The sequence below is a fragment of the Camelina sativa genome, chromosome 6, assembly GCF_030686135.1.
Source record: "Camelina sativa cultivar CO46 ecotype springtype chromosome 6, ASM3068613v1".
NCBI lineage: Eukaryota > Viridiplantae > Streptophyta > Magnoliopsida > Brassicales > Brassicaceae > Camelina > Camelina sativa.
Window position 1 is genome coordinate 7,226,614 of NC_141885.1, and position 103,215 is coordinate 7,329,828.

General features: G+C 35.0%; 7 protein-coding genes, 1 non-coding gene and 4 pseudogenes across 9 annotated transcripts; 6 read left to right on the forward strand and 6 right to left on the reverse strand.

Moving 5' to 3' along the window:
- The first annotated feature begins 22,023 nt into the window (after positions 1-22,023).
- Positions 22,024-24,486, forward strand: LOC104790602 (uncharacterized). The gene is made up of 7 exons (XM_087456329.1): positions 22,024-22,312; positions 22,428-22,891; positions 23,046-23,082; positions 23,180-23,416; positions 23,509-23,556; positions 23,648-24,084; positions 24,174-24,486. Exons 2-7 carry the CDS (start codon positions 22,593-22,595, stop codon positions 24,244-24,246), a joined length of 1,131 nt encoding a protein of 376 aa, XP_087312455.1. The 5' UTR covers positions 22,024-22,312; positions 22,428-22,592; the 3' UTR covers positions 24,247-24,486.
- A 93-nt stretch (positions 24,487-24,579) lies between these two features.
- On the reverse strand, positions 24,580-27,133 carry LOC104790603 (amino acid transporter AVT6A). 2 transcript variants are annotated; one of them, XM_010516381.3, is made up of 6 exons: positions 26,769-27,133; positions 26,146-26,581; positions 25,891-26,043; positions 25,598-25,801; positions 25,040-25,505; positions 24,580-24,962 (listed from the first exon to the last, which is right to left on the reverse strand). In XM_010516381.3, exons 2-6 carry the CDS (start codon positions 26,561-26,563, stop codon positions 24,827-24,829), a joined length of 1,377 nt encoding a protein of 458 aa, XP_010514683.2. In that variant the 5' UTR covers positions 26,564-26,581; positions 26,769-27,133; the 3' UTR covers positions 24,580-24,826. The 2 variants fall into 2 exon arrangements, with proteins under 2 accessions (XP_010514683.2, XP_087312454.1); XM_087456328.1 differs by having other exon boundaries at positions 26,146-26,680; positions 26,769-26,993.
- A 9,330-nt stretch (positions 27,134-36,463) lies between these two features.
- LOC109133297 (uncharacterized) lies at positions 36,464-36,924 on the reverse strand (annotated as a pseudogene).
- Positions 36,925-37,008: 84 nt separating this feature from the next.
- LOC147942371 (uncharacterized) lies at positions 37,009-37,541 on the reverse strand. Its single transcript, XM_087456030.1, has 2 exons — positions 37,537-37,541; positions 37,009-37,399 (listed from the first exon to the last, which is right to left on the reverse strand). The coding sequence occupies exons 1-2, from the start codon at positions 37,539-37,541 to the stop codon at positions 37,009-37,011; spliced, it is 396 nt and encodes a 131-aa protein (XP_087312156.1).
- Positions 37,542-37,780: 239 nt separating this feature from the next.
- LOC147942372 (uncharacterized) lies at positions 37,781-39,238 on the reverse strand. Its single transcript, XM_087456031.1, has 2 exons — positions 38,858-39,238; positions 37,781-38,785 (listed from the first exon to the last, which is right to left on the reverse strand). Exons 1-2 carry the CDS (start codon positions 39,236-39,238, stop codon positions 37,781-37,783), a joined length of 1,386 nt encoding a protein of 461 aa, XP_087312157.1.
- Positions 39,239-40,384: 1,146 nt separating this feature from the next.
- Positions 40,385-41,213, forward strand: LOC104790605 (E3 ubiquitin-protein ligase RDUF1-like). Its single transcript, XM_010516383.3, has one exon. It carries the CDS (start codon positions 40,491-40,493, stop codon positions 40,926-40,928), a length of 438 nt encoding a protein of 145 aa, XP_010514685.3. The 5' UTR covers positions 40,385-40,490; the 3' UTR covers positions 40,929-41,213.
- A 7,548-nt stretch (positions 41,214-48,761) lies between these two features.
- Positions 48,762-51,117, forward strand: LOC147942373 (uncharacterized; annotated as a pseudogene).
- Positions 51,118-54,139: 3,022 nt separating this feature from the next.
- Positions 54,140-56,830, reverse strand: LOC147942374 (uncharacterized). Its single transcript, XM_087456033.1, has 5 exons — positions 56,557-56,830; positions 55,982-56,508; positions 55,361-55,894; positions 54,927-55,088; positions 54,140-54,457 (listed from the first exon to the last, which is right to left on the reverse strand). Exons 1-5 carry the CDS (start codon positions 56,828-56,830, stop codon positions 54,140-54,142), a joined length of 1,815 nt encoding a protein of 604 aa, XP_087312159.1.
- Positions 56,831-64,384: 7,554 nt separating this feature from the next.
- Positions 64,385-65,199, forward strand: LOC104790606 (basic leucine zipper 43 pseudogene; annotated as a pseudogene).
- A 13,721-nt stretch (positions 65,200-78,920) lies between these two features.
- LOC147942375 (uncharacterized protein At3g43530-like) lies at positions 78,921-80,617 on the forward strand (annotated as a pseudogene).
- A 9,460-nt stretch (positions 80,618-90,077) lies between these two features.
- On the reverse strand, positions 90,078-90,739 carry LOC104790607 (protein SOB FIVE-LIKE 3). The gene is given in 1 exon segment (XM_010516386.3): positions 90,078-90,739. A coding segment is annotated over 1 exon segment (399 nt). The 5' UTR covers positions 90,671-90,739; the 3' UTR covers positions 90,078-90,271.
- A 9,444-nt stretch (positions 90,740-100,183) lies between these two features.
- LOC147942376 (small nucleolar RNA R71) lies at positions 100,184-100,290 on the forward strand. The gene has a single exon (XR_015560569.1). It is a non-coding gene; the product is annotated as a small nucleolar RNA R71 (small nucleolar RNA).
- The last annotated feature ends 2,925 nt before the right edge of the window (positions 100,291-103,215 follow it).

The following is a 103,215-nucleotide window of genomic DNA, read 5'->3' on the forward strand; positions in this document are numbered from 1 at the left end:
TTAGAATAATTTGAGAGACTTAAAATAATAATTCAAATTATTTTCTAAGAAAAAAAGTTGTAATAATTGATCTAGAATAATATCTATTAGTTAAATTATATATACTAGAATTTATACCCGCGCACGGGCGGGATTTTGATTTAAAATATTTCTTATCAATAGAAATTGTTGAACTCAAATATAATCATTCCAACTTTTGAGTATAAATCTATATAAATACTAAACTTACTTTACTCAGTGATATACAACATATATATTTCTGAAGATAATATTTCTTTGTTATATCTATTTACGATTTTACGTTGGATTTTAGTTAAAATTTTTATCAATAAGAATCATTGAATATAAATATAATTTGAAGATTAAAAGATAAATCTATGTAAATGTTGTACTTATTTTACTAATCTATATATAACATATATTTTCTAGTGTCGCAATAATTTTGTCGACAATCTTCTGACCTTTTATCTTTAAAAGAGTTCATTCCATATTCATATCCCATGAAAACATAATTTTAACAGTTCTAACGTCAATGTCGATTAGTGACCTAATTATAGAGACCATTTAAACATATTGATATTCTACACTAAATGCGAATATACAAAGTTTTATGAACAGTTTTAGTGTTATGTCGCTACAATTAGAAATTCTAAATGCATCATCTGCCATAATAGAATTTCTGACTAAATCAAAGTCAAGAATGCTTAAATGATGAAACGTTTAAACCCCACAATGAATATCTATTCACTAATCCAAGTTAAATATTTTTCTAAAATTTCATATGTTATTTGCAGATGTTAATTTTGTGATGCAACCCGAGCTTCGTCTTCACAAAAAAAAAACATAGTGTACTTTAAATATATTTTTTTACCAATATTTTGGGTTAAAAGCATTTGATAATATATATATATATATATATATATATATATATATAAATATATATGTTATATTTGTTATATATGTTTTATATCATGTTATAAAATTGTAACTCCAGTTGATAATATACCCTATGAATATGCTACACAAATCACATTCCACTTTTTGTAATGGCTTATATATCATTGTTCTATATTTCTTGACCATTGATATTGTTTTTTTAGATAGATTATTTTTTCATAATTTTCCCAAAAAAAGTGTGCCCCTTACAATGTCTTTGTTTTAGATCAAAACTTTTAAGTTAGGTTAAGTTAAGTAATTATTTTTTTCTTTCTTATAAGTAAAATTTAATAATAAATCTTTATGGTATATGTTTCTTAGAAACTAATGTTTCAGTTCAATTTTATTTTCATGTTTAGATTTTTATAAATACTATTACATAACTTGTTTTTTTTACTCCACCATGCATTAAAATATTACTTACATTCTCAAACTCATTAACCCATTCTAAATTTTGGAATATAACCATTTTTTGGTTATAATTTTAATAATAACTTTATTACTAAAACAAATTGACAGTATTATTTTTACTATTTTAAAATTTTCATTTATTTTACTTAATTCATTTGTTAGATAGTTATTATTTTTATTATTAACTAAAAATTATATTATTGTTTATACTATTTTATAATTTAATTAATTTTAGTTAATTCATTTATTTATTAATTTTATACTATTATTAATTATAAGTATAAATATGCTATGAATGAATATTAAAAAATACTAAAAAAATTGATTAGGTGGATGCTGATGTGTAGGAAGGAGAAGTGAGCAAAGTTAACTTCATATATATAGATATATATATATATATATATATATAGGTGGCAGAGCCTCCTTTTATAAAAATAAAATGATAATTATATGGTGATTAAATCATCCATGGTAAATTAAAGCAATAATCAAAAACAGTAAGTAAATTATGGTGATTTAAATCATCAATGTTTAATTAATAAATTAGAAAAATAAATAAAATATAATGACTTTTAATCATCCACGTTAAAGCAATAAACTAAAGAGTAAATAAAAGCAATAAATATGTTATGGTGATTAAAATCATCCATAAAAACTATAATAATTATGGTGACTAATGTCATCCATACTAGAAAAATAAATCAAAGCAGTAAATAAATTATTATGCATTCAAATGTGATCGTGCTGATAACGTGTTTTTATTTAGTAATTTGTATCATATATAAATTTTGAGTATTATAAAATAAAAATGAAAGTATATATGATAAGCTAACGGAGAAAGAGAGAGAGACATAGAGAGAGAGAATGATACATTGATTTTTTATCGTAAAATAGTAGTGCATTTAATCATACAAAAACATTCGTATATATAGTGAAGGAAATAGACATATACTACTATGATAATAAAGGTCAATGAGCTCCACTTTAAAATCAATACGCAAAGTCTTGACTTCTATAACAAGCTAAATCATATCCATAAAATGTTTTTATTGGAAGATAAAATTGTTGATGTTTCATTTTCCTAAAACTTTGAAAAGTTGAGGTGTCAACACAAGAGAGAAACTTTTTGTGTATATATTGTATTTATATGTATTAATCAATTAACAAAAAATTATACTCTAATTATAAGATTAACATGCATTAATCATCAATTTAGTTGGGTAAAAATGCTAGGTACCAACTATTTTGTTCAGATGGTTCGTTTAATGTTTTTTCGTAGAAATTGACGCATCATTCGTTTAAAATCTTCGAAGACTTGGTCTTTATTATACAATCAAGTATTCCATGTTGTACCTTTCTTTTGTAGAGTCATAGTTCAAATAGTGCCGTATTGTAGAGCAATGGCTGGTCTTGATAGTTGATACCATTGATAAGTCCATAAATGGAGCTTATCGTAAAAAGAGATGAAAAACAGAAGAAAAAAGAGGAAGAGGAAAATTCATATATACAAGAACATATTTTGATTTTATAGTGATAATTTTCCAACGATTTAATTTTTTTGAAGTAAAGATTATTACTTGAAAAAGACTCTTCAGTTTGTTTTACGTGATAAAAAAAGAATTGCAAAAAGACATTATTCCAACTCTCAGTAAGAAACAGACACAACCATGGACCAATATCTAAGACACATGGTATGTGAGCACAAATTTTCATGACCCATTTCTTGTAGTGAAGCAATTATAAGAAAATTATAGCATCTCCAATGGGGGGATTTAGGAAAAGGTCATATTTTAAATGGGATTAAAAATAAATCAGAATTGAATGAAAAAATAAGAGTCAACTATTATTTAATAAACTTAAAAGTCATCTCTTATTCTATACGTGTCAGTAGTTTGTTTCGTGTAGATTTAATATAAAACAGAATTTTTTTCCTCTCTCTCTACCCCTCTCTCTCTCTCCCTCTCTCTATACTCTCCAAACCACAAAACCGAAGCAATTTTTGACAAAATCGAAATGACACATTAGAGGAGAATGATTTGATATGTGAGGTTATCAGACTATTATATCATCATCACCACCGAGGTTGAGTCTCAATGGCGACTATGGTTTAGCTAATCGACGAGTTTGCTCATAGAAAGCGTTGTCTTCTTCACCAAATCAAAGTGTTACCTTCACCAAATCTTTGATTTTGATTAACCAATCTCTTTTTGATGTTAGTTCCTCTTTCTGATTGTATAAATTCTAGTTTAGTGAGGGTTTAGAAGTTAGGGTTCTTTGATTTTTGGAAATTAGGGTTCTTGAAAATATGTTTCTGTCTGTAGTCCTAGGCATGATTGTAATTAGGGTTAGCGAAATTAGCCATGATTAAAGATGAGTTTAGGTATAAATAGTTTGTTCCATCGGTCTTGTCCATTGTTTGATTTATACGTTTTTTTCTGAGTGTGGCTATTGGATATCATGTGTTTATGGTGTGAGTTTAACCTTAGCTTGATAAACATAGTCTTGAAAACATTACAATTTTATTCTTCTATCAAATTATCCGTAAGGCAAAGGATCAACTATGTAAATTTTGACTTATTAGCTTGTAGTTTGTTATTGAATTTGATTTAATCTGATCAAATTCTCTGTTTTATTTTAGGTTAAATGGTGATCGAATCTGCTACCTTTTCACCATTGAAGAAAGGTAATTTATCGTCCCCTACTGTATTGATTTTTTTCGGTCAGTTTACGTAAGCATTGAGTCTTGTATTGATTGAGTTTGTGTTTGTTGGTTATGATAAATGCTTGTTAGATGTTGCTTAGGAGTGTCACATAATACTTATTGTTCAGTGCTTAGTGTTTATGGTTTATGTGTTCAATGCTTGATTGTTTTAGTTTAGGTAAACACTTTTACTTTGACATTGATTGTTAACAACAACGCAAACCAAAAGGTTTTGCAGCAAGTATAAATAAACTAACATACACCTAAACCCTTATAAATAAAAGCCTTCCTCTTCAAAGTAAAAACACACCCCAACACCCATTAGCAATCTCTTTCCCTCTCCTTTTAACACACACGGAATACAGCATATAAATTCATACGATTCCATGAATCCATATAACTCTTCTGGCTTCATGGATCTCTTACATAGTCAACAAGAAACCCACAGTCTAGACGCCAATCCTTATGAAAGTGTTTCACCAAGTATTGAAATTGCTGCATCACAAGTCCCTGTTTTTAGCCCCCAATGTCTTGATGCTCCAAGTGAAGATGGGTACACACACATGGAGATCGTAGATCAAGAAATACATGGTCACCAACAGATGATGTTGTGCTAATCAGTGCATGGCTAAACACAAGCACGTATCCAATAGTTTCAAATCAGCAAAAAGGTAAAACCTTTTGAAAACTGATTGCGAATTATTTTGCAGCAAGTATGAAAGTTGCAGGTCGGCCTCAGAGAAAGGCCAGTCACTGTAAGCAGAGGTAGGGTGAAATAAATGATATAGTGTGCAAATTTGTTGGATGTTTTGAGGCTGCGACAAAGGAGAAATCAAGGGCCAGAATGAGGATGATGTTATAAAGCTAACAAACCAAAAATAAATCAATGATCAGAAGGTGAAGTTCACCTTGAAGCATGTTTGGCAAGAGTTTAGACATGATCAGAAATAGTGTGCATCTTCATATACTAAAGGGAGTGAAATGACAAAAGGAAGAAAGTGCGAGGACGGTTTTGCATAGTCTTCAATCTCTCAACAACTAAGATATAAAGAGTATGAATCAATGACTCGTCCTCCTAGTGTTAAGGATTTAAAGGGTAAATCGAAAAGGAATGTGAACAATACACACACTGAGGGAGAAGCGAAGGCTCTGAAATGAGTTTCAGATGATGGAGCTGCAGAGGATGTATGATATAAAGCAAAAGGATTTTTCTTTGAAAGAGAAGGATTTTTTTTTGAAAGAGAAGCATAGTAAAAATATCATACTTCAAAATCTACTTACAAAAACAGGGTCACTTAGTGAAACAGAAATGGCTTTAAAAGACAGGCTCATTTCTGACATGTTGTCAAATTATTAATCAGTTTGAGAGTTTCTGTTATATCAATTATGTAATAAGTTGAATGTATTTTTGTATGAGTTTTAGTAATCACTTTTTATGTAATTGGTTGATTGTTCTAATTTTCATGAGTTTTATGTAATCAGTTTCTCATGAATGAGTTTGTGTTCCTGACTGAGTCTGCATGAGTGTATGTCTGTGTCTGAGTTTTCGTTGAGTTTGAAGTTTTTTTAATGTTTCTTCTTCCTTTTTCAGATGCTTGAAGACAACTTTTGGCTTCTGGCTAGCGGATGAGATGATGAGGTCAATTCATGTGCGTGTATGTGTATGGATATCATGACAAGTTTATTTCTTTTTTACTTTCTTCTTGTTTACAAGACATTCTTTATGTGTATTGTTGATCGACTCTCCAATAAAATTTCATTCTTTTAATAAAGAAGAGATGCTATCGGTAGGTCCGATCTCTCTATACTACAAAAGTCTACAGCAGCAATTTGTATAATGGCATATGGTTGTAAAGCTGACGCAGTTTACGAATACCTCGAGCTTAATGAAAGAAATGAAATTTCATGCTTGAAAAATTTTGTTGAAAGAATCATAAATTTATTTGGAGATGCGTACCTAAGGAGACACACACCAGAGAATCTTCAACGACTACTCGATATTGAAGAGATACACAGATTTCTCCAGATGATAGGAAGCATCGATTGTATGCATTGAGAGTGAAAGAATTGTCCGACCGCATGGAAATGTCAATATATATGTGGATCTAGAAAGTCAACAATTGTTTTAGAGGCTATAGCGTCACACAATCTATGGATATGACATACTTTTTTGGACCTCCAGGTACATTAACCAATATCAATGTTCTTGATAGCTCACCAGTATTTGATGATATATTACAAGGTCATGCTCCAAATTATATCATTTAGCTTACTATCTCACTGATGGTATTCATCCAAAATGAACTACTTTTATCCAATCTATTATGATTCTTCAAGGTATAAAAGCACCCTTATTTGCTACATATCAAGAAGTTGTCTGTAAAGATGTCGAGCGTGCTTTTGGAGTCTTGCAAACTCGATTGGCCATAGTCAATAACCTAGCTCTTGTTTGGGATAAGGTAAAAATTGGAAAGATAACAAGAGTGTGTATCATACTTTACAATATGATAGTAGAAGACGAACGAGATGGGTAAACGCAGTTTGATCCAGTAGAATTCGTAAAAGCATAATCAAACAGAACTTCACATGTGGACTTCACATGTTCAAACTCGTCAATATGATGAGCACTCGAAATCGAATTTGTGATGGAATAAAACATCAACAAATGAAAGATTATTTGGTTGATAATATGACAAAAGTGTGGCACAAATTAAAATTACAATCAAGATTACAACAAATCTTTTCCCCCATTTATGATTTGTACTTCTATTTTTAATATGATTTTATGTTTTGTATGTTTAAAAATTTATGAAATGCAATAATTTCCCAATTTTATAAATAGAAAATGTTCAAACATTTAAACTAATTAAATTCTATTCGATATATTTTAATTTTGAAAATAATATTTATTTGATCTATAAGAAACCAAATTAGAGTTTTACTATTGGAGAATAACTTTAATTAACCTTCTAAAGGTTCTTATTTTTAAAAGGTACAAAATTTAATGTTAAAACTGATAACACTACAAGAAAACAATCAATTTCCTAAAGAAAATATTGTAGGAAAATGGTAGGAAACACCTGTTTCTTACTGTTTTCTTACAAAAAAAAAAACTGAAGGAAATCGATATTGGTGATATTTTCGTTGGAAATTTCCTAAGAAATTCCTACAAAAAATATTTCGTAGGGATTTCGAAGAAAAGTGGAAGGAGGATATTTGACTATTTTCCTACCAAAATATTAGTAGGAAATTCATTCTTACTATTTTCCTACCAAACTGATCTTACAATTTTCCAACAAACTTAATAAAAAATAAAATTAATTAATGTTTTTCAATAATTATTTTATTTCGAATTTAATCAAAAATTAATAACATTATTTATTAATCCAAATAATATATATAAAACTAAATTATAAATTTAATTAGAAATACAATTATTTTTTTAAACTAAATTACAAGCCTAATAAAATAAAATATTTACAAACTAAATACTAAATATAGAAAATTAATAGGTTTTGTTTGAGACGACGTCGTGAAGCAGATCCTCCGGTGTGACCACTGATTGACTAAAACGCTTAACGCTCCTCCAAAGCTTCAGATCTAGAACAACGCTGGCTTCAACGATGGAGATTCCCAGATTACTTCTGCCAGTGTAGATCGGATTAGGCAGAGTCACAAATCGAGGTCTGTAATGATGGAATCTAAAGCTTCAAGTTGGGTCCGGCGAATCGATTGTTGGTGATGTTTGGATCGATTCAATTGTTGGTGATGTATTGGGTTTTTTTCCAATGGAGAATACGATAGAGATCTAAGAGGTAGAGAGTAGATCAGTTGCTTATTGGTTTTAAAGGTAGAGAATAGATCTAAGAGGTAGAGAATAGATCAGTTGCTTATTTTTTTCCAATGGAGAATACGATAGAGATCTAAGAAGTAAAAAAAAGATTGAGCAAAATATTGGGTTTTCTAAGAAGAACAAAGGAGAAAAAGAAGAAGAATTTGAGAAAGGAACGAGATGGAGGCTGCAGAGTACAGTTTTTACTTTTTATATCTAGGGTTTTTACTAATTTCCTACCAAAAAGCTTTTATATATATTTTAATTTTTCATTTTCTACCATATTTTTTTCTCATATTTTTTTGTTTCGTAGAAAATTCGAAGGAATTTTTCCTAATTCTTTCTGGATTTCTATGAATTTTCCTTCAACAAACGTTTTGTAGGAAATTTGAAAGAAACATTCCTACCAAATTCATTCAACACCTTTTCTTTCTATATGCTTTCTGTTTTCCAACAAATTTTGTCCTTCGACCAAATTATTTGTAAGATTTTCGTAGGAAATTTCTTACGATTCCTCATACTACTTTTATAGGAAAATTATCTTCCTTTTTCCTACGATAGTTGTTTTTCGTCAAAATCAGGTAGGGTCTTAGTAGGAAATGTTTCCTACCAAATGTTTGTAGGAAAATTTCTAGGAATACATGATGTTTACTAAGAGCTTAAAATAACAACCCTCCATTAGAGTTGGTCTTATAGGCCCATTTAAAAAGAGGTATCAAAGAAAGAATAGAAGATTTACGAGGTCATTTTATTAATAAACAAAATTATACAATATAAGAAATAAGAGTATTTTATTATAGGTGAAAACAAAATTCTCAAGACCCAAAAATTAGCTAAGTAAAGGAAAAGTAGTAGTTTATCTTAAAAAGAGATTTTAAAAGGCTCGGGATTTTAATGCCTTGATCGCCATCTCTCAATGGGCTCTATGTCTACTTCCAGTCCATGGACCCACTTTTCTTAATGGATCTCACGTCCTCTCACTAGGCCCGTGAGCCCATCCATATCCGACGATTGTTTGTTACGTCCGAGAGGTTTTTAAAGACTTGTTTAATGTCCCTACACATCACCACATGATCTTTCCATCATTCCATGTGTTTTATCCTCACTCCCACAACTCCGACAATCACTTTCCAGAAAGTCATTCATCCTGAAACTACTCAAGCTCAAGCACACTTAACTCTAGAGTTCTCTTAGGACCGTTTACCGAAAAGATAAGTGCACCTTGGTGACATAGGTGGCAGAATAAATTCTTTTAGACCTCTCCGCAAACCGGGGTGTCACAATTCACCTCCACTAACGAATCGAAACATCCTCATTGCGGACCAACACCGTCACCTTCGATGATGTAAGCCTACTCGACTCCACACTAGTCTGGATTCGGTTCTGATACCACTTGTAACGCCCCGACCGCCACCTCTCAGTGGGCCCATGTCCACTCTCTGTCTATGGGTCCACCTTCTTTAATGGGCCTCACGTCCTCTCACTAGGCCCGTGAGCCCATTCATATCCGACAATCAGTTTGCTACGTCTGAAAGGCTTTAAAGACTTGTTTCTTGTCCCTACAAATCACAACATGATCTTTCCATGTGTTTTGACCTCACTCGCACAGTTCCGACAATCATTCCCGGAAGGTCACCCATCCTGAAACTACTCCAGCTCAAACATGCTTAACTTCGGAGTTCTCTCAGGACTCTTGACCGAAAAGATAAGTGTGCTTTGGTGACATAGGTGGCCAAATCAATTCTTTTATGCCTATCCGCAAACCGAGCTGTCCCATGGATATTTTGGGACCGGATCTAATAAAAAGTGTCTTGTGTTGTGTATTCCATATTCATTTATTTTTAAGAGAAAAACTCTAGACTGTTTGTATCGACAAAAATATCACACATTTAATAAATTTCCAAAAGTTGCACTAACTGACACAATGAAAATATTTCCAATTAATTTTTTTAATTCTTTTTTTAGGTTTGGGTTTTCTATTTTACATTTAGGGTATAATTTTGAGGGTGTAGGGTTTAATATTTAGAAATGAGGGTTTAATTTCAAAACATGTGCTATTTTTGAAACTTTTGAAATGATGTGCTAAATTTGAAGATAAACTTATTTTGTGCTATTTGTGAGTATGTGAATGCTAATTAAAACTTTATTTCTTTAATCCATACAAATAAAATATGTGTTTGCTAATTATAAATTTATTTGACATATATTGCATATATATATATATATAGGTTCCTAGGTTATATATATAGGTTCCGAACATAAGAACATACATCCCTTCAGGACAGGAACTAGAGCATTTTATATCGTCTCCTCCCAATCGTCGTCCCTCGAACCGGTGACCTCTAAACTTTGCAAGAGAGTCTTTACCAGTTGAGCTATCGACGGTTGGTAAATATATATTGCATATATTAATTATAACTGTTAAGAATCGACGCGTGGTAAAGAACTGTTTCGAAAAACCCCCAAATATCGCATTGCATTTTTCGGGACGTATGATAAACTTTTTCTGCACTGGAAAAATAGAAATAAGGCTTCAGATTGTTATGAAACATGATTCTAACATGTGATTAATCTAATTACTTCTTCATTAAAGATACATCTCTCTTGATAGACTCCTGGATGAGGATCTATGCCCAAGGACATACTTTGCAAGGTTTTGAAGTGGGAAGGACGAAATGATGATGAACAATGGATGGAACTTCAGCGATGTAGCGGAAATGAAAGATGAAAGGCGATGAAGATGAAAGTGGATGCAGCGGATTGAAGGGGAATGAATTGTACTTCTAAGAGAGATGGAAATCTCTTAGACTAGAGGCTTGAATATATCTTATATATGAAATACTAAGAAATAAACAAGTTGAGAAAATATTACACAGTTCTCAGATCAAACAAGTAGAAAATATTTTTTTGATTAAAATGTTTGATGAGTTGCAAAAGAGAACTACAAAGAGTTAATATAGAAGAGGGGGAATGAAGGAGAGGAGGGGAGAGAAGGGGAGAGAAGGAAGACATGCAAAAGTATTCACAAGTCCAAACTCATGCAAGAACATGCACAAGTCCACACTCATGCAAGCTGATGCAAAGTGTGTTGGAAAATACAAAAGCAATAAATGCAAAGTTTGAATAAAAGAAATAGAAAATGGGCCAAGGCATAGAAGGGATTTGGACCACGAAATTGGCTGATAAAGGGGGCTTGAAAGTGTAACTTATGCCTCATTAAAAACCTTGTCAAGAAAACCCAATGGGACAAAACTTGACAAGGGCAAAATGCAAAAGCAACATTTATCCCTTTACCGAACACTCTCAGTTGTGATCATCATAAAAGTAGTTTGAGCCATGTCTTCTTATTTCTTGTCCAGCTCCATAAGTAGTCTATTGATTTCTTGATTGAACCTCTTGGATCTTAATCTTGTTAAAGGACCCGCCAGAACGATCAATACTTCATTGATGCTTCCTCCGGTACAAGCTGTTCCTAGGCTACAAGCTGCTCCTCGGCTACAAGCTCCTCCTTGACTTTGTATGGTTTATGTGGTTGGGTTGGGTTGGCCATGATCTCATCATCCCTCATATACATCCTATTTGAAAACTTTATCCATAGAATACTAAACCTCTAAGAGTACCTCTAATGCAAGTTTTTCGCAAGTTTCTTAGAATTAAAAGCTATAAAAATAAATCAAAAATGTGTATTAAGTTAAGAAATAATCCTTAGCTAAGGAATTTTAGATGTTGATCCTTAGCTATATGTGTCAATTTGTGATTGATTGGAAGTTAAATGAAAAAAGGAAAAAAAAATTGTACTCAGAAACTTGTTTACAACTTTACCATTGGAGACAGCCTCGGCTCAATAGTTTTAAGAATTCGTATTTTTGTAGCTTAAGAATTTGTATTTCTTGTAATTAAAATATTGCTAACAAACTTGTTAAGAACTTTACTATTGGAGATGGTCTAAGTAACTTTAACTTAGCTTCCAGCAACCGCACCTGAAGACATCATACCACCAGCCACCGTGTCAGGTACTCACCAGCCACCGCGTTAGACACAACATCAGCCACCACATCCCCTTTCTCCAATTACTCCAAGTTCTAAACATTGTCTTTTCTAAAAAAACATGAATTGCTTGTTTGATTTTATTACTTGTTTTGCTTTAGGATGATCTTTTTGGTTAATACAATTATTATGCTAATCTTTTTGTTTAATGAATGATTATGATATTTTTCTTAATGATTTGGTTTTCAATTTTAATTTATTGTGATTCATTCCAAATTTGATAGATAAAACAGGTTTATTATATGCCAAAATGTCACCAAATTGCGACCAAATTTATTTCTGTGAAACTATCAGATTATTGGCAAAATGGTTTCTAATATATGAGGACTACTTTGCGACGACAGCTAAGGAGTCTTAAAATGGTCAAACAGTTTAATCACTAACTTTCGACTGACTTGTAACCACGTTTACGACCGTAGGTTCCTATTATAAAGAGTCTGTAAAGAGTCGCTTATTGGCGACTATATAACGGCGTTATAACGCAATCGTAAATTTGCGACCATTTTGAGATACGTAAATTTTGCGATCATTTTTTAGTGACCATCTTAAATAGTCGTTTAAAAGTCGCAAAGTAGGTGTGTACGACTGTTTAGCGACTATTATTGGAGTCGCTAAACGCAGGTTTTCTTGCAGTGGTGGTTTTGTTTCAAAGTTTATGTAAAGTTGCTCCCTAAGCTATTGTACCACTATAAATAAGTTACTTTAATTATTTTTTATTCGTAAGCTTTTGGGTAGCATGATACTGTAATAGTTCTAATTCCTTCGTAGTTTTTTCTCTTGATTTGATCTTCATTATCACTTGTTAGGTTTGTAATTAACACGTTGGGGATTGTAATCCAGTTTACATTTTTGGATTCACTTTTATTGGTTTAGTAATTTGGTTTGGATATGTCGGCGCTGGTACTGTTTAATTTGACAAAGTTGAGGCTTGGTTCAGTTTGATAAATTAATGGTTTGGTGATGCTGGAACCATTGTGGGTAATGGGCTGCATGTACCAGACTCCTTGTAATATAGTGTTTCAACTAGATTTTCTATGGATTTTTAGTTTCTACCCAATTCCACCTATACAACTTATCTTTTATTCAATTCCACCCGGACTATATAAATCTACCTAATTAACCAGAATCAATTAAGCTTATCAATTGCGTTAAACATCGATAACTCATGTTTTAAAATTCGATTAATTATGGACAAATTCAATAAAACCAACACCAATAACAACTTAGGTAAGAAAATAGCAACACTTATAACATCTTTGTATGAGTAATGCTTGATTCCGACTAATGACGCTTCAGATTCCCACCTCCAATTGAGAACAAAGCAGAAAATCGAATAAAAAACTAGTCGGATCATCGATTTTAAAATACAATTAAAGAGTTTAATTGATTTTAGTTAATTGAGTATGTTTATATATTCTAAGTAGAATTGAGTAGAATATAAATTGTATAGGTAAAATTAGATAGAAACTGAAAATATAGGAAAAATCTAGTTGAAACACTATATTACAAAGGATTATTACATGTAGCCCTACAATAATCCGTACTTTACTTCATTTTTCTTTAATCATTCTTGCATCATTATTGGTTTTGATTTAATATTAATATTTCTTGAGACAAACACAAAAAAAAAAGGCAGAGAAACGTTATCTAAAAGCGTGTCTTATCATTTCAGTTAGCTGTTTGCACAAAAAAAAAAAAAAAATGCTCAACCAAAAAAAGAACGAAAAAAGGACAGAAACAAAAGAGATTTTTATTTTTTCAATTTGTTGGCATTCTTCTTGCAAAAATCTAAGATACCACAACTTTTCAAGTGACACTTATCATAGATTTACCATTTACGCCGTCGCGTAAATTTCACACAGTCACACAAGTCACATCCCTAATAGCCAAACCTAGTAATTTATTAGTTTAAATATATTAAGGAAATTATTTACATTTAAATCTATCAGATTATCCCACTGTACTATTAAGAGGGAAATGTACATTTGAAACTAATATTAAATTTGTTGATTATTACACTACTAGTATTCTAGGGACTCACTATTTGTATTAAAGTCATATGTGCGATATTACATATACGGTGTAACATCTTTTTTACTGTTTGTGCAATACATAAACTAAGTAACGAAAGAGAGTTCATGAAAGATATAATATGATTATAAGTTAAAAAGCTCAGAAGGGAAAATCACAAAAATCCAAATTTAAAAGTCTAAAAAGACATGAACGCTTAATTCAATGTAGAAGAAGTTGTCGGTTGACCACACACATAACTTATGTTGAGCTTTTTGTTGTGTTGAGAAGACTTGAGCTTTAATTTATGTCATGTTGACATTCTTGAAAGTCTTTTCCTTTGGCGTAAGATCCATGTCGTGTCACCAACTCACCACATGACTACGCGCTTCTTGCAGCTTTATTTAATGCTTCTTCACTTAGCTTTCTTGTTTTCCTAATTTGCCTTCTTTCTAATGCTTAACTTTTGTATTGTATCTCATTGTCAAACCTGCTTTATAAAAATCCATTTTTAACATGTTCTGAAAGAAAGATAAACAAAAGGCTATAGATAACACAGATTTTGTTATCTAGTTTAAAAGCCCGTACTACGTACAAATAAGATAAGTATAGCCATGCAAGCCTGTTTGTATGTGGTATATGGTCATTTGTAAAACATTGAGAGAGCCTTGTATGGAGATACATGAAAAGAAAGAAAAAAAAGTGGTTAGATCAAACAAAACATGGCGAAGATAAAAAAGCTGAAGTAAATTAGAAATCAAATTGTAAAAAAAGATATGATTAAAAGAGATACAATCTTTAACAGTGCTGATTATAGTGTAGGATATGATTGATAAGAAACCCGATGCAGCTTATCAATGATTAAAGAGATACACTCTTTAACAGTGCTGATTATAGTACATCATTCTAAAACCACTAAGAAATAGAGAGTTGGAAGATTGAAGCTATAAAGCAATACTATGGCTACTTGATAGAAGAAAAACAGATAATTTTTTCAGTATGTAAATAGAGGTGTAAGAAGCCTACATGATTGATAATAAAAAAATATCTATAAGGCTGATTTTAAGAGTAGTTATAGCATCCAGTTTTCATACCTTGTTTTTTTTTTATTTAAACTCCAAGTTTAGTGTATACATGATTCCATTGAACCTCACCTGAAAAAGAAAAAAGAGACCAATTCACCTTCATATTTGCAATTTTTCAAAAATGTTTTGGGCTGCAAGAATGATCTGCATACCTTGCCATTTCGTTGGAGTCAATGGTCTTTACGAAGTCATCTCCTTATTTTGCTATAAGATGAATAAACCTTCACCCCTTTAAGCCTCCCATGTCAACAATCTACAGTATTATCTATTATGTATGGTAGAAAAAGAAAAAGGAAAAATTTCATGTATGTCAAGAAAAATTAATAAAATAAATTGGATAGAAATTAAAAGAATAAAAACATGAGAGTTTAGTAAATTAAAATAAAAAAGGGGGATTTACACATCGTTCTTGGATCCTCAAATCCTTGAACAAATAAGAAGATGAGTTTGATGAGTATATAACACGACGATGAACAAACTGAACCAAAGTTGTGAAATCTGAAAACATAAATTGTAAATAGAAAGACAAAGACAAAGAACAATCATTTTCGATCTAGATAGCAAAGCTTAAAATCAAAACGCCGAGAGAAGGAAAATAGAAGAAGAGCGATCCAATTATTTACCTTTGGATTTTTTGGCCATGTCTGTGAATAGCAACATTAACTTCAGTTTTTGTTTTAAACCCGATAAGTTGCATGAAACCGGAATTAGAGAAGGAAGAAAGCTAGGATGTTTATTTTGTTCCACTGTTGGGAAACGGAGAATTTTAGATTGTGGAGACGAAGAACAGTTAGTATCGAGTGTTTTTATATACTGTAGATATGTTAAAAAAAATATATATATATAAGGAGGTGGAGAGTCTGACACTAAAGAAAACATAAAATTGCCGACTGCAATTTGCCACTTAAAACATAGTCGCTAAATTTAGTGACTGAATTGCGATTATTTTGCTACTAAATGGCTACTAAAATAAAACAGTCGTCTAGTAGACGCTAATTTGAGACTGATGCAAAATGTCGTAGTGTAGACGCCAATTTGCGACTAATTTTGAGACCAATTTGACAGCGCTAAAAGTTGCGATTAAAAAGCTACTATTTAGCGACTGTTTTATCTAATTTGGGCTTTAACAAAATTTGGGTCGTAACAAACCCTAAGCCCTCATTTATTTTCTCAATTATTTCTTCTTCTTCGAGACGAAACGGCGAATTATTTCAGACGAAACCTCAAAACCCTAGATCTAAATTCCTCTCAATCGAGAAACCTTCTTGTATCAATAACAACTTCTTGGTTCCGGTGCCGTGCTTTTGGGAGGGTTTACATGGGAATGAACCTCGATTCCGGTGAGCTTCTTGCAATTAAACAAGTAGGTTTTCAAATTCTTAGTTGTAATTTTATGATCTGTTCTGCTGATTCGTGATAGTTTTTGGGATTTAGGTTTTAATCGCTCCTAGCAATGCTTCAAAGGAGAAGACTCAGGTGAGAGTTACGGCAAAATTTTCCTTTTTTTCTTTTTTTGTTTAAAATTTGTTCCCAATTTTGGTAACAGTTTGTGTTTCCCTAAGTGGTTGAGGAACTATTATTTATGGGTCTTTCATAGGATCATATACGAGAGCTTCAGGAAGAAGTACAACTCTTTAAGAATCTTTCACATCCAAACATTGTTGAGTAGGCGAATCCATTTAGTTCTTTTTATTTACAATTGATTTGTCTTGTATTCTTCTCACTATTTATCTTGTTTTTGTTTGTAGAGATACTTGGTTACCGTAAGAGAGAGTGATTCCTTGAATATTTTGATGGAATTTGTTCCTGGTGGATCAATATCTTCTTTGTTGGAAAAGTTTGGATCTTTTCCTGAGCCTGTAAGTTTCTCACTATACCTACACTTTGCTAAGTTCTTGTGTTTGAGCATCACAGGTGATGAATGTTGTGTTTGAACTTTTCTGAATAGGTAATTATAATGTACTAAGCAAATTTTGCTTGGTTTGGAGTATCTTCACAAGAATGGGATCATGCATAGAGATATTAAGGTACTTTCCTCTTTCCAGTTCAACATGTGAATGTGTCTGTGGTTGATAAAAATTCCTCTCTAATTCTTGTCGGATTCTCCTAGGGGGTAAATATTTTGGTTTTAAGTTTTAAGTTTTTTTCCCCTTGTGTTTCTGTCTTTATATAGAAATAGCTCCTGTACATGTACCTGTACATACCGATGTCTATTTCTATTTCAATAGAGCATATATATTTGTTGTCTTATTAATAAGATAAATTATAGTTTCAGAGAACCAAGCTTGAGACTCTCTGCCTCTAAATTGCTTCACTATCCCTCCTTCCTTTATGACCTTAAAAACTTTTGTAATATTTGCGACTTGTACTCTTGGAATGGTTGTTTGGATGTTTTCTGGAACTTATGTTGGATGTAAAATTAAACTTATCTTTGTTTAATTTCATGTTTGTTATGTTTTAGTTATAGTTTTCATAATCAGTTTTGGTATTATAAAATCAAATAATTCATTTTTACCAGAATTTTTTTAAAAACATGATAATTAAACAGTCGTAAAACAGTCACCGAAACGTACACAAAACAGTGACCAAAACAGTCGCAAATGAGTAACCATATCAATCGCTAAAGGGTTGCAATTCAGTCGCTAAATTTGGCGACTGAATGGCGAGGGAAGAACGACCACAATTATCAGTCGCCAATTAGTAGCTCCGTTTTGACTGTTTAGCGACTGATTATTTTAGCGACACACTGTTTACCGACTACGCATGTCAGTCGCCAATCAGTCGTTACTAAGTAGTTTGCGACTGTATAGTGACTGTTTTTGTAGTCGGCGATTCCATGTTATTTTGTAATGTAGAGATCGTGGAACAGTTTACAAACCGATAATACCTAATTACCTATTTCACTTTCTTTTTTTTGTCCTTTCTAGTTTCTACACGTTCATATGTAAAAGATTTTTTTTAAAAATTTAAAATAAGAAAAAATCTGATCTGGCTTAATTTTATTGGACAGGTGATTTGTGCTTTATAGGATAAAGGATATGTTACTGGAATTAAGTAAAAAGTCTATAAAATGAGAAAAATGTCTAAATTTTTTAGTTTGTAATTTTCTATCCAAACAAATCCCAAAAATCAATAATTAGGGAATGCTAGTCAACGATAAATTTAAAGTAAATCCTCTAGGTTTCACATTCTTTAAAATTTGAAAATATTTTAAATTATAATTTTAAAAATGTGTGGATTTCAAATTATATGCAATATACTTTGGATTTTGATTCTAATCATTTACACATGAAACTCTAGAAGATTTCATATCAAATGACTGTATACTACAAAATATATGTATATATATATATATATATTTATATATTTAGTTTGAATAACGGTGAATTTTAATAAACTACTTGAAATTCTAATTGAATAACAAAAAAATATAGGCGATGCATTCAATCTAATATTCCAAGTGATTTTATTTTTCATGAGATTTGAAATGATTTTAATAATTTTAGTAAAATTGATATGATTAATTGTAAAATTCTTTCAAATCCTACGTAAAACAATGCGATTTGAATTTCTTTATTTTTGACTAAAAATATCCTCTCAAATTCTCCAAATCCTTAAATTTATCAAAATCTAAATCCACAAACTGTTTTGATTGAATAACAATGGATTTTAAGGTAGATTTTAAAATCATTTGTTCAATAACAGTGGATTTCAGGAAACATTTAAAATTCATGATTAAATAACATATGATTTGTAAATTTTACACAAATCATTTAAATGTCAAGTTGAATACATCCCCCCAATAACCTATTAAACGTGATTCACTAATACATTACTTTAAATCATTCTTAAGAATCAGTAATTGAATAGTAGCTGACTGAGGTATATCTCTATTTTTAAAAAATTTAATTACTTTGAGCCGAATAATATAATATTTTCTGCAGAAAAATTCAGAAAACCAAAATAAATATAAGGTTTTGATAATTATTTATAAATATCAATGTTATTTATGATAATCATAAAGGATGAACTCATCACATAGACTTTAAGTTTGATACTCTAAATCTTAACATTTTTTACAATGTTATTTATGATAATCATAAATATGAAACTCACCACATACACTTTAAGTTTAATTTAACAAAATAAAATAGAAATTATTACAAATTTCATAAAAACATTTTATATTTCAGATAACATAAGAACAAACATTTTTAAATATGTTTATAAACATTAGACAAGTAAAATTCTTATACAATATATATATAGTCTAAATAAAGTTTTATTTTAATTTAAAATTTTCGTATTATGTAACAACAAAAAAGTCATTACCATTGATTTTATATTATATTCTAAACTCAAACAAATTGTTTTCTAACATTCTATTTCGTACCACAACATTTAATATTAGAAATGTTTTAATAACAAAATTTCAAAAAAGGAAAACTGAACTTAACATATATTTAGAATTCAATTTTAACACAAAACCGCAATAATCCTTGAAATATTTGTACTTAGACCTACTTTCTTTCAATCTTATTGCACTTAGACCTACTTCTAGCTATTGGTATACTTTTGTCAAGTTTTTTTTACATTTTAACCCTCACTTTTTCTTACTCTTACAATCTTCAATCTAACTGAACTATTAACTGAACTACTAACTAACCAAATCACTGTAGCTAACCCGTTTCACTGTAGTTACTCAATTTTTTTTGTTTTTTACTCCAAAATTCTAAACCTGATAAAAGTAAAAATTTAAAATCAACCAAAATTCCCAAATTTCTCAACCCCCAATTTCCGAAACCCTAGATCCCCAAATGCTCAAGCCCTAAATCCCCAAATACTCAATTCTCAATCTCTAATTTCCCAAATCCTCAATCCCTAATTCCCCAAATTCTCAATCTCTAACCCCAACATTCATCCCTTTTTGTCGGAACCCCTTCACTCCCATGCGAATGGTAGATAACCGTCGCATTTCTTGATTCTTCAAACCCTCTTCAAGCGCTTGCGCTGGTACATCCGGGAATAAATCCGCCGACTGTGATGACCTTCTCCCACACCGTCTGTTCGCTACGGATCGTTACCCCGATGCTAGGCTTAATGTTTACTCCCAGCCAGATATCCTCACCGCCATATACAAGGTTCTTAAAGGCACTCCGGAATTTGAGAGGATTCTTGGGTCTAGTTTGGGGTCTCTTTTTAGGCTTCAGATTATTGAGTCCCCTATATCCTGTAAGTTACTCCACTCTCTCCTTTGTAGACAGGTTCTATCCAAAAAAAAATATGAAATGTGGACTGTTTTTGGTGGATACCCCATGAGATTTTCCTTGATAGAGTTTGGAGGTGTTACTGGTTTACCTTGTGGCGAATTTCCTGAAGACTACGACCCCGAAGATGACCCTACTCCTAATGCTGATGGTGAATGTTACTGGGACAAGTTGATTGGGGAAGATCGAAAGACAACTTTAGCTGATGTCCACAATATTTTTGCAAACCCTGCCATCACTGATCAAGATCGGAAGCTTTGTCTTGCTCTTCTTCTCATTGTTGATGGTGTACTGATTGCCTCCAGCCAAACCCATAGACCGACGTGGAACTATGTTGAGATGCTTGAAGACATTGATTCCTTCCTAGCATTCCCTTGGGGTAGAGAATCTTTTCTGAAGACTATTTCCACAATGAGACCTGATTTGAAATCCCAACCAAAACCAGTCGCTAAAAGAGCTAGACGTCAGGCCAATGTTCCTAAACCGGTGGATCCATTACAGAGTTTCACTGAGAAGCTGCAACAAAAGACTTTTCGTTTGCATGGATTCCCTCTAGCCCTTCAACTGCTCGCATACCGTAACATCAATGGCTTACTTGATAAGATACAAGGGGCTGGTCATCCACGTACATTTTTGGAATGGGATTCAATTGGCCTTCCAAAGAACAATCTACCGCTAACTGATGTATTATCTGTAGAGAATTATTCAGGCATAAGTTCTTTATTCATTTTGCTTTTTTCACCATATCCACATGGATACAATTTAAAATTTTATTTTGTATCCACAATCGCAGTTATCAGTAACCCCTTATCTTGATGTTGTTCCACCGGAACCCGGTTGGGGAGAGTGGGACGATGAAGTTAAAGATAAAAGGATTGCACATTTGTAGTCTAAAATTGAACAAGGGCACATTTTCACAAAGAAGGAGTGGCCTGGTGGCGATTGTTCTTTGCCATTGATATCTTTCTCTAAGTGTCGCCTTCTTCTCCACCAAACCGAATTCAGCCACCACCGAATCTTCCAATTCAACTAAACTCGCCGACGCCGTCAAAGGAACTACACGCGACAAAAGCTTGTTATTCACTTCAAACCCCTAAACGCCATCCCTCGAGCAACTCCAAAGGCCGGAAATCACGACACAGTAAGAAGGGAAATTATCCTACATTACGTTTCATAAAACCCGATTACTCACCCATCCACAAATAACAAGTTACATAAATCGGAAAAACCCTATCCACATGAATGCCAAACACATACCTGCGCAGCCATGTCTCCCAAAACCCTACAACAGCTTCACGTTTCTCATCAACAACCTATCTCATTTTATTGTAACTCATAAAACATCCAACCTGTCGCCCAAAAAGGGAACTGAAACTACTATTATTTTCAGCCATCAGATCTAAACTAACAGTTACGATCGGACAGTCCCAATAACAAACCGAAATACAGCTTAGTTTCGATTGTTTACTGCATAAGTTGGATGAACACATTAAGTCTCGGGGCAGTTTGGAGAAGAGAAATTGACACCTAAACTAATAACTTGACAAAAGTATAGCAATAATTAAAAATAGGTTTAAATGCAATAAGATTGAAAGAAAATAGATCTAAGTGCAAATGATCCATAATCTTTATCCAAGAAAGGGGTTTAAAGAAACGAAAGTAAAATTAGTAATATAAAAAAAAAAAGTAAAGGCTACTTATGATTACATTAATATTCATGTTATATATAAAAAAAAAAGGAATTGAATGAATAAAAACAAAAAACACGTGCTAGTGCTTCTCCTCCTCCTCCGCATCACCGGATTTTCCTCTTCCTCCCCCGTGAAAACTGCAATTATTTTCCTATCTTCCAGATTCCCCCCCCCCCCCCCCCTAACCCTAAATTCTCTCTCTCCACTTCCCTCTTTCACTTTTCTGTAATAATTAAAAAAAAAAACAAATCCTCCATTGATATCTTCTTCTTCTTCTTTTACTCGATAAAATCTTTCAATTCCAAATTTTTATATTCTCTCTCTCCGGGTCGGTGAGTCAACCCAAATCTAGATCAAATTTTGAATTTTTGATTTTTTTTTTTTTTTATTATCGGCTTCTCACGAAAACGTTTTTTTTTTTTTTTTTTTTTTTTTATCTTATCTTAGCTTTGTTCTGCATCTGTAGTAATCGAATTCAAAACAGAGCAAAGTTTGTAATTTTCCTAGAAAAGTTCGTTTTTTTTCGATATCTTGGTTCGTATAAAGAAAAGGGTAGCTCTCAGAATCTTTGAATTCGTTGAAAGGTTTGTCATTTTTTTTCTTCTGGATATAATGGGGGCGGTGACGTCATCAATGGCGGCGAAGTTTGCGTTCTTCCCGCCAAATCCGCCGTCGTACGGCGTAGAGGTGGTGGGAGGAGAGCTGAAGCTGGTTGGTGTAGAGAACGTGAAGGAGAGCGTTGAAGTATTGAAGCTGAAGACGAAGAGAGGGAATCAGGTGGTTGCGGCGTATATTAAGAATCCTACAGCTTCACTTACGCTTCTGTATTCTCATGGTAACGCAGCCGATCTTGGTCAGATGTTTGAGCTTTTCTCTGAGCTCAGCCTTCATCTTCGTGTCAACTTAATTGGGTAAATTAGTTACTCTTCTTGCTTGGAATTTGGTTGGTTCAGACATTTTGAAGATGTTTTTAAGGATTAAGACAAGTTGTTTTGTTTTGTCGGTTTGAAAAATAATGAATATTGATTTGTTTTTTTTTTTTTTTTACTGTGTTATATGAATAAGGTATGATTATTCGGGTTATGGGAGGTCTTCAGGGAAGGTATGATCCATTGTGTTTGATTATAATCTATCAAATTTCTCGAAAATGATGTATTACGTATATAATGTTTACTCTGGTGTTGTGTTTTTCCCAACAGCCTAGTGAACAGAACACGTATTGCGATATAGAAGCAGTATATAGATGTTTGGAAGAGAAATATGGTGTGAAGGAACAAGATGTTATCTTATATGGACAATCTGTAGGAAGCGGTCCGACATTAGAATTGGCTTCTCGTTTGCCAAACCTACGAGCTGTTGTTCTTCATAGTGCTATTGCATCTGGTCTTAGAGTCATGTACCCTGTCAAACGAACTTACTGGTTTGACATTTACAAGGCAATATTACATTTCTCCTTATCCGCTTATTTTTTTCTTTTTTCTTGATTCTTGATATTACTGCTGTTCTAATATGTTTTTGTGAATTGCAGAATATTGAGAAGATATCTTTTGTCAAATGTCCGGTTTTGGTAATTCACGTGCGTATCATCTCGTGTCCATTTCGGTTTTTTTAGTTTCCTTTCAAAGTCAGTTTCATTGTTCATCCGAGGCTTCCGGTTGTGTGTGCAGGGAACAACAGATGATGTTGTTAATTGGTCTCATGGGAAGCAATTGTTTGATCTGTGTAAAGAAAAATATGAACCGCTTTGGATCAAAGGAGGAAACCACTGTGACTTAGAGCTATACCCGCAATACATAAAACATTTAAGGAAATTTGTGTCCGCAATTGAGAAATCACCTCATCTTAGAAACGGACCTGCGCCACAAACAGAGAAGGCGAGGAGCAGTACTGATATTAGAGAACCTGCAAGACCGAGCACAGATCAAAGAGAGAAGTCAAGAACAAGCATGGATCAAAGAGAGATGCCGAAGTTGAGTACAGATAAAGCGAGGGCTAGCGTTGATAAGAGAGAAAGAACGAGAAAAAGCGTTGATGGGTCTCAGAAACCGAGTAATTCCACGGAACTGCAGCTACAACCTGAGAAAGGGAGAAATAGCATTGACAGGTAAACACACAGTTACTCAGATTTATTATGATTTGATAATATGATGATGATGATGATGGTGGTTATGATGTTTGATCACTTGATGACAGGTTTGGGGAGATGATAAGATCAGTAGGATTTTGCAACATAGACTGTTTCAAGCCTACAACAACAGCCAAGTGAGGTGAAAGAAGAAACATGAACACACATAGAGACACTCACTCACACATGGATTTAAAACATCTAATTAAAATTGTTTGATGGTTTGTTATCTCTTTCCCACTTACTTCCTCTTGTGTTTTGAAATTTAACAAGTCCTGCTGGATTTCAAAAGCTTGATTTTGGTTATCATGAACTATGAAACAACAAATCAGAATATGCTACGCGTATTTACTTGACACTTAATGTATGAGAAATTTACAATGCTGACTCGTGTAGACACCATAAAGATCGCCTTCGTGCCAAGGAGCACCAACTGTAGCAATTGGGTAATATGAAGCAATCAAATCAGAGCCATGAAAAAATAAAAATATGTATTTCATTACATTTTATACAGAGTTTCTATAAACAACACTCAAGGTGGTATCTATCAAGAAGCAAGGAAAAAGTCCTTTTAGAACACTCAACAACAATGGTAAAAACATATAGAGAAGAGAAGTCTCGTCTTCTTCATTATTCGATCTCACATAGAAGAAAAAACGAATGTTTTCTTTTTCTTCCTTCATCCAGAAACACGATATTACACAACTTTCTCGGCCAAGATTTACTCACGAGGTGCGTTCTTCTTGAATAACGCATAAGCATCACTGTAAATGGCGATTGCATTGGACAATACAGCAAGAACGATCATGAAAATGGCTAAGGTCGTGTCCCTGTTTGTTGCTTTGCTATGACGATCCCTGCAACAACAACATAAAAATCAAAATAAATTACCAAAAAAACAAACCTGCTTAATGATAGATAACAATCAACTTACTTTAGAATAATAGAAGCTGGGAAGATGAAGCCGAGACAAACGGCTGCAGTTGCTCCAGTGAATTGGAAAGCATCCCAAATGCTTGGGATGAAGTTTGCACCCAAGAAGATTACAGAAATGAGACCGGCAGTGAGGCAACCGAACCTCACATTTGAGGAAGTTAATGAACGAGCAGAAGGGAACAAGAGCCCGTCAATGTTAATCCGCAGAGGGTAGAAAACAATTGGGAATACAAGCATCAGATGAAGCGCATAGCTAACTCGAACAGCATCATTAAGGACCGAGCCAAAAGGGATTCCAAGATCGGTGTCAAAGTTTGCAAGGACGTCATCAAGAGTATCATCGCCAAACAAGAGGAACCCAAAAATACTTGTCATTATGTAAACAGATGAGCAGAGCATAAGTGCTGATCTGACAACAGGTCTTATCTGAGTAGGGTCTTCGAGCTCGTTCTGTATGCTGTGAACTGCAACAAATCAAGCAAAACCAATAACACATGAGTTTTTTTTTTGTTTTTCATCAAAGCTATGCTTTCAAAATAACAACTCAGATACATACTATTGTAATGGCAAATAAAAGCTGTGACAAGAACGGGCACAACTGTGAAAAGATTCCAAAAAGATGTTAAGTCAGTAACATCTGGTAGCAATCTTGGCATTGCCACGCCACCACTGATCAACTTCATAATCGAAATTCCCGCTGTGATGATGAGAAACACAACCGCCAGAGCTACCGATAAGGCAGATGTAAATTTCAAAGAATCTGCAAAGAAAAAGCATAATTACACATCAGGACTAAAGATACAAAGTAACACAGTCCCCATCCCATTCTAGGAACTCAAAAACACTAACCAATTCGCTTGAAGCAAGCCAATGGAGCAAACACACCAAGAGTTGTAATAAGAAGAACAGCAGCTCTTCCGTTCCACCAATGGTGACCGAACCATCCTTCAAGAACACCGAAATGGTGGGTTCCATCTTCTGTCTTTCCAGCCAACACATCACCTTCAAACACACAAAAGAAAAAAAAAAGATTCAACAACCACAGTAGTAGCAACAACAAATGATCAGAATCTAGAAAAAAACAAGGAGATGATTTTACAATACCAATGATGATCATGTAGACAATCAAAACACCGATGTTGTTAACTAAAACAGCGACTTGAAGCAAAATCCTTCCAGGATTACCAAAAGAACCACCCATCAAACCACCATAAGATCGATTCTTGCCAGCTTTACTAAACCTAAGCAAGAACTCAATGGAGGCATCAGTCAAGAAAGCCATAACAACAATCATAATGATTCCAAGTACAAGCCCAAGTATCTTCATCGTAGCAGGCAAAGCCATGATACCAGCACCAATTACAGTTGTAGCGAGATTAAAAACCGCTCCACTAAACGAAGCTCCATTGAATTCATCATAAGCAACTTCGTCTCCTTGAGACTTTGGTAATAACGGAGCAACGATTTCATCAGATGAAGAACCGTTCCTCTGTGGAACCGGAGTTACATCTTCAATCGTCATCTTCTTCTATTCCACAAGCTGTAGGTTTGATTCAACAAGAATGAAATCAAAAAGTCGTAAAATTGATACAAACCCAGTTGAAGTTGAGCAAAACTGGTTCGACCCAGAAAATGGAATCTGATTATTAAGCAGTCAAGATTGAAATTAGACGAATTTGACTTTTGTTTATTGGGATAAAGATATGAACTTTGATTGATAAACTTACAGGATTAGGGAATCAAAAAGACCTAATTTTGATTCGAAACCCAGTTGGAGAGATCAGACACCAAAGTAGAAGAAGAAATTAGGGAAAAGTTTTAGCAAAAGAGAAATTAGATTAGAGAGAAGGATTGATTTGTCTCCTGAAGAAGAGCTTTTGAGGAGAAAGAGATTTGGGGGATGATGGGAAATTATAGGCCACACGAATTTGGTTTTGCTGACGATGCAAATGATGATTCTTCTGTACGAAACTCTGTTTAATCTTTTTTTTTTTTTTTTTTTGTTAAAAAAGAAGAGTTTTTGTTTGTTATTGGATAATGAGAAACGTGTTTAGCCGGAAGAGGTGAATTAAAATATTGTCAAATTTACTGTATTATTATTATTGTGCTGCTGACGATTTATTTGACCCTTAGGTGGTGCTGATTAGATTTGGGTGAGAATCGACGCAGTGTTTTCAGGATGCACTGAATTCGTATGCTTGAAATTATCTAAAATGAAGAGAAGTACAATATGGTGTTAAAAAATAGAAAGACACTGTATTTTTTCTGTTTGCTGTCAAAAAAAAATATAATAATAATAAAAAATAGAGAGAGAGGACGGTTAATGACTTAATATATATAAATTTTTGATGTGAGCTTGCCATTTCAAGATGTTTAAGAGTTCTTTCTACAAGTTTAGGAAGAAGTATTATGTGATCGTTAATGTACATGTGTTTTCTGCAACAACGATACATAGACTAGAAATTAACTGTTTTTGCTTGTGGTTTTATCTCGCAGGTTTGGAAAGCTCTAGCCGAAAACGTTTACAAATCAAGATACTCCATGGACTTACTTAAAACAATCTCTGAAACATTGCTAAATCGACTAGATAGCTCGTTACTTTTTTCAAGCCACGGTATACACGGTTTGGCGTGAAAGAAATGGAAGAAGGCATGCAGGAACTCTAAACCCAGCTCCTCTTTTAATAAAATGGATTGATAAACAGGTTCGGAGCTGCCTATTATCGATACAAGGCATGGGTGATAGACGCTCTACCACAAGGACATCCTCCGTTGGTTCAAGAGCTTATTTTTAAATTCATAGTTTTTCAATCTCTTTTCAGCTAAATGTTGCATTAGTTGTACAAATGATATTTTTTCTTTGAATCTAATTTATCATTATATTCAAAAAAAAATGTACATGATGAGGTGCAAAGACAAAATTCATAAATCATGTTTTGTTTAAATGTGTTCATCTAATTCAGTTAATGCTACCGTACAAGATCTGTTAAGTGGAATAGACATGTATGGTCTGTGTCAAAATTTGTTTCAAATGATGGAGACAATTATTTGTGTAGATTTTACAGTTTATTTAAAAAGTTGTAATCAAAAATTAGTATAAAATATTATTAGAGAATTCTGATATTATTATTGTTCATGAAGCTGAGAAATTCAATGTAGCCGACGATTGGTTTACCTAAAGTGTTTGAATGACATGGTCACGTATCCGCTAAACTATTGACGAATAAAACGTATGTAGTGAGTTTTGTCCAAAAGAAAGAAAAAAATGTATGTAGTGAGATTTTTTTTTTTTTTTTTTGTAAAACGAATATTTTAAGTTTTTAACTAAGGCCGCACAAGCAAAACTTGAGACCGGCTCTACTAGTATTCCTTGTTTTCTGAAAAAAAAATAACTAAGATGACTAATTTTTGTATGGGACTACAAACATAAGCGAAGAAGCTTTTCGTATTCGTAGTTGGAGGCTCTCATGATCTCATGATCTAGACTATTATTCTAAACATAACATCACTAGACATTAGATTGGAGGCTCTCATGATCTCATCTAGACTATTAATCTAAACATAACATCATTAGACATTAGATAAAGTATATCATCGTGACATTAACATACTGCATGGAAAACACATAAACAAGATGTGTCTGTACATATATATACAAAGTGGCTAACCTTCTTAGTGTCCTTGGACTCTTTCGCATCGTTACGGTGGTTACCTAATTTTGAAATATTTAATATTCCCTGATTTTCATTAGTTTCGCCGAATGTTTGGCTTAACATATTAGATACATGTAATAGATATTTCTTATGTAGATGTTCGTTTTTCGAAGTGCTCAATTGTTTGAGCATCTAATATGATCCTTAAAATTAAACAAAAAAAGTAAAAAATTTAACCTTAGTTTTCAAAGTTTGGAAACTTTTTTGGTAATATAGTTACCAATGTCAGATTGACTTTAGTAGCTCTATTAACTAAAGACATCTTACCATTTTAGTCTGAATTTGATACATATATACATATATATATCGATAATGAAGACATTCTAAATTTAGGTCTATACATTTTTTTAGGTTAGCGATTTTGACGATTTCTAGCTTTGTCTAAAAATTCTTACCAGTTAAACTATTAACACATAGTGAGTTTGATTTTTTTTTCCTCTTCAGTTCACTTCACATTCATCTTTATCACTCGGAACAATTAGAATTTTAGAAGCAATCAAACGACAACTTAATTCATTATTTTATTTCAAAATAATTTGTGGACGAAAGATTGGTAGGACTAATTCCTAATCAGTTATGGCCTCGCACCTCTGATTATAATCACTAAATATTACCAAATTTTGTCTCTAAGTGGCAATCAAAAGCGTCAAATCTTAATCAATATGCATTAAAATTATGTAAAGTATTAATTCGATTAATCATCATGCGTCATATCCTTATGCCCATTATTTAACTGCATACCCAGTCAGATATATAGAGACAGTAAGGCGAAGCAGAGCCATGTATTATTATATTAAGAAAGTATTAATGTTTACGTCGTCTCGAGTTACATCATGTATTCATAGTTCGTACTTCGTAACAACATATATACTTGAACGGGTTTCCACGTCCAGAATTTAAGATGTAAATTCGACTATTCACAAGTATTTATTAACAAAAGATTCTCAAATTTAGTTGTATTTTTATTTTCATGAAATGGTTAATTCATAACATCTAGAGCAAAATAAATTCTTCTCGTTGTAAACAAGTAAAGCTTCACAAATTACATGTACCAGGGAAATAACCGTGCTATGCCGTGGGGCTTTTTTAGAGTTTTTTTGTTTAGGTTGTTTGATTGTGTTATAACTTATAACCACTCTACTTCCATGTTTATGAGATTAGTTAATTATTGAAAGCATAAATGACAAAAATGATTTTTCTCGCTTCCACAAAATTAAAGAATGTAGTTATAATCCCGTGCAGTTGTCATTGGAAAATATATATATAACTTAAAATTGTTCTAAGATAAATCAAGCTATATTAGTCAACTTAACAAACTAAAGTTTACAGAATCAGAAACTTTTCAATAAAGAAAAGAATGTTGGAACAAATTCAGAAAGATTGAAGTTTGTTTTACATTTGCTGTTTCTTAAATAATGTTAAGGTTACAAAAGCACCAGTGAAGTTGCAAAAACAACCAAAATAATAAGAACACCATCCCAAACCACTGTCTTATAAATGAATCAACATTATTGGCAAAAATAGTGGGGAAAAAGAGAAGAACGAGGGCAAAGCGTAGAATGTTAGAACGAATATCATCATCAGCTGTCCCAAAGTTTCATACGAGACTGAGGCAACATCCAATTCACCGTACCGAAACCCACTTCCTCAATAAAAAAAAACTGAAACAAGTTAAAATCAAACTATTAACTAATCTATTATCTATGAGTCAAATTTCATGGTGGCGTTCAAAGCTAATGCAATATCTGTGACTATGTTTGCTTGACTAACGACTTTTGTTTGGGCAAAAATATTCGATTTGTTTATACACTAAGAAAAACAAGAAAGAGCGTTGAATTGTTGTTTTTGTTAATTAAGGTATCGAGCTCAAATACAAAAGTCAAAGCACAACAAATCAAATTTAGGAACCCTAGCTGTACTTTAGGATTGAGTCGTGTGACTTGTGCTTTAAGTCTCTTATTTTGCTTTCGATTTTGTCCCTATTGTGTAGAGGTAGCTCTCTTTTTATAGAGAAATCTCTTAAACCCTAATCTTCATGGGATTTGGATCGGAATAACCGTCTCTTGTTGAGATAAGGTCGTTCTGAATATTCTCTTCACCAGATTGAGTCAAATATCTTCTTGATATTGTCGTAACAAATCAGAGTTGGTCTCGGCTTCTGTTTTCTCACTCAGTAAATTTGTAATTTCCAACAGATTATCTTGAACTAGCAACTCCTTATACTCCTTTGGTGACGGTAACAAAACAAAAGCAACTTCCTCTTCCTTAGAAACAAAAGACATCCTTTCTCGTTGGTGACTTGGCATGACAGTAGATGCTCCATCATTTGGTATAAAAGTCCTCCTTGGAATATGTTTTGAACCAATCGTTTTCTCAAAATAGACTCCAATTATGCCCAATTCTCAATGGGGTGTTCTCCATTTCTCCTCCTTTTTATCACCAACTGATCCCACCAAGCATAATCACATAATTTAGTGACTGAAAATCTTACCTTCTTCATTTCGCAATAGTTTTGACAACTACAAAGCGAATCAATCTTTTCCTCCCACTTTCGATATGCATTTGGATCACTTTTCCCTTGAAAAGATGGAATCTTCAACTTATTACCTACAATGTTGTCATCAATTTGATCCATGCCATATCTATGTTATGTCCTCCTATGTCTTCTTCTTGACGATTGCGTAGGTTGGTCTACTTCTCTTCTACTAGACAAATTTCATGGTTAAATTTGTTGCGCTAGTGTTTGCACTTCACTGATCCTCTCATTGATATCATTCATCTCAATCCTCATCAAAAGTTGCATTGCTCTCATTATTGCTTGAACTTGTAGATTTTGAATCTCATGTCTTCTTCTTTGATCTCATGTTCTAGACGAGCTTTGGATTATTATTTTTTTGCTTTTTTCTTTTTTTGGCTTGTTTTTTTTTCTTTTTTCTTGTTTTTTTTTTGTTTTTTTTTAATAAACTGAATAGAAAAATTAAATAGTTGAAGATGGAAAGATAGAAGATGAAAGAAAGAAGATGAAAATATAGAATATGAAAAGAAAGAAAATGAAAAGAGAGAAGATGAAAGGTTAGAAGATGATAGAATACCAAACTCAAGGATGTGCTATGACACCACTTGATATGATTCTCCCAAGGAATCGGCACCTTCGAGTTGGTAGAAAGAGACACATTGATTCTAAAGAGAATGAAGCCTCAAGAATAAGGATGGTGAAACGAATGGTCGCACAAGAATTTCGGAAAGACTCTTGATATACCGGTTTGATCTCTCAGCCTCACACCAAAAAATCGGATCTCTCAACATCGCACCAAGGAGATCGGTTTTGTTGACTGTTAGAATCACACCAAACAGTCGATTTTAATTGTTGGAATCACACCAAGCAATCAACTTTGTTCACAAAGAACAGAAGAGAATCACTTTCAAAGAAACTTGGTAACAAAGTCAAGTATTAACTATTCTTGAAACTAAAAGACAATAAAGATAGATGTTTGAATGAAGACCCAATTCTTAGTGTTTCTCTTCACAAGGTGAAGAGAATCACTCTATTTTCGTCACTCCTCTTTGACCACAAAATAAAGTGATTATTTTGGGGTTTCTTGGACTTGAATTATGTTCAAAGTAGGCTGGAATTTATAGACATCATCCACAATATAATTTCTCATGCTCTCTTAGGCCAAAAGCTCTTGTATTAACCCATTTAGTGCATTCCTTGATCTTCTCTCTCTTTGAGTCCTTGATCCAATTTGCTGATGAGAAACAACATGGGCTGTATAATTTCTTCACATTGGGCTTAGTAGAAACACTTCTGGTTGCCATACATAATTCTGGAAGCTCCTAAACCATTTGGACATAACACTCTTCAAATGAAGAACTAGATTGACCTCCTTTGGAAAAATGGGCGTAATCTTGTAGTTTGTTGGCCAAATCTTGTGTTCTTTGGTTTTTTGGAAACATAAGAGATCCATTGACATCTTTCAACTGATTTCGTATCGAAATTGATGCTAATTTGGTCTGTGTAACACGATCTTTGGCTCAGACGCGAAACTGGGAATGAGACAGATCCACTGACTTCAAATATCCATATCTTTCAAGTATAAACTGCTTTTAATGTGCTTCCAAATCTCAATGGTTCTAGGATGGATTAAGATTTCATAAAAGTTTAGTTTGTAGCTTGAATCCTTCTGAATTGGTCGGAATCCTCTGTTGAATGCTCGTAGGTCTAAATCGCGTAGCCATGAGTTCATCTAATTTGTAAAATGAATAACTCCTTCATCTGGACTCTGATTGGACTGATTCCACCTCGAGATAAGCTCTAGATGAGATAAAAATGTATTCCAAAAATTCGTTTGGTTGGAAGAATTGATCTTCAACTTCGTTCGTGTTGAACAAGACTCAATGATCTTCTGGGATGGTCTCATGATCATATCAAATTGAGTACACATTGATCCCACATTGGCTCTAAAATGAAAATTTTGTCATAGCCAATTCAGTGGATGAATTTCATATTGTTTGTAAATTGACAATTTTTTCATAGCCAAATCATTGATGTCATGCCCGTGACATGATCCAGGTTTGTCACCCAATTAAAGTGTCATTCCAACGAGTTCAACTTTCAAGAGTTTTACTGCAAATTTATTGCTAGCAATTGTTTTTCTGTCATCTATAGCATCTAGAGCCCGACCACCATGTGGACACCAGATTTGTTACATTCTTATAGCGACGTGTAACTAAACGGCAAGTGCATCTAGTGTTTCTCCTTTAGGTGATTACCCAAATTTTGTAGCAAGCCTATCGTTCATGTATTAGTGTATCAATGGCCTCAATACTATATACGATGAACAACGTCGTAAGACATGTTTACCTTGTATCTTGACAAGATTCAGATCGAATGATATGATTTTATTGTCTTGTAACATGATTTATACATTACATGTTCATGACATGAGTTCTATGTTTTAGTAGAGAACGTCTTGAAGATTTGTGCATCAAGTGTCTCACGATAAGATTCTTGTTAACGAGTGTTTCGTTTTCAAGTTGTTGCATATAGTGATTCATCACATAAATTTTGCTAGTGTATGCTTCTTCAATGGGTTAGTAGTGACTATCATATTGAAAAATGCTTCTTCGATGGGTAAGCATCCATAATCGTTTTAAGTCTGTCGATTCATTACCTTTTGTTTCCTCGTGGGTAAGCATTTTTCTACTAGTTTTGTCATCAGCTCATGTCTAACAAGTTGACAAAGTATACTCTCATGATGGATAATGAGTTACGAAAAATTTACTTCTTTATTAAAAGACTCTATCTAGAAAAATTAACTTTTTTTGATTTTTTTCTAAAACTATATTTAATGGCATTACATGTAATAATCTCCAACTTTATACCTATATAGTGAAAAATGCTTCCTTAAAGTTTCGACGGAATTCAAATATTTATAATAATTTAAACATTCTATAAAAATTTAAATATTTATAATCTCTTAAACTTTTTTAAAAAACCTAAATATATTATATTATGTTTACTTTTTAAAAGTTTAAATATGCTCAAATATAGAACCAAATTAAACTGTTAAATTTGGATACCTGATAAATCAAGCTTCGTACTCATTTGTACTCAAAACATATTAGTCATATGGAAAATACTTAGGTTCACTCCTAGGGTGAACCTTCTTATTCACTTCTTCCTTTTCAACCAATCAGAATCTTCTATACATTATCTTATTTTAAAAAATAAATCAAAATTAAATTAAAAAGCAAAACAGATTAAGGAAACAAATTCTGTATATTTTTTTTAAGGAAAGTTAAATATTGGCTTGGTTTAGATTTTACAATTAGAATGAAATGATGTATCGGTTTCGGTTTACAAATAAGGTGATTAGGGTTTAGATTTTACAATTCAAACAAAATTATATGTTGGTTTGGGTTTACAAATGAAATTGTTAGGGTTTAGATTTTACAGTTAAAACGAGATTATATGTCGGTTTGGGTTTACAAATGAAGTGGTTAGGGTTTAGATTTTACAATTAAAACAAAATTATATGTCGGTTTAGGTTTACAAAAAAGATGGTTAGGGTTTAGATTTTACAATTAGAACGAAATTATATGTTGATTTTGGTTTACGAATGAGATGCTTAGGATTTAGATTTTACAATTAGAAAAAAATTATATGTTGGTTTGGGTTTACAAATGAGATGGTTAAAGTTTAGATTTTACAATTTTAATAAAATTATATATCGGTTAGAGTTTATAAATAAGCGGTTTAAGTTTTTAATTTTATAATAATATACAGATTATGTTTCTTTATTTTATAAGGAGGTGAATGAATAGGTTCTTAAATTTATTATAACATGTCAGATTCTCATTGGCTAAAATAAGGAGAAGTGAACAAAAGGGTTCACTTTAGGAGTGAACCCAAGAATTGTTCTTAGTCATATTTATAGTGATTATGAACTATATTCCAAAAAATTAAGTCGATGTGGGATATACAGTACACACTTTCTGTAAATTAGTTTACAATTTTACAATATATATAATTTATGCGTTTTTATTGTTTCCATATATACTAATCATAATTAATTACTATAATTTCGTTAAAGAAATATTAAAAAATCTAAACTATGTGATGATTTGTTTTTGTTTAATTGTATTAAGTTGATTTTTTGTTTCCGTAAATATCTCACAATATAAAAGCAAATCAAATAAGTTTACATATATATACAATATCGTATTTAATCTATTGATTATTTTGGAAGCAACAAAGTCATAATTCATAAGTATTAAAAATTTCTTATTATTATTAATATTCGTAATAATTATAGGGATTAAGTATGGTAGTAGTTAATATTTGATATTACTAAAGCAATTAAATACTCAGATACCAGTTTTCTTATTTATAGGGATTATACCTCTGTTTGGCGAAATGAATAACTATTATTGAACCAAAGAACATACATGATTCGAATATTATAAACCTGGAGTACAAACAGATCCGCGAATTTTATTTCTTCTATTTTCGGGTTAAAGAGGATCCGCATCCCGACCCGGTCGTAATTAAGTGGTCGAGCAAGAGGTATAATGGTTATTTAGATAAATCGTAACTATAGGTTAATTTAATTAAATTAAGTGATTCTCTAATCATTTTTAATGAAAAACATACCAAAACAAAGTCATGGTCCAATTTGAGTCTAGTGAGTACTTCTGTTTTAATAGTATAAATATATATATATATATATATTATATATAAAGTTTCTATAAGATTGAAATATCACAATTTATCCATAAATTAATTTGCAATTTATCATTATTACATAAAAGCTGTTATAGTCCAAAGATAGCTGATCCCATCGATCATACCGTCATATTCAAAGCAAAATATGTTATAGTGCATGTATATTTGAGTATAATTACGTTGTCAAGTTTACACTTGAAAAAAAAATTAAGAAGACTGAGTGAGTCACTCATCCACGCAATTGATTTTTTTTTTTTTTTTTGGACAAACATCCACGCAATTGATGAAAATGTTATTAATCTACTTACGTGTAAAATGGAAAATTATAACTAAAATGATTAAACAGAAATATATTTTTGCTAACCGAGTAAAAATCATATAAATGAAAGAGTTAGGTATTGCAATAAGTTATCTAAAGATTAATTCTTTGGCAAAAAAAAGAGAAAAAACAAGGAAATAAACAGAGTAAGCAAAAAATACTCTTAAGGAATCCAATGGATCACCAGATTACGAAACTTTCTACGATGCCTCCTTGCATGGATAGAATTTAAAATTTCCCGTACTATTGGTTTAAAGATCAAGTTGGGAGAGATTTGGGTGGGGTTATGTAACACATTGTTCCTCTGTTTCCAAGTCGAATAGATGATTGCCTAGTCGAATAGATGATTGCCTGGGCAACCAACTTGCGTAAAGTGGAGGGTGCAGTGGTAGAATTACCTCTGATCCACGATAGTAGCTCCTCCCATTGGTGAAAAGTAGCGGTACTGAGCCTTAGTCTTGCAAAAGCCATGTTCCATAGGACAGAAGTGTAGCTGCAAGACAATAGAAGGTGGTCTCTGGTCTCTTCCTCTGCAGAGCGTAGACTGCAGAGCGGGTTTGCAGTCATACCCCAGGCTAACAGCCTCGATCTTGTAGGAAGTCTGTCAAGTTGAGCCACCCACATATGGAAGGCGTTTCGCGGCGTTGCACCTTTGAACCAGATCAATGGAGCCCAGTTCTTCTCTTCGCCTTTTTGCCTCAAGTATGGCTAAGTCCTCAATGACGAGAAGCCATCACATGCTACATTGTCGACAGACCAGAAGAAGGAGTCCTGTTGAGACTGGTTGAGCGGTAACCTGACCGTGGTGAGGAATACATGTAGATTCAACGCTTGAGGGGATCTAGGCGCAGGCAGGCTCCAGGAATTCCCAACAATAACTGAAGATACTGATGAAGAGGCATGTATTCTGAGGTCACGAGGACCAGTTTCGCCAAGGTAGTTGATGAGCTGTCCAAGAGGTGACCTTTTGTCCTCCCGGAAACTAGCTTTGGCACCATTACCTAATTTACATTTCAGGAACTTAGCCGCAAGTGGTCTTAAGCGTAGGAGACATCTCCATTGCCATGAATCGCTTGCTGATTCTTTGATAGTCCAGAACCTGAAAGAGAAATCAGTCTCACCACCCTGAAGGTAATGATATTTTTGCCAGGCCACTCAAAGGGATTGTTATGAGTAGACTTTGATCTAGTGATTGGAGTCGTGATTGAAACTAGAACAAGAGATTTAATAGCTAACTTCATTTTAACCCAACTCTCTCCTTGAGAATTAGGTTAATTGTTGGAAGCTTTTTTTCTCATTAGCATAAGAGGGTTCTTATATAGAACCTTACACCGACCTATCTCTCTATTAAAAGTAAATTATATAACACCTTAAATCTAATTAATAAGGAATAATACCATAATTCTAATAATCATATCAAAACCTAATAATCATATCATTACTCCCCTCTTCCACTTGAAGCTTGTCCTCAAGCTTCAGCTTATGGCATGTCCTCCTCTTCAATTGGTTCATCGTCTTGATTAGCACCATCATTGACTACCGTGATCTGAAAAAGGACTCGTTTGCAAACATGCCCGCGGGTGAAGAATTCATCACAATTGAAGCAGAGACCTTTTGCTCGTCGCTCTTCCATTTCTGCGGTGGTCAATTTCTTCAAAAACAGTTGTTGATGAGCCGGTTTATCTTCTGATTGTTGGGGCAACTGAGCTTCCTTGTCTTTTCCACCCTTGGAGCTCTCACGATTTCCTGTCCTAGGGAACAAGACCGAGTTTTGAGCTACTGGTGCCAAATGTCCTCCAAACATCTGTGTCCGCTTGTCATTATCGATCTTGTATTCATTATCTCGAGCATATTCCATAGCTTTAAAAACTATCTCAGGACGGAGATACTCGACTTCCTTTCTTAAACTATCTGTAAGTCCAACGCAAAACTGCCACAGTTGTTGGTCTCCAGTTAGTTTCGTTTGCCTTCCCAAACATTCCTCAAATTGGTTACAATACTCATCAACTGTTCCCGTATGTCGTAGATTACATAACTCTCCAATTGGATTCACGACATCGGCATTTCCAAAATGACTTTTACAAATCCTTTTAAATTCAGCCCAGCCTAGCCTATGGGTGACTAACCTTCTCAAATTGTTGTGCCAGTGATACGCTTTACCAGTCAAGACAAAGGTTGCTTGGCGAACTCGTGCATCATCATTAAAGATACCTTGATCTTCGAAATAATCTTCGCACTTCTGCAGCCACTCGACATCGTTAACCGTTCCGTCATAAGGTGGAAACTCCATTTTGGCTGGTGTTAAGGTGTATTCAACCAAACCACCACCTTCTTCGTTTCTAAGCTTATCCTCTTTCCCTCCTCTCAATCCTTTCTGCACACGGAAATCACCTTGTGAGAAGTCAGAATTAGTTTTCTCCCCAATCTGTCTCACATGCCAATCTCCACCTCCATCTGTTCGCCGGTGACCTCGCTCCTTCTCCTCCTAGCAAAACGGCCATGGTCCACAAGAGTAAGCGTTTTTTTGTTCCTCTCTCATCTGATTGGCTTTTGTCACATATGCTTGCTCACCAAACGCTTGATTTAGTTGTGTTGCAGCAGATTTTGAAGTCTCGTTCAAGGTTATGGCTTTTGCTGTTACCAAAGTTTTATGCATCTCCGTCTGCTCTTGTCGTAACTCTTCTACAAGAGCTTTTGTCTTATCACATTGTTCTTCATGCAAGGCTGCGACCGTCTCTAGTGCCGTTGAAGTTATGTCCAACGCGGCTTGTTGCGTCTCCGTAGTTGTTTTGAGGTTTTCCACTGTTGAACACAAGGGATTCAATATTCTCTTGATGTCGCAGATTTCCCTCTTTATGTCTTCCATCTTTGTGTCCATACTCTCTATCTTTGCAAACAACTTTGCGAGTTCTGCTGCAACGTAATCGTTCTCACCCATTGAATATGTTGGCTCTGATACCAAGTTGTTATGAGCCGACTTTGATCTAGTGATTGGATCCGTGATTGAAACTAGAATAAAAGATTTAAGAGCTAACTTCCTTTTAACCCAACTCTCTCCTTGAGAATTAGGTTAATTGTTGGAAGCTTTTTTTTCTCATTTGCATAAGAGGGTTCTTATATAGAACCTTACACCGACCTATCTCTCTATTAAAAGTAAATTATATAAAACCTTAAATCTAGTTAATAAGGAATAATACCATAATTCTAATAATCATATCAAAACCTAATAATCATATCATGGATCCACTAGAGGAGAATAGCAACCAAATGAGTTTTAAGCTCAGAGCAGTATTCTATTCTATGAATTTCCTGAGACCAAGACCACCTTCTGATTTTGGCAGACAGACTTTAGACCACGATAATTTTACCTTATAATAATTTTCCATATTAAATAGAAATATTACACTGACTTGTTTATTAGTTCATTGTTTAAGCTTTTAAACCTTTACATAACTTTTTACAAATTCTAAAAAGAGTTGACAAAACCCATTACAATATATCTCTAAAGGAAAAAAAGAAACTAGAATTAGAATTTTTCTATAAAAAAATCGTTTTTTTGTGGTCGTGATGTAAAAGACACACTCTGCTTGTGAATAACGAGTCCCAATGATTAGGGATGTTAAATAGGGTTTCTCGTGATGTATAAACCAAAAGTGGAGTCCAGCTTCGAACTTGTCAAATCCTATTCTCGTTTTTAAAAATCTTTTGCAAACTTGACGATCAATAAACTGAATAAGTTTTTTTTTTCTGTAAAAATGGTATCTGATCTCTCCAAATAGATCGTAACCGGGAAAACATAACGCAGTTTATTTGTATATATATATATTCACTCACACTCAAAAATATATACATTCTACATCTCTTAGTTTTTTAAAATATATATTCTACAGTTCTGTACCATATTTGTTCTTTACCGTTATCACTAAACGGATTTTGTTTATTTAATTTATTAAATCTTGCTTTTTTTCCCACAGTAAACATTGTTTATTGATATGTCGGTGTAATAGTTATATGACGTGGCCACAAATGAGACTCACATGCAAGACATGTGTACAAATTTGTCCTCACTCATGGATCATATGAACCGAAACATTCACTCACACTCAAAAAAACCCAATCTTCACATTCTTTTATACTATCATCATCGTCATCTACACCTCGAAAATTCCAAAAAAACAGACCAACAAAAAATGGCAGAGGAGTTTCATCTTCCTATAGTCGAAAACGATCCGATTCCTACCGAAGAAGATTTCGAAGCAAACACTACTTTAATAGACGACGAATACCTCCGTTACCTCCACTACTTGGATTCACAGAGCAGCCATGGGATCAACACGTTTGGTTCTTACGATGAGATCTTTGGTCTAGTTCTCGGCAATTCATCATCTACCACACGGGGATTGAATGCGGCAGAGGAACTTCCGGTGGTGGAGTTTACGGCGGAAGAAATGATGGAGAGAGGTTTAGTAGTTTGCGCCATATGTAGAGAGGAGTTTGCTTCTAATGTGAGACTCTCTGAGCTTCCTTGTCAGCATTATTACCATAAAGACTGTATCTCAAATTGGTTGAGTAATCGGAACACTTGTCCGCTTTGTCGTCATAATGTGGAATTACCTAACGGCGGTTGAGATTGTTTGTACTAATTCAGACCGCACCGTACCATCTCCATTTATTTTTGGTAAAATATAATTATTGTGTTTTTCGGAAAAATCTTTGAAAGGGATGCAACACAATTCTCCGGGGAGGTCACGTATCCAAGTATAAATGTCCCTTCACTGCGGAGTTCTGATGGGATCCTAGTGCATAAGTGGCGGTATGATTGCATCCTGTAAATATCATTGCTATAAACTAAGTTGTGTTTTGTTGAATATGACTGTAGGTTGCTTAACAAGTATAGTCTAGTTTTTGTGAATTAATTCGGAACGTATATGTTATGATTTCTACTCTTTTCAAGATGAATTGGAAAAATAGATTTAGTGAATTCTTTTGTGTTTTGTATTTGGGAAACGAGCTATCCAGGTAAGAGAATTCTCTTAGTGCTTGCTTTAGCTGAGTATATATCTAAGTGACACTCTTTAAATGAGCTCTCTTTGAGTAATTTATCTAGGGATTACCCGAGAAACCGTTTTAAAATTTAAGCTTATAGGTCTGTGTTTTGTAATAGAAAAAGGTGGGCTTAAAACGGACGGCTGTTACACTGGTTTTACACTATGTAACTAATGTTTATTTGTTCAACAAAGTGTCAAAAATTAGATCACAACTCAACCAATAACAAAAATTTGGATAGGGCGGAAGTTTCTGTATACAGTTTGAAGAGATTGGTTGTGTTGGGCTTTTAACTCACTTAGTCACTATTCGATCCAAATGTCCACTTTATTTTATGGTGGGATAGATCAAAGGTCCATTATTGTTTCATGCTTGCTTTTTTAGCTTATGTCGTGGACTCGTAGTCACTAGGTTTACGATCTTTGTATATTTATCCGGATTTATATATATTTAAATAACTTATTAACAAAAATAATATTAATTAGCTCTTTGGCATCAAGGACCGCATTAGCTCTCTTTGGTCTTCAACCACTCTGAGCCTTGGAGATCTTCTCCAATTAATGCTGGTTCTGGCATTCACAAACTCATTGTAAACACATTTTTTGTTGACAAAAAAATTTAACATTTTAACGAAATATTTAGGTGTTTGACCAATACATAAAATAGTATCAAACAAATGGCAACAAAAATTAAATCAATTGTATTTGCTTTCTTTTGGTGTAGGGTTCTGGATGTGCCTCTCCCTAGCCACCCACCCTATATAATTTGGCATTATCCGCCCAAAATCATACTTTAAATGATTCTGCTCCCTTCACATGTTGTATTAAATCCAATTCATTTTGTTTTTGGTTTTGTTTGTATGCAGCTCTAGTAATTATTTCTACGAAGAATTTTGAAGTCGCAAAAACATTTTATCACCCTAACTGGCATTACCAACATTTAAATATCACCAGGATTAAGTAATGACAGGTAATCATTTCAAAAGTTGATTTAAAAATAAAGTTATATTATTGCATGCTTTTTATTTTACCTTTTTTTACTTACATTTAACATCGTTAATTTTTTGTCTTCTGTATATTGAAAAGAAAACTTATTTTATATATTCTCTGTTATCATGAAAATTATATTTTAAAAATACTATGATAAAATGTAATAAATGCAAAAAAAAAAACTTTATTTGATGAAAAAATCAGAGTAGAATTATTTTATATGTTTTGGAATGGTAAATTAAGTTAAGATTTATTAGTTAGAAATATTATCTGATCTCACATCCAGCCTATGCTATAAGAAACTTTACAGTTTCTCTTATATATAATGCGATTTTAGGTGGAACTAATGTGTTACGTATACAAAAATATTAAGGTAAAGAGTATGCAAAATTTTATATTTTTGTTATCATTTAATAACATAACGTGTGAACTTATAAATAACATTTTGAAGGGTCATTAGGGCATCACCTTCGGTGATACCAAAGGAGTATCAAACTAATTAAAAAATAGAAATAAAATAAAATATTGAAGAGAGAGAATGAAGTAGTGTCTCTGCATATCTCTCCGGTGACATTTCAAAACCAGTTTTAGACCTTTCTCATCTAGGTGTCATCATCTCGTAGGTTGGTTTTTAAAAAACAAAATAAAATTTAACTAAATAAAACTTTTGTATTAAAGTACTAATAAACAAAATGTCACAACCCCATTTATATATAGCATCACCGATTAGTACTAGTGTCTAGAAAAATCGTGCGCTATATAAGGGAAAAAAAGAGACATTGTGTTAGGGAGATAAATGCTAGAAAGTGACAAGATGTTCAGATTGTGTCTATTCTTGAGGGGACAATATCTAAGAGCATATATTATCTTTAATTATAACATTGATTTACGTCATATAAACTTAAGATTACGATGTTACTTTCACGTACCTTTCAATCCAACCCAAGCTTTTAGTGTTTTGGATCTTTAGAACTTCAGAGTCCAGATCTTTGGACTAGAAATACGTTAATATCCTCTCTTGTATTGGCTTCATATCAGTTATGATATAATTATCAGCTTTATATTGGTAATTAAGATTAGTTTTTATAATCTATAAACTTGAAATGGACCCTTTATGATTTGATGATATACTACTTTAGTCATACAATGTAGACAAAAGAGTACCTTTTAAGTTTTAACTAGAAGTTGTATTTGATCAAAGATTTTGACTCATCTGATGAATTTTAGATGTAGTAGGATTTATGTGGCTTTGAAGGATATCTTGGTGACTTATTTGAACTTTTATAAATAAATAAATTTATGTGATTTGATATATAAGACGTACTTGTTCTTAAATTTTACAATATTTGGGATAAAAAACAAATTCCAAACTAATAATGAAACCCCAAAAGAATTTTTTGAAACAAGAAAACAGTTGTGTAGGCATTAGCTTTAATGTCTTCTTCTTCCTTTTTTTTTGTCAAACCACTTGCATTCATTTACTTAAAAGAGATAAGGTTCATACAAGCATAATTTAGAAGACAAGATGAAAGGGCATTCCCCAATGCCACAACACAAATGAAATACAATAAAGATAGGATTAATGGGCAATAAGTTCTTGAGAGCTTTGATCCAAGTTTTTGGAAGGAGCTTGGTACATGTGAGATCAAGATTGTCGATAGACTCTTCCATAAATAAATCATTGGATGAGAAATAGTCATAGTCATGAGACATATTGGCGTTAGTGAAGGGGTCAATACTGCAACTTCTCACCGATTTGAGAAGGTCTACACGAGGTAGAAGCTTAACAAGGTTTCGAGCAAGGTTTGGGATGCTCTGTTGCTAGATGATCTTTGGAATAAATGCTGGATGGTATGAAGTGACCTTGAACAGACCAAAGCCATAACCATAACTCGGACGACTTGGAATCATGATTCAATAACCATAGAAATTCAAGCAAAAGGGTTCAAAGATCGGGACCAAAAGGGTTGTTATTACCAGGATTCTCAAGGATACGTGACACCAAAGCAACAATGATGAATTACTACTCACATGGCAATCATAGAGTTCATAATCTTGATCACACAATTGGCTAGAGATTGATGGCAACAAGATATTTAAGTAACCGTACCTAGGACTGAAAAAAGTTAGAAATGGGGCCACCAAAGTATAGGTTCCTTCCCGTATAAAGCCAATTTGAACACGGTAAGGCTCAGTGAACTCGGGATATGGAAACAAGGGATTAAAGAGGTGTCGGTAACCACCACTTCGTGGAGGCGGGGTCATAATGCCGTCCTTCCTCACCCCATAAATTTTGTCTGATACCATAAGCAATTTTCCAAAAAGCCTAGAGCTTGGATGAAGAGTGATCATCAGGGAATCGCTTTGAACCAGGGGTTGCAAAAGATCTTCACATACCCAACTCATAACTGTCGAGATGGAATGTAAGCAGCTTCTGCCCTTACAATCCAAAAGAGGGAGCGATGAGCCAGGCCTGAGCAAAGGTTCATAAAAATTTAACCTGAACTTTTAGTTGTGGCCTTGGTTTGTTGAAATGTTAATGGGCCGTCAAAGTATACAAGGCCCATCAGAAGAAAATCGCTTTCCTTGTTGGTTGACCTAGCTGGAGTGAGCATGCGGCGGCGGTTGTCCAGATATGGTGGATAGATTTGCAAGATAAGGAACATCTCAGGTGGACAAGGTTTCAACAAAAGCAAACCGGAGGGATGGTAAGTGACTGGGACATGGAACCACAAAAACACTCCATAGGTGGGAGGATGAACGCTTCGCCTGTAGAAGGAAACGCTGTGTGCCGTCGGCGTCTCTACCGGGTGGGATGAAGCAGATGGTCCAAAGAAGATCTCGTCTGCTGACCTCGGTGCCTCAGAATAGGCTTTTCTAGGGAGGAGAGGGCATCCAGATCTGAAGTTATGCATGTTGGCTGTTTGTGGATCCGTTCTGCCGGTTGAAGTATTCAGAGAAAGGAAGAGGGGTTCACCAGAAGTCTCCTGCGCCTTTAACTCTGTCTTTGGATATCTCACAGAGAAGCAAAAGGAGAGATAGCAAATAGGAAGGCGAAAGTAGACTAGCGTCGGTAATTTTTTTTTGGGGTTGGTTCCTCGATATTAGTGCCTGAGAGAGAATGAGATTTTTTTTGTATATAATTTCTTTTTCTTCTTATCACCGTTACTGGCAGTTTTTCCCACGAGATGTACCTGAAAACTATTAAAAAAAAAATTCAAAGGTTTTGCTTAGCAAAAATATCTATGGTGATCAGAGTCGGGAAAGATAATATCTTTGTATGTTTATATCCGTTTATCTCTGCTTAATTAAAGGTCCATCCATCCTTTAAATGCTTTTGTACCAAAATTTATAGTTTTTTTCAAGTGTTGATTACCAGCAGATAATCTGTAGTGCTTACAAACTGCAGGGGATAAATGATCTTTTTATATGAAAACATGATTCACTCACAAGTTACTTAATTTTAAATATTAATAGACATTAATTTCATTAAATGATTTTTATTAATAAATTTTAGAGTGAAAAAATCCGAAATCCCAACATAAAATAGATAAAAGATAGATAAAGCCAATCGATAAAAAATATTGGAGAGCCAAAAACTATGAAGTTTTATAGTACATCTGAAATCAAAGATTATTGAAAAGTCTTGAAGAACGAGTCAATAGAGGACCTATTAGATACTTTTTGTTGTGTTTTGACTTTGGGATCTCTGATTTCTTTTAATTTTATATTTGGTTTCTATTTCAATGGAATAAAATCAAGTTTTAGTTCAAAAGAAGAAAAATCTCAAATCCTCACAATATAACTTTCTTTGATTAAGAGAAATTTTAATTATCTCAAGCACACAATGTGACATATAATACAAGTGATAAAACAATTAACAAATTAGGTGAACAAATGTGAAAAGAAATAAAATAATAACGAATAGTTGTCCGACACAAATAAGCTATGACAAACATAAAAACAAATGGCCTAATTACATGTGTCGAAATTTGATTAAACAATCCATCTGTACTGATGAATATGTTGATTTTGTTTGGACCCATTGTAATAGCTTGATTCTATAATTAGCCAAGAAAAATTGAGTTCATTACTTCTCAATCTTTCCAAAGTGAGAATCTCAACTAGGTTTTTAACACCAACTTAAATGTTGAGTCTACATTTGTATACTTAATAAATTATATAGTTCAGTTAAAAACACTATAAGAGAGTACCTACAATAAGATCTCATAAGAATTTAATCAATATTAAAAAAATATTTTTATTGTATACTTAATAAATTATATAGTTCAATTAAACAATATTTTTATACTTAATAAATTATATAGTTCAGTTAAACAATGTTTTTATTTATTTGCATAAATAATTATTACTTCTTATTTTTATTGTTTAGTTTCATATCTCTATCTTTGGAGTTTCTATGATTTCATTTGTTTCCAATGTTTTATTTATTGCCTTTTCTAAACCAGTTATTATCGCCAAAAATAATCAGTTATTATTATTCGTCTTTTCAGAAAAATATAACAAGATAAATTCCAGTTATTGATTTATTCATGTCTACAGCTCTTTTATAATTAATCCCATATATCAAGTAAAATAGAAGACTTGCAAAATTAGACTACAAACTTGAGTCAATTGCAATGTTAGACCCCTCTTTTTCTCTCTCTAAACTTTCTTCGTATTAAATCCTTGTCCATTCATTGTATTCACAAAATTGCATTATTTCTGATTTATTTGAATTTCTTGCGAAAATGTTTATGACATTCATATCCTCATCTTCTTCTTATATTTACGGTTGTACCACCGCCATCAATTTTCCAACAACCATGAACAACCAAATTTGAAGCTCTTAAAGCTTCAACAACATGAATTTGTAAGCTTAAATAACACTCAATTCTAAGAGAACTTCATTTTCTTCCATCTCCTCTCCATTTTAATCCAAGAAAATTTTCAAGTCCATTTATCTTGTTATATATCATGATTCTTGGATAGTGATTAAGTTTGCGTTGGGTTTCTTCTGTGGTGACTTAAGACGACGTCCTTGGTGTTTGACATTGCGAACAACCACCGTAAGGGTATTTTCCGGTAGATTTCGTGATTTTCCTTGTGTTTTTATCGAAATTAGACTTTATTTGTTAGTCGAACCATCATAAAATAATGTAAAGTCTACTATTTGGTCAGTTTTGCAATTTAAAGTTTATCAAGTTTTGAGCCCGTAGACTAAAATGTCAGTCTCCTTAATTTAATTTGAAAACAAAAAAATATGGTTTAGACTGCATTATAATATTTCTAACGGATACTTCGTTTACAGTCTACTAAAGTGTATTTTTGCAATTGACCAAATTATTGACTTTTTAGTCCAGACTGTCAGACGAAGTCTTCGCATGAAAAAGGTAGTAGACTTCTATACTGGTTATTTTTGAAGTTGACCAAAATATAAAAGTATTGACCGTAATATTATTTATATAAAATTACCTAGTTGACTGCAAAAGAAGTCTACTAGTTAAAAAATTAAAATATTGGTCAACCCCAAAAATGACCAGGGCAGACTGCAAACGAAGTCAACATTTCTGGAGACTTCGTAAGTAGTCTAATTGGCGGAAGTCAAACTTGGTAAATTGCAAAACTAACCACAACGAAGTTTAACTTTTATAGTTGACGGATTTACGATGTCTACTTGTTAGTTAGAAGTCTACTAAAACGTCAATGGTGTGGTCAATTGCAAAAATAACTAGTGTAGACTGTAGTCGAAGTTAACTTTTTGAAATTTTCAAAGAAGTCTACTCTTTTTTATGTTTTGAATTGCAAAACTGACCTAAAAATTAACAAAGGAAGACAACAAAAGAAGTCAACAATCATAGTAGACTTCAAACGGTGCCTGTTTTATTAAATTGTAATTGCAAAAATAGACCACAAGTAATAGACTTCACAGGTAGTCTCTGTATAGAAGCTTGTTTATGTATACAATGTTGACATCAACATGAAATCCTCAAAATTTGAAAACCAATTTGCAACAAGTTGGTAAATAATTTTAAAGATTTTCTTGTTGTACTCTTCTATATATGATATGTACTTGCTTTTGTATGTTTTTGACATGATTATGTATTATACAGATGGAAAAATCAAGTTTTTGGTTTTCATAGGTAGTTAGGTTTATTAAATTAGACTTATTTAGGAAGTCAAACTGTTAGATTTATCTCTAAAGTCTGTACAATTGAAATGGTCTTTAATTGGAAATTTATAAAGATTTTTTTTTTGATTTTTTAGTTCGTACGTGTTATATCGGTTATGTAATTGCCTATGTATATTTTACGATGAGAAAATATTATACTTTTCGATCAATCATGTTTTTGCTTTTCTTAGGTTATTAGGGTTGAAGGTTTAGGGTTTATGGTATTTTAACTTGCTGCTTACTCTTTCAGGTAAATGGCGCAAATACCTGTTGTTTTCGGAGTACGGCTGACGAGAAATGGGTCTTGGCATTTTGACATGGATGGACTCAAAGGTGGGAGAATGTTTTTTTTGCGGCATGGTTGTACATACACTGAGCTTGTTGCAATGGCTGTAGAAGATTATCTGATTGACAAAGAAACAGAGATGGTTCAGTTGTCGTATCCCTTAACAGAGATGATGCTTCAGCAATTGCCCCAAGATACCCCTCCTGTCTATGTCACAAATGATAGATCAGTTCAGAACTTGATAGATTTTAGTAGTAGGAATGTTGTTCGCCTTTGCGTCTCTACACAGTGCATGGATGGACATCCGGTTATGTTAAACAACTCTCGTTCTGTTGACGATGGAGAGCCAACAGTTGAATTTGGTAACGTTGTAGATCCAGGTGCCGTTGAGTGTGCAGATGAATGTGCAGAAGAATGTCATGAAACTGATCATACGGATGAGAAGCCGAAAGATGTTGATGACATGGATTTCAACTACAGTGAGTACGAGAAATTTAAAGATGAAGATGACGAAAGAGATGGAGATGACCTGGGACTAGATGCTGAAGAAGGGAAACTGTTTTTTGGTGGTATTCATTGACAGTTAAATAGTCCTTGGATAGACCAACTGAAAGTAAGTCAATGCTTTCCATGCAAAGCTGATGTCATATCTGAGGTGCATTTGACCGTGATTATGTTAAAATTCTTTTTCAAAATTAAGAAGTCCACAAAGTCTCTGTTGGTGGCAATATGCTCTGTTCCAGGATGCACATGGAGGGTCGTGGCCACAGTGAAGAATGATCCAAGCACTTTTTGGGTCACCAAATATCTGAACGTGCATATATGTTCTATTGTGGACCGCGTAGCTAACCGTAAGCGTTGCACCTCAAAATATATTGGGAGACTTTTCATCGACCGGGTAGAAATAGTGGATGGTGTTGTCCCACAACATATTGAAGATTCAATGAGGACAATGTTCGGCATGACGTTGGATTACACCACTTCGTACAAGGCTTTACAATATGCGCAAGAATATGTGAGAGGAAGCGCGAATGACGGATATGCGAAGTTGCCTTACTGTCTTCGGAAAATAGAGCAGTCCAACCTGGGAAGTGTCGTTTACCTTGTTGTTGATGACGAGCATAGGTTTAAGTATCTTTTCATATCTTTTGATGCTTCAATCCGTGGTTTCAATTATGTTAGGTGAGTTATTGTGGTTGATGGGACTCATCTCACTGGCAAGTATGAAGGTGTACTGTTAATCGCTTGCGCACAAGATGGTAACTTCCAGATATTTCCGTTGGCTTTTGGAATTGTCGACTCGGAGTGTGATGCTTCATGGGATTGGTTTTTCACCAAATTAATTGAGTGTATCTTTGATGAATATCCTTTGGTAGTAGTTTCGGATAGGCACAATTCAATAGCTAAGGCATGTCGCAATGTTATCCCATGGGCAACACGAGGGATATGTTATTACCATCTTCAACAAAACATAATTTCTAATTTCAATGGAAAGCAACTGATGTACTTGGTGTAAGGGGAGCATATGCGCATACGGATGATGATTACAACTGCTACATGGCTTCGCTCACTAACGTAAATCCGGCTCTTGCAGCGTACTTGAATGAGGCAGATCCAGCTTTATGGTATCGAGTTTACTGTCCAGGAGATAGATACAACATCAAGACTAGCAACATTGCGGAATCTATCACCTCCATGCTAAAGAAAGCCAAAGGTTATCCCATCACATATCTCATTGAGTTTATTACGAAAAATTTAGGTAGGTGGTATTGGAAAAGACGAGAGGATGCACTAAGTCTGACAACCACTTTTAGTCGGGGTGTTGAATACTTATTGGCCGTAAGGGAGCATTACGCCGATATGATGACAGTCAAACGCATTGATGTTTGGCGTTTCCATGTTCATGGTGGACAACGTGACTGTTTGGTTGACTTTGAAGAAAAATCTTGTTCATGCGGGGTGTTTGGTGTTGAGAAAATACCATGTTCACATGCTATTAAGGCTGTCAAGTCTGCTGGATGGCATATGTCTACCGTGGTGGAAGCTTACTATAGAAAAGATTATGTCTATGTGTCGTATGCGACTAACATTATGCCCAATGTCGAGCATGCTCCGATTGGGCCAGATATCCGATGTATACCTCCAATACCGAAGCGGAACTGGCAGGCAAAAGAAAGTCTCGTTGGCTTACATGGCTAGAATTGTCACGTAAAAAGGGTACCAAGCCGCGGAAGACACAAAAGTCATATGCTTGTTCAAAATGCAGGCAGCCTGGACATACTCGACCTCATTGCGTGAATAGCATTCAATCAGATTATTTATAATGTTTTGTGGCTGTTTTTGGTGGTTATATTAATAGATCTTGTTCAGTTTGCTGAAGACGGAGAGTAGAAGTTACCTTCATCGTGAAGTTAATTGGAATGATTGGACCATTAATATGTATTTTGTAATATTTTCGGATATATTCCACGTGTAAGTCGACATTATCTATTACAGACAATCATTTCTCTTAAGGGGATTCCACTTTCTTCTCTTCTTCATCAAATAGACTCAGATGTAGAATAATGAGTCAAATTTTGGGGTCAGATTCTGATACAAATTCGCAAATCCGGTACTTGTGAAATCATGGACAGATGCAAATCCGGGAAGAAATTTCTTCAGGTGCATTGTTCATGGCTTTTCTCGTTGGTCAGACGAAGAAACATCACGTGGATGGCAAAAACGGAGCTTATTGGAGTCGAGGGACGAGATTCGTCGGCAGAAAGAAGAAATCAAGGTACTTAAAGAATCTATAAGAGCAATGAATAAACAAGTTGTTAATGGTTTGGTGAACTCTCATTTGGTTAACAAATATGAGGAAGATAAGAAACAGTTTGAGTGTGAGATTATGACAACCAAAGATAGGGAAAATATGCTTCGACAATTCATGGTTCTCTCTTGGATAGGTTTCATTCATCGCAATGTGTCTTGGGATGTGTACAACATCTCTAAGTTAACTTTAATCAGATGTCTATTAAGCTTTCGATGTATGCTATTGTTTCAAGTCTACATTCATTGTACCCTTTCGATATCTCTACATTCGTTGTACCATTTCGCTATCTATACATTCGTTGTACCCTTTCCCTATCTCTACATTCATTGTACACTTTCGATTTATCTACATTCATTGTATCGTTGTCGTCTCTTCATCTTCTTTTTCGATCATTGGATCTATAAATATCCTCTCAATTTCCACTCAATCTATTGCATATCCTTCTTCAATAACAAGAGAATAAGTTGGTTACGAGCTATGGCCGGAGAGAGTTCCAGTAAGCGTAAGCGAAGTAGTTCCGATTTCGAGTGGGAAGAGGAAGTAATAGATGCCATGAAAGACGCGTTTGAGAGGAAGAGAGTCGTGGTTGAAGAAGAGACGAAGGATCGCTTCAAAGCAATTCTTCGTATGATAAGAGATCGCATGAAGAAGAAGGAAGAGGCTACCGCCCTTGTGCATCAAGTGGATTTGATCGACGCTCAACTATCCCAACTGAATCAAATATTGGGTCAACAACTTGTCGACTTCGAGGCAGAGCACAAGAGGTTAGAGGAGATGAGAGAGGTTGCGGAAGCTGATGTCAAACAGTGTTTGGTTCCTCATATTATTGATTGGGGCAAACTTCATGTCCGTCTCGACGATTAGTTGCATCACCCAAACTCCTATTTGTATTTTATTTTTAACTTAATGTATGCATACTGTATACCTATTTCTATTTTCTATTTGTCAACTCTACATAAATAATGAATACCTATTTCTATTTCTATTGGTCAACTCTACATGTCCATTACTTACCAATATCCATTAGAAGTCTATAAGTTAACTTCAGAAATATGTCTACTAGGCTTCCGCTGTACGCTATTGCTTAGAGAAGACTACAAGTAATTAATATTTTAATAACTAACTAATGAGGAACATACAAGTGTAAAAATAAACAGAGGCGACCAAAAAGAAAAAAAGGAAAAAAAAATAACCGTTTTCGGTTCTCTTCTCTTTCTCTCTCTTTATGTATTATTTTATTAATTTTTAATAAAAATTGAAAATAACACATTCCCCGATAAAGTTTATAAATCTGTCACATTTTATATTATTTTATGTTGCTTCTCGGGTTCCGACAACAGAGTAGAGGGAGTATCGGCGGGAGAGCATGTACAAAAGCCCTTTGGTAGCATTTATTGAAACTCTGTAGATGCCTCATCATTAGGTCCGACAGCAAAAGGATGAACCACTGTTTTAGTAAAAGAGATAATTACGAGTACAATTTCATTAATCCGTTCACATTATAGTAATAAAAAGATCCCACAATATGGATAGCAGCCTATCATCAGAGTTAAACAAAAAATTTAACTACGAGAACAAAAGTTCTACATGTCAATTGAACAACAATATTCATTCGAAGTCTCTAAGTTAACTTCATAAAGATGTCTAGTAGGCTTTCGCGGTACGCTATTGTTTAGAGGAGACTACAAGTAATTAATATTTTAATAACTAACTAATGAGGAATAAACAAGTGTACAAATAAACAGACAATCTATATTATTTTATCAATTTTTAATAAAAATTGAAACACATTTCCCGAGAAAGTTTCTAAATTTGACACTTTGCTGGCATTGTTGAAACTCTGTAGATGCCTTGGCATTAATTGTGGACAAAAGGATGAACCACTGTTTTAGTATTGAGATGTTAGGTGAGAGACAAAGTGAAAATAGATAATTACGAATACAAGAACAATAATTCGTTTACATAGAGTTAATAAGGAGGATCCCACAAAAAATATATGGATACTGCCCATCATCCGAGTTAATAAATAATATATCCAACCCACAAAATAACAAGATCCCCCAACAAAAACAAAACATCCTCCTAATAAGTCATACATAAGACATACAAATTAAAAAAGAAACAAGTTCTTAGTTAGTTTTGAATTGGGGGAGGATCATATAGCCCAAAATCTTCGGTGTAATTTGACTCATTTGGTCCACAACACGCAATCTCGTAAAATAAGTCACAAGACAGCTTCTCCCTTATCCATGGGATGTTTGCGTCGCACAATGTAGAAGGAAACGGTAGTCCGAGTGCATGACATTCTATGTACTTTAATGTAAAAACACCATAGTCACCTGGCCTCTTATTCAGAGGCACTACCGTTGTGACTCACTCGTGGGTGAACTTCTCGTACGGATACATTGGTTTGTGGTCATGACTGGCTAACTCCCGCAGCACATACGTAACCATCACAACTATCGGATGAACTGCAGTCGCAAGCTCATCATAGGAAGAACAACTGGGAATGCTGTCCCAGACAATGATGTGTCTCATTGGAACTGATATCCACCTAGCAACCCAATGCTGAGATTAACGTTTAACGGCGCGTATAACTCGTCCACTTCCAGACCCCACTGTTTGTTAGACTGGGCATACGGTGGATACTCACCTGTGTGGTAACTGAAGGCACCGACCGGCAGAAGTTTTCCAGACCCATCAGGATTCGGCTCAGATTTTTCAAATTCAAAATAGTTCTTCGTCCACATATGAGTGAACATAGCGTCTAGGAAGACAACTCTATCCGATCTAAACCTCTCAGGATGTAATGTGAATCGATGTCTCAGTAGATTCAAACCCGCATCCATGTGCTGGATAATCACATGAATTTTAAAACACAGTTAAATAGTATTGAAGACTGTCAACATAAACGAATACAAGAAGTTTACGAGTAGACTTAATGAATCTCTAAGCCACACTGTTCTTGTCTGCAGTTCGTACCATCAAAGACAACATCGGGATTTGTCTGGAATCTTGTCCATGTACGTCCTGTGAATGAAGAATGGTTTGGAAACATATAAGTTACAAGATTTTCGAAACGTAGAATTTTGAAACATAACATAAAATGTTGTAGACTTACGGATCTTCCTTTAAGAAGTCAAGCAAAACCTTCTTCTTCTCCTTGTCTGCTTTATCCAAAGGATTGTATGCTGACGTATTTGACTTACCACCTATGATAGTCTTGGCTGTGTTATCACCAACGAATGGAGAACGCTGACTTGACGCCAATCTCTTAACCCTTTCAGCCCTGCCCTATGCCGCAAGCATAGTAGCTTCAACCTGTGGTTGTTGCTTCTTAGCCATGGCAGTGTAGTCAGCTGCTGTTGGGATTTCTGTGCGAAGGAACACAGAAGGATTTGAATCAGTGTCAGATGAATCAGAGCTGCCCTCCTTTGTTACCTTGTTATCCGTACGAGTAACAGATGGAGAAGGGTTCAGTTTCTGCAAATTCCGATTTAAAAGTTACATGATCATTGATGTAAACAAATAAAATTAAATCTGCCATATCTGACATATGTTTAAGAGTCTCGAATTTGACAAAGCAAAGACAACATAAAGTTGAAGTCGACTTCACATAATGAAGTCTAACAAATACACTTGATTAGAAGTCTGCGAAGTTGACAACCTCTATAAGTCTATTTTTTCTTCGCCTTGTACCTGGTATTGTGTTTGTGAGGAATCGTAGTAGGAATTTTCAAGTGTTCAGAACTAACCATATCCGTGGTTTTTTGAGTGATAGGCTCTTCCTCTTCAGCAGTAGCTTCAGGAGCATTCTGTTCCTTTGGGTTGGTATCGACTTCTGACGCACCACTTACATTTCCCTTCATTTTGGAAAGATCCGAAGCCAGACTTTCCACCTTCTTATTCAGCATGTCAAACTTCAAATCGCAACTTCTGAATCCGTCCTTCATCTCTTGAAGCAGAGCTGCTCCCCACATGCTGAGCTCATCTTTAATGGAATCCAAGATATTGATATCCAAGGCAGTTGAAGTACCTGAACAGTGCCTCTTTCCACTTGGTTCATCAAATGTATCGGCTCTCTTATTCTCACCCTTATCCTCCACCTTTATCTTCGCATTGTTGGACGCATGAATACCGTCCGTCTCCCAAAAGCCTCTCCCCCACTTCCATCGACCTAAATCCCCATTCAATCCTTTCATAATGTTAGCAATTCTGTCATTTGCTTCATCCTCTTCCCAAATAGGGCTACTCATGCCACCAATGGTCTTGAAGTGGTTGAAACGAGTCTACAATTGATATAAAACAGTATAACTGTTCAAATCCAACACCAACATTAAACAAATCTAATATAGTATATATACTGCTATGCGTACCTGTCTTAGAATGCCCTCTTTCACATATTTTCGACCGCGGGAACCGCGGTAAGCAAGCAACGGTGGAGTAGGTTTATTAGGCAACGAATCGCCAAATTCCTTACCAAAATCCGGCATAGATTCATATACCCAAATCTGCAGAGGTTCGACAAATCCGTCTAATTGGTAACTCTTGTTAATGTCTACCTTCTTCACAGAATGGATGAGGTTCTTGAAAGCAACTCTTCCCCATGGATAATCTTTAAATGTATCTAAATCCATGACTAGCCTAGCCATATTTAGACAGGTGGACATTGAGGATTTTCTAGCTTCTATAAACCCAGCATATATGGCTAGATAACCCAACCTAATACGATCAACTCTATCCCACTCGGCAGCGTTCTTACATGCTGCGACGTGTTGATCAATACTCGGACCGATGTCTAAACTGACTCCAAGCTTCTCCCAAAACTCTTCCGTCTCGTCTGTAACATCAACCTGTGGTTGCTCCAAGGACTCGACATCTTCACAGTTAAGTCCAGTGATGGCTTCAAACACATTCAAAGAAAATCTTCATGGGTTAGACCCAACCAGACTCCATATCTCGTACTTTTTGTTGCAGACTAGCTGAAAGCTGAGCATATAGTGAACCAGTCTAGAAGCCCATTCGAATTTGAGACGGTTGAACTGTAAGAAGACACCCAGTCGAGACTCTCGAATCTCATCCCATTCATCTTCTCCGAGAGCTTCGTACAGTTCATCAAACAGCTTCGTATCGTTGTTGTAATATCCGACGCTTTTACACGACAACGACTCCTCTCCTTTCGTGAAAAACCTCCGAGGAAATTTTAGATTGTTCGCCTCCTCCATTCTGCAAAATAAGGCAAAATAAGATTAGGTTTGGCGGGGGATTGAGATAGAAGAAGACAAATACGATTAATCTACAATTGAATTGAAAAGGAAGTCTACAATCGATTTGAAAGAAGTTAACCTTCAGTTTAATCGAATATGAAACTGCGGCGAAGACGTTAAGATGAAGCGGCGGGGTTGGATAATACAGAGTTCGGCGAGATCTGGTACAAAAACGTTAAGCGAAGTCAGCAAAAAGACAATCTGAAAGATAGAGATTCAAGTTTAACACAAAAGTAATGGGAAAATCAACCGTTAGTGATAAGCAAAATAGATAAGCGGAAGAGGAAAGTTTACAAGAAAATGACGACGGAATTAGAGATAACAATATTATTATCTCAGTTTTTAGGTTGTATATAATAATCCTAGTTTTATAAAACTAAAACCGTTTTATTCGAAACAGTATCAGAAAATTATAAAGAACCCGTTTAAAACCGAATCCCGTTTATCGGTAAACCAATTTCCGCTTATCGGTAAATTAAACAAATATAATATTACCACCAACTAACGTCAAATCAATTTATACCTTGTAATGATTATGTTTACGACTTCTCTGCAGACTTCTCCACGGGAAACTGAACTGTCTACAAGCCCATCAAATCAAATTAAAACGTTTACTATCTAGTAGACTTCTTAGGAAGACTTCTTCCTGGGAAACTGAAATATAATCTAAACTGCAAATCTATCTAATCATTACAAATTAATATATCGTAGACTTCTCAAGAAGACTTTTTCCTGGGAAACTGAAATATACTTTAAACTGCAAATCTATCTAATCAACCAAATTAATACATCGTAGACTTCGATGAACCCGTTTCTATGATATATGTTCACTTAACTTCGATGAACTCATTTCTATGCAAATCTATCTAATCAACCAAATTAATATATCGTTAACTTCAATGAAGTTCAATAGAAATTTTCTAATAATTACCCAACTGTGAATGTTAGAATTCTACACTTATAAGTTAAATAAAACGAAGTGATATAGAGAAAGTTTCTATTATTACCCAATCCGTGAACAGTCTCCAATTCCTCATGGCTGTGATGATTTATATTGACCGTTCCAATGAAACTGAAAGACTTTCAATCACCAATTCTCTGTTATGAGGATGAAGTACTATTTTTTAAGAGAAAAGAGATGATTTACTGGATACATTTTTGGTTGCAGTTTTAAAATAATCGCAAGACCCAGTATTTGGGTTATATATACGAGACGAAGCGGTTGCAATGAACAGTTACATATAATTAATTAGTAAGGCAAACCGCCGCGTCGAAGAAAACCAACATGCAGACTTCAAAGCCTGACTTCTTTACACAGATTAAGGAGTAGACTTCATAATCTTAATTTTCCGACAATATGTAAACAGATATTAGTCTACTGTATACGTCAACTGAATTGAAATCAACGAAGTCATCCAACTATTACATAAACTGAAGCAAGTTCACAGATTACAGACATAAATACGCCATTCAAACAAACAGACACGATGAAGAAAGGTTCACAAATTTTAGAACTTAATTGAAAGATCTATGAAACCAAAGAGATTAATACCACAATGAGTATTATACCGGCGATTAAGATATTCTCGACCACCCCTCTTACACGACGAACTGCCAGACGTAATTCTTTCATCTGGTCTTTCACCTTGTCTAGCTCCTGCTGAACCCATAGTATTTCCTCATTTTCCAGGATGGCTGTAATAGAATCCTTTGGTCAGCAATTCCACCTCTCATTGCCTGAAGTTCTTGCATAATAGCCTCATCCCACCATTTCATAATATGGTCCTCTCCATCCTATACCATAGAAATAAATATACCATAAGAATATTATATATACTCAAATAATAACAACAAATAAACCACCAGACAATCTAACAACCTCATGGTTATTTCATCTAATGAAAATTCTTCCAGGATTGTCGGCTGTGGTGGAACATTTCATAACGGTTTCCCTTCCGCAGAAACATTTGTCAGGAATTCTAACTGTCAGGCCAAGAAAGTTTACTTCGGGTGGACCTTCACTCCATACTTGCAAAGAACTAGAAGATGGCTGAGTGTAGCTGTGTAACCCCATATCTGTGTGAAAAATGAACAAAAAACGATGAGAACAGATATATTTACGAACAAAAATAGCTACAACATTACAAAAGCAAATCGCCGACGATAAACCAAGAAATACTTATCTGAGATGTTCTTGAGATTCGAAGAAGAGAAATGATGAGAATCTGAATTTTCGAGAACACAATATCGGAAATTTTTGAGAGAGAGAGAGATCACGTAAAAACTAGGTTTAACCTACAGAAAGAAGTATATATATCTTTTAATTATTCGGTTAGGTTAAAAACAAGGAATCAGTACAAATTCGGTTAGGTTCAGCTTTCGGTTTGGTTAAATTATCGGTATTAATATAATATTAATAGTTGATGGCATAACAAAGTCAACCACGAATAGTCCACAGGGAAGTATACTTAAGCAAAACCCTAAATCATATAATTTTAACCTAATCAGCCTTTCCTCCCTTAATCTGAATCGTTTATAGGTAAATTTATTTTATTCCAATGCCGGAAGTCTATGTGGTTATTATTTGGTCAATAGGTTTATCAAATTATTTTTTATAATATTTTTAATTAAAATTTAAACTATAATTAAGGAGTAGACTTACCTTTATGTCTTCACATATACTCAATTTATAATCTACCTTAAATAAATCTATTGCATACTTACTTCGGGTTACATCTGTCATTTCTGCATGTGTTTTTTGTTTGGTCGTAAGGGAGTCAACTGTAATTTCAATACTCTTAGTGGTTATGTTTCTCAAATATCGAATATAGGGTCTACTATTGCATTCAAGGCCAAATAAAAGTATACAAAATGCAATTATCTCAAGTAAAATTAGATCTTTATATTGTTAGTATGTTACATACACATTAAAAGAATGATGTAATGATTAATATGTCCTTTTTTTTTTGAATAAACGATTAATCTGTCCTTATTTAATTATTTATATATTATCAAAAAATAATAAAATAAGGAATTTTTAATTTTTAAAATATGAATATATTTGAGCAGTTATTTTTTAACATCGAAGTTTTTTTATATAAAGTATATATCAACTACAAAGTTTAGGTTCAGAGGTGCTAATCATTTCTTATTATACCCATAATACAAAAAAAACTAATTTTCCATAAAATTTAGAAAATATCTGAAAGATTATTATTATGTTAATATCAAAGATTCCTTTGGCTTGGTTTGTTAGTGCTACATTTGTTATTGGAAGACAAGTTAAATCGAAGTACTCTTTCCGTGCAAAAACTAGAGCCGTTATTTTAGGGATGTGTTCTTTGTCGTGACGTTAATATTCCCAAATTCACCTTACATTTTGCCTAAGGACAAAATGACATTGAAGGGCATAATTGGTGTATTATTATGTAAATTAATCATTGACTTTGATTTCGAATGCTACCCTTGCCCAACTACCCAACTAAACAAAAGATACCACAGTCCACAGGTTATATTATATCACATGTTCTTTTTTTTCTTTTAAAGTGATTGGTAATTGAAGTTTTTCAGTTATTATACAAAGGTTTGTTACTTTAGGTCAGAAATGTTTCCTTCTTGTGTCAGCAATCACAATATCTATTTCTGGTGCTCCGGTTATCGTTGAGTGTACGATCAATGATTCAATGTCATAGCTTGCATATTTGTATTTATTTGATTTTTTTGGAGAATATCAATTTCGTAATTCTAAGATTTATCACTTTGACCATTTATAACCATAAGCAAACTCGACTTACAAGTCCTTGCATTCCAGATTTTTTGTTATGCTTTTTGGTTTCATTCGGACGTTTAGAATCTTTATATCAAACCGATATATAAGAGTGAGATTGGTGGAAGTGTTAAATATATATTAGGACCCTCAATAGGTGATCTCGAGCTCAATGTTGGCCACTGTGAGAGAGGAATTTTACTTATAAGCATGTATAATCTAGGGTCAATTTCAGTTTACCATGATATATTTCTAATCGTTCCACAAAAATGGGCAGAGTATTGATTTTGATATTACCACTAAACTCCAAATATGTGACTGATTCTTAATTACAGAATGAGCATTTTCAAGTTGTACTATAAACATGAAGAGATTATAAACCCTTTAGTTTTAGCTGTTTTGTTCAAGGTTTGACTTATTGTCGTGTGGCCTAAGTCAACCATTAGCCAATTAATCTTTCAAGATCTCGCAAAGGGTGATATGCTCGCTGGTTTGTATGGGAGTTCCATCGCCTACCATTTTCTGTACTTTGGAGTTAAGATTTTTTTAAAAAGAGTCTTTTCCCACAAACAACTCCCATTTGTATATGTAGAATCTGATTTGTAAGTCTAGCCGATTAGAGATATCGTACCAAAATATTATACAAACGAGAATATAACGTAAAAAGGACGTAAAAGTTGGCAAAATAGGGAGAAGATGCAAAAAAAAATCAATATTTAAAAAACTAGGAATGATCTTTAGAGTAATTCAGAATGATCTTTTATTATATATTTTCATTTTTATTTTATAATTTTTTCTTTATAACCATGTCTTCAATGCTCTATTAATTGGTCGATTCAATCGTTTTGATTTACTTCTTGCATGATATGATTAAAATAAATCTTTTAGATTATATGTTTTAATATCCCAAATTCCAGTATGAACTGGGATACTAACACATATAATAATTGTTCTATCCCAATATTCTTTTCATATCAATAGAATTAACTTGCATTATATACTAATTAATATTCATCCAAAATATTATAGTGAAATTTATTTATCCAATATCCATCTTTGAGTTCCAACACCAACACTATAGTTGATAAATATCCCAAGTCGTTATGTTTTTTCTTTTAACATAAAAAATGTTACTAAATTATGGAAAATTAAAAAGTTCTCACTCGAGATGCTGCTATATAATATTGTGTGACTAGTATATAAAAAATTAGCTATTGACCATGTTTTTTACCAAACGCTGCAACAGTGACAAGACAGAAGAAAAACAGTTTTGGGATAGAATAGAAAGGAAAACACAGTAATGAGATGAAATTGTCGCAGAAAATGAATGGAGATGATTTGAAAACTCTTTGTGACACATTGTTTAACTCCGTCGCTACCGCTGTCGCAGGGTTTAATAAAAGAACATGGCCATATTACTAAATTATATATGGAAAACTAAAAGATGATATAGTAACTCTATTTAAATTAAAACGAAAAATAAAGTAGGGTAGGAGCTTGTGTTATGCACATGCATTTGTATATATTTAACAAAAGCACATTAAGACAAAAATCCCCAATACTAGGTGTTTAACTGTTCATGTGTTCCCTACACACTTGGGCATTTATGTGTAAACACTCTTACATAGAATTATTTAGTCATATCATCTTCATAAATTTAATTTCTAATAATAGTCTAATGGAGTCCTGCCTTGTCTCATGATATCTTTGACTATGTAGTCTATTCAAAACAGAGAGAGAGAGACATCGAGAGGACTTCATCAGGCTCATCTAAAAATAAATCTAACTGGGACGTAAACATTTCGAAGTCAAGAGTCAAGACAGTGTAAATTTTGAATTGTTCTTAATTAAAAAGATAGTGATTTGATTTTGTTATTATCATTTTTACGGTACGTATAATGCGCGTACAAAGTTCATGTACATAAACATTTATCTTTATCCACCAAGGTAGAAAGTATAACACGTAATTTCATTAAGAATGAAATAATTTAGTAATCTTATTTCTACAGCCTTTATTCAAAAAAAAAATCTTATTTTTACAGCCACAACTATATCTATTACCGTCAAGTCTCAATCTATCGTTTATTTCGGCCAGCTCTCAATATCAAAAGAATTTATCTTTTCAAAATTTTCAATCAATAAACATCTTCTGTTAAGATCCAAAACTAAACCATCACATTAATATACCATGAAATTTAGCATGTTTTCTACTAGAAAACAAAACAAACTTTAATTATGTTGAATTTTGCACGTCAATAATAATTTTACTTGTATATAAAAATCCGTAGAGTTTAACTATATACAATTTGTATAGTCAAAATACATTTTTTTTTTGTAAATAAGCGCTTGCTTTATCTTATATAAAACAAAAATAAATCTGGTTTTAATTTCTTTATTGATTGAAAAGAAAACAATTGGGTAAAATTTTTCTAAATGGGTAGAATAGACAGGTTTCTTTATTGACGCAAAGAAAGAATTGGATCTGAAAGACATATGACTCCTCACATCAGCACCACTCGGTGGTCTGATATTCATTATACATTTAAGAGAAAACGTAAAATACAAAAAAGTAATGTAATAAGAAAAAGCAATTCAACTTTTTTTTTTTTTTTAAATGATAATCCACTACTCCCCTCATGCACACCTGCTTATACATTTATGATGTATCTGTTTCGATATAGAATTTCATTGGAGAATATTGATGTCGATACTATATCATATATACATGAACATGTCGAGGATAAGCCAAATATTGCGGCTAAGATGCCTCGGATACCTTTCCTTTAGACAATGCGGATAAGTGGTCGAGTAACTACAAGATATGTATGATAACGAGCACGCACATATATATATCATGTAAGATCGTGAAATCTTTAATCAGCTGTCGTGTATATATATATCGAGGAGGAAGCCACATCTGCATAAATTGATGACTGTTGTGTTTTGCAATGTGAGTGATTTTCTGTTTAATGTGAGTGATTTTCCTAGTTTAATGTGTATAAAATTTAATATGGATACAAACAAAGTATAATAACTTTAATAAACCAAAACAAGGAATACAAACAATATCAAACATATGTAAAATCACTGAAGTTATACATATGTAGAAAACACATAAATATGGAGTATAATCACTGAAGTTATTATACTTTGTTTGTATCCATATTTGTCTCTTAAAAAAAGGTATTTGTTAAAAAAATGTATTAAAATTGTGGAGTAAGTTGCATTTTACCCTTAAATAAAATGTACAATGGTTCACAGTTTGGTTTGGTAAAACAAAATTAGGAAAACGTTTTTTCCTTTTTTACGCCCATGGGCCATATGTGGTCAATAATATTCTTCATCTTTCTAAACACCATTTAATTACACTATTACTATAAAATAGTATTCGAAACAATGTACAATTATCCATCATTCACCTAACTTTAGACCCCTGCCTGCGTTTGTCACATATTTTAATCAATTGGCTTAAATCAAGACAATTATGGGTATAAGATAGATTAATGTGACAAACGCAGGCAGGGGTTTAATTCCCATATTTTAATCAATAGATTAAATCAAGACAATTATGGGTATAAGATAGATCTAGGTGAATATATATTTACTCAATTCTCATGTTAGAAACTTTTTTATTGCTTCACCCAATTGCAGAAAGTGGGCTCCATTCCCCGACCACTGCTCTCACTGACTCTATAAAACCATCTTCTCTCTTACACACCAAAAACTCCATCAGAACTTATAAAGCTGTTTGACAAAAAAAAAAAAAAAACTTGCATATTTTCTCTTGACCTACATTTATTTTCCTCAAGTAATTAAAAAGCCCTAACTTTCTTCCCAAGTCAACTCCAAAATGCAGCCGCAAACGGACGTTTTTAACCTTCATAACTACCTAAACTCCTCCATACCATCTCCCTATCCTTCAAGTGTCCCGATATCTACGCCATTTCCATCCAACTGTCAAAACTCGAACCCCCTCTATGGATTCCAAAGCTCTACAAACAATCCACAATCCATGAGCTTAAGCAGCAACAACTCGACCTCAGACGAAGCAGAAGAGCACCAGACAAACAACAACATAATCAACGAGCGTAAGCAGAGAAGGATGATATCAAACAGAGAATCCGCAAGGAGATCGCGTATGAGGAAGCAGAGACACCTTGACGAGCTTTGGTCACAAGTGATGTGGTTGAGGATCGAGAATCATCAGTTGCTTGATAAGCTTAACAATCTCTCCGAGTCTCACGACAAGGTTCTTCAAGAGAATGCTCAGCTTAAAGAGGAAACATCTGAGCTTAAGGAAGTGATTAGTAATATGCAAATTCAAAGCCCTTTCTCTTGCTTCAGGGACGATATAATCCCCATTGAATAGAGCATTTTCAAACGATTCAGTTATGGATTGTTTGAGTCGGTCTAGTATGTATCTTTGTATGTGTATATCCGGAGTTCTGTTGCAAGGGTTTTGATTATACGGCCCTTAACGACGACGTTTTTAGAATGCAGTAAATTCATAAACAAAAGAAGATTAGTGTTAATGAAGAACAAATATAAGTGGTGTTGGTCATATCATGCATGAGTCATGTTGGTGATGGGGACAGAGTAAGGTGGTGTGGGTTTTGTTTCTTATTACAACGATTTCCAAATTTCCAACTACAAAACCAGGAAATACTTACACTTACATTTTAACATATATATATGGTGATATCACTTAAAGTGTTATCATCTTTTGGACAAAGAAAGCATACACTAAAATATATGCATGGTGACATCATTTAAAATGCTATCATATATCTTTTGGACAAAGAAAAAAAAACAGATGATGGTTGGTGGATTCATGATGATTTCTTATGTGAAACTTTCCAAATTTGATTATATTAGGCAAAGACCAGGGACAACCTTATCTGTAACTGTTAGTCTCTAGACCCACGAAGAACAGTATATATCTATGGTTGTGTGCATCGACCTAAGAAAATATTTTTAACTTTTTGGAAAGATTTCTTTCATAGATTCAATTATATAGCAGAGTGCTGGGGGAAAAAATATTAAAGTAAAAAAAATACTTTTATGTCAGATTTATGAACAAATACTTTTAAGAGAAAGCAAAATAATTTAAACCAAAAATCTAAACGCTGGTACATGTTTGTATCATTGTGTTTTCATTCACCTCGAATGTTCATTTCTGATATTTTTTTGTAGTATAATGGATATGTCAAAATCTACAAAACGACCATAAATTGGTTTTTACAGATTGGCCAAGAGCTGGAATCAATTTCAACTGATTACAAAGTAAACCCAAACTCATGGCATCTCCATGTTCATTGATCTTTCTTTGACATAGACATATAGACAAAGAAACAATCTTACGTACGAGATCTTCTTTCGAAATGTGGTCAACAAAAGAACCGAACTTTTTCTCTTTTCTTCGTGTCGTGAGATTCCTTGTCATAAACTTACTATCCAAGAAACCACTCCGGTCGTATAAAATGTGTCCATCAAAATTGTTTTTAAAAACTTCAATCAATCTCTCACCTTTTTTTTTTCTTTCGTCGTGGGATCGAGTACGAAGAACGTAATTTAAGTGGAAGACTAAAAGATACAATATCGAAAGATATGGACACCTTTAACTTCTTCTTTTTCTTTGTTGTCATTCATGAAAACGTATATCTCTTACTTTCATGTTTTCTCTAGATATTGAAACCAATATTTGGTGATGCCAAGTTCAAGTTGTATAGTTAAGCCAAGTAACTATAGGGCCGAAAACACATAAACAAACTATATGTCATACAAAGTGACTCAAAACCGTGTTCCATTCTTTTTTATTGTAGCGTTGTTCGAGTGAGTAGAACACTAATCCAACTCAGACCGGGTTTTTTTTTTTTGGGAATGGTTAGTTGACCGTGTCTTTTTAAAATTTTAATGATGCTATTACTAAATAAAATCTTAGGATCCATCAATTCAAAATAACGCTAGGCCCTAACTGGTATTTGTGGTGGTGTTAGCATTTAACCAAAAAATCGGAGATTATAAGATTTAATCGGAGATAAGTTTTTTTAATTATTTTTAAATTTAATCGGAGATAAGTAATCGATTAAAAGCAGAAAATAAATAAAGGTTTTGAAATCAAGGAAAGGTATTGGGCGTAGGGAATCAGTTCGGAGATACAATCACAAATTTAGTTGATGGATTGAGAAAACATTAGACACCGTTCTTAAACTCAAAACTCAATTATAAAGCTAACCTACTTCCGCAGCGATAGCTAACTATGCAAAGAAATAACTAGACCCTAAACTTCCGTTCGGATCTAGCTAAACAAGCAAGCATTAAAGCTCAAGCCTTGATTCGTTCACAAAGTGCCTCAACTTCAACTTCCGTTGGCTAAGGTCCACCTTGCTCACCTATGTTTCTTTCAAGTAACTCAACAACACTTTCGGTGCCACGATGAGTTTAACCTAAGATCTTAATCTAGGCAATCAGTCTAGCTTAAGCAATAAGAACAACTATAGATGAAGAACAATAAGATCAATCCCAAATCTAACAAACTAAGTTTAGAGAATCATAAACCCACTTTTGAAACCCGAAACCCAATAGTAAAACTACTCAGACATAGAAATAAAAGAACAGCAAAACAAGGATGAAGAAATCATAATTGAATTGCAAAGAGAAGTCAAAAGGGTTCAAAAATCTTCTCCCAAAAATATACAAAGGATTAGAGATCTTCTCCCAAGCTTACAAGTCTCAAAAGAGGCGTTGAATAATAGGTTGTCTTTTTAGAGGTCGAGCCTCGTGCTTAAATAATAAAATAAAACTCTAAAAGTCGGTTTAAAACGAAAAACGAAAAGTTGCTTCGGGTTCTGGACTGGTCGATCCAATTGTGGATTGGCCAATCCAGGATGCTTTTTTCTGTGTTTGCTCCATCTGCTAGCTTGTCCAATCGGTTTTCAACCAATTTAGCTCCAAATGCATGCTTTCATCCCCAAAACACTCAGTTTCCTTCAAAAGCAACCTAAAACCTGTACAAACTCATAAAAGACTAAAAAAACTCTAAAAGCACACTTTGACTCAATAAAAAACTCAAAACAAACCTAAAAACTATGGTTAAAACCTATAAAATACAGACACATCAATTCCTCCGGACTTGAATCTTTGCTTGTCCTCAAGCAAGAACAGACAAAAACTCAAGAACAGAGAAAAGGTTTGAAAGTGGAAACTCATATATTCTTGGGATCCTCTTGTTTGCACTCTTCATCAAATCAAATTAAGAACTATTTTTTGTACTCTGCCCATGATTAGGATCAACACTCCCTACTCTGAACCCTACAGCCTTATAGAACCTTCAGTCTCCCCATCATTGTCTCTCTACATCAGATTAGTGAAAATGTGCGGTCTTACCATGGGAGTATTGATCATTGAACTTTTTGACTCCTTCAACCTTTTATCGCCCAAGACCTCCTTCATATGCTTCCTTTCCTCTCTCTCTTTTCCCACTTTCAGAGGATTGATTTCTCCCTAATTTTTTAGAGTATCGTTTTTTTTTATCAACCCTCTGCTCTTTTTCTTTTTGGACAGATTTCCATGAATTCCGAAAGATGCAGGGGTTTACGCACATCCCTTGGCTCACTTCTTTATTACCTATATCCTTTCATTTCTTTCTTCTTCTTTTCTTCTTTTTTTGTTTTTACTGAGTACTGAAGGGCAGAGAGAGGGGAAGCATACTTTGCAAGGAGATGCATGTCTCGTGAGTCTTGAAGGGAGGAGTCTTATCCGATGTATACCAAGCCCCAAGGTAAGAAGTTAATTCCGGTTAAGTATTGTCAAAGCTAGAGACAACTTCTGGTTCAACTTTTTGTTCTCCTTGGCAAGTGTCTTTTGGGGCGTGTTGAGACTGCTCATGTTCTTTCCAAGCTTCATTCAAAAATCAAAAGTACTAAAGCAATCATAAAAGTGTTAGTTCAAAGCAAAATATTCCTAGAAATGATCATAGTTCCCCAATGTCTTTTTATTTTTATTTTTTGAAGAAATCATAAAAATAAGAAAATGACTCAAAGACTCGAAAAAAATCAAAAGGAAACTACCAAAGAAAACGATATTAGTAACTTGGAGACATCCCTCCCCCGGATTTACTTCACACCATCCCGGTGTGAAAGCAAAACCAAGAAAAAAATCCTCCGATAACAATAAAAGAAAGGAAAATAGAAAAATCCTAGAAAAGAAAAAGAATAAACCGTGGTGATACAACAATCTAACGAGAAGGCGAGGAGGTCGCAGAACGGTCAGAACATAGAGGCTCTGTAGCTGCATCCTCATCGTCACAGGTAGCAGTGGGATCCGACGAGGGTGGTGCAAAACAGGATGGAGCAAGTCCTTGAAGCCAAGTAGCCAGTCGAGTGAGCAGCATGTTGTTCTTTCTCTTTGTGTCGTAGACCCACCTTTCGAACTCAGACTAAGGTTCCTGAATAGGTTGGGTAGCAACAAACTGGCTGACATCAAAAGGAGGTAACGGTGGGAATGAGCGAGCATTGTGTGAGGGCTCGGCAGCAGCTGCCGGCTGTGAACTGCGTGGGGGTTTGTGGGTAGCAAAGACACTCTCCTCTAGCCGAATGACCTCATCAAGGTCGACCAATGCTAACTCAGGAGGGTCGAAGTCAATGTTCTCTGTTTTGTAAAGTGAAGTGCAGGATGGCATGGGGATCCGCATGTACCAAAATTTACTAGTCTTGTCCTGAAAACGGTAAATACAATTTTGACGCACAAGGATCTCACTGGTGAACAGGAATTTGAGGTCAAGGAGCTTCATCTTCTGGACCGAAGTGGACGATACTATGCCGCAATAGTCGATGATGGTGGTTACCAAGCTACCGATGAGTATCCGCTTATTCTTTGCTTTAGCCATGTATTTTCGGACCTGCTCAAAATCCTTATAGAGCAAGAAGCCAAAGTTAACGTCATGAGTATGATGGTGGACTGGAGAAGTCGGAGGATGCAGAAACCGACGAAGACCGTGAAAGAACATCCACAACTCAGGTAGCTGCAAAGTGCTAATCTCAGCCATAGCAAAAATGATGTTGCTCAGGAATTTAGCAGTGTTTCGAAGGACTGGGTTGCGAATGCGGGATTGCCTGGCTCCACGTGAAACATAATTCCCAGCTCCAATCAGGTTCCAAACATCTGAACTGCTTTTGAGCTTGTCCATTTTGCACTGCTTGTGTCGCGGGAAACCAAAAATGTCACAAAGGTCAAGCATGGAGATGGTGTAATGCGTCCTGCTCAAAAAGAAACTGATCGAACAATGCTCAGCCAACGAATCAGGACCAACAGACAAATCCCAACAGACAAATCGACCCGCACAGTGGCTAGAAACTCGCGTGCAAGCTTCTCATGTAAGTCCCAAGACTTCTTACCAAAAGATCCAAACCCCATGTTCTTTATTAATTTATCAAAATCAGCAAGCATGGCCATCCTCTCAAAAAGCTCTCGATCAGCAAACCAAGTTGGCTCCATCTTGCATTGACTCAGCAATTTTAACCACTTGGAATCCTCATCACTCAAAACTCGAGTTGGTGGCTTAGCGGAAGGAGTTGCAGGTTCCTTACCACTGCGTCGGCGTTTTGGCATTATTTGCAAAAGAAAAGAATTCCAACAAGTGAGATAGTGAAACCAATTGAAAATTCTCCCAATCGGCCAACATAAGGTACAAGCCTATTTCTAAATTCAAGCCACAACAGCCTAATTCGAGTTCCGAAACTTCCATAGAGCTATCTAACCATCAATTTCGCAGCTCAATAAGGTATGAGAATTGAAAGAATCATGGACAACCAGAATTGAACCTTGAGATCACCGAGAATCGAACATAAAAATGGACTTTTGAAAAACTTACCTTGTTCGACTTTGAGCCTAAAAGTGGGAATATGAAAAAGGATCTAATCCAAGTGGATTGATTCCACACCTCGACAAATCATAGAAAAATCGAGAAAGAGAGAGGAGGATGTCGAAATCGGGGGCGGCGAGAGGTAAGAGAGGAAGAAGATGAAATTAGGTTTAAATATCTGGTATCAGGCACGGATCCGGTTTAATCCGGTCCAATTTAAGTCTGATAACCAGATTAAACCGATTTCTTCTTCTTTTTTTTTTCTCTCTTTTTCCTCTAATTCACTTACCTAGAACTGAGATTGGCTGATCCAGAAATAGATTGGCCGATCCCGAATGGCTGGGGAACACTCTTTTTGTAAAAGAATTCGCATCTTCTGCGTTTCGAACATGTCCCATGAAGACTCAATCCAACCACAACCAGCGGGTAGTACCTAAAAGAAAACCAAACAAACCAAAAATCATAAAAGAATCATGATAAGAAAGGGGAAAAGAACAAACTAACCCCATTGGGTTGCCTCCCATTAGATTTTGGTGCTCTCGTATGCATTCATGCGAATTTCATCAAGTTCATTCAGCTGAACCAGGCGTCGTTCGGCCGCGGTCTTGACATTGAAGTTCATCTGCTTTGTTGCCCAAAAATAATTGTATTCGAACTCGACGGGTAGATGGCAGGATTTCCCATAAACCAACTTGAACGGTGTGGTACCAATAGGTGTCTTATAAGTGGTTCGGTAAGCCCATAAGGCATCATCGAGTTTAGCAGACCAATCATTTCTTGTTGAGTTCACAGTTTTTTCCAAGATGCTTTTAATTTCTCGGTTGGAAATCTCGACCTTCCCACTAGTTTGAGGACTGTATGGTGTAGCGACTTTGTGTGTCACCCCATGCTTCTTTAGAAGGTTGTCGTAGAGTTTGTTAATAAAGTGAGTTACACCATCACTTATCACCACCCGAGGAACTCCAAACCGTGGAAAAATAACGTGCTTAAACATCTTTAGAACAACCTTCGAATCTTTGGTGAGACTTGCCAATTCTTCGACCCATTTGGAGACATAGTCTACGGCCACAAGTATGTAAAGGTTGCCATAGGAAGGTGGGAAGGGTCTCATGAAGTCGATTCTCTAACAGTCAAATACTTCGATTTCCCAGATAAAATTATGTGGCATCTCATTCCTTTTGCTTATGTTCCCACGTCGCTGACAAGAATCACATTGGGAGACAAAATCGTTTGCATCATGAAACAGAGTGGGCCACCATAGGCCTGCTTGAAGTACCTTGGTTGCAGTTTTGAACGTAGCAAAGTGGCCTGCGTAGTTGGATCCATGACAGTGAAAAAGGACTCCCGGAACTTCTGATTCTGGGACACACCTTCTGTAAAGGCCATCGGCACAATGCTTGTAAAGATACGGTTCATCCCAGAAGTAACGCTGCACATCCCGCAAGAACTTCTTTTTCTCATCCCAGAAGTAATTTGTGATGTCGACATACCATGGGGAATCATCGCTGATCTTCTGGAGGACCTTAGCATCAATTGTATCCTTGAAACATTCCTCATATGCTGCAGCTACATAGACATTCTCCTCAGAAAGCTGGTCATCGATAGGGGTCTCAGCATCGATCCTCAGCCTAGAAAGATGATCTGCCACTCCATTCTCCACTCCTTTCAAGTAACTCAACAACACTTTCGGTGTCACGATGAGTTTAACCTAAGATCTTAATCTAGGTGATCAGTCTAGCTTAAGCAATAAGAACAACTATAGATGATGAACAATAAGATCAATCCCAAATCTAACAAACTACGTTTAGAGAATCATAAACCCCCTTTTGAAATCCGAAACCCAATAGTAAAACTACTCAAACATAGAAATAAAAGAACAGCAAAACAAGGATGAAGAATTCATAATTGAATTGCATAGAGAAGTAAAAAGGGTTCAGAAATCTTCTCCTAAAGAGATACAAAGGATTAGAGATCTTCTCCCAAGCTTACAAGTCTCAAAAGTGGCGTTGAATAATATGTTGTCTTTTTAGAGGTCGAGCCTCATGCTTAAATAATAAAATAAAACCCTAAAAGTCGGTTTAAAACGAAAAAGGAAAAGTTGCTTCAGGTTCAGGACTGGCTGATCCAAATGTGGATTGCCAATCCAGGATGCTTTTTTCTGTGTTTGCTCCATATGCTAGCTTTTCCGATCGGTCTTCAACCAATTTAGCTCCAAATGCATGCTTTTATCCCCAAAACACTCAGTTTCCTCCAAAAGCAATCTAGAACCTATACAAACTCATAAAAGACTAAAAAGATTCTAGAAGCATACTTTGACTCAATAAAAGACTCAAAACAAACCTAAAAACTATGGTTAAAACCTATAAAATACAGACAGATCAATATGACTATTATTTTAATATGTTTGGGGAAGCGTAAGTCACTATATGATTATTGTGGTCCTAAAATATCTAAGAATCTTTGGTTCTTTTACATCTTCCAACAACGGTGGAGTTTCTTTTCTCGCTTTCAGTTTGTTTTCTCTTTCACTTTGCGTATTGTATCAAGAATCATCTCAATCTTTGTCTGTATCTTTCTATAAATGTGTGTGTACAAAGTACGAGTGTATCTAAGACCAGAAGATAGGTTTCTTCCTTTATTTCTTTTTCGTTTCGTACTACAATTGGTTTTTCTTTCTTCGGAAAGTTTTTATCTTTAAAGAATAAAGTTTTTATCTTTTGTTTATCCTTTATAACATGTGAATGTTAATAGAGTTCTTTAAGACCCATTTGGAATAGACGAATAGTTCATTCGAAACTATGTAGAAGAATTAACCATCTCTTCTTTAATTTTTTTCGGTTATCTTACTACTTTAACAAAGAATCATTAGTCAATTGCAATAACGGTCTTAAAATATAACAGTTTCTTTGTTAGATAAAATGGATAAACTTTTCAAAACTAATTTTTGTGAATATTAAAAGAGTTCTTTAAGACCCATTTCGAATAGTTAATTCGATACTATGAAGAAAAATTAACCAGTTTATTAGCAGTCCGTCTCAAACATTTTTTTTACCCTAGGCAAAACAGATTTGCAGACCTTTTATATGCTAAAAAAAAGTTTTGGTTTTTTTGGACCCTTGTTTTAAGAGTTTTGATCAAAAAAAATTTGGACTCTAGTTTTTTGCCTACCTTGCCACCCCTAGAAACAGGCCTGTTAATTATTAGATTATATCCTTCTAATCTTATCTTTAACAAAAGATTATTAATCAATTGCGAAACGTTTGAAAAATACTGTACAAAATTTTGTTTATATAGAAAGAATAAACAGCCGTGCCAAGTTGAGAAAGTAAGAAACATTCACCTATCGCCTAGTTATTTAAAAATGTAAGACTACTTCCACTGCAAAAAAATCGTCATGGTATCCCAACATTAACATAAAAAAAAAGCCATTAGTAATCTTTTTTTTCCAGGCACTATTTTCGAGAGGATGTTACCGTCAATTTTCTCTGACGCCGGTAGAACTTCTGTTCGCCAGCGTTGGGGTAACTTAATCGCTGCAATCCTCTATTGTTCCATCTGTTCTTTTAGATTTACTTTTCAATTTTTTTTCCCTTTTGTTTTCTCTTTTTGCAACCTTCCCAAAACCCTATCTATTATCATAGATCTAGATAAAGACTTGCTCCTTATCGCTTACAGTAAGATTGGATGTCCGGCGAACCCCATCCTTGATTGCCTTTGCTTTGCCTCTTTGTTGATGGAATCAAAGTCCTCACGCCTCTTAATCTCTCGATCCAGTTTGTGATCCGCCTCTACAAAACCTTCTCCCTCATCATCACCTGAGCCTTACCAGGCGGAGACGGAGCCAGCTGCAGTTTCCTCTGTGTTTGGACTTCCGTTGCATTCTCTTGTCACCCTCTAAGCTCGGCAGATCCATGGCTGCTCCCATTGGAGAAGTGGTTTCCTTTAACCCTACCGGTTAGCCGCTGCGCACATCAATTTGCCTGGCCATCCACATCATCCTTAGGATCACTGAGGATGAGCTCTCGACCTGATTTCGGCATGCTAGCTCTTCAAATGGTCTTGCCCATCTGTAAAAATTGCAGGTTTACTCTCTCTACACTTCTGTTGGCTGGTAGGCCTTTTCTAGGTTTTTTGGTCGATCTTGGTGTCCGAAGACTGCATCGTAGACTCCACTTTCCTAGAATGCCTTGGAATAACAAAGTGTATGTTAGATCTTTGGTTATTGCTCATTGTGTGAAATTGTCTGATGGATCTCAAAACTGGAATTATCAAGTCTGTCTTAAACCCACTCTATCTAATGAATCCAGTTCTTACCTTGACCCCATTAACCGCATCTTGTTTGTGTTAATGTTTTCCCAAAAGACCAATCGTGCTCCCTATTCTTCATTGTCAAACCGACTGCATGCTTTGTGTGGATTTCTTAATCTCTTTGGAAAAAAGTGCCATATGAGAGAGAACCCACCTGTATTGCTACGGTTTGTCATATTCCTTTGGCAACTTTTGGTCTATACTTCCCTTGTATGCGCTGTTTGTGAAGTTTTGCTACTATATGGTCTATTGCCATGTACTCCACTGTTAATATCCGACAAATTTATGCAAACTATTCTCAGCATCATCATCATCAACCGGGCTGCAGCCCAAACGAATCCCTGCCAGTGCATTGTTTTTTGCTCATGCTCCTCGCTGTGGTGAGATCTTTCGCCCTGATTCTTCTACCAACGTCACCGTTTCTTCAGACTGTGATGTCTTTGTCATCTGTTAAATTATTTGAAGATGATCAGTCTTGCAACCGTGATCTCACATGTCTCAAGCCGCTTTTTAGCGTTTGTTTCACATCTCTAATGGATTTGATCTTATGTATTTATTTGTTTATGGCTTTGGGGAAAGCCTCTGTTTGTAATATTTTGAATCTTGGAAATTTGTTTCCCTTCTTCTGTAATGTTTGTGTTTGAGTGAATGGAAACTTTAGAGTGTTTGTTTTTAAAAAGGTATCCCAACATTATTTTAATTATAAAAACTCTCTTTTAAAAAACATTCGACACTTTTCTTTTGTTTTTGATTTATTTTTTAACATTTTTGTGTAAGAGATCATGCTATAGAGACTCTATTGGAGATACTCTAAGCACATTTATACTTTCCTTCACTTACATAGACACAGTTCCATTAATATTGCATGGCTAATCCATTGGTTTAGTATATTGTCTTCTTTGTATTTGTCCAGTCACTCTTTTTTTTTTTCTTTTGTCAATCAAACATTAAATAGAAATAAAATCCAAAATTAGTAGCCCAATTTGGAGAAAAAAAGTTTACAAAAAAAATAGCTGAAATGAACTCTTTTGTTTTATTTTATCACATGGATTTTTTTTTTGTCAAATCCTTATCATATATGTTATTTTAATGTGTATTTGACAATTTTATAAATATACAAAAACTATGTTAGAGACCAATATATATATTATATGTTAGTCGTCACAAAACAATTTAAACATTAAATATATATTTTTCACCATTTATTTGAAAATTAGTTAGCATATATTTTTATTATAATATTTAAAGAAGTTTTTATAAACATGTATTTATTTTTTCTATGGCCTTGAAAACTCTAGGCACGGCAATGGGTCATAAACTTCCTAATTTTTGTGGTGCTAGTCCGAAATTTAGATATATTTATAAAGAAAAAAAAAATGAATAACAATGTGTTGACATTTGTTTAGAATAAATATCAAATTCTTCTAAAATTTCTTGTGAAGTGATAATCAAGTGCAATGTGCTTCATCTGAGAATGGAAAACGAGATTAGCACAAAGATATGTAACTCCAATATCGTTGCAGTATATGATAAGAGGTGAACAAAGAGTGACCCCAAGTTCCATTAGCAGCGAAAAAGCCACAGTGTTTGCTATAGCTCAATATTCTGCGTCCGTAGAAGATCATGTTATTACCCCATTGCTTTTTAGAACTCCATGAGATTATGACCAAGGTAAATGACATAGGCATTTGTGGAGATGTAATCATCAACGTCTCTAGTCCAATCTGCAGCCGAGAAAGCACATAGAGTAAGTGGAGTAGGAGCACAAATGAAAATACCATGAGTTTGTGTGCCGACAAGATAACGAAGGACCCGGTTAGCAGCTTGCCTATAATCGCTTGTGGGTTGATGCATGAGGAACACATAAGACTTTATTTAAGTAAAGATCATGTAAGCGAGAGGGAAGAAATGTTGAACCAGTATGAGTAATGGATAAAGGAGATCCATTAGCAACAATGACATCGTCACCACCAATGTATGGTTTTTGGAGAGAAAGGTTTGCCAAAGTCTGATATCATATGATGGGTCACCCCACTGTCAAGAAGCCATGGATTTGGATCATAAGACGAGCCAATAACAATGTTGGCATAAGGTTGCCACATACAGAAGGGACTACTTTGATGCTAGTACGTAGACGGAGCACGGGAATGAAACTATGGACACCATCGTGCACTATGACCCTGAGTATTGCAGATTTGACATCAACCTTTGTGGCCACGAGGATCATAGGAGGAGACAGCCTGGTTGAACTGGTTATTAGATGGACCATCGTATGAGTTACCATTTTATGGTTTCTTGTTGTTGGAGTTGTGGTGACAAGAGTGGTTTCGTGGACGAGAAGCAACAACATTTGTTGTGACAGGAAACGCAGGTGGTGTTGTGATATAGCATGTTTTTTAGGTGCTTTTAGCCATGATATAAGTGTGCTTTTTGAGTCTTTTGATTTGTTTTCTAGGTTGTTTTTGAGTCTTTATAGGATTAGGTACTCATTGGCACGGATGGAACATAATGGAGCTAAATAGGAAGATTTGGAGCATAATCAAGCATTGAGGCTGAGATGCAAAGCCAGGAGACGAGTTCAGGAGGATGCATCGACCGATGCAGCCACTACATCTACCGATGCAGCACTCACAAGCCAAATCGGAAGTTTTCCCACAAGTTCTAGAAGATTTACAAAGATTGCCCAAGCTTTCATTATTTGCAATTAAGGCTCAAGATTTCAAATTTTTTTTCACAAGTCATTGTTTAGACCTAAGCTTTATTTTTTCCTGCAATTTTTGAGAGAGAACTCTGAGAGATTTTGAGAGAGTTTTTGGAGAGAAGAATCAAGACTCATTCAGAGAAGATTCAGAACTCCTTTACTTCTTCTTCTAATTTCTTAATGATATCTATTTTATTCATGGTTTTTGTTTTATTGATCATGTCTAAGTAGATCTCTTGTTGGGTTCAGGGTTTTTCATAGGGTCTTTATGGTTTATTAGATCTGTTATTATTTAGAATTAATTATCTTCTGTGATCTTTATCTTTGGTTGTTCTTAATGCTAGATCTTTGATTAGTCATCTGGATTAAATCTTAGGATTATTGGTTGATATGAGAATATAAGAGCATCTCCAACCCACCTCTATATTTGCTTTTTAACTCTATATTAGAGTAAAATCTACTCCAACCCATCTCTATTTCTACCTCTATAATAGAGATCTCTATTTTTTCCTCTATATATAGAGGAACTCTCTATTTTTTCCTCGATAATAGAGTTGAACTTTTTTATTTATAAAGTGGTCCTTGAACTTTTAACACTTTTATATTTATGATCAAAATAAATAAAATATATATATAAATAGTTTAGTAAAATGATGCAATGTATTTCTTTTAATAAATGTGACATTTAAATAATATTTATGAATGTTAAAAATTTAAATAATATCATAATTTTATGAAAGTTTCACAAATAGTAAAATAAATGGGTTAGTTTGCAACTTTTATAAGTAAAAGGTATTAATAGTAAAATAAAAAAGGAATCTCTATGGAATATTCTTTTTTAGAGGAAAAAATAGAGGTATCCATTGGAACAAAAGTCACTTCTATTATAGAGTTCCTCTATTTTAGAGCTAAAAATGGGTTTTAATCTCGGGTGCTCTCTACTCTCCATTAAAAATTCTGAAATGCTCTTCTTATTAAACTTAATTTTGTTATTTATTATTTTAAATCAAAAAATTACGGAAAGACTTTCGCGTCCTTTACAAATCAAATATATTACCGACCCAACCAGTCTAAATGGGTTAAAAAGATCCAAAACTACTCAAATCGGGATAAGTCGATAAAAATTGTAAAAGTAAAGGTTTTTTTTTCTACATCGTTGTTTTCGAAGAGAAACCGGCGATTTCAAAATCCTTCTTTTCAATAGATTCAAAAATCCTTCTTTTGAATAGAAACCAGCGATTTCTTTGGCGATTTATTTGGGTATTTGGATCTTATTCTTCTCTTCTTACCTTTCTTTGTTGTGGTCGAGATTGCCGATTGTGTGTAGATTTCATGTCGGTTGTTTTGTAGAATCGGAAATTAATGTTATCATTTTTGTTCATGTTTGTTTGTAGCTTTGTGGAAAGGAGGAATGGCTGAAAAACAAAACGCAGTCCTAAGTGAGAATTCGAAATCTACAGAACCAAATATCGCTAATGAATATGGAGAAGAATCGCATCCAGAAGTTGATACTGAAAGAGCTTCTATCACTGGAGGAGATTCAACGGTATATAACTGAACCCAAATGTGAATTACTTAGTAAAGGATTCGGTATAACTCGGATGATTTTGATGTTGTACATTTCTAAAAGTAAAAGGTACAATTGAGTAGGATTTGGTATAACTAGGATGATTTTGGACCCCTTTAGACATTTTAGTAAGTAAAAGGTACAACCCAATAGGATTTGTTATAACTATGATAATTTTCTACATTAGAAATTTGTGAAAGTAAAAGGTAGAACTGAGTATAACTCGATATAACTTGTTTTTGAATGTAGGATTCTGATGAGGAAACATAAGTTTTACAACCACTTGACATGTTCTTCGAACCTAGTGAATATATGAAACCGTTCAAGATATCAGCTAAGTGCTACATTCATAGAGCAGTGAAACTGTTGCAGAGACATCTTTCAGATTATGAGCTCAAATGGTTTACGGAGCATCCTCAGTTCAAAACATTTCTTCCATATGCCTAGGTATGCAAACCATAAGATGCAGGCTCTGTAGATGCTTTTTCTTCGCACATCATGCTTAGATAAGAAAAAGGAGTGTTGGTTTATTGTGAACGGGGTTCTAATCCGGTACTCTCCCACCGAAATGGCACTCATGTCTGGATTGTATTGTCACGAACATCCAGCCAACTATGAATGTTTGGGTAGTACTCGGTTTGTTGGGGAGCATTTTGGTCCAGGGGCAACGATACAGTTTCACCAGCTGGAGCCAAAACTACTGTCAATGAAGAAATCTTCTTATGACCGTCTAAGAATGGCAGTCCTTTATTTTTTATGTAGTGTCATAGTAGGAAAGGAAAAAACGGGAGAGGATGCACCATCTGTGGAGAGTTTCTTTTACCGAGCCGTAGGTGACTTAGAATTGTGTAAATCATTCCCGTGGGAGAGATTTGGTTTTGATGCTAATATGAAAGACCTTTTTCATATTATGCACTCATGTGGAGGAGTTGTGGGTCCAAAAAAGGTGTTTCCTAGTTTTGTTACTTCTTTAGAGGTAAAATATTCATCTCTAGCTTTTTTTTATATTGTAGATCAATTTATAACTAATTTATAACTAATATTTGATTGATTTCTGTTGTGAATAGCTTCTAGGGTATGAAGCTATTCCAGCTCTGAAGAACAATTTTCAAGAAATTGTTCGAGAAGCAAATCCTGAGTGTCCTCGGATGTGTAAGTGGAAGTTCAAACCAAGTCATCTTAAAGGTTTTCCAATGTCAGATTTGTATGATACTCTTAGTACAACTACGGTAAGATATTTGTAAATATAAATTACATTACGAAACAAGTATTGATGCATTATGGTTGTATTTAAAAATGATTCTTTACTTTTACAAGAGATTCAGAGTATCATGTATCAATCTCCCGATGAGAAAGTTCTTATGAAGAAAATCATGGATGAGGACTGTGGATGGAACGATGTGGATGATGCAATTGCAGACGGTTGGACAAAGCGTCTAGTTAAGGAAAAGAAGCTAATATGTTTTGAAAATATGCATAAAGCAGATGTTGCTAGCCGAGTAGTTGAGGCTTATCCAGATGCAAGTAATTTGGCTCAGTAAAATATTGGTCAAACGAAACAAGGTCCGAAGAAGTTTGCTCGAACCAAGGTGGCTCTGAAGAAGGTGAATAATGGATTGGATGAGGTAGAGAACCGATTGATGAAAGTGTTGAATAGTGGATTCGAGAAGATGAATGCAAAGTTTGATTCTCTGGATACAAGATTGAAAATTGTGGAAGAGAATGTGAAACAGTTGAAAGAGGTTGCTGAGAATGGAGCGGATTGTGGGAATGTGGGTTTGGATGCAAAGGTAGCCGAGGCTACTAAGAATGTAGCGGATTGTGGAAATGTGGGTGAGGATAAAGGGGTTGTTGAGGATAAAGGGGTTTCTGAGGATAAAGTGGTTGTTGAGGATGAAGTGGTTGCTGAGGATGAAGTGGTGTTACAACTATTGGATTGTGAGGCGAGTAAGGAGGTGGTGGGTGATAATGGAAAAGAGGTGGGTGAAGAGGGTGAGGCAAGTAACAAAATGAAGAACACTTACAAGAGAAAGAGAAAGATGAAAAAGGAACAGAAGAGGTGCAACATGTAAGCAAGAGAAGGAGTCCCGTTATGACGAGAGGGCTTACCAAGAAAATGTGATGTATGTTTGTAAAACTGGGTAGAACTTGGGTTTTCATTTTGTATAACTATGTTTGTTTGAAAAACTCGGTACAACTGGTATGTTGTTTTGTTGTAAAACTATGTCAGTTTGAAAAAGTTGGTAGAACTTCGTTTTTTTGGTATAACTATGTTAGTTTGAGAAACTTGGTACAACTGCTGTGTTTATTTTATATTGGATATCTATGTTAGTTTGAAAAACTTGGTTCAACTGGTGTTTTATTTTGTATAACTATGTTTGTTTGCAAAAATTTGGTACAATTGGTTAAGGAAAACCTAGTTTTACGTAGTTGGACAATAGTTTGCAAACATCATGCTTAGTTTTACGTAGTTGGACAATAGTTTTAAACATCATTGACCGAAGAAAATACTTAGTAAACATCATACTTAGTTGACTAGGAAAATACATATAGTTGTCTTTGATTGTCCGTAGTTGGACACTGTCAATAGCAACCTCACCATTTCCCAATCACGACTGTGATAATACAACCAGATAAAACTAGTACCATACCCATCGTTATGTTAATTTCCTTCCTCTCGAGGTTCCCGTTCCTTTCCATCTTCAACAATCTACCTTCTTCTTCAAGAACACCCACTTGAAAATCCAATTGTTCAATCTCGTTTATCATCGCCTCATCTACCCACTTAAACACATGATCGTCGTTCTCAAGCTACAATTGAAAATTGTAAACATTATAAATATTACCAAGAAGTCCATAAAAAACCGAAACTATTACCTTCTTTGTTGCAGCATAAGCACACCGAAAGTAGCGTCGAAAAGGATTCCCATTCGTCCAAAATATTTTTTCAACTACGTTCTCACCACACAAACACAACTTTAGAATTCCTGGAACTCTGACTCTTGCGCGGGTAGAGGTTCCAGTCGAAGATGCAGAGAAATGACTCACCTTCTCTTGCGAATTGCTTCTTAAACCCCTAAATCTGAAATCTTCAGCCTCTTGATCTCTCCACTCTCTCTCTCTTTTCTTCTGTCTTCTAATGAATAAATGGAATTAATGTGAGAGATTTTTGGGTTTCGAAGTTTTAATTGGGTAGGGTCCGGGTATTGGGGAGAAATCTAAAAATTTTCGGAGAAATCTGAAATTTTTGGGTAAGGTCACAAATTTTTCAAAAAATTTCATAAAAAATATCTTGGTCAAACAAACAAGGACCCGTCAATGTTGTCTGCCAGGTGGCGCCGAAAAGGAGATGTTGTTTGCCAGGTGGCGCCGCAAAAATACACTCAGTTGTTCCTAGTTTTGAAGTTGTACTTGCTTGTACACAGTTGTTCATTTTGTTAATTTCGTGTATAATCAGTTATACTTTGAATTAACCAAGTAATTTCTAGTTGGGCCCAAAAGTGAAATATATCTAGATTACATTTGCAATGTATTCAAAAAAAAGTTTACATTAAAACATCAGTTTTATGTTATTTGTAATGTATTGGAGATAGCAAGAAGAAACTCATCTTAAATGAATAAGGTCTTTGTTGTACAAGAATGAAATTTATGAATATTATCCTATAAAAAAAAGTTGAGTATGTTTGTTTTAGAAGATTAATCACACATATTTCACACATAAGCTTAGTGAATAAGTAAATATATCACCCATTTTTAACATTATCTAGTGAATATGAATATGGTCTTAGTTGTAAAGATTTATGAGTAATGTGATTTTATTGGCTGTACAAAGTTGTTCTGACCTAGTTCACACTAAAAGCACCTAAATATGAAGATTTATATGAATATGATCGTAGTTGTACCATTAGTTGGTTTAAGTTATACAAACTGAATGGGAGCAAAGTCATACATAGTTCTACAAATATGAAATCAGTTGTACCAAGTTTTACAAAAAACTTTAAACTAATGCTCATCTTGGCTATCGACACCATCGTCTTTGCTACCTCCCTCATCTTGGCTACCGACACTATCGCTTTCCTCTTCCCGACTTGATTCTTCTTCGCTACCTCCCTCATCTTGGCTACTCATATCGACTTGTACTTGGCTACTTGTATCGCCTTGTTCTTGGCTACATCCCTCAGACCTCTCAAACCAACGACCTAAATTTCTTCCGGGTACTCGCTTATGCTTTTTGCGACGTTCTCCAGATGCACGTTTTCTTTTTTATTGAGTTCTTCCTTTTCTTTTTTTGTAATTTGGAGGTAATGCATACAACTCTTGTTCGTCACTTGGAACAGTCCACTCAGACTTATGCGGCACTGGATAAATCGTCCTGACATATCCCAAAATCCAGAACTCTACTAAGTAATATTTGGTGCACAAATCATATAAATCACGTACCTCCGTTGTTCTACCTTCTTGTTTCAATAAATTCATGGCAGCAGCTATTGCATGCACACAAGGGTACTTGTCTAAGTCAAAATAGTGGCAACTGCAACTCTTCTTTCTCAAGTCTACCACATAATTCTTCCCATCGCGACCAATAACATTGTACTCTAGCTGGAAGGTGTTTAGCTCAGTCACTGGTAGCTTGCACGCAACCTCACATCTTTTATGTATTAAGTTTTTCACAAAAAGAACTAGTTTCTGTGCATTTGTTCCAGCAGCAGCTTCTTTCCTATGTTTGTTAAACCATTCTGCAAATTTTTTAACAATTGCCCATTTTTTCACTTCGGCAAACTCATCAAGGTATGCGGCTGCCTTAGGGTACCTCATCCTAAAATCTTGATATTGTACTTCAAACTCGACTACTGTATAAATAATAGCAATTTCTCTAAACTTTGCAGCAGCTTCTTCTCTCTCCCAGGTTGCAACTTTTTTTTTCACATTTTGCGACAAATGGTAGATACAATGGCCATGTTCACACCTCGGTAACACCACACTCACTGCCTTGAGCAGGTTTACATTTATATATGAAATAAATACCAACTCTTCACTATTCGGTATGATGGTTTTCAAGGTGTTGAAAAACCACGTCCAACTATCCTCTTTTTCACCATCGATTACAGCAAAGGCTATCGGATAATGGTTATGAGCCGGATCTTGAGTTGTGGCAAAAACTAGAGCACCACCATATTTGGTCTTTAGGAAAGTAGCATCCACAATAATCACTTTTCTCATGGCTTGAAACCCTTCAATGCAAGCTCCCAAAGCAACAAAAAGGTACTTGAACCTTTTTTGGTCATCTAATACCACACTAGTTTTTGTACCATGATTCACCTTCCTTAACATGTACAAATATGAATATACCATCTTGAAACTCTCTTCTAGACAACCACGAACATCACTAACAGCTAGTTTTTTCCCTCTAAATGCAGTAGAGTTCCTTAGGAGTTGGAGTAACAAATTTACCTGGATAATCTTCATGCAAAACAGATGCAACTAATCGTGGTGTGCCTTTCTTTTTCAATCCTGTACTCGAAGTACTCCGAGAGCATTAATGCATTGGTCTGTAGACTCTAACTGAAAACCGAGTTGACTTCTTATCTTTGTAACTCGTAAATACCATGTACACCCTTCTAATGATTGAAGACATCTTACCACATACCGTTTCTTGTCCGAGTTAACAATCGCTAATCCAAAACATCCCAGATGTGAAGCTTTATCAACTAAATCTTGCACTGCTTGCTTGCTTTCAAATTCTTGACCTAATTCCAGACCAATACCATCTTCCCACGGCTCTAAAAACTTTACACTACCAACTTCACAAATACCATTATCAATGTCGTTTTCAAAATCATTGTCCTTGTTGTTATCAACACCCCTCTCCACATCTCGGATAACAACATTTTCTTGCACCACCAAAGTCCCTTGCGGTTCTAAAGGCTCTGCAAGTTGCAAAGGCTGTGAAAGTTGCAAAGGCTCTTGCGGTTGCAAAGGCTCCTTCAGTTGCAAAGGTTCTTGCAGCATCAATGGCTCTTGCCACTCAAAAGGTTCTTGTGACTCTAAAGGTTCTTGTGACTCTAAAGGCCCTCGGGGTTCTGCCTGTTCCTTTCCTCTACCACTTGAAATCAGTTCATCATAATTCGCACCAACTGAACTTCTTTTCTCTAATCTTGAAATTTGCTTCGGTAGTGTAACTGTTTCCAGATCTTCGATGACTTCTACATGCAACACACTTCTACGTTGTTGTTGATCCATCGAGGTTAGATAAACATATAAATCTTCATCCTCACCGATATATGTTGGTGTTTTGGTAACCACGACCAATGGAATGTAACTTAATTTCAGCTCCTTCATAGATTCACCTATCCCAATCTTTCGGCCAATCTTATCCACTAACATCAAATAGGTTATATCCTCTGCTGATGATGTCCTAAACGGTATACCATACAGGCCACCTTCTCTTGGAATCCATTGATATTTTTCTCCAGTCTTTGTGTAATGTCCATCATGAAAATATATGTTGATAGAAAGGTTTCTCATTGTTTGTTCCTGAAAAAATGAAATAACAGTTGTACATTTAAGAATCCCAGTTGTACCAATTATACCAATTCTTACAGTTACACCAGTTATACAATTTGTGACCACAATACATAAAATCCACTACGAAACAAGGTTTAATCTAACCCTCTCAGTCCATTTAAATTAATTATTTGATATACAAATACGACTATCAAATCTAAGAGAAGTGGATGTAAGCAAACTAATAAAGAATGAGAACGAGTACCCAAGAAGAACTCACCTGTCTGAAACTAATGTCGAATCGATGTGGGTTAGAAAAGAACAGGGACGTCGTTCTTTGATTTAAATGAGCAACCTTCGCTTTCAATGGGGTTGAGATGCCCGATGAAGACGATAGATGAGGGGGATGGACTTTGATTGGTCCAATATCTTGTTTGTGATTGGTCCAATATCGAGAATATCTCGTTTGTGATCGGCCAAATTTATTCCCAATTTATTTCTGTTTTAAATTTCAATTCAATTGTAATTCGGTTTTTTCTTTTGGTTTAGTATCGGTTTTGGTAAGGGTAAAGCTGGATTACTGTTATGTCATTAAGAGCATGAGAGTAGAGGAGACTAAAGAAGAGTACGGAGAATTTTTGTTGAAGAGTAGAGAGCTTTCTAGATTAATAGCCGGTAAAAATAGAGAAAACCATTGGAGATGGTCTAATTGATTTTCGTGATAAAACCTTTGATGAGCAAAATTACTTCTTGCAAAAAGATTCGATTTAGTAATTTTGTGAACAATCTAAACTTGATTTTAAAGCTGTTTTTAACTTAAAATTTGCAAAGAGATTTGGATTTTCAGGTTTTAAATTTAGATAATATTTGCAGTGAGAACTGATTTATTTTACAATTGTGTTTAGAGTTCTAGATCTGATTTTAATTGATTGAATCCTAATTTATTAATTGATTTAATATTTCATAAATTCCTGAGAATTTCCCTAGACCTAGCGTTTTTAATTCTTGAATTTACAACACTTTCTAATTTTGTTTTTGCATTGTTTTTAAATTAAATCTATTGTGTGAATCTAGAGTTCTGGATTCGATCCCTAAGTACTACAATTGATCTCTCAATTCGAGAAAGTAGCTCTAGGGTAAATTTGAGCATATCAAATTTTGGCGTCGTTGCCGAGGACTTTTTTGATTCACCATTAGATTAGAGTCTTCGATTTTGTCTAAATTTTTCTTTTCTTATTTTACTCACACGCTTTTATTTCTTTTCTCTTGTGTGTTTCAGGTATATGCCTAAGCTCAATACCAGGAAAAATTCCCATTGGTCCAGTTACGAAACAAGAGTTGGGACAACTAGAGCGTGAAAACACGAAAGCAGCCAAATCAGCAAAGATGGTCAATCCAATCATATTGCAACCAGATGAGGCTGGAGTTTTGAGAGATCAAGAGGGTCATGTGCACAACGAGCAATGCAAAAAACTTGATGCTAAAGGACGGGTTATTCAAGAAGAACTCGTCGTGGTCGATGATAATGAACGTTGCATCAACCGATGCAATGATGGCATCGATCGACGCAACCAAGACGGCATCGACTGACGCAACGTTGGCATCGATCGACGCAATACCAGAGCCGGTGCGAATGGTGTGGATTTTGATGGTAACAACCAGCAGAACCTTCAGGCTAGACGAGACAACAATGGAGAGCTTGTTAAGACTCTTGAGGACTTCAACAGACCAGACTTATTCTATGAGAACCGCTCTGCAATTGTCCCTCTTCCATTCCTAAGTAATGATTTTGAGTTTAAGCCTGCCTACTTTGCTCTTGTTGGACGAAGACCATTCCAGAACTTGCCACATGAGAAGCCTCTAGACAACATTGAGCATTTTGAGGATATAGTCACAAGCATTAGGGCCAATGGAGTCACAGAGGACTATCTCTACTGCAAACTTTTCCCCTACTCTCTTGCTGGGGAAGCATCTCATTGGCTAAGGCAACTGAAACCAGGATCTCTGAAGACCAGGCATGACATCAAGGTGGCTTTCCTCAACTACTTCTATGATGATGCGATGTCAGATGAGCTGAGGATTAAGCTTTCCGCCTTTAGACAAGGCCCAACTGAATCATACGAAGCTGCTCGGGTGAGGTTCAAAGCATACCAGAGAGATTGTCTGCATCATGGGTTCTTAGAGGTGCAGCTGATTAGTATATTTTTCAGTGGTATTGACTGGATGTATCAGATGACTTTGGATGCTGCCAGTGATGGGAACTTCAAGACAAGATACCCAGATGAAGCTGAACAGTTGATTGAAATGCTAGCCTCAAGCAACAGCACTAAGAATGTGGACCTAGAGCGGAAAAGAGCACATGAAGGCCATGATTCAAATCAGTTTGCTACGGTGAATGCTAAGTTGGATACAGTGCACAACCTTCTTGTTGGAAAGAAGTCAGTCCATTTTGCCGAAGATGTTGAGATTTTTGAGCCAAAGCCAGAGACTACAGAAGAAGATGTTAACTATGTGTATGGAGCTGGGTATCAGGCACAAAAATTTGGCAACCAACAGGGTAACAAGCCTTATAGTGGGAACTTTTCAGGCTACACTCCTAAGCCGGATTACCAGAAGCAGCAGCAGAACAACGGCTTTACAAGGACCTATGGTAATTCTTCTTATCAGTCTCCACCTCCACAGACTTCTGAGAGTCGAATGGAGGCCATGCTTGATCAGATTCTTCAAGGACAAGAGCAGTTGACAGTGACATTCAATGGAAAGATTGATAATGTCTACAATGAGCTGACTAGAAAATTTGATGCATTAAACACTCATGTTAAGAAGCTAGAGAATCAAGTGATTTAGACTGATGGATCTGTTAAAAGACAAGAGGAACTTTTTTCTAGAAGAACAGAGTCGAATCCCAAACATACTTGTAATGCGATTTTGGTGAAGGAAGAAGAAGATGATACGGTAGTGGAGCCAACATCGATCGACGCGACCCAACTGCATCGATCGACGCAACCACCATCAAGCATCGATCGATGCTCTATTAGTATCGATCGACACCCCCCACAAACATGTTCGGTTTCTGATCAAGTTCCACCAATTGATACAGAACAAGCTTATAAGCAAAAGATTCCTTTTCCTAAGTCTATGAGGTCCAATCTACAAAAAATGCTGACTATAGGAGTAGAAAAAATGACGGTGCTGCTAATTCTGTAATTGGCCCCTCATAACGTTCATCTTTAGACAAACCGAGAGATCTTTTAAGGAAATAATATAAGATCTATGGACTTAATATTCTTAAACATTTTTCTTATGGGTTATATTTTCCTAAGATCTCAAACGAACTAGGCCATATAAGAACTTGTTCGGAAAAGCGTTGGACCATTTGTTGTCTAACACACTAATGGTTTCTCTGTTGTGCACTTCTATGATCTAATGGATTCCAACCACGGGAAAAGAGTCTATCCAAATATTGTTTAACTACTAGGCTTTAAAATTATACGGTTTGCTACATAGTTTACCTATTGTCAACAGTGTTATTTTAAAAAATTTTCATACATGTTTTTTAACAAATAGTATAAATACTTTTAATACCTACGTCTAGGTATTCTTGCAAATAAGCAAATTCAAAGAAAAACTAACCTTTCTATTTATTGTGGAAGAGTTCCCATGTTGCTGTCATTTGTCTGCGGTGGATCCATTGCCCTCTTTACAGCCAAAACAAACAAACCAACAAAACAATTTCATCTTAAAAGTTTAAGACAATTTGATCAAATATACATAGAAAGCCACTATATATATGCACAATAATGGAGAAGGTGTCTCGAAGGACACGTTTCATCACACATGGCTTTATAAACCTATTTTCATTTACACCATTTTGATCCATGACAGCATTTTAACAGCACCTCTCTTTTTTATATTTTCGCACAACAGCACCATTTTTTATATTTTTAATTTCCAAGTTAAGAAAAAAACTAAAATAAAAGAAAACTCATTGATCTCTAATCCGTAAATCAACATCATAATTTTTTACATCCATAAATCAAACACTTACTGACGCAGAGTCGAAAGCTACATATAAGACTATAAATATGTTCTTTTTATTTTGCTAAAGTGTAATGAGTTCATGTACGGATCCTGTGTCCTATTTTTATTTTTATTTATCTTCTCCTTCATTTTCCCTTTAGTCTCTTTTTGCCCATGATAAGAGGAGTACTACCATCCAAAGTAACTTACTATTATTTTAGTGTAAACATCGTTTTAGTTTGTCAAGTGAAAAGTGCCAACAATCACCGAAACATGCATGTATCTAAGAATATCATGAGGGAAAAAGATTCTTAAAAATAAAAACAATACTCCTTATCAAAATTAATTTTCTTTTTAAAGTTAATTTTTGTTTCAAATTAGTTTTGTTGTTTTCAGTACAGATTTTTGATAAATTTTCTAATTTTATCCTTATTTTTAGGTTATTAATTAGTGATATCAAATAAAACAATACATTAATTAGGAATAATAAAAAGTTTTCTTCATATGCGTAAACCTTAAACGAATACATATATCATAAGTAACGTTGAAAAGAAAAACCAATAAAAATAATCAAACACCCTCTACTAAAGGCATCAAAAAATCTCAAAACAAAAAAGGACAAATTTCTAGTCCAATCTCAATATACAATTACATTAAAAAAAAAAAACATATTACTTCTTTTTATGATACCTACCTTTGTTTTCACTCTTTTTTATCTCAGTTTTTCTAGATATACGATTACCACTATTTTTATCATCAGTATGATGATCATAAACATCATTACACTTACTATTACTTTCACATTTCTCATTGCATAAACCGAGACCTTCTCTCCGTTTCCCTCTATTGCTTGTTTGGTGATACTATTGATAACTTGGCCCGGAAGAGGCATCGGAAGCCATCGAATCGTCGCTGTCCTTGCTACTTTCGTATTCATTTGCATATTTGCTACGATCCTTTACGATGCTATGCCCTTCATAATAGAGCTCATCAATTACCTCTTCCTCCATAGGCGAAGATATATACGTGGTCCAACCAGATTCGCTGCTGCTGCATTCTTCTCTCTCCATGGACGATTCTAGAACCCTAATTATAGATATGAGAAAGAGAGAGAGAGGGAGAGAGAGTTGTTTGTGTAGTTGTAGTGTTTTGCTTGTGAACTAGACTGTATATATAAGTGGACCATATATAATATGTGATTAATTGCATGTGCGCGGAAGAAGACCCGTGTGTTTTCATTAGTGTAATGTGGTAAGGACAGCTTATGTCTAACGTATAAAGTTATATCCGACATGATTCGAAGAAGAATAGCTGTTTTTTTTTTATGAAAAAGGGTTTGTCTTTTATAAGTTATGATTTATGTGTAGTCTTAGTCTTCGCAATAGTGTGAGCATGTTGAAAAATAAATGCTAATTAATATTATTAATGGGTTTCGGTTAGAGAAAGTGAAGTGGTTTAAGTTCACATTGTGGCATGAGGGGAATGTATCTTTACACTAAGAATTCTCTGTAATGAAACCAAACACGCATCTTTATGGAAATTGGATGTTTGATTCAAATCAAAACAGTTGTAGAACATGTTAGGATTATGCGCCCTCTTATATAGTTTCCTCTTCCTATACTCTCTTCGGATTCGTATTCATATATAGGCTCGAAACTGTATCACTGGAACCGGGGTGCGATATAGAGATAACCGTCTTCGTAAATTTTCAGAACCTTCTACGAGTAAAAAAAAAAAAAGTATGTGTTTTAAGCTAGTAAAAAGTACACTTCAATCTATAATTGCTTCAAAGAACAATGAAATAGGTTATGAAACAATATTTTATAGATTTTATACAAAGCAGTAGAGCAGTGTAAAATTTTTTTTAGAACTTCATATTAATCTATCCTTCCAAATTTTGTTTAGGGTATAGTTTTTAGGAGGTAAGGTTTAGTATTTAGGGTTTAGGGTTTAGAATTTAATATTATTATGTATTAAATGGAGTATTTTTGAAAATGAACACTATAAAATGATATTTTTGAAAATTGACATAGAAAAAGGGGTATTTTTCAATTCTCCCTTATATTTTTTAGTTAATAAAAAGTATTTAAGATAAATTATTTTGTGGGATTTAAATAAATTTTATCATGAGAGTATTGCGCGATAGCTTACCTAAGTAGAACAAGTGAGATTAGTTCTTATTTAAGAAGAAGAAAAAGATATATATGGAGAGTAGATAAAGATGAAGAAACACAGTAGAAAAAATGTTACTGCTTAACACTCAAATAATCATTGGAATACACTTTTGGTTTATTGGCCAGAATCGTTCGACTGAGATTTATTGATCAATCTGTAGATTGATAGATATGATATGTAGAGCAAGATATTAAAATTTTCCACAAAGTTTATCGTAAAACCATTCGAGTTCCTCTCACCTAAATTCTAGTTTACGTGGGATAACAACTTGTTGTATATGTTTGCTTCATATAGTTTTATTTGGTCTGAACAATAAATTGGATCTATATTGGTATATAGCCTATATAAGATTTGAGAAATTGTATATTCTGCAAGGTAAACCGACATAAGCTCTAGGGTTTCACTATATAAGGGATACTAGGATTGAAGACGGACACGCTGCATTCTAAAGAGCACGCACGGAAGAAGCTAGTTGTGCGTAGAGTAGATGCAAGAGCGTAGGACGCAGTACAGAAATCATACACAGGCGTCGTACAGCAAGCTTGAAGCAGTACGCAGAACCATGAAAAAGAAGCAAAATCTTGGCTAGGACTGAAGGGCTGAGAGCCGAAAAAGGCCTAACACTCAAAGAATAGCAAAAGTTTGAAAGAAGGATAATGTTCAAGGTGGGGTGAACTGTTCCAGTAATGGGAATCAACTACTTGGACTAACAAGGGTGGTAGAAAAAAAAAAGATAATCCAAGTATGTGTTTTGTGTTCATGAGTTTAATTTCAATGCACTAAAAAATAATTATTAGTCAAAATTACTTTCAAATAAGATGGGGAGTGACATCAAATCACAACATGCTTCGACTAAGTTTCAAATGCATATATAAGTATTCAAGGTGTGGTTCAGTTCTACTTTTCAAACTCAATCAATAAGCATCAGACAGCTAATAACGAGGGCATTGAATTTATTCTCGTGAATCAGCGAGTTTACAATGCTATAATCATCATAATCCCCAATGCATATGCAAACAATCCAATATGAAACAGTCTAGAATCAATCCTAAAATGCAAATGCAACTACATCAACACTCTTTTTTAAAAAAAAAAACCACAATTTTTTTCAAAGTTTTCAATTTTTTTTTGGGTCTTTCTATGCAAATAGATACACACTCAAATGAATAAAACTTGTATGCAAAAATTTGAAATAAGAAAACAAAACACAATGTTAAATAGATTTTTCAGACCTTCTCCCATCCTTAAATTACACAGTTCCTTGTGTAAATAAAAGTCTGAAAAAAGTCCAATAATCACAAAAATAAACAAATTAGAAATGCAATGGTATAAACTATGGTATGGATGAAAGGTGGTACCTCATTGTTTGTTGAAGAAGGAGGTGGTAGCAGCCTACGTGCTCTCAAGAGTGTATCTAGGGACGTTACCAGCTTCAGTGGGTGCTAGGGTGAGCTGATCAGTAAGCTAGGTGATGCGGATGGACGTGTTGCTCGGACCAGCATCCGAGTGGTAGACCAAGTATGGCATTGGATACCCCATTAGGTACAGGAATGGATAAGACTAGACGTAGGGACCCGAGTGGACACCCGAATAGGTGCTCAGTTGAGGCATCCAAATTTGTTTATTCGATGTTCCTGTGGGACATTGACATGAATGAAGACCTATCAAAAGCAATCAAATCCTAACTCATATACACAAGCATAACATTGGGACTTCCTCCCAAGTGAGTTTATTTAAAGTCACTAAGCTTGACATAGAGTCTGTACAAACCAGGGTGGGGTCAGCGAGGGAAATGGACGACCCCTCTTCAATGTCTTCGTCAGCCATGTATTTCTTCACCCTTTGGCCATTCATAGTAAACTTGGATCCCTCCTTTCTGAATAAGGTTACTGCCCCATAAGGTAAAACTTCTTTAATTGTGAAGGGTCTTGACCCTCTTTATTTGAGTTTTTTGGGAAAAAGTCTAAGCTTAGAGTTGAACAAGAGCACCTTGTCGCCAGCCTTAAAATCTTTCTGCAGGTTTTTGTTTCATGGAAGGCTTTGGTTCTTTCCTTGTATATCTTGGAATTTTCATATGCCTCTAATCTTATTTCATCAAGTTTGTGGAGATCCATCGCTCTCTTTTCTTGGGCGATTTTATATCCAGGTTTAGAAGCGTAGTAGCCCAAATAGCTTTATACTCAACTTCTACCAGAAGGTAAAAATTCTTTCCATAGAGGAGCTGGAATTGGATTCACCCAATAGGGGTTTTGTAGGCAGTCCTATAAGCCCATAGCACAATCATCTAGCTTGAATGCCCAATCCTTCCTTGTGATCCCCACAATCCTAGCTAAGATTACCTTTATTTTTCTATTGCTCACCTGAACTTGCCCGCTGGTTTGGGGTTTGGTAAGTAGTAGCTACATTGTGCTTGACCTCATACTTGTGTAACAGGCCATCAAAGACCTTGTTAATGAAATGAGTTCCCCCATCAGTGATCTCTCCTCTAGGGATCCCATATCTAGGGAAAATGATTTTTTTGAACATCTTCACCACGATCTTGTGATCATTTGTAGAAGTTGTGATGGCTTCAACCCACTATTATGTACATGTTACCATTTGATGGTGGGTTGAATGGTCACATGAAGTCAATGTCCCAAACATCAAAAACCTTAACCTCCATTATCGGTTGTTGAGGCATCTCATTCGTCTTCCCAATGATGCCCATTTTCTGGCACGGGTCACACTTGGTGATGAAAAGCTGAGCATCCCTGAACATTGTTGGCCACCAAAGGCCAGCTCGAAGGATCTTCTGAACTTTCTTGAAGGTGGCAAAATGACCACCATAGGTAGATCTTTGACAATGCTCTAGTACTCCTTGCACTTCTTTTGCAGCTATGCATTGCCTAACAAATGATTAGTCCCTTTTTTATATAAGTAGGATTCATCCTAATAATAGTTATCCACATCTCTGAAGAATTTTTTCCTCTTATGGGTGTCGTAGTCATGAGGAACTTCTCTGCACACCTTGTAGTTTACGAAGTCTAAGTACTAGGGTAGCTTAACTGACTCGATCGCCACTAACTTGATTGGTCCAATCGAATCGGGGATCGAGTGAGCAATCATGTATCACATCGTGTGGCTCATATCTTCCAAAAAGTCAATGTGCATTAATCTCTCCTCTGGCATCGAATCGTCTATAAGAATGGGATCCTCAATTCTCAATCTAGATAAATGGTTAGTCACACCATTCTCAATCCCCTTCTTGTCCAGAATCTCTATGTCAAACTCTTGCAGCAGAAGAATCCATCTTAGAAGATTGGCCTTGGTATCCTTTTTTGCGTAGAGGTATCTTAGGGCGGCATGATCATTGTAGACCACGATCTTCGATCCCACTAGATAGCTTCTGAACTACTCAAATGCAAAGACAACAGCTAGCGGCTCCTCCTCTGTTGTGGCATACCTTGTTCGTTCTTCATCAATTGTTCTACTATCGTAGTAGATCACATGGAGCTTTTTATCTATTTTTTGTCCCAATACGGCTGCAACAGCAAAGTCTGATGCATCACACATGATCTCAAAAGGGTGGTCCAGTTGGGAACTTGAACTATTGGAGCGCTAACCAGAGCTTCTTTGATCTTGTTGAAAGCTTCCAAGCAGTCTTTGTCAACAATAAACACTGCTTCTTTACAAAAATTCTAACATGTTTTACCGACTTCAGGGGTTGCAGCTGAACTATAACTTCAATTTTGTTTTTGTCAACTTTAATCCCCTTCTCCTATATTTTGTGGCCTAGGACTATCCCTTCTCGAACCATGAAGTGAAACTTCTCCCAGTTAAGCACTAGATTAGTCTCTTCGCACCTTGTCAGCACTTGACAAAGGTTTGATAGACATGAAGAAAAGGAGTTGTAACATATCAAACCCAATTTTGGGTGGGTGTCGTTCGACACCAAGTAGGGTGTCGGTCGACACCACTAAATTGGTGGTTGTTCGGTTGTTTCAAAATCGTCGTTTTGATTCGGTGTGTGGTCATTTCAGGAGGAGCCATACACAGAAAAGTTATCCATGAATACTACCACCATCGCTTCTATTAATTCCAAAAAGATAGATGCCATGCATCTATGAAAAGTTGCATGAGCATTAAAAAGACCAAAAAATATTCTCTTATAAGCAAAAGTGTCATAGGGACATGTGAACGTCGTCTTATCCTGATCCGTGGGGTGCATAGAAATTTAGAAAAATTCACTATACCAATCGAGAAAACAGTAATACAGGAGATTAGCAAGCCTTTCCAACATTTGGTCGATTAAGGGTAAGGGCAAATGATCTTTTCTAGAAGCTGCATTTAGTTTTCTGTACACATCTTGTGCCATGTGATTCCTCCTTTTTTTGGAATGCAATGCCCTGGAGATATCCAATTACTATCCGAGATAGGACTGATAACTCCAGCATTAAGCAATTTTAAGATTTCTTTGTTAACCACTTCTTTTAAATTTGGATTTTACCTTCTCTGAGGTTCAACACTAGAGTACAATTCATTTTCTAAATTAATCCTATGAGTGGAAAGATCAGGCGAGATTCCCTTAATGTCATCTAGACTATAGCCAATTGCTTTTCTATATTTTCTTAATTCAGCTTAAAGCAATTCTAGATCTTTATTCGTTAAACTATCATTGACAATAACGAGATAAGTTGAATTGGTTCCTAGGAAGGCATACTTTAGCCCAGATGGAAGAGGTTTTACCTCTTCCTTTGGTGTTTTCATTTTGGACCATTCATCAGAGTCCGAGTTAGGCGACTCGATGGGAAGCTCGATCATGCTACAGAAGAGGGTGATCGGGTTGTTTCCTGCGGCGACTAATCTCGATCTGTTGCACGATATTACACTCGATGGGATGGTTGTATTAATGATTGGCCAGTTGGTTGGATTGCTAAAATTCTCCTCTTTTCGTTCTGGAATTTCCTCCACAGTCTCATTGAGAGTCTCACTCAACTCTAGCTCAATGACTGTTTTCTAAGTGTCCAACAGCTCTGTGTAGAATTCTGATTTTTGATGAACAAATTCCTCTTTATTATCCATTGTCAGGGCTGCCTTTAGGTAGTCCTCTTCTGCTATCTCTGCAAACGTTTCTTTACTCAATTTTTCGATTTCTTCAACCCAGAAGGCCTGGCAACCTATAGTTAGTTTTTCATGGAGTCTTGAATATCAAACTTCATGGTGAAGTCCTTTCTGAGGTTCAGATCTATCTTTCCATTCGTCACATCGATCATAGCTCGAGTTGTGGCTAAAAATAGCCTCCCTAGGATTATTGGGTCTTTCGATTCCACATCTATTTCCAGGACCACAAATAACGCCTCGACTGACACCTCTAAGTGGGCTCCATGTCCACTCCCAGTCAATGGGCCCACTTTCCTTAATGGGCCTCTTGTCCTCTCACTAGGCCCGTGAGCTCATCCATATCTGCCAGTCGGTTTGATACGTCTCGGAGGCTTTCAAGACTTGTTTATCGTCCCTACAAATCACCACATGATATTTCCCTATGTTTTTTCCTCACTCGAACAGTTCGAACAATCACTCCCCGAAAAGTCACCCATCGTAAGACTACTCCAGCTCAAGCACGCTTAACTCTAGAATTCTCTCATGACCTTGACCAAAAAGATAAGTGCACACTAGTTATAGAGGTGACTAAATCAATTCTTTTAAACCTCTCCGCAAGTCCATAAAATTGGGGTGTCACAATTCACCGCAACTAACAAATCACAACGTCCTCATTGTACACCAAGACCGTCACCCCTGATGGTGTGAGCCAACTCACACTCATCTTGGTACGGCTCTGATACCACTTTTAATGCCCCGAACGCCATTCATGTCCACTCCCAGTCCATGGGCCCACTTTCCTTAATGGGCCTCACATTCTTTCACTAAACCTGTGAGCCCACCCATATCTGATAGTTGGTTTTCAACGTTCGGGAGGCTTTAAAGACTTGTTGACTGTCCCTACAAAGCAACACATGATATTTCCCTGTCTTTTTTGTTCACTTGCACAATTCCAACAATCACTTCTCGGAAGGTCACCCTTCTGAGACTACTCCAGCTCAAGCATGCTTAACTCTGGAGTTCTCTCAGGACCCTTGACCGAAAAAGATAAGTGCACTTTGGTGACATAGGTGGCCAAATCAATTCTTTTAAACCTCTCTGCAAGTCCCTGAAACTGGGGTGTCACAATTTGTTCGTCTGTTATCCGATCGACATGAGATTTTAGGGGAAGCACTGTGACGTCTAGAGGTAGTTTTTTACTGGAGGTATTTGATAGTTAACGGTTTGTTTTTGTTTTTGGGTTTTGTCTTTAAGACTGAAGATTTCTGTTATTTTGGTCAGTTTTGTTTCAAGGTCGTTTTGATATATGATTTGTTGTAGGGTGTTGTTGGGATGTTGTAGGCGTGAGGAGAGTCTCTTCTGGTTGTGTTTTGTTGTTCGAATCACCTTGTTAAGGTGAGTGCATGACCATGAGCTTATATGAGTGATTGGGTTGTATGACTTGTTTTGTGTGATGATGTGTAGGTGTGGGAAATGTGTTATTGGGTGTTCTGTTAATGGATGGTTTGTTATTTGTGGTTGTACTCTTGATTTTCTTGTGTGTATAGCTCGTAGATGGGAGGATCGCCTCAATTGGTATTTCTGGTAATACTCACACATCTCGTTGTGTTTGTGGTGCAAGTAATGCATGTGTAGCATGGAATCATGACGATGAGTAGAAAAATGATCTGGGGTCTCGGTTGTATTATTGGTTATGTTATTTTGTTGTTGGAATCTTGGTTAGGATCCTAGTTTGATTTATATGTTTCCGTTGTGCAGGTTGATGTTTGTTTTATATTAATTTGAGTTGGTTTAGTCGGTTTATGGTTTGGTTTGTAATTAAATATTATGGGGTATTTAGTTATATTTTTTTATATGTTTTTAACAAAAAATGGGACAGGTTGTTTCAACAAAGTCAATAGGTACCTCTACAGCTCACACTCTAGCTGGCAGGTCCTCCAACAGTCCATGTGGTACTCTTACAGATTTCTCTGCCAAAATTAACTGTATGTTTAAACTTCTCAAATCCCACCCGTTTGGCTACAGTTGGTGGCATGAGGCTAACGGATGCTCCCATATTGCAAAGGCATTTACCAAACGACAGAGGTCCTACTGAACACGGCAAGGTAAACGATCCATGATCACCATTGGGAACGACTTTTCTCTGAATGATGGCACTACACTCGTTGCTAAGTAAGACCATCCCTTGGACTTGCTTGATCCTCTCCATCACTGCATATTTTAGGAATTCCTGGTATAGAGGTATAAGGGCAAATGTGTCCATTAGAAGCATCTGAAGCTCAAGCTCCTTCATCTGTTTGTCGAACAAAGACTTGTATTTCTCTAGAAGTTCTTTGCGAAACCTCCTAAGAAATGGTTGTGGTGGCTTGTAAGGTGGGGGAATAAGCGTCTTTCCTTCTGATTTTCGCCACATGACTTATGAGGATGACTTGGTTCTATCCGAGTATCAACCTGATCGGGTACACGAGTAGGTTGATCGGATGCCAAATCGGATGGGGCGGCTGGTTGGCTTGGTGGATGCGTGGTAATTATTTCCTGACCAAAATGCTCACCATTTAATTCATCATTGTCCTCGGTGATGTAATGTGGTGCTTCTAGGGAAGGTAAAATGTGTCCACTACGTAAGGCAATAGCATGGACAGATTAGCGTGTATCGGAGGTGGAAGCAGTCATGTCCTCAAGATGCTTGATTTGGGAGTTCATAGCATCAAACTTAAGGTGAAGACCCTTGTTGTTGGTGTCCATGCGAATTCATATCAGAGAATCTCTTGGTTGTGTCAACTGATTGACTGGTTTGAGTAAGCAAAATTTGTTTCAGCATCCTATGTAGGTTTGCTTTCGAAGCTGGAGGTTGAGTAGGTGTCTGTTTGTAGCGACCTGGGAACTGCGGTCTTGGAGGGTAGTCTTGGTTATAGGGGACAAAAGACTTTTGTGTATCGGTGACATATTGATTGTAGCCCATGTTGTATCCACCGTGATTGTTGATGTAGTTTACATCTTCAATTTGGACATTCTCCCCATCTTGAGGCTAAAACTGGTCTTCTTCAAACACAAAGCTGATGTTGTGCTGCTGGCTGAGGAGTATCTTTTCCAACTTGTCATTTAGGGATTTCATGTCCCTTTTGTGCTTATCCTCACCGTCTCCCAAAGATCTGATGGTCCATCAAAATCCTCATTGTAGTGACCATCAGATTGAACCAAGTTCTCAACAAGCGCCCAACCATCATCTACATCCTTGTTGAGCAAGTTCCCATTGCTAGTTGTGTCCAACAACATTCTGATCTTCGGGACTACGCCTCTAGAGGGTGCTCAATAAGGATGCATTGCTGAATCCATGATGCGGGCACCGGTTGGTGTATCATTTGAAATGTTCCCATGCTTCGCTGAACGTTTCAATATTCTTTTGAACAAAGCTAGAGATGTCATTCATTAACCTCGCATTTCTCAAGTTGGAGAAGAATTTGGTAAGAAAGCTTTCTTACAGGCCTCCTATGTGGTGATGGAATTCTTAGGCAAAGCTTTTTCCATAGGTGTGCCTTGTCCCCAAGAGAGAATAGAAATAGTCGAAGCTTGAAGCCATCTTCACTGACTGTATTGATTAGTTAGGGTACAGAGTATATTAAACTCATCTAGATAATCCAATGGATCTTTCATTAGCAATCCATGAAAATGAGGGTGCTACGGTAATCCTTTATTATTTGTGTTTGTTGATATGATTGCTTAGTTATATGTATACACAGGAGCACAAACTACATTTTAATTGGTAATTATTTAAATGAGGTGCCACTCAATGTTTCCATCAAAATGTCCATGCTCTAGTGAGAAACAGTTTCATTGTATTGATAATACTCACAGGTTATATAAAAACGGCTACTTGTCAGTGAAGCCAAAGTTCAGTGAGAAAGGAGAAACAGAGGTAGAACTAATAATAAAATATAATCAGCACATTTACATTTCAAGTTTTCATGATTGCATCATATGTGATGATGCAAAGATGAGTTTTGTTAGTGTTTGCATACACTCTCCCACTAACTAATCCTACTTGCAATCAGACCCAAGTGGACTATATTTAATTTAATTTGCCCAAATAGTACAAAAGTAAACTATATTTCTGTATCACCTTTAATTGGTGGTAGACAATGTGAATCATTACTTTATATTTAATTGTTTGTAAAATAAATCTTTCTTCTATCATGCAATTTTTTTTTCTTTTTTTGGCTAAGTTCTATTATATTTAGTAGATTGATTTGCTCATACTCGACAACTTTAAGCTGACGGAAACTGACTAACTCCGGTGATTTACTCTTCTTGTCAATTTGGTAAATGATTTTTTTTTTGTCGTCTATCAATTTGGTAAATGATTTAGAGATGAAAAGTTCACTTTAATATGTCATAGTTACGTATTGTCGCCTTGGTCTTTTATATGTATATCTTTCAACATTGTTTTTTTGTTAATATGTAAAACTACATCGTCACTATTATGGGCAGTTTTGAATCATACCGACTTAACAATTTTGAACAGTCTAGCCATTTTACCATCACACATATTTGATATGATTAAACAATTTCATAACATTTTAAAAGACTCATAAATACTCTCTTTGTTTTACAAAAAAAAAAATCAATAAAAGAATTTCACACAACTTAAAAAAAAAGAGGAACCAGCAGAAATAACCAAAAAAAAAAAATTTGTAATTAAATGATTAACCATTCTAACCATTATCTTACAATATACTATGTATTTTTTTGTAATATTGACCATTTTACCCACTATATACACATTTTCTCACATGGACTCTCTCTTCCTCTATATCTGTATATACACACACATATATTCTACTGTCCTCTATTTTTCTTCGTTATCCTTCTTTTTTTTTATAACTCAGCAACACCTTCCACACAGCACAGCGCGTACATACCACATTTGTCTTTTTTGGTAATATCACCGTGGGTCATGGCTATTTACCTAATTTCTTACATTAGTTAGCTATATTCTTTGTCTGGTTTTTTTTTTGGTTACTCGGCAAATTCGCCCTAAAAACATATAAGTTTCTTTTGTTATTTTTTTATAAAACTATCCAACTTCAAAATATTTAATTAACCCAAACTACAATTCAATAATAAACCAACAATAACCAATATACACAAATAATCATCAACAATAATAGATAACAACATAATCGACCAATACAAAACCAACAATATGCACAACGGAAATGTCAACATAATTAGTACCCTAGCAAATTCATATCCAAGGTTCCAACAGCACAAACACTAAGACCAACTTCACAAAACCGAGACCCTAGATCATCCTGCTCCTCATCGTCATGATTACATGTCGCATATCACCTATACCACAAACAACATTTGAGATGCGTAAGTATTATCACAAAATACTTAGTAAAACAATCCTCCCATCTACTAGACTATACACACAAGAAATTAAGATCATACACATGAAAACAACACCAAATAGCCACACCAGCCAGTCAGGAACAAAACTTCGTCCATACATAACTGTTGTCGGTCGACACCAACATCTGGTACCGGATGACACATTCCTAGTGTCGGTAGACACTAACATCTGGTGTCGAGCGACACCTATGGTGTCAGTCGACACCACCAACAGATTGCACCAGTTCTACAACGGGATTTCCTTTCGCGACTTCGCGACAACAGATAGTATCGATCGACACCCTAACTTTGCAACACCTCCTCCATCATTCAACCCTAAAACTTCACCATATAATCTCCCACGACGACATGTCCAAGAACACCCACACAAGACCACACAAACACCACAAAATCACACAAAACAACAAGGAATCAATCATATAATCACCAAATCAAATCACACAAACCTTAATTGCTCACACTCACTTTGGATTTGGAAAGAATAGAATGAAAAAAAACAATAGGAACAACACCACAACAACCTACTCACACCCAAAAAGCTACTGATCTTCTTCTCCTTTCCTTGACAACACCAAAACAAACCCTTGTGCTCTTCTTAAGTCTCCTTAACCTTCTCTTTTATCCTGTAGATCAAGCTTCCAAGCCAACTCTCTCTCTTTTCTTCTAGAAGCGACAAAAGATAAAACCCCACCAAAGAGAGGCTGTCGTGCCTTTTTAAACGATGCTTAGGGGTTTCAGCCCAAACCAAACATTAAACAAAAAATTACAAAACAAACCGAACAACCAGAACCAAACTAGATATAAATTCACACCAGACACAAGATAAAATGATTATTAAATAAATTTAATATAGGTATAGTTAGAAATCTTTTTGTAATTTTTTTGAAATTCTAGCTCCGCTTATGCATATCAACACAAATTCTAATTCTTATTTTGTTCTTCAATT

Excerpts from the sequence above, each read along its gene's own strand:
- LOC104790602 (XM_087456329.1), top strand. The coding sequence starts at position 22,593 with ATGGGGGCGGTGACGTCATCAATGGCGGCGAAGTTTGCGTTCTTCCCG. Across the intron at positions 23,557-23,647 it reads GTCCGGTTTTGGTAATTCAC|GGAACAACAGATGATGTTGT; the intron begins GTGCGTATCATC and ends TTGTGTGTGCAG. Across the intron at positions 24,085-24,173 it reads GGGAGAAATAGCATTGACAG|GTTTGGGGAGATGATAAGAT; the intron begins GTAAACACACAG and ends ACTTGATGACAG.
- LOC104790603 (XM_010516381.3), bottom strand. The coding sequence starts at position 26,563 with ATGACGATTGAAGATGTAACTCCGGTTCCACAGAGGAACGGTTCTTCA. Across the intron at positions 25,506-25,597 it reads TTTTATTTGCCATTACAATA|TTCACAGCATACAGAACGAG; the intron begins GTATGTATCTGA and ends GATTTGTTGCAG. Across the intron at positions 24,963-25,039 it reads CCAGCTTCTATTATTCTAAA|GGATCGTCATAGCAAAGCAA; the intron begins GTAAGTTGATTG and ends TTGTTGTTGCAG.
- LOC147942372 (XM_087456031.1), bottom strand. The coding sequence starts at position 39,238 with ATGGGTGAGAACGATTACGTTGCAGCAGAACTCGCAAAGTTGTTTGCA. Across the intron at positions 38,786-38,857 it reads CGTTTGGTGAGCAAGCATAT|GAGGAGAAGGAGCGAGGTCA; the intron begins GTGACAAAAGCC and ends CCGTTTTGCTAG.
- LOC104790605 (XM_010516383.3), top strand. The coding sequence starts at position 40,491 with ATGGCAGAGGAGTTTCATCTTCCTATAGTCGAAAACGATCCGATTCCT.
- LOC147942374 (XM_087456033.1), bottom strand. The coding sequence starts at position 56,830 with ATGGAGGAGGCGAACAATCTAAAATTTCCTCGGAGGTTTTTCACGAAA. Across the intron at positions 56,509-56,556 it reads CAAAAAGTACGAGATATGGA|CCATCACTGGACTTAACTGT; the intron begins GTCTGGTTGGGT and ends ATGTGTTTGAAG. Across the intron at positions 55,895-55,981 it reads AAGAGGGCATTCTAAGACAG|ACTCGTTTCAACCACTTCAA; the intron begins GTACGCATAGCA and ends TATCAATTGTAG.